Source organism: Eulemur rufifrons, chromosome 30, assembly GCF_041146395.1.
Source record: "Eulemur rufifrons isolate Redbay chromosome 30, OSU_ERuf_1, whole genome shotgun sequence".
NCBI classification, from domain to species: domain Eukaryota; kingdom Metazoa; phylum Chordata; class Mammalia; order Primates; family Lemuridae; genus Eulemur; species Eulemur rufifrons.
Window position 1 is genome coordinate 143703378 of NC_091012.1, and position 144179 is coordinate 143847556.

Genomic DNA, 144179 nt, shown 5'->3' on the forward strand with positions numbered 1-144179 from the left:
AAGCCACAGCCACGAATTTAAAGGCTTTGCTGAGTTCTGTGAGTCCTTCTACTGAATGATTGAATCCAAGGGTGGTCGCGGGGACTGCTCACACAATGTCTAGTCACCCTCATGCAGGCCGCCGTGTCTGGCCAAGTAGGAGAAGCTTCATACTAATTGGCATCCGGACAAGTGACTGCATGATGTTTCCTGGGATGCCTCAGTTTCCATCTTTCCTTCAGCTGCTTTTGACTTGGACACTCCAGATCTACTCAGAATTTCACCAGTGTGTGGACCAGAGGGGGAAAATTAAGGGAATTTCCACACAGCCTCTGGGGACTTGCCGAGTTCCTGCTGGGAGCTCAGCCTGGGCAGTGCCTGGAGGATGGGGCAGAAGACATAGAAGCCAGGGTCAACCACAATGCCCACCAACATGCTGGGCTGCTGGAGTTTGGACTTTCTGCAACTTTAACAAAATGTGCAATGCGTTCTCTTTTCTACTTGATTTGGGACTTGGCTTTTTTAGTGGTGCAGTAAGCCTTTGGTCTTTGATGTAGACCACATTCTGCAAATTTAATGTGGAAGTAGCTGGACATACCGTGGCTTTCCAGGAACTCAGAGTGAAGAAAAGCTTCCCCATAGTTTCAGCTCTCCTCCCCACACTTACTCCACACAGCTGGCTGTGGCAGGCTGAATGTCCCCAGGCACATGGTAGACCATCTGCGTTGCTGGCATTGCAGGATGAGAGGGAAATAAGCACCCATCACGCACTCTGAGGAGCTCATCACTGGCTGAGCATGACAGCAGCAACTCAGTGGCTTTCTTCCTCTCTTCAGTGTGCCAACGCCTCATTTCCAGACTATCAGCTCTGCTTGTAGCCTCCTCTTCCACCTGTCGGGTAAGGTGGGCAGGGATAGACGTAGGAGAAAGACCTGGACCTCCTAAATGGTCTCCTTCCATAGTCAAGAGAAATAAGACAGTCTTACAAGCTGACTTGACAAACAAGTCATTCATCTTTGATGATGGTGGTGGTGGTGATGATGGTGGTGGTGATGATGATGAGGGTGATGGTGGTGATAATGATGGTGATGGTGTTGGTGATGATGGTGGTGATGATGATGAGGGTGGTGATGGTGATAATCATGGTGATGGTGGTGATGATGGTGATGTTGATGATGGTGATGTTGATGATGGTGATGTTGATGGTGGCAATGATGATGATGGTGGTGATGATGATGGTGATGGTGGTGATGGTGGTGATGATGATGGTGGTGAGGGTGGTGGTGAGGGTGGTGGTGGGTGGTGATAGTGATGATGATGATGGTGATGGTAACAGTGATGATGATGGTGGTGGTGGTGATGGTGATCATTGTGATGTTGATGGTGATGTTGATGATGATGGTGATGATGGTTATGATGGTGGTGATGATGATGGTGGTGGTGATGATAGTGATGATGATGGTGGCAATGTTGATGATGGTGGTGATGATGATGGTGGTGGTGGTGGAGATAGTGATGATGATGATGATGCTGGTGATGGTGATGATGCTACATTATTAAACATATGAACAAAACTCTTACTTATTGACTCCCATGACCCTGCTCTGGGCCAACTTTTAGGACGACAAAGTTGGTCCAAAATCTGCATTAGCCAGAGTTCTCCAGAAAAGCAGAACTAATGTGGGGTGTGTGTGTGCGTGTGTGTGTGTGTGTCCCACCATCATCAAACATAAAACACCTTTATCAGCCCACAAGGAAACCTCACGCACATTAAGCAGTCGCTCCCTCTTCCCCCGTCCCTAGGCCCTGGCGACTTCTAATCCATTTTCTGTCTCTCTGGACTTGCCTATTCTGCACATGTCGTATAAATGGAATCATGCAATATATGGCCTTTTGTGTCTAGCTTTTTGCACTTAGAATAAAGTTTTGGGAGTTATCCGTGTTGCATTGTATCTCAGCACGTCAAAGACGCACACCTGCACATACCTGCGTAAGCCCCACACATGCATAAGTCACACTCACACGTTCACCTGCACCTCCACATATACCTACATCCATGCACCTGTATGTGCACACACACACTCATACAAACACAGAAGACACTGAGACTTATATAGGAGGATTTATGTGGGATCCAGAGGAAGAAGTTAAAATACAGACATCTACGTTTAGGTTGGTACAAAAGTAATTGCGGTTTTGAACCGTGAATTTTAAATCATTATAACTAGGCTCAAACACGTCTTTATTAATCAAATGAGGGACCATGACAATCAACACATTTCTGCCAATGAGAAAAAACTGTTTATTCCTGTAGCATACAAATCCATGCTTCAGGATTCGATAAGCTCTCGGAAAGCATTTTCTGCACCCTGCTGGTTGTGGAAGTGTTTTCCCTGCAGAAAGTTGTCGAGATGATTGAAGAAGCGGTAGTGGGTTGGCGAGAGGTCAGGTGAATATGGCGGATGACGCCAAACTTCGTAGCCCAATTCGTTCAACTTTTGAAGCATTGGTTGTGCGAAGTGCAGTCAGGCATGTTGTGGTGGAAAAGAATTCGGCGGTTTCTGATGACCTTCTGCTGCAGGCGTTGCAGTTTCCCGTGCATCTCATCGATTTGCTGGGCAGATTTCTCAGATGTAATGTTTTTGCCAGGATTCAGAAAGCTGTAGCAGATCAGACTGGCAGCAGACCCCCAAATAGTGACCATGTCCTTTCTTGGGTGCAAGTTTGGCTTTGGGACGTGCTGTGGAGCTTCTTCTCGGTCCAACCACTGAGCTGGTCACAGCTGGTTGTCATATAAAATGCACATTTCATTGCACATCACAATCTGATGGAGAAATGGCTTGCTGTTGCTGTGTACAATAAGAGAAGACGACACTTCAAAAGGATGATTTTTTTGGTTTTTGGTCAGCTCATGAGGCAGCAACTTATTGAACTTTTTCACCTTTCCAGTTTGCTTCAAATGAACCACCGTAGAATGAATGGTCCACGTCGAGTTCTTTGGTAACTTCTCACGTAGTTGTAAGAGGATCAGCTTCGAAGTGGCTCTCAATTGGTCCTTGTCAACTTCCGGTGGCCAACCACTGTGCTCCTCGTCTTCAAGGCTCTGGTCTCCTTTGCAAAACTTCTTCAACCACCACTGCACGGTACGTTCGTCGGCAGTTTTGGGGTCAAATGAGTTGTTGATGTTGCCAGTTGTCTCCTCTGCTTCAGGACCCATTTTGAATCCAAATAACAAAATCGCTCGAATTTGCTTTTTGTCTAACATCATTTCTATAGTCTAAAATAAATACAAAATAAACAGCAAGTAATAAGTCATTAGCAAAAAAAAATGATAAATGTGCATTAAAATGATGTATAACATAACCACATTTACTTAAGAATGTATTCCAATATCAAATGGCAAATTTCAACAATGCTAAAACTGCGATTCCTTTTGCACCAACTTAATACAGACACACACACATAAAATGTTAAAATGTCTGTACTTTCTTAGAATGAAAAAGTTATTTGAAAAGTCTGCTAAAGTCTAGGATGGTGAGTTTGTGGACATGCACGGTTGGATGGGCTATGAATCTGCACAAACTTTCCAGAGGTGAATTTGGCAACGTCCATCACAATTTTAATTTATCACAAGGTACACCCGCCTGTGTCCACGAGGTTCTATGTTGTGGGAGGCTCACTGCCACCTTGCTTGTAATAGTAACAGGACTGGCAACAATTTGCAAGTGCAGCTGTGAAGGAATGGTTAGCAATTTAATTCTAGTTCCTATCATACACGTGAAGCAACTGTCAAGAAGAAATGAGTTACATCTATATGAGCATGCAGAGATATCTCTAAATATATTTTTAAGAGAAACGCAGGAAGCCAGGAACAAGACAGAGTGAAGCACATGATACTATTTGTACACAAAGAAACAACAGACCTATGCATGCATTTGCAAGTCTCCAAACACATTATGCATACACCTATGCATGCATTTTATTTTGTGCAATAAACCCATGCATGCATTTGCAAGTCCACACACATTTTATGCATGGACTTATGTATGCATTTTATTTTGTGCAATAGACCTAGGCATGCATTTTACTTTGTGCAACAAACCTGTGCATGCATTTGCAAGTCCACAAACATTTTATGCATAGACCTAGGCATGAATTTTATTTTATGCAATAGACCTACGAATGCATTTGCAAGCCCACCAAAATCCAGTCACAGATGAAGACATGATCATCCATCATTAGGAACAGATGAGAGTTGATGAACCATGACGGAGAAATCACGGGGAAAAGTGTCAAAGCCAGGTGGTGAATTCATCCAAGTGGAAAATGGTAAACACCCTCTTGCGTCAACTGTTATCCATTAGAATATAAATGAACGGGGGAAATGTTGGTGGAGGGGTGGGCCCTGCACCCTCCTGACTCAGGGGAGTGAGGTCCAGGGGTCCCTTGGGGGGTGCAGGGGTCTGCAGGACACCAGCTGTCTGGAGTGCTGTGGGCATGACTTGCTTCTGGAAGCACGAGGGGTCCACAAGCCCCGTGGCCCTGTGAATGGCTGTGCACCCAGGGATTGCAGACCTACCCTCCCCCTCCTTGTGTGGCGAATTGTCCCAAAGCCTAGCAGGCCAGGCGGGTGCTTCCCAGAAAAGCTGAGGAACCGGCTCAGGATCGATGCCCTGCTGTGCGCATTCTTGTGCCGCTTGCAACCAAAACTCCTAAAGTGATGATGGTCTTTGCAGGGTTGTTCCTTAGCCACAAGATTTCCAGGACTGCTGGGGGGGGGGGGGGCAGGCAGATCAGCAAATAAAAACCCCAAATTGCATATATTTGTAAGTAAAGATAAGACACGCTAGTTCATTTGAAATTGAAATAACAGTGAATCCTTTTTTTTTTTTTTTTTGGTTTAATGAGCTGCCTCCCTTTGCACGTTTGAGAAACACATTATCATGTTGAGTGTTGATGTGAAATTCGCATGCAACGGGGTGCCCTGGGTATGTCTGGACGGACTCCAGGAGGAGCCAGGGGATGCCGAGAGCCCCGGCATGTGCTGGGAGTGCAGGGAACAACATCGAAAGCAGGAACGGCAGAGGAAAGGACAAGGGGAGCAACGTCCCCCCTAAAGTGTGTCCACGCAGGCCACTAGCAAGAAGGGGAGTCTCTGGTTAGCTGCTGTGTCTCAAAACTCAACAAGCTCACCCAGATGGCCTCCCGCCAGCGGTAGGACAGCTTAGCGACCTGCTCACCCTGTTGGCGAGCCCAGGCTGGGAGTCCAGTGAGGAGACTGCACAAGGGCAGCTCGGCGGTGGGGAGGTGGGTGGGTAGTGCCTGAGTGCTAAGGTGGTGAGTGGTTACCTAGTGACTGCTGGTGGTAGGTAGGCAGTGACTGAGTGGTATGTGGTGGGTGGTTAGTGACTGATTGGTAGGTGGGGGTGGGCAGGTAGCCACAGAGTGGCAGGTGGTGTGTGGTTAGGGACTGCCTGGTAGGTGGTGGGTGGTTAGTTACTGAGTGCTAAGGTGGTGGGTGGTTAGTGAGTGCTAGGTGGTGGGTAGTGACAGTGGAAGTGGTGGGTGGGTAGTTCGCAGCTAAGTGGCAGGTGGTGGGTGGTTAGTTGGTGACCAAGTAGTAGGTTGGTTGAGTGGGTGGGAATGTCACGAGGTGGCTACTGGTGGTCAGTTAGTGACAGAGTGGCTGGTGCTGGGTGTTTAGTGAGTGACGGGGCGGCACAGGCTGGTGGGTAGTTACTGAGCGGGTGGGGACGTCCCTGGGTGGTTAGTGACCGAGTGGCCGGCTGGTGGCACTCACTCTGGCAGGATGGCTGTGGGGTGATCCGTGTGTCGGGAAGGGGAGTCCTGTCCTGTCAGGAGGTGGCAGGTGCTGTCCAGGGTAGGGACAAGGTCTCAGAGCCAGACCTTCGTCACTGCCTTGCTCCCGATGTCCGTCCCTGTCCCCTGTCCACTCTGCCCCGCCCCCCTCCCTGCTGTGCACCCACAGGGACCGTCCTCCCGTCTGGGGCTCTCTGTCTGTGCCCGCCCCTGCTGCCGCCCCACGAGCTCGGTTCCCCCGGCCTCGGCACTTTCGGTTCTATCTCCGCGTCTGAGCTCACGGGGCCCCCTGGTTCCCCTCCTGCGCTGCCTCCCGGGAGCCCCCAGCCCCGGGCCGCGAGCTGGGCCAGTAATGGCCCATTTTCCACGTCTTGGGGTCATCGTCCTGTGTTGCTTTTTGAATTCTGATGGCTTCAAGTCATTGTTCTGAGTTGCACGGGGTTGAAAGATGTCATCTCCCCAAAAACTCGCGTTCACCTGGAACTTCAGAACGTGACCTCCTGTGGAAATGGGGTCTTTGCAGATGTGCTGAGTTAAGGTGAGGTCATTGTGGATCAGGGAGGTCCCTAAACCCAACAACAGGTGTCCTCTTAAGAGACAGCAGAGGAGACACAGACGCAGAGGAGAAGCCACGTGGAGACGGAGGCAGAGACCGGAGTGACGCGGCCACGAGCCCAGGGACACCTGGAGCCCCCAGGAGCTGGAAGAGGCAGGAAGGAGCCTCCCCTGGAGCCTGCGGAGGGAGCCCGGCCCCGAGACACCTGCGTCTCACACTCCTGGACTCCGGGACAGGGAGGGGACACAGTCTGGTCCTTTGAAGCCACGTGGAGACAGAGGCAGATCCCACTCACTGAGCATTAATTCATTCACGGGTCTCGCTGCCTTTACAGACACAACGGCGCCAGGACTCGGCACCCCCGGCCCTCAGCCCAGAATGTGCCCCCGGTGACGTGTTGCCAGGATTGAGCTCAGACAGTAAACCTGGTCCCTGTAGGCTGCCTCCGTGGGTGTCTGTCCTGCTCTGTGAACAACGTGGGCAGGGTGATCCCTCTTGCTTGATTTAAAACACAGTTCCAGCTACAGGGTGTCAACGCTTGGTTGGAATCAGTCCTCTGGGCGGTGTCTCTGCGGCTCTTGGCACAAATTGTAGGTTTCCCTTAACGACAGGGTCGTGGGCTGTGTGGAGGGTTTTTGTTTCCTCTGGGCCTGAACTTCCCTCTGAGCTGCCTTTTCTCAGGCACAGAGACGGCGTCAGGAGAGGGGGGTGATAAGGTCAGATGCTTCGTGACAAAGTGAGAAGGCCACCTCCAGATGCCTGTCACCCTTGAGTCATCAAAAGTGTCTGCAGCTAGTTCTAAAATAAAAGTGCATTCATGCCCAGAGTTTGAGTGCAGTCCTCTCGGAAAGCAGAGATTCCAAAGAACAGAAGTCAGCTCTCCAAAGTGCAGAAGTTTGGTATCTATTTACTTATTTAGTTATTTTTGAGAGAGAGTCTTGCTCTGTCACCCTGCGTAGAGTGCAGTGGTGTCATCACAGCTCACTGCAGCCTCCAAGTCCTGGGCTCAAGCATCCTCCTGCCTCAGCCTCCCGAATAGCTGGGACCACAGGTGTGCAGCACCACACCTGGCCAATTTTTCTATTTTTAATAAAGATGGGGTCTCGCTGTTGCTCAAGCTGGTCTCCAACTCCTGACCTCAAGCGATCCTCCCGCTTCGGCCTCCCAGAGTGCTGGGATTACAGGCGTGAGCCACCGTGCCCGGCCACGTGTTGTTTATATAGACAAGGTTTAGGGAAGCGTAACAGAATTTCAGCATCTTTCAGTGTCGGGTTAGAGCATAGTTACAACGATCTGATTGGCTGGGGTGGTCTTTTTCTTCCGGGCAGAGCATATTTAACCTTTCTCAGTGAAGCTGTAACTGCCGTGGGGTGCTGGCGGCAGCTGGGCTGAGCTGGACGCAGAACAGTACAGGAGGATGCAGTTAAGCCATAACGAAGGCCAGCGATGGGAGGGAGGAGGTCTGGTCTCTGGTCTGCGGGAGTCATTTCTAGAACAAGAGCATGAGGAAGAGAGTCAAGCTACAATCTGAGAAGCGAAACTCACAACTCCATGCTCATGACGGACATCCCAGTTACATCTGTCTGGAGGCTCACAGTGTTTGGGGCGTTCCAGCACCTTTTACGTTTTATTATTGTCCCACGCCTGATTCTCGCCTGTTTTCCCACCTTGAGGGGAAGCTCATTTCGGGACGTGTGTGCCCTCAGCCTTGAGTTGGATGAAACCCCAAGGGAAGGGGACAGGGTCCTGCGTGGAGAGTCACAGACGGCACCCACGCGTGGTGATGCTCTCGGGAAGTCCTGACTCCTCTGGGAAGGAGAGAGGTCTACGGGGTCAGCAGGACTAGCTCTGCCTCCGGAGCAGCTAACTGGGTGTTTCGGTGAGCAGGGACCCCGGGGGCAGAGGCTCGGGCTGCCCTCTCGCGGAGGAGCCCCCCGAGCTTCCGTGTGTGGGCGGGGGTCTCTGGCAGCTACACGTCTAGGAAGGTGCATTAGGAGGGACGGCAGCTGCCGGGGTCTCGGATCTTTGGAAAAGCGGAAGGGACGTGAGACTGCGACACAGATGGCAGCTGGGGCCGCGGTTGCGTCTCAGCAAATAGCACAGCCCTTCCTGGGAAGGAGCGGCCACCGCCCCGCTCGCGCATGTGGTCAACGCCCGGCGTGGTCAGAGCTGCTCCAAGGGCGCCCGCGTCCCGCTCCTCATGGCTCATGTGTCTCCACGCCTGCGTGTCTGTTCAGGAGTGCACCTGTGGGTACTTGTGGGAGGGGGCACATCTGTTTGCGGCCATGTCTAGACCCATGCATCTATTTATAGCTCCAGCTGTGGCTATTTATAGACTCTGTGCAGTACCTAAATATATAGCTATTTATGCATATTATATATAGCTACTTATGCATAATATGGAAATATGTAGCTGTTTATACATATGGTATATAGCTATTTATATATAACATGTGAGGTACATACGTATAGCTATTTATATATGTAATGTATAAATATATAGCCATTTATATATTATGTATTATATAATATATGACTATATAGCTGTTTATATATTATATGTAATATATATTATATATGATGTATAATATATGAATATACAACTATTTGTATATATAAGAAATGTATAATATATGTGATACATAAATGTATAGCTATTTATATATTATATACAGCTATTTATATATTACATGTAATATATTAACATATATTTATTTATATATTGCATGTAATATCCTGATATATAGCTACTTCTATATAATAAATGCATGATATATGTTACATGTAATACATATTATGTGTAATATGTAAATATATAGCTATTATATATTATACATAGCTCTTTATATATATGTAATATATAAATATATAGCCATTTATATATTATATGTATGTATAAATATATAGCTATTTATATATTATATGATATATGACTATATAGCTATTAATATATGTTGTATCATATATGAATATAAAACTATTTGCATATATACTAAATGTATAATATATATGTAATGTATAAATATGGAGCTATTTATATATTATATAGTTACTTATACATTACATGTACCATATTAATATATACTTATTTACATATTGTGTATAATATACTAATATATAGCTATTTATATATAATAAATACATGATATATATCATATGTTATACATGTTATGTGTAATATATAAATATATAGGTTTATATTATATATACCTATTTATATGTTATATGTATTATATAAATACGTAGCTATTTATACATCATAGGTATATAAATATATAGCTATTTATATATTGTATGTATATATAATTATATAGCTATTTATATATTATATATAATATATGAATATAAAACTATTTGTATATATAATAAATGTATAACATATGTAATGTATAAATATGTAGCTATTTATATATTATATATAACTATTCATATATTATATGTAATATATTAATATATACTTACTTATGTATGGTATGTAACATATTAATATATAGCTATTTATATATAATAAAGACATGATCTATGTTATATGTAATACACATTATGTGTAATATATAAATATATAGCTATTATATATTATCCATAGCTATTTATATATTATATGTACTATAACTATAAATATACATATCTATCTATATTTTTATATATAAATATCAATAGATAAGTGGAGATTATATATATATATTTTCTTTTTTTCCTTGGAGAGGCCCCTCCTGAATGTGCCTTTTGGCATATTTGCATTTCTCTTGGGTTAAAAGTAAAGGGGAGATTTTAAAACTCTCTCCCTGCACCCCGATCTCAGGTTCTGCAGCTGGGGTGTGTGCAGGAGACAGGCCACGGACAGACCAACAACAGAAAACCAAACTCGGGTTTCTCAGCATGGATACCACGCATGTACACACAGAACACGGTTTCTCAGCATGTATATCACACATGTACACACAGAACATGGGTTTCTCAGCACAGATACCACACATGTACACACAGAACACGGGTTTCTCAGCATGTATACCATGCATGTACACACAGAACATGGGTTTCTCAGCATGGATGCCATGCATGTACACACAGAACATGGGTTTCTCAGCACGTATATCACACATGTACACACAGAACATGGGTTTCTCAGCATGGATGCCATGCATGTACACACAGAACACGGGTTTCTCAGCACGTATATCACACATGTACACACAGAACATGGTTTCTCAGCACGTATTTCACACATGTACACATAGAACACAGTTTCTCAGCATGTATACCATGCATGTACACACAGAACACGGTTTCTCAGCATGTATACCATGCATGTACACACAGAACACGGGTTTCTCAGCACAGGTGGCACGCATGTACACACAGAACATGGGTTTCTCAGTATAGATGCCATGCATGTACACACAGAACACGGCTTTCTCAGCATGTATACCATGCATGTACATACAGAACACGGGTTTCTCAGCACAGATGCCACGCATGTACACACAGGCGCACCCAGTGACGAGTGACCCCCAGGGGTGGTTACCACGTGGGCTTAAATCCCATTTCAGGCAGAAGCGAAAGAGAGGGCTTTGGGGTTTCTGGGGGTGGGAGGCAGGTTGCGGAGGCAGCCGGTGCAGGTTGGCGTAGGGGGCCGTGGTGCCTTATGAAGGCTCCTGCGTGTGCACGCACGTCGGCTCGGTGCCTTCCCCTCTGCAGTGAAAAAGCAACGCAGAGCTTCTGCGTCTTGAATGCCACCTCTCCACACCCAGGCTCGCTTCCGCAGATGTGCCCATGTGGGGACAGCTTCTGGGTTTTGCACTCACCTTCCTTCCCTGCACAGGGGTTTGCCGAGTGTCACCCGTGTGCACGTGTGAGCCGCACTCCCTGCCCGCAGCCTCAAACATGATGACTTTCCGAATATTTTCATCACCTCAAAAGAAGCCTTGTGCCCCAGTATTCCCATCCCCCCAGCTCGAAGCAATCACTAACCCACTTTCTGTCTCTACAGATTCACCTGTTCTAGATGTTCCATATAAATGGAATCCTACAATACGTGGCCTTTGGTGTCCGGCGCCTTTCACTTTGCGTGCTGGCTTCAAGATACACCTGTGTCATCGCAGGTGCCAGAGGTGTCTCCCTTTTCACGGCCGCGTAATATTCCCTCGCATGGGTGGACTGCGGTTTGTGTATCCATCCGTCCATCCGTCGATAGATGCTTGTGTTTCCCCCTCTCGGCTATTGTGAACAATGCTGCCGGAAACGTTTGTGCACACCTGTTTTCAACCTCAATTTTGTACACGTACCTGGGAGTAGAACTGCAGGGTCACGTGGTAACTTGTGTCCCGCCTTTCGGGGATGGTGCACACTGCTCTCCATGACGTCTGCACCATTGCACACCCCCGCCAACCCTGTACGAAGTTTCCAGGTCCTCCGCCTGCCCACGAGGACCTGCTGGTGTCTGACTTTTCCATCCTAACCCTCCTAGAGGGTGTGAACTGTTTGTACAACCAGTTCTCAGGTCCAGGGATCAGTCACCCCCCAGGGGACACCTCTGTGCCTTGGGTGGTGTCTCGGGTCATGCGAGCTGTCCCTAGAGGCTCCATGCCTTGTGTCTGGCTGTATCTGCCTCCGCTGCCCGTGAGCCACTTCCGGCAGCCTCCTCATTTCACGACTTCCCTCTTCTGCCTCCAGACCTCAGGACTCCTTCTGTCCCCAGCCGGCGGGAGAATCTCTTCCTGTCCTTTGCAGAGATGTTCCAGGAGCAGCCTCATTCCACGAGAGGGAAGTTTTTGCTTATAATTCCAGGCTTTGGGGGGCAGGAATCTGCCGTGACTTTACCTCTGATCAGCCCTCAGGGGTATCACAGTTCTTCTTCCTTGTTCTTTATTTTTTATGTATTTTTTTATAGAGATAGTGTCTTGCTATGCTGTCCAGGCTGGCCTCAAACTCCCGGTCTCAAGCCATCCTCCCTCTTTAGCCTCCCAAAGTGCTGGGATCAGAGGCGTCAGCCACCTCCATGCCTGGCCTCCTGTTTGGCTTTACCTAAAGTCCCCTCCTTCCCCCGTCCAGCTGTCTATCAGGCACATAGGATGTGCACAACCCCCACAGTGTGGACAGGTTCATGCTCTACCGCAAGCAGGACACAGTCGGGGCCGGGAGCCGCCAGGTGTGGATCTCCGAACACTTGGAGACAGGTGAGACGCTCCGCGCCTGGGCAGACACACTTTAACGTCTTCCTGTCCAATCTGCATGCTGTCCTTTAATGTTTTGTTTGTGCCTAACTGCCATGACTAGAACCGCCACGTGGCTGAAATCTAAGTGACCAGAGTGGACATCCTTGTCCTGTTCCTGCTCTTAGAGGGAGAGTTTTTGGCTTTTCTCCCTTGAGTACGGTGTTAGCTGTGGGTGTTCCCTCGAGATCCTTTAGCTGACGGCGGTCCCCAAGCTTTTTGGTACTGGGGACCGTTTTTGTGGGAGACCATTTTTCCATGGATTGGGGAAGGGGAGATGGTTTCAGGATGATTGAAGCATGTTACATTTATTGTGCACTTTATTTCTATTATATTATTACACTGTGATATGTAAAGAAATTATTATATGACTCAGCATAGGTTGGGGACCCCTGAGCAGGGTGAGGAAGCTCTCTTCTGTTCTGCCTTGCTGCCTGTCCTTGCAGTGAGCCGTGCTGGGTTTGCGCCGGCTGTTCCCCGTCCCGCACGGCCCTGCCTTGGCATCCTGGGGGCTTCGCTGGGGGAGTCTGTGGAGCGAGGCCAGCGCTGGCAATGCTGGGTCCTCTCCAACCCCATCCCTGCTCTGCAACTTTTTGCACCTTGGAAACATTTAAAACGGCAATTAAAAAAGCACGAGACATGCATCTTCCTGATTTTTCTTTTCTCCCCCTGGAGGAAAAAAAAGTCACCTCTTCTTGAGTGTCGTGTTTGAAAGGGAAACAGGAGACACATCACTTCCCTCTCCGGGAGGGAAGCGGGAAAGGTATTAACGGGTAGTAAAGAAAGGATATTATTGCTAAGTGTCCCTGCTTCTCACCAGGGACGCTGCCTAAATGCCAGTCATCACAAACCTGGGCAGATGTGAATACGCTTTCAGGCGGGTTGAATTCTTTGCAAAAAAGGATGATTTCTTCTGCTCATTGGGTGCTGTGTCTCATACGTGAGGCAGCGACATCCCCAATAATAATAATAATGTTAATAAAAATAGGAAGAGGCCGGGTGCGGGGGCTCACGCCTGTAATCCCAACACTCTGGGAGGCCGAGGCAGGAGGATCTTTTGAGGCCAGGAGTTTGAGACCAGCCTGAGAGAGAGTGAGAGCGAGACCCCGTCTCTACTAAAAATAGGAAAAATTAGCCAGGTGTGGTGCTGTGTGCCTGTAGTCCCAGCTACTCGGGAGGCTGAGGCAGGAGGATGGCTTGAGCCCAGGAGTTCAAGGCCAACCTGGGCAACATAGTGAGACCCCATCTCTACAAAAAGTTAAAAAATTAGCTGGGTGTGGTGGTGCACACCTGTAGTCCCAGCTACTGGGGAGGCTGAGGCAGGAGGATCGCTTGAGCCCAGGAGTTCGAGGCTGCAGTGATCTATGATGATGCCACTGCGCTCCAGCCTGGGTGACAGAGCGAGACTCTGTCTCAAAAAATAAATAAGTAAAAAATAAAAATAAAAACAGGAAGGAAATAGGCTTCCACGTGATGGTGGCTTTTACCAAAATAGCCCCCCGTACAGTTCTTCTGACCTGACCCACAAATAATAATGTGTCACATATTTCAGAATAACTAAGAATAAATTTCAAATGTCTCACCAAAAAGGGTAGGCAGGTGAGCTCCGCGATGATGGACGTGTCACTGAGTGGGATTCCCTGGTGCCACGTGGGGTACAGATCTCAAAGCATCACTTTGTACCCCATGAATGTACCCAGCCATAACGTGTCCATTAAAAACAGTCTCCGGGGAAGTGACGACTCTTTCACTGTCCCCGTGAGGGTCCGCGGGAGGGAATGAGTGACAAAGCCGTGAACGTCCGTGTTCCGCCCTGTGGGAAGCAGAGGCTCCTACCGTGGGTCACCTGGGCTGTCTCCGCCCAGCCCCGCGCTGAGTCCAGCCGGCAGCCCCGACCTTCCCGGGCGAGAGCGTCTCTGCTGCTGAGTCGAGCTCCAGGCACAGCCGGGGACGCTGGCGGGACAGAGCAGAGAGGACGAGGGGTCTCCCTGCGTCCTTCCCCGTTTGAATCCCCTCTGGGGGGCTCAAACCTCCTCCAGGCTCTTTCACACCCGCCTTCGTAGGAGACCCCCGAGGCCCCTCCGCGGAACACCCCGGTTAGTCTGTGTGGCTCTCAGCCAAGGGTTATCGATGGGGGGATGTTGTGAGCCCCAGGGAACCCTCCGGAAGGTCTGGGGACATCTCGGGCTGTCACAGCGGGTGGTGGGTGCACGGCTGGCATCTGTCGGGTGGAGCCCAGAGAGGCTGCTCTACACCCCACAGCGCACAGCACGCCCCAGGGCAGAGTCACCGGCCCCAAATGGACAGTTGGGGACGACACCACTTTGTCCTCTCCTTGGTCACACTTGCCTCTGTACACAGACCGTGCCTGAGCCCCGAGAAGAGAGGAGGGGACGGGCCCATGTCTCTCTCCCAGCGAGGGGCCGAGGTGGGCGCGGCTCGGCACCTCTGTCGGCAAGCTTCCTTCGGGGATGGACACCCAGCCAGTTTTAACACCTCCCTTCCCAGAAATAGCGCCACACACACGCTGTGACACGTTTCCAAATCATCTCTGATAACATTTCTCAACTTCCTGACGGGGCCTGGGCACTTCTCGCGGGGAGGCCCCTGTCCTTTCTAAGTGACAGTTGTGAGGTGTCACTCAGCCCGGGGACTGGCGCCTTTGCCTTCCCGGGGTTGAATTTCTGTTCGCTCCTCAGCCGAAGGTCCCAGCCACGCGCAGGCAGGGACGTCCCTCCAGCCTCAGAAAAGTGACAACGTTGAACTCGTTGCCCAATCGACTTCGAGTCCCGCAGAGGAAGCTGCGTCCGCTTTTGTTTTCCGGTGTTGCCTCCGAGGACTCTTAATAACCGGGTGGTTCTTCCGAACGCCGGAAGTGCTGGTGACGGGGGTCCCACGGCCACGCGGGGGAAAGAGACGTGTTTCTGCCCCCAGCTCGGCGTCACGGCCGAGGGACCTAGAAGGAAAGGCAGATGGGCAGGAGGAAAGCACAGGGCTTTATTTAAGGCAGCTTTTCCATGACGGGCAAAGCCCTCAGCATTGCCTACCCCCCTCCAAAAAACCCCCTCAAATCCAAAAAACAGGGAAACTGTATTTTTATGCGTCATTTGACAAAGACGTGGACAGTCATGCAGAAGTGCAATTGGACTCCAGGCGTCTGAGCTCACGGGAAGGCCGTGGGGGGACCCGGCCAGACCTGCGTGTGCAGATTCTCCATGTCCTGTGTCCCCAGAGATGAGGACGCTCCTTCCCTGTGGGTGCAGGGGGGCACCTCTCGTGGGAGGGTCTCATGTCAGCTTCAGGGGAGGGTCCCAGCATCCTTCCTGGGTCTTACCGCTGCTTCAGGGGAGAAGGGCTCCGGCTTCTGCTGTTTGGTCACATGCAGTTAAGTGAAGGGTTTTGAGATGAGACCACCCTGGATCAGGGAGGGCCCTGAAACCAGTGACCAGTGTCCTCCTAAGAGACAGCAGAGGAGACACAGACACAGAGGAGAAGCCACGTGGAGACGCAGGCAGAGGCTGGAGTGACGCGGCCACAAGCCCAGGGACGCTTGGAGCCCCCAGGAGCTGGAAGAGGCAGGAAGGAGCCTGCCCTGGAGCCTATGGAGGGAGCGCGGCCCCGAGACACCTGCGTCTCACACTCCTGAGCTCCGGGGCTGGGAGAGGACACAGTCCTGTCCTAAGGCCTCCAGTTTCTGACGTGCTGAGTTCCGTGGTGCTGGAGCTGAGGTGGCACCTAGCGCAGGTTGGGAGCAGATGAGGAGGAACAGACTTAGTGACAAAGCGAGTCCAGGAGGACGGGTTCTGTCTGCCCCGTGGACCTGGTGGATTTCCCGGCCGGAGGAGGAGGGGCATTGCCACTTTCTTCCGTCTGCTGCTTCTGAAATCCCTGCTGCAACTTCTTCCGGGGCCAGGGCCTGTCTGGGCTGGATTTGCAGAGCGAGCTACTGACCCCCAGCGTCGGAAATCTCCCTGTCTAAGTCATGTCTGGGAGGATGGCTTGGGGGGCTCAGCCGCCCAGGTCCTGCCGGTTGGTGAGAGCTCTGGGCACAGACAGAACCTTCCCTAAACTGATCACTTCTGCAAACTTAAACAAACAAAAAAAGCTGTTACCTGTGTGGTTCTGCAGCCACCAGGAAAAAACAAAAAGTAAAAATCAGAAAACGCAATATGCATGCATTGCTACACTTGGCTCAGACGCCCCAGGGGCCAGCTGATGGGGCCTCAGTGTCCTGTTTGCAGGGGACAGGGACACCTGTCTGGGGCTCTAAATTGAGGCTGAATTCTGGGTTCTCTGAGGCTGTGACAAGCAGGTGGCCTCCCCCCAGCTGGCTCTGGCTCACGTTTACAGCCCATGAACCCCTCCAATGGCCGGTTCCTCCCCTGGGCTTGAGCCAAGCAGTGTCCCCACCAGAGAAGGGCCACTCGGCCCCGGTTACACAGGCACCTTTCTGCCACCTCCAGAAGTTTCCTGTCCCAGGGGCAGCTCTGGCTGGATGAGGTCTGAGGTCCAGCACCCGTGGGGGGGGAGGGGGCGTCCACGTCCCAAACCCCTTCCACAGCTCACAGCGCCCACGATGTGGGAGGGGCCAACCTGGGGGCCACACTGAGGCTTGTGGGCCAGGCTGGCTCAGGCGCTTGGCTGCCTGTGGGGACCCCAGTGCTGGGACACCCCGACCCTGAGAAGGAGGAGGCCTCCCTGGCCCTCTGTGAGGCCACAGCCTCAGGGCGGAGCCTGCGTGGGCTGTGCTTTGTGCTTGCAGAGTGAGCTGCTGACCCCTGGCGTCCACAGCTTCCCCGTCCAAGGCATGTCCCCAACCCCGGGATTGGTGGGCTCAGGGGCCCATGGCTGCAGGTTGGGGAGCTCTGGGCATGGACAGCACCTCCCCAGGCTGCCCAGAGATGCCCTGAGGCGGCAGAAGGGCCTTTCTGCATCTCAGGACAGGTAGAGCTGGAGAAGGGAGATGCACCAGGGTCCTCTGGTGGCCGGGCGGGCGCAGAGACATTGCTGCTCTGGGCAGCACCTGGCATTGGGGCCACTGTGTCTCCCCGAAAATATACATTGAATTCCAAACTCTGATCCCTGGGAATGGGACCTCCTTTGGAAATAGGGTTGTTGCAGATGGAATTGGTTAAAATGAGGTCATTACTGTGCGCCCTTAATCCCATATTGCTGGTGTCTTTGTAAGAAGGAAATTTGAGCCAGGCGGAGGAGAGTCCTCCTGGCTCGGGCTTTGGAATTCCAGAGGGGGAGGGGCAGCACTCCTTTAACCCTTTCCTCTCCTGACCCGTAGGAAACTCCCGGGTTTCTCTGCACCCCGAAACCGAAAGGATGAATCCCTCAGACCCCACCGCAGCCTCGCGCATTCTGACTTTGTCTCCGAACTCTCTTCACAGCCTCAGGGCCCCCTCCCGCCCCCCAAGTTGGAACGGTTTCTCCAGTTTGGGGGGAGGGCAGCAAAAACGTGGCTTTTAAAATTCACATATTTCTCTCTCCTCCTTAACTCTTCACGGGAGAGGCTGAGAAGGGGGATTTTGTTTGCTGCTCAAATCCTAAAAGCTCTTATCCTAGAAACTACACGGCAGCGTGTTCTCCCAGGAAGGAGGGGTGACGGTGAGAACAGGGGGTGGGGTTCATACTTAGGGTGGTCTCGGCCCCGAGAGGTAGTAAAATTTGGGGAAAAAAAAGACAAATTCCGGAAGCTTGAGATGGGTGACTGGCAGAGCTGTACGGGTTTATGGGGAGAAATTTGGGACATCTCCAGGGCACCCCAAAAGTTTTGGGGGTTCAGGTTGTCAGGAGGATTCTTTCCCAAGGGTCTCTCATTCGGCTCGCTCAGAAAACCTGGTCGACAGGCATTGTGGGAAGCCCTGAGGGGTGGCAGAGTGACCAGAGGAGCTGCTGGTCTTTGTCTACCACCTAATTTACCAAAATAGCTGGAATTAAAGCAAAGCGGAGTCTGGCCCAGTTGCTTCTCTCGGGAAACTCGACTCCCACCTGCTGGTCATTTCTCTGTCTGCAGCTGCCGGGCAGAGATCAGGCTCTGGCTTCTCACTTGGGGGTTTCCTTGGCTCCCGTCACAAATGGCCACAAACTCGGGGACTTAAAACTTAACAGCAATGTGTCCCCCCGAGTCCCGGAGCCCAGGAGTGTGAGACGCAGGTGTCTCGGGGCCGCGCTCCCTCCGCAGGCTCCAGGGGAGGCTCCTTCCTGCCTCTTCCAGCTCCTGGGGGCTCCAGGCGTCCCTGGGCTTGTGGCCGCGTCACTCCAGCCTCTGCCTCCGTCTCCACGTGGCTTCTCCTCTGCGTCTGTGTCTCCTCTGCTGTCTCTTAGAAGGACACTTGTCATTGGGTTTAGGGCCCTCCCTAATCCAGGATGATCTCATGCAGAGATGCTTAATTGCAACTGCAAAGACCCTATTTCCAAAGGAGGTCCCATTCCCAGGGATCAGAGTTTGGAATTCAATGTATATTTTCGGGGAGACACAGTGGCCCCAACGCCGGGCGCTGCCCAGAGCAGCAATGTCTCTGCGCCTGCCCAGCCACCAGAGGACCCTGGTGCATCTCCCTTCTCCGGCTCTGCCTGTCCTGAGATGCAGAAAGGCCCTTCTGCCACCTCAAGGCATCTCTGGGCGGCCTGGGGAGGTGCTGTCCGTGCCCAGAGCTCCCCAACCTGCAGCCCTGGGCCCCTGAGCCCGCGATCCCGGGGTCGGGGACGTGCTTGGACGGGGAAGCTGTGGACGCCAGGGGTCAGCAGCTCACTCTGCAAGCACAAAGCACAGCCCACGCAGGCTCCGCCCCGAGGCTGTGGCCTCACAGAGGGCCAGGGAGGCCTCCTCCTTCTCAGGATCGGGGTGTCCAGGACTGGGGGACCCACAGGCAGCCAAGTGCCTGAGCCAGCCTGGCCCACAAGCCTAAGTGTGGCCCCCAGGTTGACCCCTCCCACGTCGCGGGCGCTGTGAGCTGTGGAAGGGGTTTGGGACGTGGAGCCCCCCCCCCCCCCCCCCGCGAGTGCTGGATCTCAGACCTCATCCAGCCAGAGCTGCCCCTGGGACAGGAAACCTCAGGAGGCGACAGAAAGGTCTCTCTGTGACCTGGGCTGAGTGGCCCTTCTCTGGCAGGGACACGGCTTGGCTCAAGCCCAGGGGAGGAACTGGCCGTCGTGGGGGTTCGTGGGCTGTAAATTTGAGCCAGAGCCAGCTGGGGGGAGGCCACCTGCTTGTCACAGCCTCAGGGTGCCCAGAATTCAGCCTCATTTAGAGCCCAGCACAGGCGTCCCTGTCCTCTCAAACAGGACACTGGAGCCCCCCATCAGCTGGCCCCTGAGGTATCTAAGCCAGGTGTAGAAATACAAGCATATTGGCCTCTTTTGTTTCCTGGTAGTTGCAGAAACAGACAGGTAACAGCTTTTTCTGTAATCAAATGCAGCCATCAGCACCTTTACATCCTGGAGTCGTCTCTGCTGTTGGTGCCTGAAAACTCCCTGCATGTCTCCAAGGCTTTGCCTGAAAAACCTCAATAAGGAGAGAGGAAGAGGATGCCTTAGAGATCTCCCGGGAGATTTATAGTTTGCTAATGACAACAGAAAAGAAGCCAAACCCTGTAAAATAATGTAAGGAGGTTTATTCTGAGCCAAATTTGAGGACCACAACCCGGAGCGACGCCCAGGAAGCCTTGAGCAAGTGGACTGGCCGTGGCTGGGTCACAGTTTGGTTTTATACATTTCAGGGAGACGGGGTCACAGGGAAAGTCATACATCAATACGTGGAAGGTGGACATGGGTTTGGCCTGAAAAGGTGGGACATCTCAAAGCAGGGGGCTTGCAGGTTACAGGTGGGTTTAAAGACTTTGAAATTGGTTAAAGACATGAAGCTTTGTCTACAGGCTTGGAATGTTTTAAATCAGGATAAGGAGCTCTGTTAATCAGAGACAAGCTACTGGCTATATATTTGTTGTGCAAACTGAGGACCTGCAGGTGTGCCTAGCACAGCCTCAGCCTGTCAGTGAGTCACAAAGGATGTCCCCAAGAAGGGAGAGGCTTGATGGGGCAGGTCTGACCTCCCTCCTCATGGCCAGCAACTCAGTTTTAGGGCATCGCCTTGGCCAGGAGGGGGTCCACTCATTCTGCTGGGGTGGGGGAGCTTAGGATTTTATTTTAGTTCTCACTAAGATTTGACAAAACATCCCGGTAAGTGAGATCGGCAGAACCGGGTCTAACGCCCAGGTGACCAAGTCCTGCTGGAGCAGCTGAGGGTCTCAAAACAGCCCATGCTGGGCTTGGGGGACACCCCCTCTTTCTTTGCTTCTCTGTCCAGCTGTTTTCTCTAGGGGGGTTTTGCGTGTGCCCTGGGGACAGGACCCCACCTGCAGAAAGGGCTCAGCCCCCAACAGCAGCTCTGAAGACCCTGCTGGTGGGGTGGGATTTCCCTAAGGCCTCTTTTATTCCTACCCCTAAAGATAATTCGCACAAGCGTGACCTCACATACTTACCTTTTGGGGTTTTTTGTTTGTTTGTTTGTTTGTTTTTTCCTGGCGTGTGGGGTGAGAACATTGAAAACTTACCCTCTTAGCAATTTTGGAGGATACGATACATTGTTATTAACGACAGTCACTGCCTTGCACAGCGGACTCTTTGAGCTTCTCCCTCCTAACTGACATTTTCTGTCCTTTCTCGAATATTTCCCCACTATCTCCCCACCCCCTGCCCCCTGGTAACCACGGTTCCACTTTCTGTTGTGCTCAATTCAATTTTTTTAGATCCCACATATAAATGAAATCACGCTGTATTTATTTTTCTATGCCTGGATTGTTTAAATGAGCACAATTATCTTCCAGGTCCATCCACAGTGTTGCAAAGGACGACATTGCTTTCTTTTTTATTTAATGACCAAATGCTATTCTTCCGTGGTGTAGATAAACCACATTTTCTTTACCCATTCATCCTTTGACGGACACTTGGGTCGATTCCGTCTCCTGGCTGCAAATGAGCCCAGCTATCGCTCTGAGAAACCGGTTTCCTTCCCTTGGACGTGTACCCGGTGGTGAAATTCACATCGCACGCGTGTACACCCACACGCCACATTGCACCCCACAAATATACACAATTGTTACCTGCCCGTTCAAAATAAAACGGAAAATATGAAGTCTGCAAGCCGATATTTCTGGGAACAGGAAAACACAACAAGTTGCCAAATTTCAAAAGCAGACAGACAGCTCGGGTGACCCAGCCTGCAGCAAAGTGATCCGAGACGCAGATCCGAGGACATCTGGTTGTGGTTCTTGTGGGAATTTGGATGCCTTCCCACGAACGCGCTTCTGGGTCTGCCGATGTCTTTTTCTCACACACACGCTGGGGTTCACGGGGCCTCCCTGTCACACCCACGTGTGTCAGCACTGTGGGCGGCGTGAATATTCCTAGAAGACACTTATCCTCGGGACGGCCAGCAACGCCCAGCCGTGAGGACAGGGCACTCGGACACAGCCCGCAGAGGTCACACTCGGCCCGCCCCTGGTGCAACTTCCCCAGCGGAACGAGGTTAGCCTGTCTCACGTTGACAAATTTTGCAAAGCACATGACGGCCTCAGGTCACCGCCGGGGCTCTCCCCAGAGGCCGAGATGCGCCGGCATCCAGGCGAACTCACCTCTCCCCTACTTTTGTCTCTTTGTAGGACGAGTGGGTTTTACCTCGTTGCAAGCCTTCCTTCTTATTTCTGGTCCTGAAAGGATCTTCCCTTCATTTTTCAGGGGAAGAAAATATACTTTAAAAAAAAAATTGATTATGGTAAAATACACATCACATCACATGAGATTGAAGATCTGAACCGCTTTAAGTGCACAGTCGGTGACATTAAGCACATTCACATAGTTGTGTAGCCGTCACCACCATCTGCCTCCGGAACTTGTGCATCTTGCAAAACTGAAGCTCCATCCTCACGAAACTCGAGGTCCCCAGCCCCCGGCACCCGCCTTTCTCCTCTCTGTGGCTGTGAATTCTGCATTGGGGACCTCGTGGAAGTGGGCTCACGCAGCGCATGTCCTTTCGTGATGGTCCTATTCACTGAGCGTGACGTCTTCACGGTTCATGCGTGTTGCAGCAGGTGCAAGAATTTCCTTTTTTATTTTGAGGTTGGATAATGTCCCACTGTGGGGTTGGACCGCACTGTGTTTCTCCACCCACCCACCCACCCACGGAGGGACACCTTCCACCTCTTACTACAGGGAGCAATGCAGATGTCTGTTCCAGACCCTTCTTCCAGTCCTTTTGGGTGTAAACCCAGATGTGGAATCGCTGGATCGGGTGGTTAAAAGCCAAAACAAAACACTCTTCATTTCTCACAGGCATGACATGCTGTAGGCATTTGGCCGAGAGCATCCTCCACGCGTCTCCCGGACAAGTAGGTCTTGTCAGCTGGTTAACCCCGACCTTGCACGAAAGGACATTTTTCTCCCAGGCAAACCACCGTTGTTAGGTTGTGGGGTCTCAGAAAACAGCACCCCAGAAATGAAGACCTCAGAAGGAAAAGGTTCCCTCTGACCTTCTCCTGCCCTCCTGTCTCTGTCCCATCCTCCCCCGAGGTAGCCATGGAAACTAGAATCCCTCTTCCCCAAGGCGGGTCACAGAAACCAGAGCCCCTTTTCCCCAAATCCAGCTGTAAACCCTAAAAATATGACTCCAACTTTCCCTCCACCTTTCTGTGTGAAACTGGCCATAAGGCGATTCTCTGACTGCCTGTTTGGCTGTAGGTTGTGAGACCCCCGTTGCAGAGAGGGTCCCGTCCCTCACCCAGGAGGAAGGAGGCTGCTCAGAGAGGCCAAGAAGGGTCTAGACAGACAGGCCTTGCTGGGTTCCCCACTCGGTCCGTCAGCATCAGATCAGGCCCTTTTGTCCCGTCGTATTTCTGCACGGCCGCCCACGCTGTGCTGAACCCTGTGCTGAGCACAAACATGGACAGTTTCCCCTGTGTCTTTGGCTCTTCACTCTGAAGGCTCCTGTGGGCACACGTTAAATACATGTGTGTGCCTTTCTCCTGTTAATTTACCACTTGTCAACGTTTTCAGCAAACCTTCCGAGGGCCGTGGGGAAGATTTCCTGAGACTGAACATCGCCCAGGTGTGTGCCAGCATCCTTTGCTTTCCTGCCGTCCCCGGATGCGTTGAACAAATCCTTCCTGGTGAGCATAGGATTTACACACCCAAACCGGTGGAGGTGAAGCCCCTAAACTCTCCCAAGCAAACAAGCCCTTCATTTCTCTTAACTTCCCCTGGAACATTTGCACTGTGACACTTTGCTCGAGCTATCTTTTGCTACCGGGTGTCTTCCATAAGAGGGGAAACTGAGGCAGAGAGAGGTGCAGTGGTTTGATCAGCATGACCCAGGTACCGCCAAGGCAGCAGGATTGGACCAGAACCCAGGCAGGCAGCTGAGGAAGTCTGAGGAAAAGTCCCCAGTGGGGCTGAGACCGTCCCCTCTGCCTTCATCTCCTGTAAGTGCGAGGTCTATCCTCAGGAGGTTGGAATTCTGGCCCCTGCGGTCCCTGCTGAGTCACCACCTCAGAGGGTGTCTAGCAGTCAGACCCAGAGGACTGTGTCCCCTCCCAGTCCCAGAGCCCAGGAGTGTGAGACGCAGGTGTCTCGGGGCCGCGCTCCCTCCACAGGCTCCAGGGGAGGCTCCTTCCTGCCTCTTCCAGCTCCTGGGGGCTCCAGGCGTCCCTGGGCTTGTGGCTGCGTCACTCCAGCCTCTGCCTGCGTCTCCACGTGGCTTCTCCTCTGCGTCTGTGTCCAAATTTCCTTCCTTTTATATTAACGACACCACTCAGATTTAAGTTCCATTAATCTGATATGCCCTCATTTTAACTGGATTACATCTGCAAAGACCCTATTTCCAAATAAGATCCCGTTCAGCGGTTCAAAGTGGACACCACTTTTGAGGGGGCCACTGTTCAACCCCTTGAAGACATTTAACAGAGATCTAAAATAATTTTAAACTAATTTATGCCCATAAGACATCGGCATTTTGAGAATCAATCGTTATAAAACAATGACTTCCTTTCACCATCCAATTTTGGAAAAGCATGCTGTGCCCCCAAACGGAGACTCTTTCTGACGAGTTATAATCCCTCATCCCTCCCTACCTTGGAAAGAGAAATTACTTTTTTTGTCGGGAATGTGGTTCTCATCAGCCCCGACGTCTGCCTGAAACAGCTGCTGGGAGATTCATGGGCACTCCTGTGACTTTGACACGCTGTTCCGCCATCTGTCTGGCTCTTCTTGTCTGAATTAGAGTAAATTAAATCAGAGAAGCTGTTGAACCTGGAGATGGGTGCCTGGAGATGTTGGATCCCAGATGTGGCCCGGGAAGCCGTCCTGGAGGGAGACCACAACGGTGGCCGAGAGCCTTGGATTTCACGTCAGATGGGGTTGGGTCAATCTGTGGCGTCAGTCCTTGGTGGTGGCGTTTTCTTGGGCATTCGACCTTTCTGACGAGCGGTCTCGAATTTATAAAACCAGGACAGATTCGGGTCCTCACCCAAGGCTGCAGGGAGGAGGAAGCAAAGCCACACATTGAAAGTCACCAGCGTAGCAGTGCTCAGCCATGCGTAAGGGTGAGTGTCACGCACATGGGTGAGAGGGTGAGTGTCACGGGAGCCCCTGGACCTCAGCAAGCTGTGGTTTCCCTGACAGAGTTGGCAGCCACTGCAAGGAGACATTTGCAATTCAGATCACACAGCCTCCCGCAGAGCTGCAATAAAAGGAACTCTTCTATTTTATTCTTAAAAATGTATTTATTTATTTTAATTGACAAAAAATTGAATCTATGTATGGTGCACAACATGGTGCTTGGAAATACGTATCCATTGTGGAAAAGCTAAATTGAGCTAATTCCCATAGGAATTACCTCCCTTATCTTTATGTGTGTGTGTGTATGTGTGTGTGTTGAGAATACCGAAATCCTACTGTCCTAGTAATTTTTGAGTGTATACTGTATTGTTTATACACATTATAATACATTATTAACTATAGCCACCGTGTTGTGCAATAGATCTCTGGAACCTACCTCTTCCGTCTAACTGACATTTTGTGTCTTTTAACCTATATCCATCCATCCGCCACCCCTAACCCCCTGGTCACCACCATTCTGGTCTCTGTTTCTGTGAGTTCAACTTTCTTGGATTCCACATATGAATGAGATCGTGCGGTGTTTGTCTTTCTGTGTCTGGCTGGTTTCACTTAACGTAATGCACTCCAGGGTCATTCATGTTCTCACAAATGACAGGGTTTCTTTTTTTTTTTTTTTCTTTTCTTGAGGTTGAATAGTGTCCCATTGTGTATATCCAGCTGACCCTTGACCAACACGGGTTTGAACCGGGCAGGTCGGCTTATACGTGGATTTTCCTCCGCCCCTGCCACGGCTGAGACAGCTGGACCAACCCCTCCTCTTCCTCTTCCTCTGCCCAGTCCACGTGACGTGAAGATGACGTGGATGGAGACCTTTATGAGGACTCACTTCCACTTAGTAAATAGCAAATAGATTTTCTCTTCCTTATGATTTTCTTGGCGTTTCCTTTTCTCTAGCTTACTTTCTTATAAGAGTATAGCATGTAATACATAAAAACCACACAAAATACGTATTAATGGACGATTTATGTTATCAGCAAAGCTTCCAGTCATCAGTAGTTATTCGTAGTTACGTTTTGGGGGAGCCAAAAGTTACCCTCAGATCTTTGCGTGTGTAGGGGGTCGGCACACCTCACCCCTTGTTGCTCAGGAGGTGACTGTTCAACCACATTTTCTTTATCCATCGCTGGGCGCCACGTGGGTGGATTCCACATCTCAGGTGTTGTGAATAGCCGTGCAGTAAACCTGCAGTGCAGGTACCACTTGCACACACTGATTTCGTTTCCTGTGGGTACGTGCTCAGCAGTGGGGTGGCTGGAAGATAAACTGCTATTGTTTGGAGCCTCCAGCTGGTGGTGCTTTGCCTGAAAGCATCCCAGGAAACTCACACAACAGTATTAGTGTTCCTGCCACCCACAGGTTCCCTTTAAATACTCAATGTCAAACCACTGCTCTCTCAAAGGCAATTTTAGAGTGGATTTCCAATTACCTCTTGAGAACAGTGTTTTGTCTCTTAGGAAAATTAGTTCCAGACTTTTATTGTCTCTCTTTTTTTTCTTTTTTTTTTTTTTGAGACAGAGTCTTGCTCTGTCACCCGGGCTGGAGTGCAGTGGCATCATCGTAGCTCACAGCAACCTCAAACTCCTGGGCTCAAGCGATCCTCCTGCCTCAGCCTCCCGAGGAGCTGGGACTACAGGTGTCAGCACCAAGCCCAGCTAGTTTTTCTATTTTTAGTAGAGATGAGGTCTCGCTCTTGCTCAGGCTGGTCTTGAATTCCTGACCTTAAGTGATCCTCCCGCCTCGGCTTCCCAGAGACTGGGATTACAGGCATGAGCCACCGCACCCACCCTCCAATTACCTCTTAAAAATAGAACAGCATTTTTGCTTTTAGGAAAATTATTTCCAAACTTTCATTGAAAACTCAGAGCAAGATAGGTTTCGTTTGCAGGAACCCTGCCCACCTGAGGTCACTTTTTAGAAAGGAAAGGCAGATATTCTCAACTATACCTTAAACAAAAGTACAAAGGGAGTTTTAAAGCAGGAGGAACACATCAAAGCTCAAAGGGATGGCAGGAAACATGCCAACATGTCAAATAAAGCACGGGTCATAATTTCTGGCCAATTCCAACAGGGGTGAGAAAATATCTTCAAGTTGATTTTTTTGCAAAAGTATAAAATGAATTGGAGCAGGAGTCTCTTGCGCTCAGCAGCAACGACTCCTCTTAAAGATGCTATTGACAGAGGAAGCATCGCAGATTTTGTGGGAAGCTGGGATATTCCCAGTTTTCACGATTCCAGATGCAACGGCAGAGACTGGGACCCACTGGATGGGGTGAGTTCAGGGGAGAAGGGGCTTTTTAAGAGCCACCAGCCAGAGTCATCAGTTAACGGATGCAAAAGTGCAGTTAGGGCCAGACATGGTGGCTCACACCTGTAATCCTAGCACTCTGGGAGGTCGAGGCAGGTGGATCGCTCAAGGTCAGGAGTTCCAGACCAGCCTGAGCAAGAGTGAGACCCCGTCTCTACTAAAAATAGAAAGAAATGATCTGGACAGCTAAAAGTATATATATAGAAAAAAATTAGACAGGCATGGTGGCGCATGTCTGTAGTCCCAGCTACTCGGGAGGCTGAGGCAGGAGGATCGCTTGAGCCCAGGAGTTTGAGGTTGCTGTGAGCTAGGCTGATGCCACGGCACTCTAGCCTGGGCGACAGAGCAAGACTCTTGTCTAAAAAAAATAAATAAAGCACAGTTAGACAGAAGGAATAAGTTCTAGAACACCATAGGGTGACCATAATTAACAGCCATTTAATCCATGCTTTCCAATACCTAGCAGAGGGCATTTTGAATGTTTGCAGCACAAAGAAAAGACAAATGCTTGAAGAGATGGGCACACTAATAATCCTGGTTTGATCATGACACATTCTGTGCATATATCCGAATATCACACCGTACCCCACAAATACGTACAACTGCTACGTGTCCATCAGGATGGGCACGCGTGTAGCTCTGACACGGGCGGTGCGGAGGCAACGTATGTAACCAAAGCGTTTGTACCCCCGTGACCTTCTGAAATAACAAAATAAAATTAGTTTTGCCTATTTAAAAAAAAAAAATTAAAAAAGCAAAAAGAAAAAAAGAGAAGCTCAGAGCATTAGCTGGAGTTTCACCAAGGAAGTGAAACCAGCAGCATATATACATATATATTCAGAGAGAGAGAGAGAGAGAGAGGAACATATAAATACTTACCTGCATTCCGTTCTCATTAATTGTACTGTCCTGCTCTAGAAAGTCTCCGCCAACACTGAATTAGCAAACGCGGAATCATTGCTCTTGGTGAAAATACGCACGTATGTACGTATCGCAGATAGCTCATCACCTAAGTCCTGGCAGACTCTATTGTCTCTGCTTTAGGAAAGAGCCATGTGACGTGACAGCCCCCAACAGGCCCCGAGCCCCTCACCTGGCCCCAGAGCTGGAGCCCACCCGCTGCCCTGTGGCTGACACGGCCGTGGGGCTGCCAAGTTCACCACCTGTAGGTCAGGACGGCAGGCTGGAAACTGAGGTAGGCATGGACGCAAGCCACGGGTGGAATGTCTCCTTCCCTGGGGAAACGCCGCTTGGCTCCTGACACCTTCAACTGCTGAGACGCGGCCCACCAACCCCAAGGATCCCGAGCGTGGACCCTAACCACACCAAGAAATGACCCCAACCGCAGCCCCTAGACTAGTGTTCGGTCACATCCCTGGGGACCACAGACCATCGCACGGGGCGGATCCTATCGGGGGGCTTCGAGAAGTTGAACTCTCTGCGGGGTCCCCACACCACACTGCAGTGTGGTCCCAGGTCACTGCCGCCTCTCTGCTGACACACAGAAGCCCCCGGTTCCAAAACCTCAGGCCACCTTCTATGATAAACGGGCTTCCGCGGCCTGGAACCCGGGGACCTCGCGGACCCTGGGGACACGTCCGAGGGAGCTCACGTTTACAGCACACCTGGTTCTGCACGTCCAGATAACGGGGTTCTAGCCCTGAAAAGAAAGGAGCTCTGAAGCCACGGAAAGACAGCACAGAGGAAACTTCAATGCATGTGACGACATGTAAGAAGCTAATCTGAAAAGGCTACAGACAGACTGAGATTCCAATGGTAAGATGGTGTGGAGAACGCAAAACTGCGGAGACAGTAAAAAAAATCAGGGGTTGGCAGGGGTTAGGAGAGGGAGGCATGAACACAGGACTTCGAGGGCAGTGACACGGCTATGTGTGATGCTATAGTGGTGGGTCCGTGTCGCTATACACCTGTCCAAACCCGTAGAATGTGCAACATCAACGGCAAACTGTACTGTGAGCTCTTATTAACTATCGGGTTAATAATAATGCACCGGCATCAGTTCACTGATGTAACAAGAGTACCACACCCAGGCAAGATGTTCACAATAGAGGAAACCGTGAGAGGCAGAGGGTTTATATGGGAACACCCTGTACTTTTAGCTGAATTTTCCTGTAAACCTAAAGCTGCTCTAAAAATAAAGTCTATTTTTTTTTTTTTAAAAAAAAACACTTCTGCAGGTTGCCTTCACCCCCTGTCTACACTCCTTCATGAACCTCGTGATGTCCACACATCACCCCTGGGTGTTTTTCCTTTCAACATTTCTCCCTACCCATTTCCAAAACACAGCAGTGGGTGCTAACTTGGGAGGGAGGAGAAGGTAGGAGCAGAGAGCAGGAAGAGCAATGTGGACCACTCGTGATTGGTTCTCACGATGGTTGTTGAGGGTTTGATGATTTTTGTCTGAAACTGCGTCTGAGGTTTTGCAAACAGAAGTCATGGATTGCAGGGGTATGCTCGAGGCGCCCGGAGAGCGTCTGGTCTGCGGGAGGTGCTGGGATGGGGGAAGGGGCTGGGCGCTGTTACGTGGGCCCCAGAATCCACACCGGGGTTGAGGTTGTCTGCAGACCAAACAAGCAGCACAGATGTTCTCGAGCCGGAGGTGAGCAAGACGCGTGGACATCAGGAACGGTCTCTGTGAACGGTGTTTGGGAAGATGAATGACAGCTCATGGGGTCGTCCAGCGTGGATGAACCTTACAGCATCCTGTGCGGTGGGAGAAGCCAGCTACGGGGCCAGCCCGCTAGTGTGATCCCGGAACCACAGAACTCAACCCTGCAGCTGGAAGTCTGAATAGCGGTACCCGTGGGAGCCGGGGCTGGACAGTCCGTGGAGAGGGGTGCAGAGGGCTTCGGGGAAGCCGAGGGTGCTGCGGTTCTTGGCCTGGACACTGAGGTCCATCTGTGAAATTTCATCCCACTGTTTTCTTAGGATATGGGGACGTTTTTGTAGGCGTGACATACTTGAGCACAAAGGCATCATTTAGAGAAATTATTGTTATTCACATAATAAGAAATTCACCATTTTAAAGTCTACAATTTTTTAACAGGCTTTATATTTTAGAAGAATTTTAGTTGTATAACAAAACTGAGTGGAAATTACCCACACTTCCTATATACCTCCTGCCCCCACACATGTACAGCCTTAGTCACTCATGTATCCACCCATTCATCCACTTACCCATCCATCTATCTACTCACCCATCCATCCACCCCTCCACCCATCCATTCACCCACCCATCCATCCACTCACCCATCCACCCACCCATCCATCCACTCACCCAACCACTTATCCACCCATCCATCCATCCACTCAACCATCCATCCACTCACCCAACTACTTATCTACCAACCCATCCACCCATCCATCTATCCACCTGTCCACCCATCCATTCAGCCATCCACTCACCCATCCATCCACCCACCCACCCATCCACTCACCCAACCACTTATCCACGCACCTACCCATCCATCAACCCACCCATCCACCCATCCATCCACCCATCCACCCACCCATCCACCCATCCACCCACCCATCCATCCACCCACCCATCCATCCATCTACCCACCTGTCCACCCATCCATTCAGCCATCCACTCACCCATCCATCCACCCACCCACCCATCCACTCACCCAACCACTTATCCACCCACCTACCCATCCATCAACCCACCCATCCACCCATCCATCCACCCATCCATCCACCCATCCACCCACCCATCCATCCACCCATCCATCCACCCATCCATCCATCTACCCACCTGTCCACCCATCCACCTACCCATCCACTCACCCAACCACCCACCCATCCATCTACCCCCCCATCCACCCACCCACCCATCCACTCACCCAACCACTTATCCACCCACCTACCCATCCATCAACCCACCCATCCACCCATCCATCCATCCATCTACCCACCTGTCCACCCATCCACCTACCCATCCACTCACCCAACCACCCACCCATCCATCTACCCCCCCCATCCACCCACCCACCCATTCTATTCATTCTGTCAACTTTCAGGCTCACTCATCCCGTGTCCCTCCATGTAGATTCTGTGCTCCTGGGAGTGATAGACCCACGTTGATGAAGCCCAGATATATCAGTCCTCCTTACCATGCTACTGATTTATTTTTGGTCTCCACTCAGCCAGACTTTAAATCGTAATTCCATGAATGACACTTTCTCACATCACAAATTGAAACCTTTCTCTTCATCCAATTGTATTTTGTTGCAACTAGTTCTCCCATTTACGCTGGGAACACTGGTCACCAACTATCTTCCTTCCTGATGCTTCCGTGAGAAGCCAGGGGGAAGCGTGGGGTGGGTCTGAGTGGGGTAGGACAGGAAGCTGAGATGGAGGCGGCAGCAGCAGCAGTGCTTCAACCTTGGGTTCTTTATTTAGGGAACACTAATCAGTATTTTCCTTCGCTGGTGTCGTCAGCACTGGGTATAGGTCCACACCCTACTGCAATGGTCTGCGTCCTCAGAGAGCATGGTGGACACTGCGTAACATAACCCAGCGTGGACAAAGCACCCTTCTCCCCAGCCACATATAGCCCTCAAGTTCACACATGCAGTTTCTGAGGCCACTCTCTCTCTCTCTCTCCTTGTGCCGTGGAAGTTTCTGGATCACAAGCAAATCTCTACCCAAACACATGAAATAGTGATAAACTCTCCACATTATCCTATACTATAGAAACACAGCCGGACCATACCCATAGGTCAAAATGCTGTCCCCCCTGCTGGCGGTGGGGAAACACCTGAGGTATAGAATCCTTACCGCAGCTAGAGTGCACGCAACGGGCTCTTGCTCGCAGTTGGATCTGACAGCAAACCACATCGCTCACAGCAGAGACACCCTGCTCCTCTCCACAATCACATCAGCGTGTTAGGCAGATTTTGAGAGAGAACCGGCCAGACTAAAGATAAGGCTTCAGCTCACATTGTACATTTTGACACAATTAAATACGGAAGGAGTTTGGCATTTAGGGCGGGTGAAGTGTTAACAGCCGTCAGAGGCATTGTCCTTGCAATGAGCACACCTTGTCTTGAGTTCATGTAAGAACAAAGTGTGTCTCTTGGAGATAACACCAGACTTTATGAAAAGGAAATATCTTTTGTGGAGCAATAAAGATGGGTGCAAGTGCTTTGCCTCTCCCCCTGAGGAGAACCAGAGTCCAGCTTCCCTCCCGCTGAGTCTGGGCTGGTCCCACGACTTGCTTTGGCTAATAGAATATGGTAGAAATGCCAGCCATGTGAGTGGGCTATCTAGAACGTTCTGGTTCTAGCATCCCACTAATGTCAGGGAGGCTGTAAGGTAACATTCAGCCCAGCTTCCAGGTATGTGCGTGAGCCATCTGGAACATTCTAGATCTATCAAGCCTGCAGGTAGACACAGCCCAAGTCTAGCTCTCAGCTGTCATTCAACCAGTTTCCAAGTATGTGAGTGAGGCATCTAGAATGTTCTGGATCTATCAAGCCTATAGATAGACTCAGTCCAAGTCTAACTCTCAGCTGACATTCAACCAGCTTCCAGGTATGTGTGTGAGCCACCTAGAATGTTCTGGTTCTATCAAGCCTATACATAGACTCAGGCCAAGTGTAGCTCTCAGCTGTCATTCAACCAGCTTCCAGGTATGTGTGTGAGCCACCTAGAATGTTCTGGATCTATGAATCCTACAGTTAGATACACCCCAAGTCAAGCTCTCAGCTGACATTCAACCAACTTATAGGTATGTGCGTGAGCCACCTAGAATGTTCTGAATCTATTAAGCTGGCAGATAGACTCAGCTCAAGTCTAGCTCTCAGCTGACATTCAACCAGCTTCTGGGTATGTGCATGAGCCATCTAGAACGTTCCCACCCAGTCAACGCTCCCTCTGCCTCCAGCCCCAGCCAACATCACGGGCAGCAGAAGATCCATTCAGCTGAGCCCTGTCAACCCTCAGAACCGTGCACGATACCCATAGCCTCCTGCCCATCTAGACCTCTATGTTTCCAGCTCCCCTCGTCCACATCAGTGATACCCAAACCAACACCCACACTCACGGTCAGTAAACTGTGTGTGTGGAAGACGCAAGGAAAACATTCCTAGAGAAGTTACATTTTCAAGCTGCATCCACATGGACATTTGACAACCTCCATCCTCCCTCTCTTTCACGCTGGCCCCTCTGGCGGGGGCATTTCTCCCGTTGTGTTGTCAGCCTGCATGTCTCCCTTTCACATGTAAAATTCCTGAAATGACAGCTCCAGGGAGGTGAGACCCCCTCTGGGGAAGAGCTGGCAGCTCTGCTATCCCGGAGGCAGTGGGGAGCAGGGAGAGGTCGGAGGGAGAAGAGGAGGATGAGTCTACTATCATGTGTCCATCAACTATGCATGTCTGTATCTGCCATCTATGTATCTGTCAATCATCCACTATCACATGTCCATCGACTATGCATATCTGTATCTGTCAATCATCCACTATCACATGTCCATCGACTATGCATGTCTGTATCTGTCATCTATGTATCTGTCAATCATCCACTATCACATGTCCATCAACTATGTATGTCTGTATCTGCCATCTATGTATCTGTCAATCATTCACTATCATTTGTCCATCAATTATGTATGTCTGCATCTGTCATCTATGTATCTGTCAATCATCTCTATCATCTGTCCATCAACTATGCATGTCTGTATCTGCCATCTATGTATCTGTCAATCATCTACTATCATGTGTCCATCGACTATGTATGTCTGTACGTGTCATCTATGTATCTGTCAAGACCTCCTTCTATCTCTATAGCATCACCTACCCTGAACACAAGCACATACAGTTCTCCTGCCCAGTGGTAAGAGTGGACGTGGATTGGATGCTTAACTCAGAGCCCTGCTTAGTGCTCTATGCGTGTCAGCTCTTTCCCTCCCCACGTTGACCTGAGCTAGGTCCTGTGATGACCATTTGCGCAGTGCCTTGGATGTAGGAGACACTCAACAGGTGTATCTTGAGTGAATACTGCCTGAAGCTCCTTCTGCCATCTGTAGGGGCAGTAGACATAGAGTGTCCTAGGCTGAGGTGCTGGACAAGACTCACCTTGCCTTCTCCTCCTCAGCTTTCTGGAAGGTTCCACCAGATATAGTGCTTCTCCTCAACCTTGTCACCTGGTCTTTAATACTGCAGCGAATACAGCAATTTCTACCTCAAAGAACCTTGCGAGGTCCTCCTTGCCTTTGTGGCTCCTTAGTCCCTCCGGGCCAGTCTTTAGGGGCTGACAAATCCCAAGGTTTTGGTAGAGTTTCCTGAAGGGTAAGAACATAGGAGTGAGTGACAGCTTGAGGGAGGGAACTATTCTGGTGAAAGGGCAAGTTCTAACTCCTGGGTGAGCTGGCCATTGGCGGCACACATCTTGGAGTAGTCCTTGCCTTGGGTAGCTGTGGTCACAACTCTGCAGAATTCAGGACCAGATGTGAGGTGGCCCCATCCCCTGGGCAGCAAAGTCCTCAGACTCAGATGTCAGAACTTCTCCAGGACTCCCAGTTCCCAGTCACTCACACCAACTGCCACCGACACGTGATAGCCTGGGGTGGGTGATTCATCCCACAAAAACCAGAGAAATGCTATGGAGCAACTAAAGGCAGTTGCTGCCCCCCCACCCGCATGGAGGGGACCAGCTCAGCCTTTTCCATCTCACACCACACCCTGCCCTGCCCTGCACCTGGGCTCCTCTGCTGCCTGGTTTGGAGTTTCCCAGCATGCACCACGGCCAGGTAAAGATAGGTTTATGTTACTGATTCTGTCCTCCAGGGTTGGCGCTGGGGGCAGATAGAATAAATAATGGCCACCCTCAAATTTGTCACTGTCCTAATCTCCATATGGGAGAGGGGATAATGTCCCCAAAGATGTCCACATTCTAATCCCATGTGGAGAGAGAATGATGTCCCCAAAGATGTCCACCTCCTAATTCCATGTGGTAGACAGAATAATGTTCCCAGATTTGTCAATGTCCTAATCCCATGTGGCAGACAGAATGTCCCCAAAGATGTCCATGTCCTAATCCATGCAACCTTTGAATGTGACCTTACTTGGGAAAAGGGACGTTGCAGCTATGATTCAGGTAAAGTTCTTGAGAAGGCCACGTTATGTTACCCTGGATGATTCAAGTGTGTTCTAAGTGCTGTCACCAGAGTCATGATGAGAAGCAGACAGAGAAGCAGAGGTGAGGATAGGAACAGAGATCAGAGGAATGTGAGTCCCTAAACCATGGAATGCAGGTGGCCTCTATAAAAGAGAAACGGCAAGAAACCAGGTGCCACCCTCTAGAGCCCCCAGAAGAACACAGCCTTGCTGACACCTCGATTTTAGCACGGGGACACCCGTGTTGGCCGTCTGACCTGCAGAGGGAGCCCGGGGTGGAAGGACTTCTAGGCTGGAGCCGGAGGACCGGGGTCTCACCTGCATTTGGTAGGCAGTTTGCAGGCTCTCCTCACTCTCAGCTGTCCCGAGCCCCGGTTTTTAACTCTAAAACTGACATACTGGTGCACACTTTCACTATCCAAGTAGGTATATGTGACATTTGTAAGCAGATGTCTGTGAAAGCACTTGGTAGCCATGACAGGCTTCCACGAGCGCAAGTTATCACAAACATTACTTTTCTTAGCGAGAGTGGCTGGGCACCGACTTCCAGGAGCGCATCCGTGGGCAGAAATGTCGTTTCAAGGTCAATCCGGGCTTCCCACCTTTGAGCAAACAACACCTACAATTCTCCCCAGTCATGCCCTGGAATGCAATTCTCCATTTGTCTTCGGAAAGTCCCTAAACCACGTCCCTTAGAGGTGACAGGGTCCTTCCTTCTGCGTGGCTTTTAGGGAAGGGCTGTCAGGTCAACAGCTCAGGACTCCCCAGCTTTGCCCAGAGCTCTCTGCATTTGCCCACAGGGGACCCTCCGGACGTGAGCCCAGACCTTCAAAGCTTTTGTGCCTTTTGCAGTGAACGATCTCTGGTCGGAAGCTAGAGTGTCAGCTGTCCAGGGTGCCACCACTGCGGTGTTTGTGGCGTCCCAAGGTCAGCTGAGACCCTGAGTACCTCTGCACGGACAGCCCAGCTTGGCGGTGGAGGGACCCAGATCACCTCCCATGGCGCTGCACAAACGTCCCCAATTCTCACTGTCCGCCAGCCAGCACCAGTCCTGGCCGTAGAAAGTTAGTTAATACCTCATCCGCTTTCCAGCAACGGTCAGCAGGGCTGTGTGCCAATAGGCACCCTGGTTTGTTGGGGGTTTTTTGGTTTTTATTTTTCTCTTGATAAATGTCTTTTTTTTTTTTTTTTTTTTTAGCAAGCATGACTCGGTTTCCTGCCTGTCATCACTCGCCTCGTTTCCTTTCTGCCTTTTTAAAGCCGGGGGTGACCTCTGAGGATGAGTCATGAAGCTAAATCACTTTGCCGTGTGTCCTCCGTGCTGGACAGGCTCTCCGGCTCCCTCCTGTCTCCCTCCTGTCTCCCTCCTGTCTCCCCGAGCATGCGGGGCTTCCTCCCGCCCCGGGGAGCTGCTGCGCTCTGTCTGCTGGGACATCTGATGGCTTCGGGGCTGGCCGGAACCGGTAAGGCAACACCTGGAGGCGTGGCCGGTCGTGTGTGTGCATTAACTGTCTTTAATTTTAACAGCCCCTCCCTGGGTTGTTTTGCTTGGGGGTCCACTTTGCACCCACGCTGTTCTCTTTGTCAAAGTTACACGATGAGCTCGCGGAGGTGTCTGAGTCTCTGCTAAGGAATGAGCCTGAATTCAGGTCGGAGAAGCCTGTTGCAAGCTGCCTTTCTGCTTAAGTCAATATCGGTGTTTTCTGTGGTGAGGTCGTGTGGCAGAGCAGCCCCTGGGCTAGGAGAGGGTCACCGCACTGTAGCCTTGGAGAAGGTTGTGAGAGGGTCACACCCGCCATGTAGGGACGCAGCGGGGACCCTGGCCAACCGGATCTCCGTGTACGGCTGCGCTTTCTGGGAATGATGGCAGATCTCGCCTTGCTGTCCTCACCGCGTTGTGCCTGGGATTTCTCCAGAAACCTGTGGCTGGGCCCTGTGTCCTGCATTGTGCTTTCCTAAAAAGGTCGCAGAGGAGAAGTCAGAAGGGACCAGTGCAGCCCTGGCCGGCAGGCAGAGCGGGGCTTGCCCCGGACGGCTGGGATTTTACGTCCAAGCTGGATGGTGGCCAAGCGTGCGCATTGGGGACACTTCCCAGCCATCCCCCTGTGTCCACCGTGATGCAGCGTTTGACCTTGGGAGTCTGTGCCAGGTTCTTCCCCACAGCTATGTTCCTAGGGGGTCCCCGGAGACCCTCCTGGCTCAGCGTCTCCAGGTTGCAAATGGGATTCCGGCTCCCACAGCCGAGCTGAGGGAGCCCGGATGTGGGGTGTCCCCTGGGGCACTCACACAGTTCCCACTCCCTTTGCTGACTGGTACATGACCCGGGTCCTCCCTCCACAAGCAGACGAGGAATGTGGCTGTCATTTGAGCTTCTCAGGGCACATGGATTTCAGAGCGTTTCTTGACTTTCTTTGCTTCCCTCCCTGACAATCCCAAGTTGTAATTTTTTTTTATTTTTAATGATTATGGGTACAAAATAGTTGCCTATCTTTATAGGCTGCATGCGAGGTTTCGATGCACGTATGCAACGTGAAATAATGAAATCAGGGTCACTGGTGTGTGCACCACCTCAGGCATTGGTCATTTCTTTGTGTCAGGAACATTCCGGTTCCATTCTTTTCGTTATTTTTAAAGTCTACCCTGACTGACTGTTGATTATAGTCAGTGTGTTGTGCTATCAAATATTGTTCATGCTATCCGACTATCTGGCTCTGTTTTTGCACCTGCTAACCATCCCTATGGTATCCCTCTCGCCCTGCGAACCTTCCCATCCTCTCCTGACCATCATTCCACTCCTGGTCTCCATGCGAGCAGCCGCCTGTAACACTCACCTCCCACATATGTGTGAGAACAGGTGACAGGTGGCTCATTTCACTTAACACGGTGTTCTCTGGTTCCATCCGTGTTGTTGCCAATGGCAGAATGTCCTTCTCTCTTGTGGCTGTATATTAATACTATGTTATTATTATCATATTGCATATTAATAATATTCCTTTGTGCGTAGATACACCGTCCATGCACCGATGCACAGTTAGGTTGGTTTCAAATCCCCTTCTCCAGCATGTATTAGTGCCTGTCTCTCTGACAAAAGCCATTTTACCCGGGGTGCGGCGATACCTCACTGTAGTTTTCATTTGCATTTCTCTGACGTCTAACGATGTCGAGCAATTCCTACATACTTGTTGCCTGTTGGGGCATCTCCTTTTGAGAAACGTCTATTCAGATCCTTTGCACATTTTTTAACCAGATTATTTGATTTTCTTTTTTTTTTTCCTATTGAGCTGTCGGAGCTCCTTATGTAGGACAGTTATTCATCCTGCCCAACTTGGAATTTGATCGGGGAACATGCAGTGTAGACTGACGCTGGATTCGGACCCATTTCAATCTAACCGGTCAGCAGCCATGCACATAAAACTGAACTATTCGGGTCCCAAATCGAGGCATCCCCGAAAAGGAGCCCGAGCCCCCTCCAAGACTTTCTAGTAACTTCTTAGAAAAAACACTGAAGGTTGCTTTTTTTTTTAATGAAAGTGTTTTGTGGTTTGTTTGCTTTGCTTTCAGCAGAACAGAACTTTGTCATTAGACGTGTGAAAAGTGCTTTGCAGTAAGTACCTAGGATAGCAGGTCCCACGGGTGCATGGCTCTGAAAAAGTCCCTAACAATAGTCCCTGCCTTGTCCTCAGCCTCGAGTGCCTGTTGTAAACCCATAAATCCATCACCGGGGGGGGGGGGGGGGGGGGGGGGGGAGGGCAGCTGCCCCAGGGCGTAGACCGCAGGGAGCGTGGGGGTCCCAGCAGAAGGGATCTATTCCCAGTCTGACATTACAGACACAGTGACTGCATTCGGCCCTCCCAAAATATTCCCACCGGGGGCCAATCGTTGTGTCCAGCAGGGCATAACCTCGTGCAGTCACCCAAAGCATCCCCATGAATCCACGCTGGGCTGGTGCCAAAATAAAAACCAGGGAAATCTCGGGGGAGAGAGGCGTGCAGGGCGGTTACAGACTGCTGGCTGGGGCTGGGGCCGCCCACCTCTCATGCCCAGACCCCCGGCTTCTTCAAGTACCAAGCTATCCTCACGGATGTGGCTGTTGGGGTTGGCTAGAGGTCCCCGTACCTGAGTTTGTGCCTTGCAATCAGGGGAGCCCAGACAGGTGTATTATCATAGGAACTGGGTCAGAGCATTAGATGGGGCAGGCTTTGGCACAGGGGCTCCTCCCAGCACACACAGAGCCTGGGGCCGTTGCAGGCTGAGCTACCAGGCGTTTCTCTCCAGGAGGCCCCAGGAGCTGTGAGCTCTGCAGCTCAGCCCCCAACAGGAGCCACCATCTGTCTGTGGCTCTGTCCTCTCGGGGAGGTGACTTGGTCCCCGAAGCCCAGCTGCAAAACTTAGGTGGCTGCCAGCCCTGCGTCTGGGACGATCGCAAAGTCCAGGGGAAGAAAAACGCCTTTTCCCTCCACCCGTCCTAGGCTCAGGGGCTGGGAAGAAAAGAAAACCCACAAAGAGAGAAGCACAGGGCAGGGTCAGGGTGTCCTTCCTGGGTGCAGGACGTGCGTCGGGGAGAAACGGAGGGGACTTTCCCGCTTCTGTTTTTGTCAAATGCCACAGCTTGGCGAGTCCCGTCCTGAGCCCGTCAGAGTTTGCAGGGGAGGACAATGGTGATGGGAGGCACAAGGCGGCAGCCCCGGGACACCCTGAGAACTCAGCACATGGCTTCCCTTGAAGGGCAGCGGTGGATATCGAGAACCAGGGCGACAGGATATGCAGTCTTCTCGAGCTGCCTTCCAGGTGGGGAGGACACAGGGGAGCACCTGTCCCAGGTGACGGTGGCTTATCCCCAGGTTGCCTTGAGGTGCCTCTTAAACGCGGTCCCTTGGAGTTAGCCGGCTCCTTTGGGCACGGAGGGAAATGCAGGGGAGATCTCAAGCCAGCCCGGCAGGACAGAGGCGAGGGGACCCGGCCTTTCACCCTGCGTGCCAAGTCTCTGACAGCAGGGGCACCTCGCAGGCAGCCCTGGGGGTGAATCTGTCACAATTGTGAGCACCCCGTGTTTGATGTGTTTTCCTATTGTGGTGGCATGTGTCTCCTGAAAGGATGTCTCCTGGAACACCCAAATGGGACCTTATTTTGAAAGAGTGTCTCTGCAGATGTAATTAGTTAAGAATTGAGATGAGACCCTCGTAGATTAGGGAGTCCCTAAACCCAGTGACAAGTGTCCTCCTAAGGGACAGCAGAGGAGACACAAACGCAGAGGAGAAGCCACGTGGAGATGGAGGCAGAGACTGGAGTGATGCGGCTACAAACCCAGGGATGCCTGGAGCCCCTAGGAGCTGGAAGAGGCAGGAAGGAGCCTCCCCTGGAGCCTGTGGAGGGAGCACGGCCCCAGACACCTGCGTCTCACACTCCTGGGCTCCGGGACTGGGGGAGGGTGAATGTCTGTGGTTTTAAGCCTCCGGTTTGTGGTAGTTTGTTACGGCAGCCCTGGGAGCGTCGCACCTCCTTGTAGGTTCTGCTCGGGGTTTGACGTCTGTTCTGCATAATCCTCACGGTGCTGGGTCCCCGAGGGCTTCACCGGCTGCCAGATCAGAGCAAATCAGTGGCTACAAGGATTGGGGCTTTGCGGGAGCTGGGCAGACTCACCCTGGCATCACCTTGGCCAACATTTTGGTCACCAAGTTCTGATCAGGAAGCAAAGAAGGAAGGAAGGAGAAAGAGAAAGTGTGAGAAGAAAACCCCAAAGGTTCATATTTATAGCTCCCAATCGATCCGAGCTTCAAATTACTGCTGCTTAACTATTGAAAACCACGCGATACCCCTGCCCCCACCAAAATATCCAACGCTGCTTGGGTGCAAAGTCTCTTGCCGTACCCAAGCTTGTTAAAACAAACTATTGTGATTAATCACATGTTCTACACACACAGGCACACATTTAAACGTATTTAGATTTGAAAGGAAATTCCTGACATTTAAATAGTGCACCCGCCTATATCTGACACCCACGGTTTGCAAGTTTGTTCATCTCCAAAATTCCTGCAACCGACCAGTTTTTCAGAAAGACAGAGCCAGAGAGAGGGAGGAGAGGAGAAGGTTATAGAACGAAAAACATTTTCACACAAAGCCGGAGCTTCTCTGTGTCTGAATCCGTGAGATACCCAGACATCGGCAACAGCAGCCTGTGTTTCTACACATCCAGCCCTGCGTGTCAGTGTTAGAAGATAAAGTGTCTGTTAGGAGTGAGACATGAACTGAGACCCAGGTTGGGCAAACACACTAAAACAAGAGGTGAGATTTTTTTGTTTTCGGTGACAGGTGTATCGGGGTAAAATTCACACACCATACAATCCGTCCACTTGAAACATATGATTCAGTGGTTATCAGTCTGTTCACAGAGCTGTGCACCCCCCACCTCTATCTAGTTCTAGAACATTCCCATCGTCCCCAAAGGAGACCCCGTCCCCATCAGCAGTCGCTCCCCAGCCCCCTCCGCCACGGTGACCACACAGCCGGGTCCCCTGCCCGCCGCTCAGGAGGAAGCCGATAGGCTGGGACAGCAGGTGTCTGAGCACAGAATGGGTTTAACATCACAGGTGCCATTCGAGGCCGTGGGAGGAAGCTCTCCAATCCGCCTCCCGGAGCACTTGGGAGAAAGGATTGTTAAAGACAGCCCGGCGGGGCAGAGGGCGAGGCGGTCGAGTCCATTGATCGGCTGGGCTGAGCTCGTGGGGTCGGGAAGCAGGAACTGTGTCCTTGTGCTACGTTGGGAGGGACACTGCTCTGGGAGGATCGGCTGTTCCCCTGGAATGCAGGATCTAGAAGACACCTGAGAAACCAGCTTCAGGGTGCACGAGAGTGACTTGAGCTATGGGAGCAATGACAAAAGCTGAGACTCTTTATGAGCATCAGCTCTGTCACTCCCGAGCTACGGGACAGCAAGCTGGGCCACAGTGGCAGGTGATGCATATTTTAACGCCCCCTCCACGCCTTTGCAGAGCTGAGGCCCCCACCACGGTTCCACCATGTGCCCCTTTATTCATTTTATAAAGGGCAGTTTCACAACCACGAGTCCACGTTCTGTCTCTGTGGATCTGCCTCTCGTGGACATCTCCTAGAAATGGAACCATGCGCCACGTGGCCTTTCGTGTCCCCTCCTCTCACTGGGCATGATGTCTTCAGGGTTCCTCCACGTCGTAGCAGGTGCCAGAGCCTCGTTCTTTTTCACGGCTGCGTAATATTCCATTAGCAAATAGGTCCTGTTTTGCTTCTCTGGAGAGACGACTTTCGGAAGGCAGAGAAATGCACTTCCACCATTTCTTAAGGCAGACACCCCCGAGTCCGGAGTACGAGCACTTACGTACCAACGCATCATACAATCGTGTCTTTGAAAAGCATTTTTAAAACGCAACATTAAGCTGCTTATGTTTTTTTAAATAATTGTGCTGACGTTCAGGTGATGTAAGGTTTTCCTTCTTAGCTGCGTTTCAGGGCACAGTTCAGCGGCATGAAGTGTGTACAGGTGGTCGTGGAGCCATCGCCACCACCTGTCTCCAGAGCTCCTTTTGTTTTGCAAAACCGAAACTCTGTACTCGTTAAACAAACAACTCCCCCCTGCACTGCCTCTCCCCAGATCCTGCAAACACCATTCTGCTTTCTCTCTCCCTGTCTCTGTCTCTGACTTTCTCTCTGTCTCTGTCTCTCTGTCTCTGTCTCCCTCTCTCTCCCCTCCGTCAGCTTCTGCCACCAGAGCTATACTAGGCTGTAGTTTTTCCCAGTACAATTTGCAATTTACGTCTCCACCTCTTAACCTTTCCAAATGACTTCGTAATCTCCAGTAAAATCAAGCGGTGTTTTCTGAGCGACCACTGTGGGCAAAACACGGTCTGGTGACCCTGATTTCTTTTCACAGAGGAGCTGATGTTCAAAGACGGGCATCGTGAAAGCTCTACCTAAGGTGGCAGTTTTCAGTGGGCATGTCACCACCGGCAATGCTAATATCCGATAGACGGCCAGCCCCAGGGGAGGGGTGACTCCTGGACTGATGGGAGTGTTTCTCATGCAATTGCGGAAGTAGAATTCAAAGCAAAATCTCCTGGCAACCTAGAAATCCTCCCCGAGAAGGTAGAAGAGAGAGAGAGAAGAAAATTTTATTGTGGAATGCATGTAGGGAAGGGAAAAACAGCCTCCCTCCACCCCTCTGGGTCCTTTGGCTGCGCTACAAATTGAATTGACATTCACCAGATTAACAAGAGAAAACCCATTTTAATTATGTGCATGTAGGTGAGATTCCCACAAATACGTGAGCCTCAAAGAAGGGCGGGGGATTGGAGCTTCTGTGGCATCCTGAGCTACAGAAATGAACAGAAAGAAACAGCTTCTGGGGGTGGACACAGGTTCCGGAAGGGTGAGGGGCTGGACTGACATGGTGATGACTAAAGGTTGCCTCGTTCTGCAGATAAAGAGTCTCTCAGGAAATAAAAGTTGTCCTCTTCCTGATATAGATAATTCTACTAATGTCGATTTCCTTTATAGATATAAATTGCTTTTACAAAAGGACAGCTTCTCAGAGCTACTCCTGTGCCTGCAGTTTCTCAGAATAACTGGCTCAAAATACGTCGAAAAGGTCTAGTCTGGGGGTGGCTTGGCCTGCTCTCCGGTAGTCGTATTTGGGGTGGCGTGCACTGGTGTTACGCAATCATATTTTGGGGATGGTACACGCTAAGATTCCACGTGAGCATCACAACAGAATGGGGTGCGCGTCACGGGTGACCCGCTAAGGAGATCGCAAAGACAGAGAGAAATCTCGCGCTTTTGGAGAGCTAAGTGGACACACCCATCCCATTGGTGTTTTCAGGATAAACACTAACTAGTCCTTATGTAAAAGGACCCGTGAGCCCACCTGTCCCACGTAGTGCATCCTACATTCACCTGGGAATTGGGGTGACCATCTATGGGAACTAGTTAATGTTCTCCAAATGGAAGAATAAACTTCTATTTTATGAAGGGAGGCAGGTCCACAGCTTGGACCCCGGGGCCGATTTAAGTGAGGTCTCATCCCCCAGAAACTGGGAGTTGGGGCCCTGTCTCCTCCAACATGCCCCGTAGGTCCTCGGGTCCTGGAGAATGACATTGCTGAGTTCTAAATCTGCCAAAATGTCTTTAACCATTGAAAGGATTTACATACGTTTCTAAGGGATGGAGAAAAAAAAACTTAAACAATTATGAGTTTTCTAAAATAAATCCTCTAAGAAAACACAGGGGAAAGTCTCTTCCCGTATTTTTAACCAGGTGAGTTAAGCCTCTTATTATGAATTTTGATTTTCTAGGCGTGGGGCAGCGGTGAGGACAGGGTGGGTGAGCACACACGTCCCTCCATGTCCTGGACAGCACCTAGACCCGTGCAGGTGACTGGGTAATCTTGCACTCTCTCTGGGGTCCGATTGCGAGAAGGGTCTTCCACAGGATCAAGACTGTGCTACCTAAAAATGTTTCATAGGCTTGGTGGGAAGCCCTCCAAACCTTCCCTCCCATCCTCCTCCAATGGTGCAGCTGAGGACCCCGATGACACTCCTCAGCTCCTCACCTATGCCATGCTGTGTGGCCGTCAGTGGCTCCTCACCTCTGCCACGCCATGTGGCCATCAGTGGCTCTTCACCTATGCCACGCCATGTGACCATCTGTGGCTCCTCACCTCTGCCACTCCACGTGGCCATCAGTGGCTTCTCACCTCTACCACCGCCATCAGTGGCTCCTCACCTCTGCCACGCCATGTGACCACCAGTGGCTCCTCACCTCTGCCACTCCATGTGGCTGTCAGTGGCTCCTCACCTCTGCCACTCCATGTGGCCATCAGTGGCTTCTCACCTCTACCACCGCCATCAGTGGCTCTTCACCTATGCCACGCCATGTGACCATCTGTGGCTCCTCACCTCTGCCACTCCATGTGGCCATCAGTGGCTTCTCACCTCTACCACCGCCATCAGTGGCTCCTCATCTCTGCCACTCCATGTGACCATCAGTGGCTCCTCACCTATGCCACGCCATGTGACCACCAGTGGCTCCTCACCTCTGCCACTCCACGTGGCCATCAGTGGCTCAGCAGAAATGGCGGGTCCATCCTGGGCAGTTAGCAAAGCAGACACAGGGACCCAAGCCACTTCCTTTTCTTTCTCTTCTTAAAGTCTGAGCGACTTGTCTCCTGTCCCAGCTGCTGAGTCATTGTGTGGTGGGGCAGACATGTAACCACAGGAACACTTCTGCTTTCTTGCTGGAGCACCCGGGTGTCATGCTTTATCGATGAGACGTTTTCTGACATTTTCCACAGATCTGACATGGTGCTCGCTGAGCTGTAAACCTCCCTCCTCTTCCAGAGCCTGGTGGGCGTCCACAATAAGGGATGCATACCACTAAGTTCCTCTTCAAAAGGCCAGAACTTTCCAGACTCTGGGATCCTCTCACTGCCAGCTGCACTCTCTACGTCAGAGAGCTGTGGCTCAAGTTTAATAACGTCTATTTTGTGGTCAGTTGTGTCGTGAATGATAGCCGGCACAGAGCAGAAGTGTTCCGTACACCTCAGACCCCTAGAAGGACTTTTTTTTCTTAAGAATTCAAAGAATTTTGCACTCCCAATGTGACCCTGAGATTCCAGAAGTTGGGATAGACCCAGGGTCCCGTAAGGAGGTCCTGACCAAAGAGCTCGATGCATCCTTGTTTTCTCATCTCTTCCCCATTCAGCATGTCTTTTGTGAACATGCTCGGAGCGGGGCTAGGTGTGGGGGGTGGTTCAGGGATGTTGACCGGATTGGAAAAAGAAGATTAGAGCAAGGACACTAATTGTGAAGAATGCAGAGAAGATGCAGTGGGCTCCCAAATGGTTGCAATCAGGTTGTCAAAATGTGCGGTATCGAGAGACTGAATATACAGAAAAACAGCTCTAAAAATAATAAAACCACCTGCAGTGACCCACCCAGGAGACCAGCCCATCATCTGCAGGGAGCAGCCCAGGAGACCAGCCTGCTATAACTCAGGTCGCTGTCTCTAGTGATAACCGAGAAAGCCAAATAACTACATCTGGAATGATTAGTCCAACAGGCCAGGACTTCACCAAATAACTGACAGCTTCTCTAATTTTTATCCCCACTTCCAACGTGAGACCAGCCAGGGAAGGCCAAATATTCCCCCTAACCAGTCCCACAGGACACCCCATTTCTGGGGAGCCACTTCCAGGTTCTCTACCCCAACAGCCCACTCTGGGCACACCTGAACCTTCCTTTCTTCAACTATAAATGTTCCCAACCTTCTGCCTGCCTTTGAGTCTCTGCCAAATGCCAGTGACAGTGGCCAACGCCCTTGGTACAGCAACTGCTGACTGGGCATCCTCTGCTGGTTCCCATCTGGCTGGTCTCTGCTTGTGTCCACAGTAGAGATGGCCTTCAGTCTGGTGAACACAAAAGGAAAAGGGGTATCGCCTGGAGGTCTTGGGAAAGGCTTTGCTGGAACACGAGCTGGGTTTTGGAAAATGGGTTAAATTTCTCTCTCTCTCTCTCTCTTTTAATTTCAGGATATTATGGGAATACAAATGTTTTGGTTACATAAATTGCTTTTGTACAGTTTGAGTCAAAATTAGGAGTGTGCCCATCCCCCAGTGTGCATTGTACCCGTTAGGTGTGAATTTACCCATCCTCTCCTCCCCCTCCCACCTGCTCGATTTCTGATGAATGTTATTTCCATATGTGCAGATAAGTGTTGATCAATTAGTTCCAATTTGATGGTGAGTCCATGTGGTGCTTGTTTTTCCATTCTTGGGATACTTCACTTAGCAGAATGGGCTCCAGCTCCATCCAGGATAATACAAGAGGTGCTAGATCACCATTGTTTTTGTGGCTGAGTAGAACTCCATGGTGTACATAGACCACATTTTATTAATCCACTCATGGATTGAAAAGGGGTTAAATTTAGATGACTGAGGAGCCATGATGGGGAAACATGGTTAATCCCAGACCAGGAGATAGGGTGTGACCCCATACGTACTCTCCAGGCTAAGACATCCAGCCCTGAGAGCTTCCCCAAAAGTGGAGCAGACAGAGCTGGGGCCAGGGGGTGCATTTTTCTACTACTTCTACTGGACCCCATACTTGATTCGTAAGTTCTTTGCCTAGGCCTATGTCTAGAAGAGTTTTTCCTATGTTTTCTTCTAGAATTGTTATGGTTTCATGCCTTACACTTAATAAAGTCTTTAATCCATCTTGAGTTAATTTTTGTGTATGGTGAGGAATAGGGGTCTTACAGATAATGTAGCTATTATATATTTTATCATATTATATTATGTATCCTACCATAGAACACTATTCATTAACTTATTTATATTAATGTTAGTCTACATTATTTATCCATTTACTCACATCAGTATATTATATCAGTGGTATTTATATTACATTCATGGTTTCCTATTTTGTTCTATGGATTATAATCTACCACCATTGTTATTTTGTTGATAACTCGGATGAATAGACTTGGATGACATAAGCTAACTCTTTTTAACATATTTCCATCATTATTTGAGCACTTCCTTACTTTTGGACAGAAAAAGATGTCACAGGCTCACTTTGAACTTCTCCTGGCTAGCCCTGGATTAGCCATTCCAGCCAGAGGCTCCAATCTCTTTTCATGAAGTGTGTTTAGAAATAACTATATGAAGAATGTGTGCTTATTCCTCCTGGGGTGCTCTTAATGGCCAGAACTAGAAATTGTACACATGTATATGTATATATGTGTGTGTGTCTGTGTGCGTGTATATATACTTATATTTTTATCTATGCATCCATCTATCTCATCTCTGTCTCCCTATCTCTCCATCCATCCATCCACTCATCCATCTATCCATCTATCTATCTATCCATCATCCATCTATCCATCCATCCATCCGTCCATCTGTCTATTGATCCATCCGTCCATCCATTCATCCATCTCTGCATCCATCCTTCCACCCACCCACCCATCCATCCGCCATCCATCCATCCATCTGCCCATCCATCCATCTATCCATCCACCCATCCATCCATCCATCTGTCCATCCATCCATCCATACATCCATCTCTCCAACCATCCATCCATCCATCCACCCATCCATCCATCCACCCACCCACCCATCCATCCATCCACCCATCTATCCATCTAAGTATTCACCTGTCTATTCATCCATCTATCCATCCATTCATCCATTGATCCATCTCTGCATCCATCCTTCCATCCACCCACCCATCCATCCGCCATCCATCCATCCATCCATCCATCCATCTGTCCATCCATCCATCTATCCATCCACCCATCCATCCGTCCATCCATCTGTCCATCCATCCATACATACATCCATCTCTCCATCCATCCATCCATCCACCCATCCATCCATCCACCCATCCATCCATCCATCCATCCATCCATCCATCTGTCCATCCATCCATACATATATCCATCTCTCCATCCATCTATCTATTCATCCACCCACCCACCCATCCATCCATCTATTGATCCATCCACCCATCTATCCATCTAAGTATTCACCTGTCTATTCATCCATCTAGCCATCCATTCATTCATTCATTCATCCATCAATCCACCCCTCCATCCCTATCTATCTTTTTGTCTATCTATTAATATATCTCTCCATATCTATAATCATCATGTCCATCTGTATCCCTCTATCCTGACACCTCCACTTCTAACCCACCACCACAAGGTTCATTGTAGCCTTCCATATTTCCAAATCTGTAGCTCCCTTGTCTGACAATGACACACTTGGCTCCCATTATCCAAAATATCAGCACGTATTTGCTCAATCCTAGACTATACCCATTAACTAACCAGTATGCCCAGGCCTCTTGGAAAATCAAACCTATTAAAGTCCAAGTAACTTGGGAAGCAATGACGGAAGGGCTCCCTTGTCCTTCCAATGTTTCTCCAGGTGCAAGCGTGGTGTTCTGAGGAAGACAGTGACATGGGTCGATGGAGACAGTGCCCTGTGCCCCTTTCTGTGCCCACAGAAGACGGCATCATTGGACACTTCGTGGTGCTCACATCTGTGCATTGCACTAAATGATGACCTTTTGCAAACACGAAAAGCAAGTCAGCTGTGATTGCACTGTTGATTTACCTCTCAGGGAAATTTTCTGAACAACCTCACTATATCCTGCAGCTCTTGCTGGAGTAATTACTGACTCACTTGTTTGTAAAAACCTCGGTTTTCTCTGTGCCTTTACAGCACCCTCTAATTCTTATGACAAGAGCAGTGACCTCATTCTATAAATCTCACACTCTTTTCAATGCTGCCTCCACATACACTTTCTTGTCTCTTTTTGCCCAGGAGAAGCGTTGCAGGTTCAGATCATCTGGTTTAACTTCAAAACGGTGCAGGTCACGTGGAACGCGAGTGAGCACTCTGGGACGAACCTGACTTTCCTCTATAGGTGAGTGGCCTCAGCATGCGGACCCGACGTCCCGTGCTGAGAGGGTTCTCCTGCGGAGACGTCGGTAATCGGAAGTGCCAGGAAACCAAGGTGTGAAGAAGTGAGATTGCACGCGTGTGAGTGTGTGTGTTCTGTTTGGCCCTCCCCACGACGACAACCACAGCCACAGCTCTCCAAACCTTCTAACCCCCGTGTGAGATGCCTGACTCACCCTCAAGATCACCCGGGTTCTTACCGGGGCATCCACAAAGAGCGGTGTTGGCCCGGGACCGTGTGCAAATGTGATGGGAGCAGCCCTACACCGCAGCCCCATAGCCTGGAAACCGTCTCTGTGCGGCAGCCGTGGCCAAGGCTCACGCTGTGACATTTTCACACCCCGTGACAAGGGGCCACCATCCAACCATGCGTTCTGCTGACGTGGGCTTATCTTCCTTGCCTTATACGCCCAACGGCATGAGCGTGAGAGTGGGAGTGAGGGTTTTTCCAACGAATTTCCTCCTGAATTCTGTAAACAGGAGGTGGGTCGTGTGTGGTCGATGCTTCAGTTTGATAGGAGTTTGATGGGAGATAAACCGAAAAGAGGACAGAACAGGGGGATTTCAGAATGAATTTATTTGGAAGATAAGATGCACAGAAATTAAAAAAGAAAGTGCTGTATTTTCCAGGTGGTCACACACATGAGTCACTTGAGCTCTTGCAACTCTCAGTTTTCTCCGCTGCAAAGGGGGCAATTCTTGGCCCAGTCCCTGCTTGGCTGTCAGTGATGCAACAGAAGCCGCTCTCAGGCCAGTGCTGAGCTTCTTAGCGTTGCAAGGAAGCCACAGACAGATGGATGATCTCGGCACGTCCCTGTTCAAGGTCCTCTCTGCCCCCAAATCAGGGGTTCGGTTACTCTGCAGGCCAAACCACAGCCGTATTAGTTTGCCAAAGCTGCCATGTCAAAGCACCACAAAGTAGGCAGTGTAGACCCACAGGTAATTAGTCTCATAGTCCCGGAGCCCAGGAGTGTGAGACGCAGGTGTCTCGGGGCCGAGCTCCCTCCGCGGGCTCCAGGGGAGGCTCCTTCCTGCCTCTTCCAGCTCCTGGGGGCTCCAGGCGTCCCTGGGCTTGTGGCCGCGTCACTCCAGCCTCTGCCTCCGTCTCCACGTGGCTTCTCCTCTGTGTCTGTGTCTCCTCTGCTGTCTCTTAGAAGGACACTTGTCATTGGGTTTAGGGACTCCCTAATCCAGGCTGGTCTCATCTGGAGATCCTTAACTCAGTAACATCTGCAAAGATCCTATTTACAAATAAAGTCCCATTTGGGATTGGGATCAGACATGCTGTTTGGAGGGCCATCACTCAACCCATCGCAGGTGACATTCCAGGCATTTAGCATTTGTAAGGGAGGAACGCTTTTCTGTTAGGACAGGTCTCCCTGTGGTCGTAAGGAAGGATCCTTGAAGCCAGTGAGGAGAGACCCGGACCTGAGTCCATTCAAAGATGTGGGGCAAAGGAGTGGCCGTCAGATACATCAAGATGCTGTTTTAGAAGTTGCCCTGTGGCTAAACGGTGCTGTTTTAACCAGATTCGACAGCGGGGATGCGTATGGCCAATGCACCAACTACATTCTTCAACACGGTCTCACCACCGGGTGCACCCTGGACGCAGAACAAGATGAAATTCTGTATTTTTCCATCGAGGATGGAACACACCCTCTTCTCACCCAGAGTCACTGGATCAGTTACTACCGTAAGTGCTAAGGCGCGAGCTCATTCCCATGCGCCACGGAAGCCCCATGCCCCCTTTCTGGCCCCAACTCGCAAGAGTCCAGCTCTGCAGCCCAGGCTGAGGGAAGTGCTGTCATCGTAGCTCACTGCAGCCTTCAACACCCGGGCTCACGTGGTCCTCTTGCCTCAGCCTCCCCAGTAGCTGGGACTATAGGTGTGCGCCACCATGCCCGGCTAATTTTTCTGTTTTTGGTAGAGACGGGGTCTCGCTCTTGCTCGGGTTGGTCTTGAACTCCTGGCCTCAAGCGATCCTCCCAAATCAGCCTCCCAGAGTGCTGGGATTACAGGCATGAGCCACCGCACCCAGCTAATTTTTCTTAATGTTTTGTAGAGACGGGGTCTCACTATGTTGCCCTGGCTGGTCTCGAACTCCTGGCCTCAAGTGATCCTCCCGCTGTGGCCTCCCAGAGTGCTGGGATTATAGGCGTGAGCCACTGTGCCCTCAAATACATTTTACGCATTGGGTGTTCTAAGCACATCTCCCTGAGAGCTTTGCTTTCCAGATACAACACTGATCTCATCTTAACTCATCACGTCACTAATGATCCTATTTTTATTTTTAAATTTTTTTATATATTTCTAATAAAATTTATCTTAGATCAGCTTTAAGTCCACAGCAAAATTGAGTAGAAATCACAGAGAGCTCTCATATACCCACATACTATTTTTATTATGCAGTATTTCAAACAGACAGGAAACAGAAAATAATATAACACAATACGTGTATATATGTGTGCTTGTGTGTATGTATAAGCACTAAAATAAAACGATGACATTTTCCTGGCCTCAGAGAAAGCTACCATTAAAACTTTGCTAAAGGGTAAAGTTTCATGGGTCTTTTTAGGATCATTTTCTGTTTCTATAAACATATATATTTTACAAATTGATATTGTACTCTCTATAGTATCACCTGGCATTTTCCAGTGAAGAGTCGCCATTTTCCATGACAGTGTTTTTTCCGTCTCGATACACATTCTACACCCACATTTCTCTAACTCTCCTAAAAATGTGCTTATCGCAGCTTTTTTGGGGCCCCGCACAATGTCCCAGCCAGTACTGTATCAGAATTTACATGGACATGTTTCTTGACGTCTCCAGTAGATACATTTCCACCCACGCGAGTGCCAAATTGATCCTATTTTTAAGTAGGGTCACATTCTGAGATACTGGGGAGTTAGACTTTTAAGGCACTGTTTTAGGGGGACAGAGTCCATGGCGTGCCAGATACACACAGATTTCCCACGCCGTTTCAGAGCGGTCCATGCGTGACACGCCTGCGCGTCCTCACGGTCCCTCCGGCAGCCCTCCCGCCTCTGCCTGCGCTAGGGGAGTAGTGAGGATGTGCGAACCCCAAATCCCTTTGCGAGGTACAAAGGCAGCAGGTGACCTCTCGGCCGTATCCCCTTCTCAGTGAAGCCCGGCTCCCCGAGGGACCTGCGCTTCGAGTGGCGGCAGGAGGCGGTGACGGTGACGTGCCCCGACCTGCTCTACGGCGGTGTGCTGTACGAGGTCCAACACCGGAGCACCTTCGACACCTCCTGGCAGGTGAGTCGGGGTCGAGGGGGGGGCGCTGGCTTAGGGCCACCTTGAGTGAGTGTCCCCAAGATGTGAGTGGTGGGGTGTGGTGGGGCCTCTTCCTCTCCTTGTCTACTTTGTAGCATTTCATTCCACCGTTTCTTCTCTCTCTCTGTCTCTCTCTTTCTATCTACACACACACACACACACACACACACACACAGGCACCTGCCCCACAACCCCATCTGGCCATCGCCCAGCTGCGCACACGACAACACTCCCCTGCCGTTGTAACGGGGCCGCCCTGGGCAGATGCCGCCGTGAGGATCTTCCATGCTCGATTCTAACTGCACCTTCTCTGTGTTCAGACACACGCGTGCTTGCCACTGTGTTATGACTGTCTACAGTGTCCCGTACGGCCACACGCTACGCAGGGCTCTGGCCCAGGGCAGGAGGCTGCTCCGCACGGCCCGGGAGTGGCGTGGGCTGCGCCGTCTGCGTGTGCCTAGGTGCCGCCCCGTGATGTTCGCACGACAGCAACACCACCTAACGACGCGTTTCTCAGAGCATGACCCTGTTGTTACATGATGTGTAAACTGTGTATCCACATATATGTGTGTGTGTTAATATCTATATAAATACAGATAGCCCGTGGATATATACACGTACTCATTTACTATGTCTGGGTATCTATATATCTATATAGATGGAGATATAGATATAGAATGTGTATATGCACCTGTGTATCTGTTCATATCTATAAAGGTATATATATGAAATATGTAAATGTCTATAGATATGTAAAAGATACCTTTATATAGATATACATTCTATATACAGGTATATATGTATCTGTATATACATCTCTATCTATACACATATATATAAAATATACAAATATCTACAGACATGTGAAAGATACCTCTATATAGACGTGCATTCTCTATATGGGTATATATGTATCTGTATATACATCTATATCTATAGAGATATATATAAAATATATAAATATCTACAGATATGTGAAAGATACCTCTATATAGATACACATTCTATATACAGTTATATATATGTACCTGTATATACATCTATATCTATACACACATATATATAAAATTTATAAATATCTACAGATATGTAAAACATACCTCTGTATACATATACATTCTATATACATGCATATATGTAACTGTATATCTGTCCATATCTATAAAGGTATATATATAAATATCTATAGATGTGTAGAAGATACCTCTATACAGATATACATTCTATATCTCTCTATATGTCTATATCTATATTCTAAATCTATGTATTAGGTATCTAGATCTACATTCTATATATATGTGTATGTTAATATCTATATAAATACAGATATCCTGTGGATATATACACATACTCATTTACTATGTCTGGGTATCTATATATCTATATAGATGGAGATATAGATGTAGAATGTGTATATGTACCTGTGTATCTGTCCATATCTATAAAGGTATATATAAGATATATAAATATCTGCAGATATATAAAAGATACCTCTATATAGATGTACATTTTATATACAGGTATATATGTATCTGTATATACATCTATATCTATATCTATATATATATATAAAATATATAAATATCTACAGACATGTGAAAGATACCTCTATATAGATATATTCTACATACAGGTATATGTGTTTCTGTATATACATCTATATCTATAGAGATATATATAAAGTATACAAATATCTACAGATATGTAAAAGATACTTCTATATAATATACATTCTATATACAGGTATATATGTTTGTGTATATACATCTATATCTATAGAGATATATGTATAAAATATATAAATATCTACAGATATGTAAAAGATACCTCTACATAGATATACATTCTATGTACAGGTATATATGTATGTGTATATACATCTATATCTATAGAGATATATGTATAAAATATATACATATCTACAGATATGTAAAAGATACCTCTATGTAGATATACATTCTATATCTCTCTATATGTCTATACCTATATTCTAAATCTATGCATTAGGTACTTATATCTACATTCCAAATATATATATTTATATATAGATAGAGGTACCTGTATCTACATCGTAAATCTATAGAGATATAGGTAACTATATGTATCCTGATAAGTGTATTAACGTAAAACATATAGAGATATATAATAAATGGATATAGATGCATAATATATCCACACACAGCCCCAATAGGATATCCATATATTTACATCTCTGTATATACCTATATTTATGTGTGCATACATAGAAATAGATTTGTATAGCGATACCATGTGCATGTTCTATATCTGCATATGTATCTACATCTCATATCTATATCTGCACATTCTATATCTGCATCTGTAGAGAGACGGAGACGTTGAGGTTTGTTTTAAGGAACCAGCGCGTGTGACCGTGGCGTGTGGCCACTCGGGCTGGAACCTGGGGCAGCGTTTCTGTTCCAGCCCTGCAGGCCGCTTGCAGGGGCTCCCCCAGAGTTTCAGTCCTCACACCGGCTGGGTTTTCAGGCTACGTGAACATTCCACTTCTTCCGACCCGGGGAGACGCCGATTCCGCAATTCTGGGAGCGCAGGCGTGCGCCGAGCTCTGGTGACGCAGGTGATGAAGTTATCACACAAAAAGCGCTAACACGGAAGGCGTCTAGCACGGTGCTGAGCGAGCTCCCATCCACGTCCACGCTTACTGCGGGCGACAGACCCACACGTGCTGCCGTGCAGGGTGGGCACGTCTGCAGAGACAGAGAGGGGCTCCGTCCGCTGCCCTCACTGGGTGGTCGGGAAGAGTTTGCTTTTGCACGATGTGACTGAGGCACCGGGCGGAGACCTCGGCTTTGGAAGGCAAGTGAATCGCGGATCCAGAGAAAGAAGCCCACCCTCGTGTCCAGGCCTGTTGTGTGTGGACCACCCACCCCCCACAAAGTTGTCAGCGTGACCTGGAAGTGACATGGGACGGTCTCTCGGAGACCCACGCTCCCGGAGACAGCATGCACTTTGTCTAAGCATCTTGCTTCTTTTTATGTTTCATTCCCTCCGATTTCGGCTACCTGCCTCCCAACTCCTCCAGGACACAACCGGCCACTCCTACAGGGAAGGAGGCCGGGGGAGGGGGAAAGGCACCTTGCTGTTTGGGAAGCTGTTTCCCAGGCAGATGGCCCAGAGGACGCTAACTAGGGCAGGGACATGCCCCGGAGAAGCTGCGTCCCAGCAGGGTGCAGGACTCAGGCGTGTGTTTCCAAGCTCTGTTTACAGATTTTGATGAAACCACCCAGAGGTGACACAGGCTCCAATATCTCCCCTCGAAACGCAATGACACAACAAGACACATCACCCTTTGTGGCTACGTGCCCGTGTGAGTCTCCTGAGGCCGCTGTAGCAATGCACCGCCAACTAGGTGGTTCAGAACAATGCAAAGTTTACGCCATCTCAGCGTTGGAGCCCAGAAGCCTGAACTCAAGTTGCAACAGAGCTATTTCTTTCTGGAGTCTCCGAGGGAGAATTCAGTCCGGGCGTCTGTCCGGCAATTCTGGGCATCCCTTGGTTGTGGATGGGAGATTCTATCATGCCCTTGTCATCTGGGTGTCTGTGTCCCGACCTCCTCTTCCTGTAAGACGTGTCGCCGCCTTGCTGAGTCCCTTGTCATCGTCATTTTTGGCCCAAAGACCTGGGCAGAGGCAGGAGTTTTTGTGAATGCTTGAATTGAGGAAACTTCAGCGCTTTCCTGGGGGTCTAAGGTACAGGGTCTACACGAAGTCACTAATCATCATGTGTGTGCACGCGTGTGTTTCCCCAGTCCCAGGCGGAGGAAACCTGCAACGTCACCATAAAAGGTCTGGACGATGAGAAGTGTTACTGCTTCCGGGCCAGAGTGAAGACCATGGAGTCCAGCTACGGCCCCGACGCCTACCCCAGCGACTGGTCGGAGGTGACCTGCTGGCACGGAGGCCAGCCCACGGGTAAATCTTGTCACACCGTCCCGGGGTGGCGTCCTGCCTTTAGGGAACAGTGGGGCGGGGTCGTGTCTGAGAACACCGAGGACTCCCCGAGATCCATGGTGGGAGCGTCTCTCCCCAAAATGGGGCTGCCTGGGGACAACACGGCTAGGCGGAGTCTGAGACGCAGGTGTCTCGGGGCCGCGCCCCCTCCGCAGGCTCCAGGGGAGGCTCCTTCCTGCCTCTTCCAGCTCCTGGGGGCTCCAGGCGTCCCTGGGCTTGTGGCCGCGTCACTCCGGCCTCTGCCCCTGTCTCCACGTGGCTTCTCCTCTGCGTCTGTGTCTCCTCTGCTGTCTCTTACGGGGACACCTGTCCTTGGATTTCGGGACCTCTGTAATCCAGGATGGTCTCACTTTAATTTACATCTAAATTGTACCTGCAAAGACCCTATTTCCAAATAAGTTTCCATCATAGGTTCCCGATATTAGGACTTCTACATATCCCTTTTTTGGGAGGGAAACAATGCCATGTGCAAAGCCACCAATAGCCAAAAGCAAGCACCAATAGTCCCTAAAGACCCCCGGCCACCTGGAGCTCCCAAGGGCAGTGTGTGTGCTGAAACCCCTGGACCCCCTGGACCCCCTGGGGGTAGGTGCCAGATGCGTTCCTGCCCAGAGACGCTGCCTCTCTTTCTAGAATATTCCTCATGGCAATGTACTCTGGTGGGGCAAAGGCAATACATATAACCTAAACATTTGCACCCCCATAATACGCTGAAATAAAAAACAATTAAAAAAAAAGTTTAGGCCGGGCGTGGTGGCTCAGGCCTGTAATCCCAGCACTCTGGGAGGCCGAGGTGGGCGGATCGTTTGAGCTCAGGAGTTCGAGACCAGCCTGAGCAAGAGCGAGACCCCATCTCTACTAAAAATAGAAAGAAATTATATGGACAGCTAAAAAATATATATAGAAAAAATTAGCCGGGCATGGTGGTGCATGCCTGTAGTCCCAGCTACTCGGGAGGCTGAGGCAGGATGATCGCTTGAGCTCAGGAGTCTGAGGTTGCTGTGAGCTAGGCTGACGCCACGGCACTCACTCTAGCCCGGGCAACAAAGCGAGACTCTGTCTCAAAAAAAAAAAAAAAAAGAGAAAAAAAAAAAAAGTTTGCTGACACCAATATGCACAAAGAAAAAAAAAAAACTGGGTGTGGGTGAGTGGCCATGGGGTCTCATACCACGTTGAAAACTTACCGCCGTCATTTCGTTTTGTTTTAGATTCATGCCCGGACCAGCTTCTCCACCCCAAATTCACCAGATTTATTTTGATCTGCAGCCTGGTCACCCTCCTGACCGTGTGTCTTCTCCTTCTGTCCCTGTGGAAGCCGGGGAGGTGAGGCTGAGTCCCGGGGCCACGTCACACACGCGGGTGGCGGGGGGGGGGGGGGCCTCCAGCCGAAGTGGGTCTCCCAAGTGGGGAAAAAGTGAGTCGCCCCATGCGGTCATTTCTCTGAGCCTCAGTCCCCACGCAATGTCCCTTTCCCAACCACACCTGGCAAGAAAGTTGCCAAGGACGTGATTTAAAGGTGCAGAGATGTCCGCAGTATTCCCTGAAAGAGATTCTCCTGCCCACGGGAGAATCTACACACTTTAAGTTCCCATGGAAACCCATCTTGCGTCCACGGAAGACCCGCGTTGAGCCGTGTCAGTCTAGCACCGTTGGAGGAACAGGCGCATAAAACACCTCTTAACTTTGACCCAGACCCGTTAAACCAGGCGACCTGCCGAGGGCAGCGGGAATAATTTGTATAACATTTAATACTGTCTTTGTTAGACCTACACCTGGATTTTTAGCTTGAAAAACCCACGTATAGACCTAGCAAAAAATATATATATTATGCAGGTGGCAGAGAGATTTTCAGACCTGTGATATTGAGTCGTTTCCTTTGTTAACCTCCCACGCGACAATGTAACCGCCTCGAATTCCACCTTCGTGGAAACTTATTTGCGCCTGGGCGTTGGATGCCCGGAGGTGGTGGGTACCATTTTTGGTTCTCAGGATGAGGTTTCCGTAGCAACAGCTGGAGCGACACAGAGAGAAACCGGGACCTCCACTCTGGAGCAGCCACAGTGGGGGGTCTCAGCTGTGCCGAGTTAGAGGATATCAAAGGCAGCCCATTGTAGTTCCACACAGCACAAGGATGGCTCATTTTGGTACCTGCGAATCTAGGCTCAAATGCCTGTCCCCGATGGGGTCGTCTCGGGGAGGGAATGAAGGAGCCGGATCAGGGCGTGGGCTGCAAGGCCAGGCACAGGGGCACGTCGGGGACCTATGTATGAGTCGGGCTGTGCAGAAGACACAGCCCTGTGCCCGTCACCCCAAACTCCTGCAGGTGGGGTGGCGGCAGGTGGACCCCGACAAGCTTGGGGGTGGGGTACACAGGGCTTGACATCGAGACCACCATTGTGTCCGGGTGCTGTTCTCCGAGGTGGACGTGGCAGCCATCCGAGGTCCCTGGCGGGGGTCTGCGCCTCGCAGAGGGTCCACAGCCCTGCTCAGGGGGCCGCCGCCCACCTGACCAGCCTGTCTGCGTCTCTTTCAGGGTGAGGGAGCTGCTCATACCCAGCGTGCCAGACCCCAAGTCCTCCTTCTCCGGGCTGTTTGAGCAGCACCACGGAAACTTCCAGGTAATGCCTTCTCCTGTGTCTCTTGTCCAGAACAGGTGCACATCCACGACATCCTGTCCGCCCCCCCCAGGGGACGTTCTGAACAACACCGTGTACCCTGGCTGTGGTGCCTTTGGATGTCTGCGAGCTTTCTTTTTATACGCAAGGAGCAGCTCTGTTGTTTCGTCTGCTGGTTAGAGAGAGGATACAGAGAGGAGCCATGAGGCTCTCAATGCCTTGCGGGGGCTTCTCCTTAAGTCAGCCCCGGGGACGGGACCCCGCACCCTGCCCCCCGGGGCTGGCCGGCTTATCAGCCGTGCATCTGCCCAGGAAGCCGAGTGGTTGCTGTCTTCCTCCTGCAGGGCGGAGCGCCAGCCACACACTTCCGCCTCCCCAGCACTGCTGGCTCTCATTCATGTAGTGAAAGCTCACACAGGCCTGAGTGGGTGTCGGGGGGACCCGGGGAGGAGGGGGCCGGCGCCCACGCCCAGGAGCCCCCCAGCGCAGAGAGACCCAGGCGTGGCTCTGCCACTGCAATGTCACTCGAGTCCTGTGACTTTCCTCGGGCTCCTGTCACAAATGACCATAAACCACATGGCTTAAAACAACAGGAGTTTGTCCCCTCCCAGTCCCGGAGCCCAGGAGTGTGAGACGCAGGTGTCTCGGGGCCGCGCTCCCTCCGCAGGCTCCAGGGGAGGCTCCTTCCTGCCTCTTCCAGCTCCTGGGGGCTCCAGGCGTCCCTGGGCTTGTGGCCGCGTCACTCCAGCCTCTGCCTCCGTCTCTACGTGGCTTCTCCTCTGCGTCTGCGTCTTCCCTTCTGTCTCTTACGGGGACACCTGTCATTGGGTTTAGGGCCCTCCCTACTCCAGGATGGTGTTATCTTGAGATCCTCCACTTAATTATATCTGCAAAGACCCCTTTTTCCAAATAAGTTCAGGGATGGGGAAAAGAAAAAAAAAAAAAAACAAAAGAAAACAAAACCTTTTTTCCTACCCTCTTAGGTTCAGGGACTGGGGCCTGCTACTTAAATGGACAAAAGACAGATTAACAGGAGAAAAGGTTTATTTTGTATGCGCTCACATAAAAAAAGTGAAATTGCAAACAGATGCTTGCGCCTCATAGATCATTTTAACAAAAGGCAGCGAAGCGTGAAGAAGAGGCTAGGGAAAGGAAGAGGGGGTTTGGGCTTGGGAAGGGGCTAAGCTTTGGGCATTGTGAGGTATCTAAGGTTGTCTATTAAGGATGGTCGTGCAGACTGAAGTCCTCCCAGGCGATACGAGTTGTGTGCAAGGTCTCGGGGAGAGGACGGCACCCTTACAAATAGAAATTTCCCGTTCAAAAGGGACATTCGTGCCCTGTTTTTAGGCAGAAGGGGGAAGGTCTGGGGCCTTTTCCTGCGTTTGCTGTTTCTTAGGAGCCTTCAGCTCAAAACAATCTTTATGCCAAAAGGGAATATCGGAGGCAGCCTCTTGTTCCCCTTCCAGGGAGAGGGCAGGCAGTTTCCAGGAAAAGCTGACGTTTTAAACACTAGGACAAGAAGAAGGGGAGAAGGGAGGCCGTGCAGGGGAGGGGCTGGTACTGCTGGGCTCGAGCCCGTCGTCCGGGACATCACGGGGCGTTTGCAAGAAATGCCGATTCCCAGGCCCCCACCGTGCCCTGTGGGGTCCGCTCTGCCTCTAACAAGCCCCCCGCTGGCTTCTGTGCAGAGCACAGCTGGAGAAGTTTCCTCGTCCTAAAACTTTAAAGCAGCCACCGGAGGCCAGCGGCAGAGGGAACGGAAGTCACCCCCTCTCGGAGGACGTCCCTGGACAGGGAGAATCTGACGTTCTTACCTGGGGCTCAGGAGGGGTGTTTTATAATCAGCCCTTGTGACATCACCGGTTTCTGAATATTCGATGCCGGTCTGAAACCGGTACAAGCCTCGGGCCCCAAACGAGAGCTTCAGGTGGGCTTAGAGATTCCAAACAAGGGGCTTTCTCTGTTGCACCGGGAGGGGCGTTCCCGCGGCGGGGAGGCTGCCTGGCTGTCAGAGAAATCTGCTGCTGGGGGACCTTTCTAGAGCTGCGGTCCCCAAGCCCCCGGGCCGCAAACTGGTACCAGGGTGTGTGCTGTTAGGAACCGGGCTGCACAGCAGGAGGTGAGCGGCAGGTGAGAGAGCGAAGCTTCGTCTGTATTTATAGCCGCTCCCGATCGCTCACATCTCCGCATGAGCTCTGTTTCTTATCATCAGATTCTCACGGCAGCGCGAACCCTGCTGTAAACTGTGCGTGGAGGGATCTAGGTTTTGGCTCCTTGTGAGAATCTAATGCCTGATGGTCTGAGGTGGAGCTGGGGTGGTGATACTAGCGCTGGGGAGCGGCTGCAAATACAGACCATCATTAGCAGAGAAGTCTGACTGCACAATAAATGCAATGCGCTTGAATCATCCCTCACGCCCCAGCCCGTGGAAAAATTGTCTTCCATGATTCCTGGTGCCACAAACATTGGGGACGGCCGGTCCTGAGGGCTTCTCAGCTGGGTTCTCCATGCTGTGTCTCCACTTGGGGCTGAGTGGGAACGTTTTGTCCCGGCAGGAGTGGATCAAGGACACGCAGAACGTGGCCCTCCTGCAGAAGATGAGGAGCAGCGGGGAGCAGGACTGTGGCCCCGAGGACGCCCTGGTCGTGCAAGTGGCCAAGACGCTGGGGACCGTGGACGCCTTGTGCCCCAGGACGGAGCACGGAGAGTCCTCCGGGGACTCCTCCCGGCTGCCTGACCTGCCCCCGCAAGGCGGCGCCGTGGTCTCTCTGGGGGGCTTCACGTTTGTGATGAGTGACAGCTCGTACGTGACCCTGTGAGGGGAGCGCAGCCCCCAAGGCCACCGCCGGCATCTGCGTGGATGTTCCGGTACTGACGGGACGATCCCGGGAGACCCAGACACCATGGACGGAGCAGCCCGGACTGACCACGCTCGTGTCCGGGGTCCTCAGAGCCTGGCGTTGAAAAAGGGCAAAATGTATTACAACTCGTGCCTTTAATTCTTCACCCACGCTTCTTGGGAACTGGAACCCGCATTCCTGCCCGGGGACAGTAATCCAAGGGACACGAGGACTGTCCTTTGTTCTTTGTCCACAGGAGATGGCTCAAGGGAACTGTCCGGGCAGAAGTCACGACATGGATGGGACCAGGGACCATCGGCTGTAGTTAAAACTGCCTGAAGCTGAAACCGCCCTTGAAAGGCTCCGTATTTCTGCTTACGGAGAGGATGTTGCTGCCGGCTGGTTAATACACCTCCCTTCCCTTCTCCTTAAGGCGCTTTTTTTTTTGAGACAGAGTCTCACTCTGTTGCCCAGGCTAGAGTGAGTGCCGTGGCGTCAGCCTAGCTCACAGCAACCTCAAACTCCTGGGCTCAAGCGATCCCCCTGCCTCAGCCTCCCAAGTACCTGGGACTACAGGCATGCGCCACCATGCCCGGCTAATTTTTTCTATATATATATTTTTAGTTGTCCATATAATTTCTTTCCGTTTTTAGTAGAGATGGGGTCTCGGTCTTGCTCTTGCTCAGGCTGGTCTCGAACTCCTGAGCTCAAACGATCCTCCCTCCTCGGCCTCCCAGAGTGCTGGGATCACAGGCCTGAGCCACCGCGCCTGTCCTGTCCGTAAAGCTCTTGTCCTTGTTCCTCTGATGTGGCCTCGGGGACAAGTGCTGGAGCTTTCGGTAGCAATTACTGTCTCCATCCCAGGGCCTGGTGGCCGGCTCGCTACAGGTGGGACGTGACTGTCTGAGGAGCTATGTGCTCTGACGTCTTTGTGCCTCATGTTTTTACACATATCCTAAGGAAGGGTGGTGTGAGCTAAAATAAAGTCTTGAACTCTGACACCAGCTGGCCGAGTGGCCCCCTCCTGGCCAAGGGGACGCCCTAAACCTGAGTTACTGGCCATGGAGGAGGGGGTCAGGCTTGCCTGTTCACGCCCCTCCCTTCTTGGGGACATCCTTGGTGACTCACTGACAGGCTGAGGCTGTGCCAGTCTCTCCTGCAGGTCCTCAATTCACACAACAAATATATGGCCAGTGGCTTGTCTCTGATTAACAGAGCTCCTTATCTCAAAACATTCCAAGCCTGTAGACAAAGCTTCATGTCTTTAACCAATGACAAGTCAGAGTCTTTAAACCCACCTGTCACCTGTAAGCCCCGTCCCCTTCGAGATGTCCCACCTTTTCAGGCCAAACCAATGTCCACCTTCCACGTATTGATGTATGACTTTCCCTGTGACCCCTGTCTCCCCGAAAGGTATAAAACCAAACTGTGACCCAGCCACGGCCAGTCCACTTGCTCAAGGCTTCCTGGGCGTGGCTCTGGGCCGTGGTCCTCAGATTTGGTTCAGAATAAACCTCTTTAAATTATTTTACAGAGTTTGGCTTCTTTTCTATTGACAGTGGCCGGAATGCTCTGACGCCGTCTTCCTTCATGCGTGACCCCACTGAGTCCTGCTCAGTCACCATTGCCACCCATGAGTGGTTTGTTGGATCCTTTGTTACATAAGAACTTAGTCAGCAAGACAGGCCTGGTGCGCCCCGGGAGGGGACAGGGGTCCTCCCCTCCCTCCTTCCCTCCCTCCTTCCTTCCTTCCTTCCCTCCTTCCTTCCCTCCTTCCCTCTTCCTACCTCCCCTCCTACCTTTCCTCCTTCCCTCCTTCCTTCCTTCCTTCCTCTTCCTTTTCTGTCTTTCCCAGCCCAGAAAACCCTTCCACAAAGGGAGAAGAGAAAGAAAACCATTTTACTGCTGAAGAAACAAGCACCCAGACTTCAGCGCACCTCCCAGCAATTCACGTAAAACATTGCAAAGACAGAAAGACATTGCACCCTTCTAGGTAGCCAAGAGGAGGCAACTTTCTCCATTCCCAGCCTTAAGATAAAACTGCTAATAGTCTCCTCTCTCTAGGATTTAGGTTTTGCAACATGGTGCCCGAGACTGGCTTAAGTTAGCTCCGTCTTTTTCCCGGAAACTGGGAGACGGCTCTCAAAAATACCAACAGGCCACCAGCTCTTGTTCTAAACGGGAAAGACCCTGTTAGGGTGGAAAGGCTAGGAGGTGCTCACCGCGCCGGTGGAGAAAGATTTCTCATGCAGAAATTAAGACATGTAAGTTTAAAAGTTTATTTTATCCTTTTAGAGGAGAGAGAATAAGAGAGAGAGAGAGAGAGAGGGGCAGCGTGGCATCCCAAAGACAGACAAGGTGCCACCCACGAGACCAAGTGGCTTGCTGGTTTTGTGGGGGACAAACAGAGAAAAAAAAAAAACAAACAGTGACAGCTGTCACGGTTGATAACAAACACAGATAACAAAAACTGCAGGGTGTCAAAGTCCAAGACGCAGTTTCCTGCCTTTCCTTGCAGACGGGATCATGGCAGGAGATGGGACTTTGTCCTCGATACGGTTGAGGCTGGAGCTCATTCTCCTGCTGCTGACTCAGGAGCTCTGCAAGAGCAGATTCTCAAAAAACAGTTTTGAAAGGGAAAGGTTTACGCCTCTTTCCTGTGCATTGAGCTCCTTTCGGAGGTTGTGCAGAGCAGAACTCGTGCGGGGAGCCTGCTAGCGAGAGAGCTCACAGAATTGATCTTTAACGGGGAAATGCTGGGATTAGGTATTTCCCTCTTATTTCTGCAAGGCTGCCCCCTTCGGCCGTGGCCTTTGCAAGGATTTGAGCGTTTTGTTCAGGAGACGCGGGTTTCTTTCCTCCCAAGTGCACACGCATGACCTTGTTCTGTGTCTGGGGCGTATTCAAATTTTAAAGCTCTGCGTGTGGTTACGGGGAACTTCTCCTCCTTCGTTGTGTGTTTTGTTTCACTGTCATTGAAGTGAAGAGAAGAGGAGGTGTCCCCATGAGAACTATCTTGAGATGTAAGTAGGTTACCGATGTCCCCGTAGATAGCACAGAGGGTCACTGTGGCGGCTCCCCCCGTACCCCGAGGCTTGAAGCTCACGACTTGGTGTTTCTGGGTGATCGAGATCTCGGGTCTTTGAGCAGAGTCGGGGTTAAGTTCTCTCTCTGCAGGTGCGATCCATCGCCGATCGCCGAGGTTCCAGCAGCCCCATTTGGAGCCCGTGCGTGGGTGAGTTGTTGCTGTTCTGGGGGAAACAAAATGAAAAACAAAACCATTTCCCAACCCAGAAAACCCGCCACAAAGGTGGGAGAGAAAGGAAACGTTTTGTTATGGAAGACGCGAGGCAACCAGGCTCCCACGCTGTAGCCGAGTGCAGACAACTTGTTCCATTCATGTTCTCGAGACAGAACCGCCCATTTTCTCGTATCTTTTGGATTTAGGTTTTGCAACGTGGGGCCGGATGCCGGGTTCGGTTCTGGGAAAGTGGGAGACAAAGGCTTTATGCCCCGATAAGGACATTTCTGAGGCGATTTCCTGGTTCTCTGGGGACAGTCCTGCGTTGTGAGACTTGGCAGAAGCATTCTTAGGATTTGCCTTAATATTGCTATGTGCATGTGTGTGCGTGCATGTGTGTATGTGTGTTGTGTACATGTGTGTAGTGTATATGTGCATGTATGTGTGCACTGTGCATGTGTATGTGAGCATGTATGTGTGCACGTGTGTATGTGTGCATGCATGCACCTGTGCATGTATGTGACCATGTGTGCATGTATGTGTGCATGTGTGCACCGGTGCATGTATGTGTGTTTGTGTGCACATGTGTATATGTGTGCGTGCATCTGTGCACATGTGTATGTGTACATGTGTGTCCATGCATGCACCTGTGCATGTGTGTATGTGTGCATGTGTGCACCTGTGCATGTGTGTATGTGTTTATGTGTGCACCTGTGCATGTGTGTATGTGCATGCGTGCATGTGTGCACCTGTGCATGTGTACATGTGTGTCCATGCATGCACCTGTGCATGTATGTGTGCATGTGTGCACCTGTGCACATGCGTATGTGTACATGTATGTCCATGCATGCACCTGTGCATGTGTGTATGTGTGTGCGTGCATGTGTGCACCTGTGCATGTGTACATGTGTGTCCATGCATGCACCTGTGCATGTATGTGTGCATGTGTGCACCTGTGCACATGTGTATGTGTACATGTATGTCCATGCATGCACCTGTGCATGTGTGCACCTGTGCATGTGTGTATGTGCGTGCGTGCATGTGTGTACCTGTGCATGTGTACATGTGTGTCCATGCATGCACCTGTGCATGTGTGTATGTGTGTATGTGCGCACCTGTGCATGTGTGTATGTGTGCATGTGTGCACCTGTGCATGTGTGTATGTGCATGCGTGCATGTGTGTACCTGTGCATGTGTACATGTGTGTCCATGCATGCACCTGTGCATGTGTGTATGTGTGCATGTATGTGTGCATGTGTGCATGTGTGCACCTGTGCATGTGTGCATGTGTGTCCATGCATGCACCTGTGCATGTGTGTATGCGTGCATGTGTGCACCTGTGCATGTGTGCATGTGTGTCCATGCATGCACCTGTGCATGTGTGTATGCGTGTATGTGTGCACCTGTGCATGTGTGCATGTGTGTCCATGCATGCACCTGTGCATGTGTGTATGCGTGTATGTGTGCACCTGTGCATGTGTGTATGCGTGCATGTGTGCACCTGTGCATGTGTGTATGTATAAATGTGTGCATATGTGGAGTTGGGGAGGGGGCTGCCCTTGAACTTTCCCTGCCCCCAAGCATCCCCACTACGGGGCACCCACAAGCCCCCACGAGTCAGCCCACCCAAGTGTCCTCAGTTTACCTTAATCACCTCTTTAAAGACCCGTCTCCAAACAGCCCCGGTCTGAGGTCCCCGGGGGTCAGGGCTTCAACGCGTGCATTCGAGGTGTCACAATTCAGCCCATAACAGCCTCTGTTTAGTCACAAGGGGAGGTGACAATAAGAAAGGCACCATGAAGTTATGGAACTGATAGATCCCAGGGAGCACAGGACCCTCCACACGCTCGCTCTGCTCCTAGTCCTGTCATTTTACCGTGAACGTCACTCTTCACGCGGGAGGGAGATGCCAGGCGGAGCAAGGAACCGGAGGGCGGAGTTTGTTCCACCTGCGGCCGAGCCTCGGGGGGTCGGGCTTGGCTGGTTGCTGAGTTCCCTGAACACATCGCTGCTCATCCTTCGAGGGGGTGGCTCTCCCAGACCCTGCGCTGAGCGCCTCTGCCCGCCAGCAGGTCCGTGTGTGCGAATACGGACTGCGGCGTGGAAGCGCCCACCTCCGGCGCTCCACGAAGCTCCACGCAGCTCCACGCAGATGCGATCCCAGCGTACACGGGGCTTGTGTGTCTGCCTCGTGTGTTGCCCTGTCAGGGAAATGGCCTTTGAGCAAACGACGACAGCACGTGCAGTTCTGGGGAAGGGGTGCAGGGGGTGGGGTCTCTATAGGGGACAAGCCTGGCTTCTGGGCCGGGGAGCCTCCTCTACCCCCCAAAAAGGGCACGGAAGCTTCACGCTGAGGGGGCATAAGGTTCCCAGGCAGCACGGCTGAGATGACAAAGCTCTCAGGGTCCCTCTGCCCCCCGTCCAAATCCCTAGGACTGAGGAGTGTGCAATGCTCACGTGCAAACACACACACGCATGCATGTGACATGTACGCTCACCCGCTTACAGAAATGCATGGCCGTGGGCTCAGCCACCGCCAGCATCCTCCAGCCGCGGGAGGGAGACCTCGGCTGCGGCTCTCCGCACACCAGCCCCGTGCACCTTGCAACACAAGCTTGCTCGATTCCCCCGTGCAATCCCGGCCTGTCCACAGCTGTGCCCGGCACCAGGCGAGTCCTGTGGTCGCGGTGAAGAGCCCAGCCTAGTCTTCGCGGGAATGCCGCAGGAGTTTCCCGGATCCCAAACATCGGAGCTGCCGGACAATGGAAGAAACAAGAATGCTTTGCCCCCGACCCCAACCCCGGAGCCTTCAGAGTTGTGAGAGAATCACTTCTGTTGCTCCAACCACCCAGACTGGGGTCACCTGTCATCGCAGCCACGGGGACCCCTGAGTGATGGGCACAGTGGACCCCGTCGCTATAGGGGGAAGGGGCGTCCTGGTGGGTCCAGGGAGGACCCACACTGGGGGCCGGAGATTAACTGCTTTTAGTGCCCACTTTCAGATGGGGCTTGGCGATCTGCCCCGGGGAGATCCGAGCAGCCTCGGTGCACGCTCCGTGGACAGATGGCCACCCCAGGGGACCCTGCACCCTGCCTCTTGGTGGGCTGCGGTCTGGGGGAACGTGGAGTCCTTCTGTCCCAGGAAACCTGAACGGGATCACCCTGGGCCACCGTGCCGGCTTCTTGCTGGAGCATCAATCTGTCTGGGGCACCAGGACTCTCTCTACGAGGGTCCCGGCTTTGAAAAGACCCCACCCACATTCCCAGGGGCAAAGCCTGCAGCCAGGGGTCTCAGGGAGGGGCAGCCCCTTGGAAACTTGCTCCGTGACCCTTGCCTGAATGCCAAGCACCAACCCAGAGAGTGACCGGGAGGCTGTTTTGGGGGGTATCTCTCCCTGGGGCTTGCCTAACATATCACCGAGCCCCCGACTTCTGGCAAATTCTTTGTAATACCCAGAATTTATAAACCTCCGCCCCTCACCCTGTGCACACCGTTTACGAAGGGGCTTCCTCCCCTGGGTCTTGTGGGAGCCCCATTTCTGAAGAGGAAGTTAGGAAAGTCAGGAACAGAGAACCAGCCCAGGGGCTCGAGCACTTGGGCTTTCGCCAGCTGTAACTTCTCTCCACCCTGCAGAACCGCCTTGCTTGTCCTGCACCCGAAACGCAGTTTCCAGAGTGTGGAAACCGGCGGCGCCGGCCCGGGAGGGAGAGTCGGAGGAGCCGTCGTGAGTCACAGATGCTATCTCTGCACTGTCTGGGTGCGTGCGGTCCGCGAGATGGGGAGATCGGGGCCCCTGTCACACTCCCCCATGACAATCTCCCCCGGTGATCGGTGGCGGACGTGACAGCCGGCAGCTGCAAACCCCAACTGACAACCGGCGTGTGCCCGGCCCTGAGCCCCATCTGAAAAGGCAGATGAAAAAGCTCCCACGTCCAGTCAAGGCCGACACGGAAGGAGAGAAGCCTCACTCTCCCAACGGGGCCCAGAAAGGAACTCGGAGCTGAGAACTACGGCCGCATCTTACCCCCCTGGAACAGCTCACCCCGCTGTGCTGTGCTGTGTGACCTCAGGCCGCGTCCTAACCTCTCTGAGCCCCGGGCTCTGGTCATGTCTGCAGATGTGCAGCAGCTTGGAGCTGCCGGACGGACCAAAGGAGACAGGTGTCCGCCTCGTCTGGGGTTAAACGGAAACGTGTGTCTGCAAAGCCCTTTGCGCCGAGTTGAGTTCAATCCTTACTTCTTTGCCGCAAGTTGTCACTGAATTCCTCGATCCCGTAGCTGGTGCCCGGTCCGTGCTGTGACAGTGACTTAGGATCGTTCCCTATAGGTTGTATAAGATAAAATCTATTTTTGCATCAACAGATCCAAGCTTATAAAAGGAAACCTTTCTCTATGTTGCCAAAATGCTACATTGTTAATAATAAACTTGATTTGTCGATACAATGAAACACCTATGTACTGAGGCATAGCGTGCAATACATAGGACACGTTTTATCTTTTGTCATTCTACATGCTGTGCATTTTATATATTGTGTATACGTATGTATGCCATTATATATTATGTGTGTGATATAACGTATAAACAGTGCAATGTGGGGAGCTTTTGCTGGTATTTGGAGTTGGCGGTTTATCTTGGGAGTGCGGAAACCCTTACACCTCAGTACCTTAGGACGGGACTGTATTTGGAAATAGGGTTTCTGCAGATGCAATTAGTGAAGCATCTCGAGATGAGACCACCCCGGAGTAGGGAGGGCCCTAAACCCAATGGCAGGCATCCCCCTAAGAGACAGCAGAGGAGACACAGACGCAGAGGAGAAGCCACGTGGAGATGGAGGCAGAGGCTGGAGTGACGCGGCCACAAGCCCAGGGACGCCTGGAGCCCCCAGGAGCTGGAAGAGGCAGGAAGGAGCCTCCCCTGGAGCCTGTGGAGGGAGCGCAGCCCCGAGACACCTGCGTCTCACACTCCTGGGCTCCGGGACTGGGGGGCGGGGGAGGGGGGGACACATTTCTGCCGTCTGAAGCCCCCGAGCTGGTGGTGTTTGGTGACAGCAGCCCCATTTCCAACCTGCGTCACTGTGGGGTACCTTCTCCCCTTCCCTGTTCCCGTATGTGAAATTTCCTTCTCCAACGTCGAGAAACATAACTCCCGTTAACCCTGTTCAATTCCCTCATCAGCTTAAGCCCAGGAACCCGCCCACAGTGGTCTCGGTTGCACACGCCCTGCTTGAATTACAGCCACCCGAGCAGGTAGGTGAGCTCAGAGCTGAGCCGTGAAAACATACGCTCAGAAACACCACCTCGGTGTTTTAGGAGCGAAATCTGTCACCATCCCTCCAAGGCAAAGCGGGGGAAAGGCTTTGTGTGGACGCTTAAACGACACAGAAGACACAATTAGGTTTTCAACAATAATAATCGCAGTAATACTTTGCAGACACTTGCCGGGCATGGCGAGGTGTGTGCCGTTCTTACGGAAAACTGCATTGTAAAAACGTCTGTATTTCGTCACCATCACCGCCTGCTGCGTTCCCACGTGTTCTTCCATTAAACAAGAATCCCACAAGATGAGCACGCAGAGGCCGGGTACCAGCCTCTGAGCTTGCCAAAAACACCACGCATTTAAGAGGTGCTGAGCTTCGTGCGCTGGGAGACCCCAAGGCTGAAGTGGAAATCACTTTCTGCAAAGTGCTGAGATGCGAAATGAAGTTCAACACACACACACTCACTCGTGCTACGAACCCGGGTCACCGTGGGGGCTTTCTTGCAGGCAGCACTTAAATTTTACAGCAAGAGAGTGAGCTGTTCCCTAGTTATTTGCAGAGAGCCTCATGCCGTGGCCCCGTGTTTATCTTGGGGTCCTCTCACGTCTGGGTGGCCGCCACCTGCCACGCGGCCGCAAGTGTGGGATCCGGGAACCTCATTTCAGCGGGAGACGTTAAGAGCTTTTTAAACGTCTGCGTGGGGGGTGCACACGCGATTACATCCGAAACCCCCTGGCGGAAAAGGGTCGTAAAATGTTTCCTAGGAAGGTTGTGTTTTCCGTGGGCCATTAGACCTCCTCTCGCGCCCTCCCGTGTCTTAGGGATTCTGCGGCCGTCACGGACGCCTCTGGACGTCCTCAAACATAAAATCTGGACGGTGTTGACTGATTAGCTACACTGGTGGCCCTCCACTGATCAAGAGTGATTATATATATATATATTTTAAACAGACTTACTTGGTTTCCCTATAGGGTAGTTCAAGGTCTAAGTTCCCCAAATCTGGGGAAACTATGATCTGACCTTGACTGGCAGGTGCGTTTCTCTGTACTGTACAGAGTAAACTACTTCTTCTTCTTCTTTTTTTTTTTTTTTTGAGACAGTCTCCCTCTGTCACCCAGGCTGGAGTGCCGTGGCATCATCACAGCTCACTGCAGCCTCCAACTCCTGGGCTCAAGCGATCCTCCTGCCTCAGCCTCCCGAGTAGCTGGGACCACAAGTGTGCACCATCACACCCGCCAACTTTTCTATTTTTAGTACAGACAGGGTCTCGATCTTGCTCAGGCTGCTCTCCAACTCCTGAGCTCAAGCAATAATCTTCCCACCTCGACCTCCCAGAGTGCTGGGATTCCAGGCGTGAGCCACCGCGCCTGGCCTAGAGTGAACTTCTGCTCTAAACATTGTCTGTTCCTTGTCCTAGATGCCGAAGAAGCCGGAATTCCAAGGCACTGGCTTGAGAACTACTCATTCTCTGGGTGCCTTCCATGCGTATGTAAAATACACACGTTGATACACTTCCTTTTGCTTTTCTTGTGTTCTTTTTTTTTTCTTTTTTTAAATTTTAGAATATTACAGGGGTACCAACATTTTGGTTTCGTATATTGCTTTTGTGCTGTTTGAGTCAAAGCGATAAGTGTGTCCATCCCCCAGACAGTGTGCATTGTACCCGTTAGGTGTGAATTTACCCACCTCCTCCTCCCCTTCCCACCTGCCTGATGCCAATGCATGTTATTTTCATATGTGCACGTAAGTGTTGATTGATTAGTACCAATTTGATGGTGAGTACATGGGTGCTTGTTTTTCCATTCTTGGGATACTTCACTTAGTAGAATGGGCTCCAGCTCCATCCAGGATAATACAAGAGGTGCTAGATCACCACTGTTTTTTGTGGCTGAGTAGAACTCCATGGTGTACATAGACCACATTGTATTAATCCACTCATGCATTGATGGGCACTTGGGTTGTTGCCGCATCTTTGCAATTGTGAATTGTGCTGCTATGAACATTCGAGTGCAGATGTCTTTATTATAGAATGTCTTTTTTCCCTTTGGGTAGATGCCCAGTAGCGGGATTGCTGGATCCGATGGCAGTTCCACTTGTAGTTCTTTGAGGTATCTCCATACTGCTTGACACAGAGGATGTTCCAGTTTGTTCATCTGACTTTTGTGACAAGATTCCATTCCAAACAAGAACCTGTGGGGATTTTTCTTTTTCCCCTATAGAACCCAAACCAGGCCCATCTGCCATGGCTCAGTCCTTGGCGAGACAGGCTGTCACCAGGACGTGGCTAAACGGGGGTAGGGAGAACATTGCTTGTGTCTCCGGTTTCCCAATTGCCTTCGCTCAGCGATCCCCCTGCCAAAGTGGCACACTTTGGGGCCGTGCGTTCTGCTTCCCTTAGGGATGTTTTAACGCCTGGCTCAGGCTCCTACAGCCTCTGAGAGCTGCTTTGATCCCAGTGCAGCCCCCGCCTCCTGCTGTCTGGGGACATTCTCAGGATGCCAGTCACAGCAGGGCGCGAGGCCGGGACTGCCCCGGGTCAGGTCTCTGAATAAGCGCGTTTCTTACAGAACCTGGGACACTGTAGGCTAAAATTGCCCTGCAGAATTACCGACCCCGAAGATCAAATAATTCTGCAAATAATAAAGTGGTCAAATAATTTTTTTTCTAAAAAAAAAAAAAAAGTGATCCAGGTGCACTGGATCTGCTTCCCTAAAGCAAGAAGAAATAGGGCAGAAAGACAACAGACACACCCACGTCCTGCCGTGCTGGTTTCTAGAAGCTTTGCAGTCGAGCTCTCACACTGAGGACTGCGTGCGCCCGGGGATCTCTGTGTACGGCCGGGCGGTGCACATGTGTTTCCAAACTTTTTTTTTTTTTTTTTTTTTTTAAAGTCTGCCTTTTCTGGTGTGTCTTCAGTGCCCCCTGCTGTTCTCGAAAAGTCCATACATGCAAGAGCCCGTCCGGGAACCTCTGCTGCGTCTGAAACTGAACCCTGCCGAGGACTCTGTGGCCCGAACTGGCTTAATTGTTACAGTTTTATCATACATTTAGAGACCCCCGACTGCATTTCTTACTGTTTTTCTCCTCCAGCCTCCCCCACTTTCTTGTTATTCCGGTGTCTTTGGCTCTTCTAAATAAACTGTCTTAATAATTCACAATTTATCTTTAAGTCATCCTGAGTTTTCTAGGGGTGCAATTAGGTATCCGTGCATAATTATTTTGTTTTCCCCCTGCCGATGTTTATACTTTTGTTTCTATTTCTCCTCCTGTCTACATTTCTGATGTGATAATTTGTTCCTTCTTGTTTTCTGCGTTGGTCTCACCAGAAGTTGATCAACTTGGTCAGATATGTTTTTTAAAAGAACCGAATTTTAGCTTCGCTTTTATTTTTTTCCTGTCTTGCGTGTTTTTATTTTTCAGTCTTCATTTTCTTTCTGATACTGTGTCAGAATTTATTTTGCTGCTTTCCTGCTTACTTCTTGAGGTGGTTTATTAGTTCTCAGCCTCCCTCCTTTTACAACCTAGGCCATTAATGCAATGACATTTCTTCCAAGTCCTGCGCTAGCAACCTAAGCTTTGGAAAGACGCCGTTCTTGTCCTTTAATTTATTTATTTGTTTATTTATTTTTTTGAGACAGAGTCTTGCTCTATTGCCCTGGCTAGAGCACCGTGGCATCAGCCTAGCTCACAGCAACCTCCAACTCCTGGGCTCAAGCGATCCTCCTGCCTCAGCCTCCCGAGTAGCTGGGACTACAGGCATGCGCCACCACGCCCGGCTAATTTTTTCTATATATATTTTTAGTTGTCCAGATAATTTCTTTCTATTTTTGGTAGAGATGGGGTCTTGCTCTTGCTCAGGCTGATCTCAAACTCCTGAGCTCAAACGATCCACCCGCCTCGGCCTCCCAGAGTGCTAGGATGACAGGCATGAGCCACCGCGCCCGGCCCAATTGGTTATTAACAGCATCTTGTCATACAGTAGTATCTCTCTCCCTCTCTTTCTGATACATAATATGCATATATCATATATGAAGATGTGTACATGCATACACATTTGTGTGTATGTATGTTTGTGCGTGGGTATAAATATATGTGTGTGTATTATATATTATATATGTTGCATTCTCAACAGGGGTGATACAACCCCCCAAAGTTGCAAATTTGTTATTGGGGAGTAAAAATGATTTTTTTGTTGTTGTTGTATTTTTTTTTTTTTTACCCACTGCGGGGTTTACGGCTGAGACCCTGGCTATAGCAAAAGTCAGATGAACCAGAGACGTGCGCACAAATGTATTTCGTGTGAGTTTTACATGGCACGGAGCCTTCAGAAATGAAGACCCACAGAAACAGGGAAACTGTGTTTTGTGCTCGGCGTGACGGAGCGTGGACAGTCGTGCAGAAGTGAGATTGGACTCCAGGCGTCTGAGCTCACGGGAAGGACCTGGGGGGGGGGACCCGGCCAGGCCTGTGTGTTCGGATTCTCCGTGTCCTGTGTCCCCAGAGATGAGGACGCTCCTTCCCTCCGGGTGCAGAGGGGGCAGCTCTCGCGGGAGGGTCCCGTGTCAGCTTCCAGGGAGGGTCCCAGCGTCCTTCCTGGGTCTTACGACGGCTCCAGCTAGAAAGTGAGGGGGTCACCTTTGCCCACTTCAAACCAAGCAGAACTTACCAGTCACCTAAAATACCATGTAGCCATTATTTTTTCTAAACTAGAAGTGAAACACACAACATTCCTCTCATGGGCGAATTCCCGTTCTTTACCTAAAATGCAACTTTTAAAAATCATACTTTTTTGAATGGTCCTATTTTTCATTGACAAATCACAATTTACACATTTCCAGGGTAGGACGTGACGACTTGCTGTCTGTCTGCAAGGTGGCGAGATCGCAACCAGCTAATCAACACACCCATCGCTCACCTGCTTTCTTGTGGCGAGACCTTTGACGTTTATTCTCTGTTATTTGGAACACAGAATTCGTGATTATTTTGTGACGGATTCCATACGTCAGACGTCATGTGCAAAGACGCAGCTTAGAATGACATGCGGCTGCTCCGGAAGAGGCATTTCACACTCCCACTCTCCGAGTGTAATCTCTCTTTGGTGAGCCTGGTCAGGTCTTTAGGATTAACAACCTCTGCACGGCTGCCCAGACAGGGCCTGCAGGGTGGGTGGCTTAGCTGGAGTCACCTCAGCCCTGGGATTTCCTCCCCAGTCCCAGCCTTATAGGCCCAGAGATCTGATTTCGGCCAAAGCCCCAAAGCCAACCATTCCCTTGAGGCCCGACTCACATTAGCCCAACTCACAGAATCTGATGTACAAACCCCACATAGCAATCCATTGGTTTGCAGAGATGTGTGGTTCACTCTCGCGTGGAAATGTTTTCTCCCTCCAGACATTGAACAGCAGAGAAACCCAAGAAATAGCCAAAGTCACCTAGAGAGCTTCCAAGGGGCATGTGTCTGCCACCTGCTCAGGAGAAGGGACGGGACGGGTCTGGGACTGGCTCCGGCCACTGATGTTGGGGAGCACGGCCAAGGTCGGTCTTCACTGCACTGTCCCTCAATGTCCACACCAGCTTCCTTCAGACAGGACGAAATACAAGCCACCCGGTTTCACTGACTCGCCAACATTCACATTCCTGGTCATCTGCCAGGGACACTTTGCATCTAAACTTTTCATACATGGCTTTGCAGCAAATGGTCAAGAACCCAGGAGAGGCGGGTGGCACCCCAAGTTGCTTGCCAGGGCCATGTGGACCCCATTTCTGGGAGTTCCCTTGAGGCACTGGGGTTCACCACGAGGAAGCCAAGCAGCACCAACCTCAGGGGCCTGGCTTTTATCTGTGTCCGGGGAGGTGGAAAGTTGAGCAAAGAAGGAAGAAAAGACAAGAGCAAAGATGAATACAAGGAAGGAGGTTTAATATCTTCCTGTCTATTAATATTGTTGGAGAGGAAAAAATATTTTCCCTAACTTGCTATGTGCGGTGATCGAGGGTGTGCGAATTAAACTGACAAAGACAGATCAGCAAGAGGGGAACAAACAGATTTAATTATGCAAGCACAGAAGGGAGCTCACAGAGAAACATGAGTCAAGGAGGGAAGTTAGAATTTGGGGCTTATCTACCATCTTACTGGGGGCGGGCCGGGGGCGGGGGAGGGGGGGAATTACAGGAGAAGAAGTGACTTCTTAGAAGAGAGAGGGGAGAAAAGGCACTTACAGAAGCACAAGTGACTCTTCGGAAAGATAAAGGAGCCCTTCCAAGAATCGATGGCAGATCTGATCATCTGGTGGCAACGCCCGTGCGGGTGTTTGCAGAGGCGGGAGTTCTCCGGGAGAGGGGATTTCTGGCAGGGAGTTCTTTCGGGAAGCTCTGCTCTGAAGCAGATGACGGACTGCGGGAGCTCCAGTGCATTCAGCCCGGACTCATTCTTGCGCCACACGGGCTCTTTCTGGACCCCTTCAAAACCGATACGTTCACGCATGTCACGCACTCATCAATACCCCATGGCCATGTGCTCATCAATAGCAGTTGTTCCATTTTAGATGGCTTCGCTTGCTCATCTCTCCTTTGTTCCAGAGGCCTCGGCCGTGACCCCTGCAATGAGCGAACAGAGATATTCCTTTACCCTTACATGTGCTCAGCACCATAAATAATGTGAGTGAAGTGTGTTCTGGAGAGGTGGGAGGCCTGTAGGACCCACCTGGACCACCCGCCCCGGCACGCACCTGTGCTCACCTGGACCACCCGCCCTGGCACGCACCCGTGCTCACCTAGACCACCTGTCCCCGGCACGCATCCATGCTCACCTGGACCACCTGCTCCGGCATGCACCCGTGCTCACCTGGACCACCCGCCCCGGCACGCACTCGTGCTCACCTGGACCACCCTGCCCCGGCACGCACCCGTGCTCACCTGGACCACCCGCCCCGGCACGGCACACACCCGTGCTCACCTGGACCACCCGCCCCGGCACGCACCCGTGCTCAGCTGGACCACCCGCCCCGGCACGCACCCGTGCTCACCTGGACCACCTGCCCTTCCATGCACCTGTGCTCACCTGGCCACCTGCCCTGGATGCACCTGTGCTCACCTGGCCACCTGCCCTGGCATGCACCTGTGCTCAGCTGATCACCCTGCCCTGGCACGCACTTGTGCTCACCTGGCCACCTGCCCCTGCACGCACCTGTGCTCACCTGGGCCACCTGTCCTCGCACGCACCTGTGCTCACCTGATCACCCTGCCGTGGCACACACCTGTGCTCACCTGATCACCCTGCCGTGGCACACACCTGTGCTCACCTGATCACCCTGCCGTGGCACACACGTGCACTCAGTCCCCTCAGCATCGTTCCAGATCAGAGCATCTCTTGATGTGCTCACCTTAACTTTCTGCGTCTTCTCAGCTTTCACCACAAGAATCTCAGATTCTAACGGTGGAACAAAAATGCTGTTGGTGGCAACAGGCATCAACCCCCAGCACCTTTCACTCTTTGTTTTGGCTTTTTAAAACACAAGGAGAGGAAAGTCGCAAACCAAAGTTTTGTGACCTGGACAGACCCTCCCCTGCTCAGCCCCCGCTCCCCTTCCCAGCCTCCCGAACTGGGCTTCCCGCCACCTGGAGGTGGGAAATGTGGGGGGGACACCCAGACCCAGCAGCTACGCTTGAAAATGTGTTTTATAAAGTGTCAAGGAGACTTTCTCTTCTTTTTTTTTTTTTTTTTTTTTTGAGACAGAGTCTCGTCGCTCTGTCACCCGGGCTAGAATGCTGTGGCGTCATCACAGCTCACTGCAACCTCAAACTCCTGGGCTCAAGTGATCCTCCTGCCTCAGCCTCCCTAGGAGCTGGGACTACAGGTGTGCACCACCCCCATACCCAGCAAATTTTTCCATTTTTAGTAGAGACAGGATCTCACTCTTGCCCGGGCTGGCCTCAAACTCCCGACCTCAAGTGATCCTCCCTTCTCAGCCTCCCAGAGTGCTGGCATTACAGGTGTGAGCCACCGCGCCCAGCCCCAGGAGCATATTTTGTTAATAAGCTTTGCATCTGCAGAGAGAAGGAAGCTGTCAGGGAGTCAATGTAAAAGTTTGATCTGTCTGGTTACTTACAGTTTATTTTTACAAAACACTCCCTCATCAAGGAAGAGGATGTCTGAACCACAGCAGTCATACAAATATTTATGTCAGGGAACAAATACATAAGGTTTATCCTACTATTTATATATTCATACATTTTAAAATATACATTCATACATTTTCTCCTACTATTTATTTCTGCCTAGATGCCTAGGATTAGATACAATTCATTCTATTCATTCCCTCCGAAGCGAATAGGGTTAGATACATTGTATACTAATTTTCATTTCTACCTCAGCACCTGAGATGAGATACATTCTATTCTATGCTTAATTTCTACCCACACGCATAAGGTGAGAGACATTGTATTCTACTATTTTTACAGGTAGAAAGCCGTGTGCATACACCTGGAAGAGGAGGCCTTTGCAAAGTCAGCCCTGCATGATTTCTCCAAGAATATCGCCCCCAAATTGGCGTCGTTGACACAGATTGGCTTCCCGATGTCACACAGGTGTCTCTGGGCAGAGAGGTCCAGGAGGACTTGGCCAATAAGCGCCGATGACACCTTGAAAACAAGACAGTTCTGGGTCTCTCCAAAATCCTACAGTTTAGGGCTTTGTCTACTTCCTCCCCCGGTCCGCAATTCTAGATCAGGTGAGGAGTTCATCGGGGCACTGAATTCCATCTCTGATCATGCCTGTGCTGGAAAGAAATCTATTTCCCTCTCCTCGGGGAGCCTTGGGGGGGAGGTAACACTGGTCCCCAGTAATAGGAAAAAAAAAGCCATTGTCTTCTAATTAGAGTCCTTGTTACAGAATAACCTCTGTCGCCTGTCGCCCTCCCACCTGCAAAATCGAAATAGGCGCCTTCACAAGTAGTGTGACACCGTTTTCTTGGTGTGTGTGTGTGTGTGCGTGCGCGCGCGCGCGTGTTTTTTGCATTTGCCAGCATTTATAGGCGTGACTCGGGCTTTCCGGCCTTTTTTTGTTTAAAAGAAGGCTTTCTGCTGTAAGCCAGCAAAGGGTTCCCTCCGCCCCTGGCGAGTGGGGAGGGTAGGAAGCTGCCTTCGCAGGACCGGGATCCCACGATTCTGCAAGCCGCCCTGCTAAGCCCGGCGCTCACTCCGGCCGCCAAACCGCCGCCTAAATCTCGGCGGCCCGAGCACACGTCCGGCGACCGGAGCGAAACCAGACTGCGCAGGGCCCTCCCGCCTCCTGAAGAGGGGGGTTGAAGGAAATGCCACGTGGTGCAACACGGGAAGGAAGAAATACGGCGTGCCAACCGGCCCCTGACAGATAAAGTAGCGTTCTCACTGTTAAAGAGAAACAGCACTTCCTCCGTCCGTCCGGGGGGGGCCTGGGAGACCCTTGAACGGCTCACGGTTCGGTTCTAGCGCGGGGCGTCTGCAAACCAGCGCGCACCGTGCTATTTCCTGTAATCAAATTAATGCAAAGATTAAACAGCCCAAATGCATTTATGTGGACCTCGCACCCCACCCCCCCACCCGGGGGTGCAGAGATACCACGGGTTGCATTTGGGGTGCAGGGCACCCCGAGTTCTCGGATTCCCAAAGCCGGGAAACCCGCAAGGCCCCGGGGCAGCCACCTGCCCGCGCTCACAGGGGCCAAGCGGCCAGGTACGGCCCTAAATCTCCCTAAATCACTCGTGCGTCTGGTGGCGGGACAAAAGCAACGCTTCTTCCAGGGTTTAGTATTTTCAGGTTTCCTGTCGTTGTTGGCCAGGGGCGAGCGCAGGGAACAACGTCCCATTGTGTTCGTTCTTGCGGAACCTCGCCGTGCTGCTTGCTAAGAACGATCGCGTTCATCCCCTGCTGCCCGGGGGTCCCGCAAAACACCCACTCAGACACCCCGCGACACACACGCGAGGGACGGTTTAAAACCCGGACACGTTAAGAGAACTCAGAGCCGACTCCATTTGAACGCAGTAGGTTGAAATCGAGATGCGTTATTAATAACAGCGCTATCAAAACCAGCAAGGAGACTGCGCTGTTCTTGTCCAATCTCCAGTGCGGCGAAAACGGAGACGGTTTCCGAGATGATTCCACGTCACCTCGCAATATGCTGCATTCTTACCTGACATTGTGTGCGCAGCCCCTGCGTGTGGCGGGCCAAGACAGGTACTGCTATATACCTGCACAGGTAGACGCTTCCTGGCTTCTTCCTCTTGGGAAAGCGTGTGTGGACACTTGGTTCTTGCAGCTGCAGGACTCAAACGTTCGCAGTTCACACATGCACGTCAGCCCAGTGCCCTGACAGACACGGAACGCATGTTCAGTGCGCATGTCTGACGACCGTACCGTGCGTGCGTGGGCGTCGCGCATGCTACAGGTTTACCGCAAGCCACCAAGGAGCGGGAGTGAGTTGGCCGCATCTTCCAAAGGCAGTGAGGATGCCCCAGCGTGGATGGGGACAGAATTTACAGCCACCCTCTGCGTAGGGAGGGAAATGTCACCTTGCAAAGCGCGGGGACACGGGCCCCCATCTGCACGGCTTTTGTACCTACGACCAGAAAAATCTTCCAGGACGTGTGATGTTAGAGGACTCTGAGGTTCTCTTGCCAAACTTTTTTATTACGGGCCTGGAGGAGTCGCCGCCGTCGTCTCTGGCAGAGAAGGCTCCAAGTTCAAGGTCGAGGAAGCTTTGCAGGATGGGGAGGGGTGGAGGGGACATTGGGAAACGAGGGAGCCCCAGAGAGCGGCTCTGTGTGTGCGTTTGGGATACTCGGTCTGCAACCTCTAGAAACACGCCTCAGTGTCACTTTTAACTTGCAAACCGCATAGACGTTGCCCGGAGTTCTTGCCCGGCCGCCACTGGGTGGCACCAGGTGCCCGTCGCTTCTCAACATTGCTGCTTTTCGGTGACAAATGCAGGGAAAGTCTGACAGCTGCCGAGTCCGTCTGTCTGCCTCGGGGGACACATTTCCGTCCCCTCAACCTGGCTGTGGCGGGCGGGAAGGGCTTAGACACGCTCAACTCACCCCGAGTGAAATCTCCTGTCTTCCTCAAGCTGTAACTTAACCCCACGAGGATGTGACTTTTACAGCAGCTCCGGGTGCAGGGACACCTCCTAGTCCAAACTGTCCAGTGCATCCAAGACCCCGGGAGGACCAAGGGGCCTCTTCGTAGCCCCCCAAAACAGCACAGATGTGGCCACTCCGTCTAGCGATGTTCTGGAGCCCTTTGAAAGCAGGAGGATTATTTTGAACATCACATTGAAAATTCGTATCCAACCAGATCATCTGTGTCATCGTTGTCGTCTAAATGCGCGGTTTTTTCAAGGCTGTGTCCGGCAAAACGTGAAGCAATTGTGATGAGTCGGGGGGTACCTGGGAGCTGGGAGAGGCCCTGAAAGTTGTTTTTCCTAACTAATTCACGTGACAGAGAATGCATGCACAGCTTTACAGGGTACAGTGCGATGTTTTGATCCGCGTAGACACTGTGCAAAGATTAAAGCAAGCTGAGTCACGTGTCCATGGCCTCTCACGAACGAACCTACCTTCTTTTTGGTGGTGAGAATGTTCTTGTGTGCACTCACTGGGGTTTGCTCCCAGGGGCGGATATACCAGGCCTCGCCATAGGGGCCTTGAATTCCGGTTGTTTTAAGGGACGACAAGTTGTAAGAGGCGGCGGTATTAGATTCACCCTCAATCCTGCACCACAGCCCCGGAGTGTGGACCTCTGTGGGCAGAACGACTCTCCTTCATGCTTTGCGGACCTCTAAAAGGACCACAGAGCATCCGTCCCCTCTTGGGCACCTCCTCCTCCAGGAAGGCTTCCTGGATTTCTCACTCCCCAACAAAGGCAGCGCCCAGCACGTAGCAGCGTGGGCCGACCGACACCAACGGTGGCTGCAGTTAGGAGAGGTTTGATCTTGCAGGGCGGCCGGACTGACCCAAGGCACGGATGTGGCATGCTTTGTTCGGGTATGAAGACTCAAACGGGCACCCGTTTATGGGCATAAGAAGTGCAGCCCGGAGCCAAGGGTTCCCAGCAGGGGGTTTGTCCTGGGACACTGTGCGACCCGCAGGGAATGTCTGTGACGTCCCTCTTCGGTGTCGAAGCAAAACGGGAACAGATAACTGTCAGGATGCGCTCACCAGAGAACCAGGAAGACGCCAAATGCCGTTTAATGACCAGGGCCTTTTCCTCCAAGGCAGCAGTTTTGGGTTTTGGCTAAGCCAAGCAAATAGCAAATAGCACTTGTTAAGAATTTTCCGAGAGAGAGAGAGAGAGAGAGAGAGAGAGAGAGAGAATTTGCAACAGGACGAAGGCTCATAAAAATACTGTTAAAAATCAGGTACGATTCAATGTCTCCTTTTCCTCAGACTTAAATAATTCAAAGTCCCCTTAAACACCCCCCTCCACACACACACACACACTCGGAGCACAATGAAGATTAGGGTCAGCATCTCAAGAGCTCGTTTTAGATTTCATTGCCCGAGCGCTGGTCTGAAATTCGCCGTCTGGCGGAATTTACCTGTTACAGGTGAAACTCATTAGTGTTCAGCCGCTATAGGTGGGATTTATGATTATGTAATTTCTTAACGCCCAGACTGTTTCCGGGGGAAAATGCTGCAGCTTTGCTTGTACTAGCTTTGGGCTCCCTTGTTGTTGATGGCTTTGGTAAAAGCGATGTGATTGCGTTTCTAATGTCTCAATGTTGCTTTTCTTTCTTTCTTTCTTTTTTTTTTTTCTTTCAGCCTATTTGTTTCTGAAGGTTTCCTGTTTCCCAACACTGCAAGGAATAACCTGGGAGAACGGATCAATGAGATTCAGGGGAAGCCGTAGAGGCCGCAGGAGAGCTGGGTGGATTCTCAGAAAGTCCTGACGATGTCTCTGCAGATATTAGGGGTCTGTGAAAACTCCAAAAGCCAATTATTAGCAAAATTCCTCCAGGCTGGCGACACTCGTCAAGGTTTTCGGCATAAAGCATGCGGGATCCGAAGACTCCAGCCTTAAATGCCTCACCCGGCCAGATTCCCACAGGAAAAAAGGTGGTTTGCATTATTCTTAAGTAAGATTTTACGGCATCGTGAGGGCAACACTTATTTAGAAGGGGGTTCGTTTTATAGCCGGGAATATTACAATGGAAGTTCGTGAAAAATCAAAAGCATCAGATGAACTTCTGCTTGTAAAACTCTTTTTTTTTTTTTTTTGTTTTATTATTGTGGTAACATACGTAAAACTTACCATCTTAACCTCGTTTTTTTTTTTTTTTTTTTTTGAGACAGAGTCTCACTCTGTTGCCCAGGCTAGAGTGAGTGCCGTGGCGTCAGCCTAGCTCACAGCAACCTCAAACTCCTGGGCTCAAGCGATCCTCCTGCCTCAGCCTCCCGAGTAGCTGGGACTACAGGCATGCGCCACCATGCCCGGCTAATTTTTTCTATATATATATATATTTTTAGCTGTCCATATAATTTCTTTCTATTTTTAGTAGAGACGGGGTCTCGCTCTTGCTCAGGCTGGTCTCGAACTCCTGAGCTCAAACGATCCGCCCACCTCGGCCTCCCAGAGTGCTGGGATTACAGGCGTGAGCCACCGCGCCTGGCCTTAACCTCGTTTTAAGTGCCCAGCTCTGTGGCACTAAGCAAGTCGTCTTTGCTGCACAAATGTCACCACCATCTGCTTCCAGAACTTTTTCATCATCATCTGAAATGAAAACTCCATATCTGTTTTTTTTTTTTTTTAATTAATCCTGAGGAAATATACGCAGGAAGAAAAATTTCTATGGGATCTTAGGGCCTAAAATATGTGCAAAGTGTAGTCGGGAAAGATTCGGAGAGACGTTTAGCCTTCCTTAGCGTGAGGCAGTCAGAGTGAGAATAATAAAATTTTAAATGAATTAAACGTCCTGCTCTGCAGTAGGAACGTATATTATGGGATGTGCCCTTCTAAAGCAGCCAACGGGGGCATTCGGCGTCCTGCGGCCGGAGAATCGGTTGTGCGTGATGTCAACGCAAGACGGCAACTGCCCCGCCGGGCACGGGAGTGTGTGCAGCTCACACCCAGCGCCTTGGGAGACCAGACTGGGACGAGACCGAGGGGTGGCAGAGTTAGCCACAGGCGGACGCAGCCCGCAAACCGGGCCACCACAGCGTCAGAACCTTAACTCCACCCCGGAGAGCCTCCTCCCGATGGTTGGGTCCCTGTGTACACCCAGCGTGTCTGCAGAGGCTGCTTGGTGACAGCAGTGACGTTGCTTTGTGCGCCCCTTCGAGGGGCATGACCCCAAGACCCCGTTTCCTTGGGTCCGAAGGCATCTCGGTGCCACGGAGCACGATTCCCGGGGAAATGCCACCTGCCTCCCCCAGCTGCAGGAAGCTCTGCACCTGGGCTGCACACAGCGCCCCTGGGGGGATTCAAGGAGAACCAAGCGCGGAGGACAGTACCCCTGTGGAGTGGGCGGTGGGGTGGACAGGCCCATTCATTGATTTTCATTGTGCCTTGATTGATGGGGGCAATGGTGACCGGGATGATGTCCCTCTCAGCATGTATTGCACCCCAGAAGGCAGGACCTCCCACCCGGGAAAACTCACGACGTCGTCGTGAGTGTAAAACTCACCCTCTCCCGGCGCCCCAGCCAGCTCGTCCCGCAGAGGCTGGGGGAGAGCGAGCCCCCCAGGCACGGCCGGCCCTCCCTCCTGCCCTCTCTGACCCGCAGTGACCCTTCTAGGGCCTCCCTCCTCCCTGCCTCCCTCCCTCCCGGACGGACACCCTGACAAGCCCCCGCTGTCGCCGGGCCGAGCACCCGGCAAGCCGGCCAGGCCGTGATAATTAACGACTTGGTCACCAAGGTGAGAAGCCAGGACCAGCCCTGGCTACATCGTTTATTGTCTGGGGAACAGAATAAATAAAGGAGGTGTTCTACGGTTCGCTTGCCTCCACCCCGCCTCTTACAAAACAAAAAATAAAAAAAAAAAAAAGGAAGAAAGAAACAAGGTTGGAAGATGTGCGTGAAAAGAAGCTGTCTTACACGAGGTTTTGGTCCCGCTCCACTTCTGTAGGGACCCAGATACGTGGGCGGTGGCGGAGTGGGAACCTGACCCCAGGCGTATGGATTATGTCAGGTAGAAAAGGACGATTTATTTCCCCAATGGCGATCGGGAAGCAGACCTGGCTCAGCCTCGCTGCCGCAGAGGGGCTGCCACTGCGCCGGGCTTTCTTGCCGTAAAAACCTAATTCTGGATTCAGAAGCTGGGACTTTCTCCCTCTCGGGGCCCTGAGTGCTATGGAATGTTCTGGGCTGCAAGGTGTTGCCACTTGGAGAAGTCGGGCAGCACCAGGGAGACACAGGGGACATTGGAGGGGGGGGTCTGAGTTTTCACCCCCAGGACAGTCTATTTTGTCAGGGGACGCTTGGCCATTTCTAGAGACATCTGTGGCTGTCACACCAGGCAGGGTGCTGCTGGCATCTGGGGGGTGGGGCCCAGGGATGCTGCTCCACAGTCCCCTGTGCACAGGACGCCCCCCCCCCCAGAGCCCCCCAGCCCCAAATATCTACAGAGCTGAGGCTGAGACACCCTGCCCTTGCTTAGTGTGTCTGGACTATGTCTAAGCCACGAGCAGTCCTGTCCTACCCCACGGTGGCGTTTCTCTGTGTGCAGCTGTGGCTTTGCTATCCAGGCTTTAAAGGAATTTACTTTAGGACAAGTGCAGAGGCTCACGCCTGTCATCCTAGCACTCTGGGAGGCCGAGGCGGGAGGATCGCTTGAGCTCGGGAGTTCGAGACCAGCCTGAGCAAGAGCGAGACCCCGTCTCTACTAAAAATACAAAAATTAGCCGGGCGTGGTGGCGCATGTCTGTAGTCCCAGTTACTGGGGAGGCTGAGGCAGGAGGATCGCTTGAGCCCAGGAGGTGGAGGTTACAGTGAGCTGTGATGACACCCCTGCACTGCAGCCTGGGTGACAGAAGGAGACTCTGGCTCAAAAAAAAAAAAAAAAAAAAAAGAAATTTACTTTAGAACAGGACCTTGCTCTGAGCATTAGAATCAAAGGTCTGTTTGTTTGTTTTTGTTGAACTCTGCAGGACTGTCGTTTAAAAGCAGACTCTCTCTGGCATCCTTATCCCAGGTGCCACGTGGACCCCAGAAAACTGTCCCCTTGCACAAGCCTTTAAAGTCACCACCCTCCGCCCCCTGAAATAGTCGCTCACAGACACAGCAACACGCAGGAGGGACGGAGAAGCAAGAGCAGGCGCAGCGTGAGAGAAACCGCCTCTCCCCCGCGGGAGTTGAGGAGGAAAGTGCTATTTGTGTGGCTCCCGGGAAGAGAAAGGCTGTTTGTCCCCATCCTGGGCAGGGAGCAGGCGGGGGCTTTGGAAGGTGCAAGGAAGAAACGTTGACAACAAGGCGTGACTTGTTAAAGTCGGAGTCAAGGAGGTGAATCCTCACCAAGAGGCCAGCAGGGCGAGGCTGGCGTTCTCGGGGCCCCCGGAAAACCGGGAGGGGATTAAGCCCTCGGCTGGGAGGACTTCTCGGGGTCTGATTTCCTCCCGAAAGGCACAGACTCACGGAAGTGCCTCGATGGCACCATTCAGAGCTGATCCCTCCGCTTAAGTCGCCTCTGAAAACACGTCACAAATAGGCGGGAAGGCGCAGGAGCGCGTGAGAGGGACCCACAGAAAGCAAAAGAGACGTGGGGTGCAGGGTGAGGAGGGAGCCGGCAGCCTGGCACAGAGCCACAGGCTCTGCAGCGAGAGCTCGGGAACGAGTGGCCACGGGGAAGGAGGGCAGAGAGCGTGACAGAGACAGCCACGTGTGCTCACTGAAACAAGGACACACTCCCAGAATGTCCACGTCCTGATCCCATGGGGGAGACAGAATAGTGTCCACAAAGATGTCCACGTCCTGATCCCAAGGGGGAGACAGAATAATGTCCCCAAAGATGTCCACATCCTAATCCCATGTGGGAGACAGAATAGTGTCCACAAAGATGTCCACGTCCTAATCCCATGTGGGAGACAGAATAATGTCCCCAAAGATGTCCACGTACTAATCCCATGTGGGAGACAGAATAGTGTCCACAAAGATGTCCACGTCCTGATCCCAAGGGGGAGACAGAATAATGTCCCCAAAGATGTCCACATCCTAATCCCATGTGGGAGACAGAATAATGTCCCCAAAGATGTCCTCATTCTAATCCCATGTGGGAGACAGAATAGTGTCCACAAAGATGTCCACGTCCTAATCCCATGTGGCAGACAGAATAACGTCTCCAAAGATGTCCACATCCTAATCCCACATGGTAGACAGAGTAATGTCCCCAAAGATGTCCACGTCTTGATCCCATGTGAGAGACAGAATAATGTCCCCAAAGATGTCCACATCCTGATCCCATGTGGGAGACAAAATAGTGTCCCCAAAGATGTCCATGTCCTGATCCCATGTGGGAAACAGAATAATGTCCCCAAAGATGTCCACATCCTGATCCCATGTGGGAGACAAAATAGTGTCCCCAAAGATGTCCACGTCCTGATCCCCTGTGGGAGACAGAATAATATCCCCAAAGATGTCCACGTCCTAATCCCACGTGGTAGACAGAATAACGTCTCCAAAGATGTCCACGTCCTAATCCCACATGGGAGACAGAGTAATGTCCCCAAGATGTCCATGTCCTAATCCCATGTGGTAGACAGAATAATGTCCCCAAAGATGTCCACGTCCTGATCCCATGTGGGAGACAGAATAATGTCCCCAAAGATGTCCACGTCCTGATCCCATGTGGGAGACAGAATAATGTCCCCAAAGATGTCCACGTCCTAATCCCATGTGGGAGACAGAATAATGTCCCCAAAGATGTCCATGTCCTGATCCCATGTGTTAGACAGAATAATGTCCCCAAAGATGTCCACATCCTGATCCCATGTGGGAGACAGAATAATGTCCCCAAAGATGTCCACGTCCTAATCCCATGTGGGAGACAGAATAATGTCCCCAAAGATGTCCACGTCCTAATCTCATGTGAGAGACAGAATAATGTCCCCAAGATGTCCATGTCCTGATCCCGTGTGGGAGACAGAATAACGGCAAGGGGAGGCACACTTGCTGGGAGGGAAGCTGTTGCCTTGGTCTTCACTGTTCAGTCTCCACACATCGGAACACTGATGTGCTGTCGCCCCTCAGAGGACCCTGGTCATGCAGGGGTGAGGGGCACCACAGTGTCTTGGAGTTACCAGTGGAAACAGGGATTCCCAGGAATCTGGGCCAATTGTCCTTGGTGGGTCCCCCAATTCTCCTTCTTCAAGTATGTGCATTTCTGGGGCTCTTTGTTACACAGCACAGCTTCCTCCCTGACTGATATCGACTGCTTTGCATGCTCCATCCTGGATCTTTGACGCTTGACACGACAAATGTGCACTGAATTAAACCAAGTGGGACCTGAGCCGTCTTTCTCCTGAACTCCACTGATGCCTCAGACCGCAGAAACATAACATTGATCCTGAGTGGTGGTCCCTTGGGAAGGTCGAGGCAGGATGGAAAGAAGAGTTCTGATGGAAGATGCGAAAGGACACTTCCATCATCCAGCGTAAACCCAGGCCATCAGTGACCGCAGACACAGGCTCAGGCACGGACGTTACACGTGTGTGTTTTGAGACATCACACACTGACCTGTGAACGTTGCTTGCAGACATTGTGTTGTTATCCGCAGATGCTGTTGCCTGGGCGATTGTTCTCACAGGGGTCCTCCTCTACTTTTACCTTCAACTCGGTGGAGAAGAGGGACGGGAGGCCTCAGCTACCCTAAGTGTGCTTCTGGGTTTGCAGGGGCACCGGGGCTGAATGTCACCTGTTTTCTGCAGCACCGTAAAGCTACAACAGACGTGCCCATTCATGAAACCATATTGAAGATTCAGGCATGCGTAGTAGGGTCCTGGGGCTTCTGTTACAAAGTGCTATAAACTGGGTAACTTAAAACAACAGGAATTCACCCTCTCCCAGTCCCGGAGCCCAGGAGTGTGAGACGCAGGTGTCTCGGGGCCGCGCTCCCTCCGCAGGCTCCAGGGGAGGCTCCTTCCTGCCTCTTCCAGCTCCTGGGGGCTCCAGGCGTCCCTGGGCTTGTGGCCACGTCACTCCAGCCTCTGCCTCCGTCTCCACGTGGCTTCTCCTCTGCGTCTGTGTCTCCTCTGCTGTCTCTTAGGAGGACACCTGTCATTGGGTTTAGGGCCCTCCCTGATCCAGGATGGTCTCATCTTAGCTAGTAACATCTGCAAAGACCCCGTCTCCAAATAAGACCACCATCTGAAGTATTGAGAGTTAGGAGTTTGCCACACACACACACACACACACACACACACAATTTTTATATATATTCTTGGAAGGCTTCAGAGGACAGACCTCAGGTGCCACCTCATGCCACCTCAGACAACAGGTGGCTTGGTCACACCATCGAACGTCAGGGTGTTGCTCACACCTCTGCACCTGTTGGAATAAACACAGGTCTTTCTCTTCCATTCTAATTTTATTAATAACTTCATAGCATTCCCTCCCTTGGCATTCATTTAGAAAAATTCGCATCACCCTGATCTGTCTTCATACACTCTTCAATTACGAATCTTCTATTACGGAGACACCGCTAGGCTATAAATAGTCGCTCAAGCAGGTGTATAACCCGCCCGGGTGAAGGCAGGGAGAACGCGAACCGGCTTTGCGATATTGTATTTCAATTACCTTACTAACCCAATTTTCTGCGCTGCCCGGACTCAAACGGCCCCCGAAGACTCGTTTCCTGTGCCTTGCATACGTTCATGCTGCTTAAAAACTGGGAAAATTCCTGCGGCTTTAATAAAAATCTCCTCCTGCACCTGTTTGCTTCTGTAGCTCGGGTCTCCCCTGGGTCCTTTGCTCTTGGGCCGTTGGGACAATGTGATTTTCCAGAAAGTTCTCTGCCCAGGATCCCCGGAGTCTGCCGCCTGCAGCCCCTTCTTGCGAGAGGCAACGCTGGCCCCGTGGTCAGAGGACATGAGGTCTGGCGTGAGGAGGGGACTCCATGCAGGGCCGGGCTAGAAGTCGCGGAGAAGAGTGTTCACAGCCTGGTCTGTGCTCTGCCTTCTACCTTCTGGGGGGAGGGACCCCTTTTAAGGACAAGGCGGGGGCCCCGTCCTTCTCCTAGAGCAAGAGCAGTGTCTGCTATTAGTGTGGAAGATGAAGAGTCCCACTTAGTGCAAAGGTGGCCCCCAAAACGTGTGTTCCCCCAGAGCTCGTCAGTGAGAGCTTATTCGGAAACAGGGTCTTTGCAGATGTCCCCGGTTAAGATGAGACCATCCTGGATCATGGAGGGCCCTGAACCCAGTGACCAGTGTCCTCCTAAGAGACAGCAGAGGAGACACAGACGCAGAGGAGAAGCCACGTGGAGACGGAGGCAGAGACCGGAGTGACGCGGCCACAAGCCCAGGGACGCCTGGAGCCCCCAGGAGCTGGAAGAGGCAGGAAGGAGCCTCCCCTGGAGCCTGCGGAGGGAGCGCGGCCCCGAGACACCTGCGTCTCACACTCCTGGGCTCTGGGACTTTCAAGAAATAAACTCCTTTTGTTTTAAGCCCCCAGGTTTGTGATACTTTGTCACAAAAGCTACAAAACGGTCATGCACCCAGCTGACTCTGACCTCACCATCTGAGCTGGCTCGGTGGTTGGCGGGTGGAGTTTCTGTTTAATAGAGGAGAGCAGGGGGCCTCACCGAGGTCAAGGGACTTATCTGTGGGAGCTGGTTCTGAACTCAAGTCTTCTCCCCTCGGACCCCAGCCCGGCCCCCAACTCAGCCTCCTGTCCATGGGGTGCCGGGCGTCCCGTGAGAAGCTGCAGTCGTACCTCGGGCTGTCCCCAGGCTATCTGGACGTGCTGTCCGGAGTCCCCAGGAAGGTGCTGGAGAACATCTGAGTGTAGCTGCCTGGGCAGGGACCCACACGGGCTGCCGGGGGTCAGCGGTCCTGCCCCCCTGGACATTCCCACAACACCCTTAACACCACCAGTGCCTCCAGTTGGGGCCCCCAGAATCAGATGCCGAGGAAAGAATTGGGGGGCTGATGTTCTGCAAGAGGGGGTGATTGGAGGAACGGCTGATTGGAAAGCAGGGAACAGAGGGGGTAGAAACACAGTCCAGCGGGAGGACGGGCTGGAAGCTTAAAAAAGAGGTGATGGCCGGGCGCGGTGGCTCCCGCCTGTGATCCCAGCACTCTGGGAGGCCGAGGCGGGAGGATCGCTTGAGCTCAGGAGTTCCAGACCAGCCTGAGCCAGAGCGAGACCCCGTCTCTACTAAAAATACAAAAATCAGCTGAGCGTGGTGGTGCATGCCTATAGTCCTAGCTACTCGGGAGGCTGAGGCAGGAGGATCGCTTGAGCCCAGGAAGTGGAGGCTGCAGTGAGCTGTGATGATGCCACTGTACTCCAGCCTGGTTGACAGAGTGAGACTCTGTCTCAAAAAAAGGGAAAAAAAGTAATAGAAAACATCACCAAAGCCTCCAAAGTATGTGATGGAGAGTTTGTGATTTTTAAGTTGCTCAGATCACACCCACGGGCTTGGCAGATGGGTGAAATGCAAGTGCATTTGGTGCTTTGGTGGCAACCGTGGGAGTTTCACGGCGGGGTGAGGGCCGCCGGGATGCAAGGCCCCCGGGATGCGGCCCCGGAGAAAACGGGTGTGACTCGCTTGGGACATCGACTCTTGGACTTGGGAAGGTGCCGTCTTTAAATTTTCCTTCCTGACTTCAAGTCAGGGACACGCCCAGGCCCTTTCCAAATCAAAAGGTGTCGTCATCGTTGTACTAACAAGGAGTTTGCTGCTCACACAGGTGTGTCCTCTCTGCAGAAACGGCGCCGGTTTCCACGTCAGCGATCTCTGCAGAGGGGACAGCGTGGGGTCCCCGAGCACATTCCAGCTCCAGGATCCAGGGGGCCCTCCCAGGCCAGGTCCCAAGCCTGTCCCTCAGTTTGGCAGCTCTTGGGTGATTATGCCCGGGCAGGGTATGACCGTCTTTGATGTGAAGGCACCTAGAAAGACCCCTCTCCTTGCAACACACACGTCCGCAGCTGCGGATGGATTCGCACAGCCCGCGCCGGTGGTTAATTAGCCCCAACCATAGCTTGACTGACGGACGCGTCTGCCCCGGGTTTCTCCAGGGACTTGCGGAGCTTTATTTTAACGGGTCTTAAAGTGCGTGCAGGTAAGTCTTAGGTAAACACGAAAGGCTGCGTTAACTTAGCCCTTGGATGAAAATCAGTCATTTGCTAATTACTTAGCGATGGTGCATCTGCGAGCTCAGCTTTGCAGAAGCCCCTCAGAGCCTCGCAAAGGAAGTCGTAGAAAGTACACGACCGTCGGAGATTTTAAGCACACAGACGTGGCTATTAGCCTATACGGGCGAGAGATTGTGCGTTCATTTGGAGACCACCGCAGTAAAGCAAGTCACACATTTTTCTGGTTTCCCAGTGCATATAAAAGTTACATTTGTTATACTGGAGTCTATTATATTTGTGCAAGCATCATGCCTAAAAGACACCATGTGCACACCTTAATTAAGAAATACTTGGTTGCTAAAAAATGCTAAAGATCACCTGAGCCTTCAGCGAGTCGTAATCTTTTTGCAGGGGGAAGGTCATGGCGGGATGTTCATGGTGCTGACTGATCCAGTGGTGGTTGCTGGAGGTGGGGGTGGCTGTGGCGATTGCTTGAAATAAGACAGCAATCAAGTTTGTTCCCTCAGTTGACAATTCCCATCAAGCGATATTTCTCTGTAGCCTGTGATGCCGTTTGGTTGCATTTTACCCACGGTAGAGCTTCCTTCGAAACTGGAGTGGGTCTTGTGCAATACTGACAGTGTTTTACCTGCTAAGGTATCTAATAGTCTGAATCCTTTGCTGACATTTCAACAATGTTCACAACGTCTTCACTAGGAATAGTTTCCATTTCAGGAAACCACTTTTCTTTGCTCATCTGTAAGAAGCAACTCCTCCTCTGTTCAAGTTTTATAGAGATTGTAGGAATTCCGGCACCTCCTCAGGGCATGCTTCTGGTTCTAGTTCTCCTGCTGTGTCCACCACACCTGCAGTGACTTCCTCCACCGAAGCCTTGAACCCCTCAGAGCCATCCTCGAGGGCTGGAATCAGCTCCTTCCAAAGTCCTGTTCATGCTGATAGTTTGTGATTCCTCCCAGGAATCACAAATGTTCTTAAGCGTCTAGGAAGGTGAATCCTTTCCAGAAGGTTTTCAATGTACTTTGCCCAGATGCATCAGAGGAATCAGCATCTAAGGCAGCTGTAGCCTCATGAAATGTATTTTTTTTTTTTTGAGACAGAGTCTCGCTCTGTTGCTCGGGCTAGAGTGAGTGCCGTGGCATCAGCCTAGCTCACAGCAACCTCAAACTCCTGGGCTCAAGCGATCCTCCTGCCTCAGCCTCCCGAGTAGCTGGGACTACAGGCATGCACCACCATGCCTGGCTAATTTTTTCTATATATATTTTTAGCTGTCCATATAATTTCTTTCTATTTTTTTAGTAGAGATGGGGTCTCACTCTTGCTCAGGCTGGTCTCGAACTCCTGAGCTCAAACGATCCGCCCACCTCGGCCTCCCAGAGTGCTAGGATTACAGGCGTGAGCCACCGCGCCCGGCCTATTTTTTTTTTTTTTTAAATAGTAAGATCTGAAAGTCAAAATGAGTCCTGGCTCCGAGGGCTGCAGAAGGGATATTGTGTTATCAGTGATGAAAACAACATTCATCTCCGGGCATGTCTGCATACCAGCTCTTGGGTGACCAGGTGCATGGTCAGTGAGCACTAATATTTTAAAAGGAGTCTTTTTTTCTGAGCAGTAGATCTCAACAGTGGGCTTTAAATATTCAGTCAACGCTGCTATAAACAGATGTGCTGTCAAAAAGGCTTGGTGGTGCCATTTCTAGAGCACACACAGAGGAGATTTAGCAAAATTCTTCGGGGCCCTCGGATTTTCAGAAGGGTAAATGAGCATTGGCTTCGACTTAAAGTCACCAGCTGCATCAGCTCCTAACACGAGACTCAGTCTGTCCTTTGAAGCTTCGAAGCCAGACTTCTCCTCTCCAGCTATGAAAGTCCCAGACGGCATCTTCCCGCAGTGAAAGGCTGTTTCATCTACACTGAAAATCTGCTGCTTAGTGTAGTTGCCTTCATCACTGATGTTAGCATTGGGAAATTTAATTTACAGACAGATATTTATTTCCTCTTGGGATTCTCTCAAACAAGGGAAGTTTGTACATGAATAACGGCATCGAAACCAGAATTGGATGTCAACTATTCCTTAAACAAACAAATAAATAAAGGGAGAAAAAAGGAAACTCCTAAATTGAAATTCCTAAAGTAAGAAAAAAAGAGATGAGAGAGAGAGAGAAATTATGAGTATTAAATATCAAAAGGGGTAAACATAAAAATACTCACGTCTCACTTTCCGAGATTATCACTCCGAACGTTAACATTCGAATTCTGTGGTTGTTTTTCCCATGTCCTAAAGGGAGTCCAGAAACCGGGAGAATAAACCCAAGTACCGACCGGCCGGCATCGCTCAGCTTGGACCCTGTTGAAAACTTCCACATGCCTCTTTCGACACTTGCTATTTGCAAACGCTTTCATTCTCAAATGCAAATGACAGAATCATGGGTATGTAATTTTTTTTAAACCTGGCTGAATTCTTCTACTTCTTTTCTTTCTTCTTTTTGATCTTTAAAAAAAAAAAATGACAGTAATCCTTTTCCTTCATTTAAACTCCTTGCGATTTGGCTCAAATCTGACCCCTGCACAGAGAGTCTGGGTTTATATCTTGCGACTCTGGACACACCCTCTTTCTCCTGAGTGCCCTGTTGTGTCTGTCGGTCACTCAAACGCTTGCTCTTGGGGCACCAAGGAAGACGTCTAAGAAAACACAGTCATAGCACAAGGTGCTGCGGAAAGAGTAGGACAGTTCCTCAAGAGATTAATCTGAATTATCTTATGATCCAGCAATTCCTCCTCTGGATATGGACCCCAAAGAGTCGAAAGGAGGATCTTGCAGAGAGATATTTGCACAGCCATGCTCATGGCAACTTTACTGGCGCTGCCAAAAGGTGAAAACAACCCACCTAAGTCTCGATAAACTGTAGAACAGACAAATAAAATGGGCGTCTACACACAGCGGGTTAGTATTCTGCCTTTAAAAAGGAAGGAAATGGTGACACCTGCCACAACACGGGGGAACCTTAGGGACATTATGGTTGGTGACATAAGCCAACCACACAAGGACAAATGCTGTAAAATTCCACTTCCGAGAGCTTCCTGAGAGTCATCAAACGCGTAGAGGCAGAAGGTAGAATTGTGGGTGCCGGGGGCTGGGAAGGGGCTGGGGGGATGTTTAATGAGGACGGAGTTTCAGTTTGGGAAGATGAAAAGTTCTGGGGGTGACGTTTGCACAGCAACGCGAATGAACCCTACACTTATCAACGGTTAAAGGGATACATTTTATGTTACGTGTAGTTTACCAAAATTAAAAAAAAAACTAAGTACTATAATACAATCGTTAAGTCATTTTATCTAAAAGAAAAAACTCAGAAAGTTCTGGTCACAAGAGAAGTTTTAGGCCGGGCGCAGTGGTGGCTCACGCCTGCCATCCCAGCACTCTGGGAGGCCGAGGTGGGAGGATTGCTGAGGCTGGGAGTTTGAGACCAGCCTGAGCAAGAGCGAGACCCTGTCTCTACTAAAAATAGAAAAACTAGCTGGACAACTAAAAAAAAATAAAATTACAAAAACAAAAACAAAGAAACAAAACAAGAGAAGGTTCAGTTTTCACAGTCGTACAGCCATTTCCGAGTTTGTTAGTGCCAAGTGGGTTCTGCGGGCTTTGGCCATTCACGTCAGAGCCCCCGGGGCCATTCCAGACAATTTTGGGGCTCTGAGTTCTTCACCTCCCAGTGCACCTTCTAAATGAGTTTACGAAGGACAGTGACAGGGGTCTGGGCTGCGAGGACAGCTGGCACGGATCTCTAACGAACCACCGTGCCATAGTTCCGATTTCCAAGATCATTCCCACGGAGCCGGCTTTCCGAGAATGGCCTCCCCGCGACGAGGTCCCCGGCCCGTATGTGTGCGGAGAAACCAGACCCGCTCCTGTCGGGAGCTTCCGTGAAACCTCACTGGGACAACGTCAGGGACACCGGGGACCGGGGAGGTAATGACACCTTCCGAGACAGACCGCCGGGCTGTCCCCCTGCTGCGGTGACCCAGCCAGGACAGGGCCGGGGAAATGAGCCGCAGGCCCCGGCCCCCGGGGGGTCGGTGGGGGGCCCGGCTGCATTCCTCCCGAGCTGCACATGAAAGCCCTGCCGGCTCAGGGCCGTATTTTACACGAATGTGGCACAGAAATGCCGGTGGGTTTCCCGCACTGTATCGTATTAGCACCTCATCAGGCTCGGGGGCCACAGACAGATGCTAACAAGAGCCCACAAGGGCCGAGCCGGGCACCGGAGCTCTGTCTCCCATTAGCGGGGAGAGCAATTTACTAGGCTGAAAGGGGCGGGGAGTGCGACCGGGTAATATATCAGCTACGCGGGAACAAAGGACCGTGGGGGGGAAGAATGTCCCTGGTGTGACGTTGACGGCCAGGGGAACGGAAGGGACAGAGAAGAGACGGGTCGCCAGGGCCCGGCCGCCCCAATGACGGCACCGAGAGCGTTTGCTGTCTGGCTCCTGCGTGCCACAAAGGGGTGTGACGTCCCCTTTGGCTGGTGTCAGCCCGAGACACTTGTCCCTTTGCGAGCAAGTTCCACAGCTCGGCGGTGTTAATGAATAAGGAAGGTTCGTAATGTGTTAAGAAGGGGGGTGTCACCGGGGACAAGGGCAGGGGTGCAAGGGTGTGGAGAGCGCACTTGCTAAAGAGGGGATTCGGGGAGGAGGAGTGAGTCCGCGTGGGGCTGGGCCTTTGGGGAAGAATGTTCCAGAAGACTGGCTGAGCAGAGAGAAGGGAAAAAAACAAACCAAACCCAAACCGCAAGCAATGCCCACAGGTGCTGATCACAGAGTCTCTCTCACTCAGCTTTAGGGGCGTCCAAGCACACGCGTGATGAAGCTCGACTGCGTGAGAAATAGCAAACCAATAAAAACTATCCATCCACCGCCAATAGCGAGCCCAACTGCCGGCCACCAACGGGACGGGAGGGAAAGTAAATTATCGCCCGTGCAAACGCACCGTGGCCGTCTCGAGTGCTAACCCGACTGCCAACGTTAAATCTCACTTTCTAAATTATTACCTGAGATTTCCAAACAAGCTCTCCCTCCACTGGGTAGGTCGTAGCAGGGCTAGAGAGAGACACCCACTGCCAAGGGCATCTTTGTGGACAGTGATGATGGAAGAACCCGCCCGAGGAGGGCCCTGGGAAGCCCGCCGGGCATTCGGAGCCGGCTGGGATCTGGACGAGGTTGGTCCATGGTGGGATGGAGCAGGTGCCGCCAGGAGCATGAGGGTGGGGTCCCCAGACAGGGAGGGTCTGCGTTTTGGGGTCACCATGCCAAGGATAGGTGGAAAAGTTAGAAGCTTGTGCCGGCCATGGCATCCTCGAGTCAACAGATAATGTTGAGTAAGGATAGGTTAGGGGTTACGGTTAGGGTTAGCACCAGGGCTAGGGGTTAGGGGGTAGGGGGTTAGGGCTTGGGCTAGTGCTAGGGCTACTGTTAGGGGTTAGGGTTGAGAGTTAAGGTTAAGGGTTAGGGTTACGGCTAGAGCTGGAGCTAGGGGTTACAAGTTAGGGGGTAGGGCTTAGGGTTTTGGGTAGGGCTACTTTTAGGAGTTAGAAGTTAGGGTTAGGGTTAAGGGTTAAGGTTACGGCTAAGGCTGGGGCTACTTTTAGAGGTTAGCGGTTAGAATTAGGGTTAGGGCTAGTGGTTATGGGTTAGGGGTAGGAGTTAGGGCTTGGGCTAGGGCTACTTCTAGGGGATAGGGGTTAGGGTTAGGATTAAGGGTTAGCATTAGGGTTAGGGCGAGGGATTAGGGGGTCAAGGTAGGGGTTAGGGCTTGGGGTAGGGCTAGGGCTAGGGGTAAAGTTAGGGTTAGAGTTAGAGTTAAAGTGAAATTGATGGGTTTTTATTTACTCTCAAAGTCATGGGATTATCATAATCTAGAAAAGAGGTTGTGAGGAAATAGTATAACACGTGGAATAGGATGGAGGACCCGCAGAAGCTCAGGGAAGTTTGGAGATGAGCCAGAGGGAGGCTGAGTGTCTTGGGGAGAGAGTCAGACCTCACCCGTGTCCACCAGCGTTGTCCGGGCTCAGCCATGTGTCACAGAATCAGTCCATGGATCCGAGGAGCCCCCTGGGCTGGGCCAGCCCGACTGAGTATAATCACATGTGGGCTGATCACCGGGTGAACGAGAGGCTAATTCTGTATTTATGAAATGCAGATCGTGGCTGGCCTTACCTTCAAAAGGAACCCCAGGTTCCAAGAGTCTGTGAAATCTTGAGTGCTTCCAGCTAAAATGTGCCTTTCATGCAAAACGCCGTTGGTTCTCGGGGCTTAGGGCGTGGCGTGTTCACACGTGTGCCTGCGTGCAGTGGCCCAGGACACGGAACCCCGTCTCAGCCTCACCAGGGTGGGGAGGGCGGGGAGGAAGCCCCCAGAGCCAGAGTCCACCTCGGAGACGTCATCCTTGAGCACACGGCTCGGGTTTGGATGAAGTTCAGAGGTCGACCTGGAATTTAGAGTTAAGCGTTTTCCTGCCTACTTAGGGGGGAAGACTGGATCCCAAGGAAAACTATGACGATGTCGTAGGATTCTCCTGTGGTCACGGTGACAGATGACCACACATTTGGTGACTTCAAATAGCACAGGAGTTATGATCTTGCCGTTCTGAGGGCAGAGGCCAAAATCAGTCTCCACAGAGTTAAAATCAGGGCTGGTGTGCTTTTGGAAGCTTTAGAAAATAATTCACTTCTCATGGCTTTACTTCTGTTTCCTAAAATTCACTTGCAGTCCTTGGCACGAGGCTGCCTTCAGGAATGACGTGAACGCCTGGTCCGTCTTCATATCTCTGCTCTGCTCCTCACGGCCCTGTCTCTGGCTGTGACCCTCCTGCCTCTGTCTTCGAGGAACCCTGGGATGAGTTTCGGTCCAGCAAGATAATGCACAGTGACCTTCCAAACTCCACATCCCTCACCTAACCACACCTGCAAACTCCCACTGGCTACATAAGGTAACACACTCACAGATTTAGAGATCAGGACGTGGACGTCTTTGGGGACATTATCCTGTCTACCACATGGCATTAGGATGTGGACATCTTTGGGGACATTATTCTGTCTACCACATGGAATTAGGATGTGGACATCTTTGGGGACATTATTCTGTCTACCACATGGGGATTAGCACGTGGACATCTTTGGGGCCATTATTCACCCAACCAGAGAAGCCAGTTACTTTTACTTATCTGATGCTAAAACATAAGCCACGCACATGAGTCCCTGAGGCAAAGTGACCCAGCATCACACACTTGGTGTCAGTCCCACGCGGTCCCCTGGGTCACCTGTTCTCTAAAGGGGTCAAGAAATATCCCCTCTTCCAGTTAGATTAGGACCCTTTTTCCTGGCCCCCTCGGTAAAGATGTCACTTCCTATCTCTCGTCCCCAGAGCCAGCGTACGAGCAGCGGAAAACCACGATGGCCTCAGAGACCTTGCAAACTCCTCCAACTATAAACAAAAGGGGATGTTCGCCGCATGTGGTTCCAGCCAGCAGAGACATCAAAGACATGTCCCTACCTTCCAGAAACAGATTTCATTTATTCAGAAGGGAGTCCAACGACTAACACTTAAATTTAAAAGCCATATCCCAGTTAATAACCGGGAGTATTAAAGCGTAATTCCATATTTATGAAACACAGATAATTGTTGGCATTAGGTTCAAAAGGAATCCCAGATTCCAAGAGCCCGCGGAGTCTTTGAGTGGTTTCAGGTACAGGCTACTTAAATGCAAAACGCTGTTGATTTTTAAGGCTTAGGACCCATTTTTTTCTTCTTTTTTTTAATGTGCATGTGCTTCTCTAGGCCCGGTAAATGGAATTGCATAAAATAAATGACGGTAAATTATAACAATGTACGAGTATGCAACTCACCGACGACTTTCATTTAATCTCACTGAATTTTCCCCACCATATGGAGAGGCAGGAGGAATGAGCGTTATTAATATTTCTGTGGTTCGAATGAAGAAGGATTAAATGATTTTTTAAATCAAAGTCAACACACAGAGATTCGGAGCTGCGTCTTGGCTGCAGATTGTAAGAACATATAGAATTGGGAGACCCTGAAAATGGGACATATCTCAGGAGCAGGTCTCCGATGGCCGTCTCAGGAGGGACCACTTTCCAGGGACCACGAATGCACGATCTCACCGAAATATCTCAGGTCTAGTTCTCCCAGGTCTGCGTGTACCAAGGACTCCTCTGTGCGTCATCTCACTTAATCCTGTGCACACCTGTGCCAGGTAGGTACAGCCAGCATTCCGTACCCCCGCAGGAAGAGCTGGAATGGTAGAATTGTTAGGAAGTCGCCCAACGCAATAGTTTTTGAGCCCTGGAGCCCAAAGTGTCCAAACTGGGTGTTCCGATCGATCCAAGCTCACGTGCTCCATCAGTCAAATGCTGTGTCCTGTATCCTCTTCAGGTAATCAAACGTTTCTACTTCGTCACAATTTTGGTTTAATAAATGCTGCAACTTGCTAGCGTGCTGCCCGTAAGAAGGAAACCGTGCTTCTTAAAATGTCTGATAGTCGTTTCATACGTTCGAATTTCAAGTTTTGTAGAAAGTCGATCCACCAACGATGACGAACATTTGTGGAGGGTGTGGTCTCTACCACCTGTTACGCCGGAGGCTGGGATTGTGACAGTGACCAGCCCGGATACCTGCGTTCAGCAGGGTGACGGGGGCCCCACAGTCCTCACCGGGAGGGGGGGGGCACAAAGACAAGGACCGGGTAGGAGAGATGGGAGCACAGAGAGGGTCGTGGGAGGACTTCCTGGACGGAGAGACCTTGCACCTGGCCCCGTGAGGGTCTCTGCGCAGAGTGGGAGGTGCCGGCAGTGCTGACCGAGGCACTCTGTGCCCCAAGCCGCATTGCTTAAGTGCCGTCTGTGTACTGGGCTCTGAGGAACAGCACCCCTGTTTACCTGGGGGAGATGCCTCCGGAAGGGTTTTACCCAGAGCGGCCCCGGCTCCCTGGGGCCAACCTCGATTCCGGCAGGCCCTGACCTCAGCCCCTGCAAACTCCTGTCCTGACATTGGAACCTCAGGCAGGTGACAGAGACGGGACACAGCATGGGAGCTCTCCTTCCTGCAGGACCCTGTGGCTCCGGCCCCCGGCCAGCCCAATGACTGGCCAGCCCACGCTTTCTGTAAGTTCTTCTTCAGTGTTTGCAAAAGACACGTGTGTGCTGTGTTTCAGTGTGTGTCACACGTGTGTGGGCTGTGTGTGGTGTGGACAGCGGGTGTGTGCTGTGCGTGATGTGCTCGCGTGGTGTGCGTGTGAGGGCGCGGTGTCTGTGCCCATCCGTGGCTGCACCCGCACCCGCACTCCCGTTCGGGAGGTGACCTCTGGGTAGCAGAGCCTGGTGCTCTGGACAGAGGCAGGTCCTGACCTGCAGTAGGAGGTCAGAGGGCAGCGACAGAACAGCAGCGGGGGCGTCCATGCCCCCGTGGGGGGCCGTCGTGCCCCACCCACGACCCTGGCCTCACACCCCCTGAGCTGCCCGTGCAACCCAAACTCACCCCTGCATCTCTGTGCACGAGGATGCTCTCCGAAGCCTTTGTCATCACCCAAGTCCCCTCTGATGACCCTTTTTCTCGGGGAATCGACAAGACCAGGGAGCCGCCTTCCAAGGGAGGATCGGATGGGATGGTCGTGCAGACACCCCAGCCCCCCGCCCCTGGGTAGGGCCCCTCCCGGGCTGCGTCTCACACTGTCCCCAGAATTTCCCCCGGGACGAAGCTCCGTGCACACGCCGTGGGAGCTGCCTCGATGACTCACCCGCCCACCATAGCTGAGTCCGGAAGGCGGGCGGCGCAGCACCTGTCTGCAGGTGGGGACCGCGGGTCGAGGGGAGCCATCCTGCTCACCTACCCCTCTGCCCTGCCACTAGCGGGGGACCCTAGGACTCCCCAGACTTTGCTCCAAAACCTGCTCTGTGCCGTGAGCCCTCAGACTCTGCCCGCGGGGGCTGGCGGCATGGCACGCTTCACTCACGCACGGCACGGGTGCCTCTCAGGGACACATCTCAGGGGACTCACGTGCGTTCATGTGTGGGGGGAAGAAGGGGGCAGCCTTGGGGACCCAGGAAACCCCAATGGCAGGAGGATCCCACGGGGCTCCCATCGGGTACCGGGGGAAGGAAAGGCACTCTGAGGCCGTCTTGTTCTCCACGATTGCAAAGTGACCACGCAGAAGCCCAGCTGCCATTGCACCAGCGAGGAGCCAAAGTCTTCCTGAGACTTATTTCGGAGACTTCAGGGGGAGGCCTGGGGTGAAAGGAACAGGGACCAGAGACCCGGATTTGATTATTCCTTTCCAGGAACAAGCGAGAGCAGGTAAGCAAGGAGGAAGAGGAGGGAGGTGGAGCTTACACACGTCAGCAAAGAAGCCCAGTTCACAAGAGGGTGCGTGGTGGGGCCCGGCCAGAAACTCCCCGCGGCAAGAAGGCCAGGGAGTGTTTGCTGCTGGACAGAGACCAAAAGGCGTAGAGTGAGGGGTAAGACCAGCAGTTTGCTGCCTTAGAGACTCAGGAGGTGTGTGGATTCCGCCAGATGCATGTTTTCTATACTATCAGGCAGGACTTCAAACTGAAAAATTCAGACATTTGCCCCGAAGTACAGAAAAGAGCAGGTGGTCTGGCTTTCCTGGGCACGGGGTCCTCACCTACTCCACGCTTGCCGGGAAAAGGATGTCTGTGCTGGAGTCTGGAGTTACTAGGGGTGTGTGTGTGTGTGTGTGTGTGCATGTGTGTGTGTGTGCGTGTGTGTGCATGTGTGTGTGTGTGTGCGCACATGTGTGTGTGTGTGCGCGTGTGTGTGCGTGTGTGTGTGTGCGTGTGTGTGCGTGTGTGTGTGTGTGCATGTGTGCAGTGGGTGGCATTGCTCACAGACACAGGAATGGAATTTTACACTTCTGGATGCAAGAGGCCATCCTAACAATCCCCAGTACTCTCCCCAGTTCTGTCTCTGTGAACTTCTCACGTGGGCAGTGCGTTCCGGAGACCTGCACTTTGAATCTCAGCCAGAACTGGTCCCCTTCCTGGTGACACTGCGGGAATAGCACGTCAATATTGGCTTGTTAATTGTCACAAATACCCCCTATATATGCAAGATGTCATCATAGGAAAAGCTGGCTGTGGGGTCCGTGGAGATTCTCTGTGCTATCTGGCAATTTCTCTATAAACCTAAAACTGTAATAAGGTTAACTATAGTTTAATTATATTATATATCATATACATTTATCTGTATCTCATGTGTATGTACGTTATACGTACATGTGCATATACATTATGAAGTTTAGTATATGCACGTTATCAAATGTGATGTATATGTACACTTATCGACATATAAAGGATAATATATGTACATACATATACATATACATATATACATATAGGATACACTTACATGTATGTAATAAACTTACATATGTAAGTTTACATACACTTACAAACTTACATATGTAAGTTTATTACATATGTATATATGTATGCATATACACTAAATGTATATAATGTGTATACATTATAAAGTTTAGTACATATGCACATATATTTAATATATGCACCTACTGAAGTATACATACATACGCTAAGGTGTGTGTATCTATATGCACCATATATATGAAACATATGTACTAAATATATGTGCCTATCTACTAAACTTTATAGCTCATATACCTATATGTTCAGTGTGTATATGTTTAATATGTACACATATATGTTCAGTTTACTAAGCATGTATGCATATATGCTATACTTTATAATGCATGTAACATGTAATGTCTATTAAATATGCCTACGATGATACAGACATGCACATACATAAATACCTACACCTGTGTCTGTCCATCTCCATCTTCCTATGATCTACCTATCCACTTCCCAGAAGTTCAGATAAACTCAAAAACAACGGACTTGTGATCCAAGGCAAACTCAAGCCACCCAGTTTTCAGCGTATGTGTGTACCGCAGCCTGTGACTGGGTCCCCAAACCCCTTGGCCGAACCTCCCCTTGACGCCCCCTGTCAACAAAGCTCAGGGGGTCTGCTGCCCTCCGGAGATCCGGTACCTCCCACACCACGGGGCTTTCCTGCCCACCGTCATTTCAAGAGAACCTGAGCCCGTTGGTTTTAAAGAGGGTGGGGAACGTTTGAGTGGTCGGCTGGTAGGATAGGACCGACGTTTTTATTGCATTGCGGAGCCCCACGTGTGGTGCATAATTTGAGATCAGAGCAGTGCGTGTGTGTGTGTGTGTGTGTGTGTGTGTGTGTCCAGTGGGCGAACGGTTTAAATAAACGGCCGTCCGAGAGCAGAGGGAAGGTGGCCCCGGCGTGTGGGCGCCATGTGTACAGCCCCGCACGGCCCCCCGGCGTCTGCGGGAAAGACGGGGTCCCCCCAGCTGTTTGCTACGTGTTGAGATCACTTAAACTTGATCCTTCCCAGAAAAGAGGAGTCCCCTTCCTCCGGAGTTATTTCGAGCGGGGAGGGGGTTGTATTAGGTTTCCTTCCTTTGTCCTTTGGCTAACTCCGGATTTTTAATTACAAAGGCACAAAAGAAAAGGAAATTAAACCCTAACCCTCACCCCCCACCTCCAACCCGGAACATTAAATCGACTGAAGCTCATAAAATTGATCCAAATCAGAAGGGCTTTTCTTCCCGGCGTCCCCCGTGGGGGCTGAGCCCACACTGCGGAGGTGCAGTTTCTGTGCCGGTTGGAATCTCCGTGGGCTGCTACCTGGGGCTGCAGTCTCCTGCAATTTCTTGCAGAAATTTCTAGCAATGCTTCTTTTTCTGTTTTAGCACACTCTGAGTGTCCTGCCAGGCTGAGAAGCAGCCTCCACGCGACAAGGTCACGGACCCTGGTGGCCCCGGAATCATCCTCACTTGTCGGTCCCTGCTCTGAAACCCACGTGTTCTCTGTGGCTTGTTTGTCTCCTGAGAAGAACTTGGTTCTAGAGGGGACCCTCTGTCCCCTTTGGGTTGGAACTGCCGCCATGCCTGGCACTGAACTGTACCCGCCCGGGCTAAGCATGCTGACATGCACACGCACACGTGTGCCCGCACATGTTCAGGTATACGTGTGCGCGCATCAGAGTGGCTCGTGGGAAGCGTCAGCCTCCTGGGAAGTTAGTGGAGGAGCAGGGCAGGGCTTGGGGGAGTGAATGGGGGAGGAAGGAAAACCTGGAACCTTCTGGAGACACACTCTGGCTGTGATGAAGGTCCTGGGCCGTGAGGGGTGGGGCTCCACACCCGCTCAGCCCATGCAGACAGCTCTTACTCTCTTCCCACGACGATGGGATCCCACGCTCACGCCACGCTGCCCCATGGCTCAGCCACGTCTCTGGTGTGGCCACTTTCCACTGTGTCTCCAAGCCCCGTGAGGGTGAGCTGTGCGGGGCAGGAAAGGCACCTGGGGTCGCCCTGGCAATCGGTCCGGCATGTTCTGGCCGGTGTCAGCTCCCCTGCAGGGGTGTGTGTGGTGGGCAGAATAATGTCCCCAAAGATGTCCACGTCCTAATCCCATGTGGGAGACAGAAAAATGTCCCCAAAGATGTCCACCTCCTAATCCCCATGTGATAGACAGAAAAATGTCCCCAAAGATGTCCACCTCCTAATCCCCATGTGATAGACAGTATAATGTCCCCAAAGTTGTCCACGTCCTAATCCCATGTGGTAGACGGAAAAATGTCCCCAAAGATGTCCACCTCCTAATCCCATGTGGTGGGCAGAATAATGCCCCCAAAGACGTCCACCTCCTAGTCCCATGTGGTGGGCAGAATAATGTCCCCAAAGATGCCCACGTCCTAATCCTCATGGGGTAGACAGAATAATGTCCCCAAAGATGCCCACATCCTAATCCTCATGGGGTAGACAGAATAATGTCCCCAAAGATGTTCGTGTCCTAATCCTCTGTGGTAGACAGAATAACACCTCACAAATTCCACTAACTCCATTTGGAGACCAAATAAGATCTTACGATGGGGACATTTTTCCGGATTGTCCAGGCGGGCCCTGTCTGTCCCCACAGGTGTGTAGCAGAGGGCGGAGTGATGGCAGAAGCAGTGATGGGTGGACATGATGGGCGATGCAGGAGGGCACCTCAAGATAAGAAATATCGTCAATGTCTAGATGCAGAAACAGGCAGAAAACACCTTCTCCCTCGAGCTCCTAAACAGGAGTGCAGCCCCCAGGGCACCTCGATTGTAGCCCAGTGAGGCCTCTCACCTTTACAGGTGAGACACGATAAATCTGTGTTGTTTAAACCAGAAGGGTCATTGCATTTCTTTCAGCAGCAATAGCTAATCAATACTGTGCCCATTCAGTTAGTTATTGATGAGTATTGAGAAGATCGAGGTGACGGTCTCGGAGACTTGGAGTTCCGTTGTACGCTGGCCGTGCCTGAGTTCCCTCTGAGCAGCACCGTCTCTCCCTGCATGGATCTCTTTATTTTTTTTGGGTGCCCTTTATATTAAATAATTTTAAAGTCTTGCAACCTGGACACTTCATCTTTGCGTTCTCAGCAGGTGTTGGGCACAGCTGGAATTTCAGTATTCATGAGCACCTAGGTTTTTCCAGCCCTCCTGACAGAACGCGACTGGGTCCTTTGCAACTGTCCCCTGTAAGGGCTCTAGGATGTCGGGGATCTGCAAGGAAGAGAGAGATGCTACCGATTTTCCCAGCAGAGGGCATTCGGTGAATGCGGATGCAATTTCTGACCCGTCACGGAGCTCTTCTGCAGAGAGGCTGGCTCTGCCTGGGACAGGCAAGTGCTTCCGAGGTCTCCCGGCCACGCTCCAAGAGGTATAAAACCACGTTTTCTATATGGATATCCACAGAATAAGGGGATTCCTACCTTCCCTGCGATCAAGACCCCACCAGGTCATGAATTTCCTGAAGTTCGGAGCTTTCATATACAAACCCGGTAAAAAGTCAAAAGCTACCCAAACCTATTCAAAGTCCATAATGTGATTTTGTAGACAAGAGATGCACTTTCTCAGGCACCCTAAGCCCCCAGGCTCAGAAAATAGAGTGGGTGTCACAAAACAGAGGGAATGTGGGACCCCAGTGTGTGGTTTCCAACCACGATACTAAGAAAATTCTAGGAAGGGGGTCTTGGAACACACAGCTTTGAAACCTGAATATGTTGCACAAGAACTTATCTGTTCAAACTTCATGCATGTGGTCATATAATTATTATGATGATGACGAAAACTTTGGCTTCTCTGCAAGCAGCACTGTTCATTTATAATATTTTCTCACTCCTTCCTCATCCTTGGAGCTAAAGACAAAATTTCCATCTACCTCTCTCTCCTGCATCCTTCAATCCTCTTCTTACGGATCACTCATCCTTCATATTCAGAAGAGAAGTATCCACTGAGATCTCTTTGTGGATAAGTCTACCCATGTGAAGAAATAAACAAAACACTACTTATTTTTACCAGCTTAGGAAAAAAAAACTCTCAGTGTGCAGGAAATATGAATGAAGAGAAAATCAAGACCAAAGTAGGAAAAAAGAAAAAAGGAAAAGAAAAGAAAAAAATCTCAGCCCCGACATAAGAACGATAGCTCCGGAAATCATAAAAGCTAAGTTATAAAACAGGAGAACTTTTACCAAGGCCTCCAGCGAAATCTGAGAAGAAAATGTTATTAAGCAAAAATGAAAATGAAAAATCATCCCAGATGCTGTCATCCTCACATGCTGGAGAAATAAATGCAAGCTCAGACCCAGAAAAGGAAAAAAAAAAAAAAACCATCCAAGATGCTTAGGAAAAGACACAGAGGAGGGGGAATGTTTATTTTTATTACATAATATCCAATTTAAGTATTAACGGCTACAGATGCCATCAAACCGTGGGGCCCAAAACCTCTTTAAAGACGGAAGTGTCTTTGAATGGTGTCGAACAAATTGAAATTGCAGTTTTTGCCCAAGTTCTGCTAAGCAGGTTTCTCCATCTGTCGACCATTCTCGGTGCATTTTCAAGGAATATTTTACGAGTGCTGTTTGTTAAGCCATCAACAACCTCCCTTTTCTTCCCTCTCATCTGAGAATTGGATAATCCGTCCATGTTTGCAGGGAAGAACAAGCTTCCTACGTCCCGCGGTTCTACCGGATGCAGAAAAACTTTATTTTAAGCTAACCTGATAGTTATTTAGGTGAGTCAAAGACAAAGTCTTCCATGTCCTTTTAATTATAGTGGTGTCAGCGCGATGCCTTGCTAGATCAAGCAGTGTCAGCACTTTGACTGCAAAGCCCTATTTTTAGGGGCTTACTTATAACTCAGCTGTTAAAATTCACTTTAGGTTGAACTTTGGCATAAAATCCTCAGCCTGGAAGCAAAAGACAAAATTTTAAAAAATATTATCAAGGCGGTATAGGAAAATAGAGTCGGTCACTTAATCACAGCGAATTTCAATGGTCTGTCAAACAGGAGGAGTTGAAATTTATGTTCTGGGGACTGAGTGTGGTTTCCCACGGAGGCCGCCATTTTGCACAACTAAAGATGGAGCTAATGTCTGGTGTCCTGTGTCCTGAGTCATCGAGGAGGTGCCCTCGGACCACTCTGGGGATGTGTGACTGTGGGCTCCACTTGGTTTGAGTCAGTCCTGGGACCACTCTGGGACTCTGTGTCTAGTTGGTTGAATCTGTGATAAGGGCACCCTGGGAGGTAGTGTCCACTCTGTCCTCTGGCAGGAGTCAGCACTACGGTCACCCTGGTGGATGGTGAGCTCTCTGTCCACTTGGCGAGGGGAAGTCAGGAAGAACTGTACTCGGGTCCTCTGCTGCATAGGAAATTCTTGGAGTCACCCACGTCACATTCCAATGACCAAGGGATGGAGATGGACCAAGGCCACCAGCTTATCTCTCGTCCCCTCATCCTGACGTACTGTGTTTGCCTTGTGCCATGTCAGACCCGTTGCCTCACCCCAAGCAATCCTTAACTCTTCATCCAAAGAACACCTCGGAGCATCTCAGGTGAATGGCGTGGCAGAAGGCCGTTCATGCCCGTCTCTCGAAGTCGTCCTGTTGCATCCACCCACATGTCCACTCAGGCGTATACATCTGTAAACAAACTCAGACACAGTGTATACTTCCGTAAGCAAGCTCAGACACAACGTATACTTGGGTAAGCAACCTCAGACACAATGTATACTTCCGTAAGTAAGCTCAGACACAGTGTATATGTCTGTAAGCAAGCTCAGACACAATGTATACTTCTGTAAGCAAGCTCAGACACAGTGTATACGTCAGTAAGCAAGCTCAGACACAGTATATACGTCTGTAAGCAAGCTCAGACACAATGTATACTTCTGTGAGCAAGCTCAGACACAGTGTATACGTCTGTGAGCAAGCTCAGACACAGTGTATACGTCTGTAAGCAAGCTCAGACACAATGTATACATCTTCAAACAAATTCAGACACCATCCAAACTCTGGCAGATCCTACAACCAACTGGGCAAGGCAGAAATAATGACATAAACACAGAGATGTTTAGAAAGTTCATACCATCTAAGGGGACCATCTAGATAATTGCAGGACAAAAAAACTGTATGCACCAATGCTTGAAAAATGCAATGAAGCCACGTGGGTGGGCGTGATGAGCCAGCAAACAGGATACATCGGATGAGGAATGTATCCAAAGGGAAATACATGTGTGCGGGTTCAAGGGAAGAATCAAATACCATCTCATGTTGTTCTATATATTTTTTGTGCTATGTACCAGGTTGTGCTGATTTGAATCCGTGAGTCTTATAGCATACACCTTATGATTGAGGCTTGTCTTCAAAACCTCTGGGCTGATGGTGAATCTATTTCTCCTTACTGAAACCCCATGTTCCCCTCTTGTTGTTTTCCCTGTCTACACAGTCGTGGGTTAGAACTATTAATAGTATCCCTCTAAGCAAAGCAAATTTATGGCCTGGATTTTAATGCACAAACACTCTCACCCACGGGTCTCCAGAGGCAAGTTCAGATTGCCGTTCACAAGAGACGCCCTGAATCTCCGAGCTCACCCACACTCTCCTCCCTCTTTAGGCCCTTGGTGGACAGTGGGTGCTGGTGCCTCACTGTAGCCTCGGTTCGGCAGATGGTCCAGTGGGTTTAGCTGGATCTCTGTCAGTTGGGATGTCTCTGGGGGGCTCCAGGACCCAACACGGGAAGTTCACGTGCACGTGGATGCTTGGGTGGATGAGACATTCACTGAGCTGCCAATTTTCAGGGGCTCTACCGCACCATAGAGAGTTAACGCACATGCCTCTCTTCTCACCCCCAAACGCTATCTGGGAACCATACTCATTTCCTGGGGCTGCCATCACAAATTGCCACAACTGAGTGTTTTAGAACAGCAGAAATTCACCCTCTCCGAGTCCCGGAGCCCAGGAGTGTGAGACGCAGGTGTCTCGGGGCCGCACTCCCTCCGCAGGCTCCAGGGGAGGCTCCTTCCTGCCTCTCCCAGCTCCTGAGGGCTCCAGGCATCCCTGGGCTTGTGGCCGCGTCACTCCGGCCTCTGACTCTGTCCCCACGTGGCTTCTCCTCTGTGTCTGTGTCTCCTCTGCTGTCTCTTAGGAGGACACATGTCATCAGATCAGAGTCTATCCTGACGCACTATAACCTCATCTTAACTAATTACATCTGCAAAGATCTTATTTCCACAGGTAATGGGGCTGAAGGCTTCAACATATCTTTCGGGGTGAAACAATTCAACCTATAGCAGGGACAGTCCGTAGCATCTTGAGGCTTGCGCCGACATGGCTCGCCCCTCCAGTTTGGCTGCAGGCACGGTGCCCTGCCTCGAGGACAGCATCCGGCCCATCCACCTGGAAACAGCGGCCAGTTCTGATTAGGAAACAGCATGACAGAGTCTTCTCACTGGGAGAATGAGTAGAGGGACAGGTGGTGGATTACTGCACATGGGACTCCCAGGCAGGACAGGCTGAAAACACTCACAGGGCACGGAGCCTTCTTGCCCCCACCCCAATTCCTCCATGAGGACACCCCAGTTGGATTTTACCCAAAGAGGGTAAAAATGCCATTCGATGACCAGATCACAGTAAGGGCTCGGAGGTGGGTCTCACCTTGCTTTTCTGAACCAGGTGCTTCTGCTGACATAAGTATTTAATTTTGCAAAATCTGTAGGACTTCATTCGTCATTCAACCAATATTACTTTCATTTAATTCAGTTCACCCCATTTCACCCTGTGTACCCTATTTTAACTCCTGGTTACCCTATAGATTGAAGAACACTTTCATTTCTTATTGCCTAGCATAATAGATGCACACCACCCCCAGATTTATAATACTTCAGCATTACTTTTATTGCAGAGATGTGGAAACAACCCAAGTGCCCATCAACCCATGAGTGGATTAATAAAATGTGGTCTATGTACACCACGGAGTTCTACTCAGCCACAGAAAACAATGGTGATCTAGCACCTCTTGTATTATCCTGGATGGAGCTGGAGCCCATTCTACTAAGTGAAGTATCACAAGAATGGAAAAACAAGCACCACATGTGCTCACCATCAAATTGGTATTCATGGATCAACACTTATGTGCACACATGGAAATAACATTTATCAGGGGTCGGGCAGGTGGGAGAGGAGGAGGGGATGGGCATATTCACACCTAATGGGTGTGGTGTGCACCGTCTGGGGGATGGACACGCTTGTAACTCTGCCTGGGGTGGGGCAAAAGCGATTTATGTAGCCTAAATGTTTGTACCCCAGTAATATTCTGAAATAGAAAATAAATAAATAAACAAACAAGTACATAAATAATTATTTTTAAATTTATGCATCAGACCGGTTAATTCTGATGCATATATTTAAAAATAATACCGAGTTTTGACTACATCTGGGGGTTGTGCGATTATACAGCCTACAGATATGAGGCACATGGAGTTAAAATAACATTTCAAACGCCCTTTCAATCACACAGGTACTGCGCAGTTCAAATGGCGTTTGGATCACACTTTGATTTCCGAGAGATCAATCAAAGGAATCTTTCCGGGGTGCGTGTTCCATCACACGCGCGCGCGCGCGCACACACACACACACACACACACACGTTCTGTAGCGCTTTAAACAGAGAGAATTGAGAGCAAACCGGTATTTGCAAGCGTTCAGGGTTTAATCCCAGGCCAGGCGTGCAAACAGGAAGGACGTCTTAAACTGAAAGCTCACAGGTTCTGTCTTGGATGTGAGTGGTCGCCCCACCGCCCTGTTTCACCCCAGGGGAGAGAGTTCCACGAAAGAGCTTGTCAACTTCCAGACACCCCCATCCTCCTCCTCCTCCTCCTCCTCCTCCTCCTCCTTCTCCTCCTTCTCCTCCTCCTCCTCCCGGAGTGAGCCTCTGGGATGCTTTCCTTCCCGCTGCCCCTACAGAGCACCCCACAGCCGCATTCTAATGCAAATTACATAACAAAGACCAGAGACTCCCCCTTTGCAAAATGGGCCGGTTTATTTTTCTCTTCTCTGTGGGCTGTTGGGACCCCAAGGGCCTGCACAGGAGCGGCCAGAAAGCTCCAGGCTGTGCAGGGACAAGAGCAGAATCCGATGAAACGCTCCTGAACGTGAGCCGGGGGTGGGGGGGTGGGGTCTTTGCTGATAACAGGTGGACCTGCCATCTCAGTATCCTACGTGTTGCATGCGCCGGTTCTGCTTTTTAAATCAGAATCGTTCGATGCAGGGACATAAAGCCACGGTGCATTCTCGAGGAAGGAAACTAATTTCCCTCCCTGCTCCGTGAGCGAGGGCGGAGCCTGTTGGTTATTGCAGGAGTTTGCTTTTTTTTTTTTCTTTTCTTTTTTTTTTTTTTAATTTTTTCCTTCCTTCATCCTCTCCTTTAATCCCAGCGCCCCGCTCGTCGAGCTTCAAATTGAAATATCCTGAACAGATGTAAAAACACATGTGAACCTCTGCTCGCAAGCTGTGTGCGTCTTTGTTTCATCTGCTGCTGATGTGGACGTAAAGGAGATCTTTTTAAAATTTCATCACTATTCAAAAGGATAATTAATACGTACCCCCAGGCTTTGATTATGCTGCGCACAGTGTGTACCGCGGCGGCAGAGATAATGAGGCCCCCGTCACGCGGGGGATGAATATGCGCCGCAGAGGCTCAGCCTCCGTGAGAAATTCAGGATGCAGCCGGGGTACCGTGGAGGTGGCTTAATCTAATTTTAATTTGTAACACAATACAATAGATAAGATCGTTTGTTTGTAACCGGCACGGGCATTTTGTTTACACGAAACCCCAGTCACCGTTCGGCAGATGGTCTTTTTAAAGGCTTAATTGAAGTTTTCTCATCTAACCTCTCTCCTCTACGCTCTGTTATGAAGGGGAAAAATCTCTCTCTCTCTCTCACACACACACACACACACACACACACACGCGCGCGGACACACGAGCATGCATGGCCCCACATATTCAAATGGACCTCATTTCCCTGCACCCACGGGGTGGGGGCTCTGCAGCTCTCCTGGGGTCTCCCCTGTCATTGTCACCTCTCTGTTGTCCCCCTTCCTGGGGCAGGTCAGTCTGCCGGAGACCCGCCCGCCTGCTGCCCTCGCCCGGCTGTTCTCTGGGACACCCTGCAGCCACCCAGCCAGGGGCAGGGAAGACGGCTCTTCAGAAATGTTTAAATATGCATTTTCTCTGAGTAACCTGGAGTCAGGTTTAGGTCTCACAAAAGGAAATAGAGACTGTTGTTGTTGTTTTCCCAACAGAGCACTCAGAATGCATCCATCAGCTCCAGGGTGCTGGGTGTCTCTTGCTCTCCTGAAAAAGAACACTTTGACTGCAATGACACAGAAGACCCTGGTGGCCTTGAATTCCCGGTCTCCCCGTCTGCGTGTGGGTCACCCAGGTGCAGAGGGGACAGCTCGCAGGAACCTCCTCAGCGCTTCCCGAAGCTGGCGGTTACCAGCTGTACCTGGAATAAACCAGCCCCGCTACGCTCTCCTGCCAAGAGTTGACCCAACACCCACAATCCTGGGTTTCCTCTTTGGTAAAATGAGTCTGGTATCACGTAGCTCATGGGGTGAAACCGAGGATGAGATGAGGAAATACTCTCAGCCCCGCCTGGCACACAGCTGGTGCTTAATAATCAGTGGTCCCAGCACAAGGAGGATGAAGGTCGTGGTTCGAAAGGGAGATAGGAAAGGAATCCCTGAATTCTCTCAATCAAAGAGAAACTTCTTCCCTTGTCACCTCCGACATCCCTGCCTCAAACTGATGCTGGGTTAGCCCAGTTCCAAATGAATCCAAAGAACCCAACCCATGGCTCCATAGTAACTTCAAAAGCTGAAGGCCACCCCCAAATATTCCAGTTAAAGTGACACCTTCGTTGTACAATAATGGGGGAGAAAACAGAATGCAGAGAGAGAACTTGAAGCTTCTGTTCATGTGGCCAAGCGTATCCTCTTTGGGCTGTAAAACAAAGAGCTTAAGGAGGTGTCTGCAATTCACATTGTTGCTGTTGAGTGTTGTAAGAGAAACCTACACTCTGACAAAATCCGATCGGACACCAATCTGTGACATGTATATAAACAGGGGACGATGTCCTCAGAAGCTTGCATCCGCATGGACCAAATAAAACGACATGTTTTCTGCAGCCTCCTTAGGGACGCAGTTTGGAAACAGCTGAGCTGGTGGCTGTTCATGGTTTTTTTTTTTTCCCACCCTCATTCCAGTGTTCTAAGATTCACAGCTTAACCACTTATGCAAATAGACGCTAATGGGACGCCTTCAGACATTGTTTTGAAAGATTCTGTCGGCTCGTTTATTCAACAGATTCAACCCTATTTATCCAACACATCATAGAAGCAAAAGTTACTGACAACTTAATTTGGACAGACCCTACGCTGCTCTTTTCCCCGTGTTTACGTAGCAGGCGGGAGGCGGTTTTGTGTCGCTTTCCTCTAAAACAACCCCCTTAGGATGCTGAGCGTAGAGCGGCCCGGGCTGCAAATAAGAACAGCCACGCCCGCCCCGGAGTTGCTTTTTCTGGAAACACCTCATCAGCAAACAGCTTCTCGAAGGCCACTCCACTTTGAAAAATTGTCCTTCTCAGAGAATCATACCATCCCAGTTCAGGGAAGAGTCCCGGGGACACGGGCATCTTAGGACACATGAGGGCAGCCCAGAGCCCGTCCTTCAATGCCCCCGAGTGGGACAGGGAGAGGGTGAAGCTTCACCCCCAACACCTGCTTCAAATACGGCCTCCTTCTTCATCCACGACCCATGCGGGGACTCCGGGCAATGGTTCTGTTACAGATGACATTGTTTCCTGTCTAAATCAACATCTGGGAGCCCTAACGCTAAGTATCTCAGAGCATAACCTTATTTGGAAATACAGTCATCGCAGACATAATTGTTATTATTATTTTTTTGGAATATCCATTTTCTCCTAGATGTAGATCTATGTACAAAAATATTTTTGTGTCTCTTTTTTCCCCCATGCACTCTATGCGACTAGAATGCTTTCAAATTACTATAGGACAGCACTTCAAAAAATTTCACAGTATTCGAGCAATTTGTCTATTGATACAATGGAGCTATTTTCCTCATATTGAACCACTTGTTGTATACTGCTGCCCTGAGTGCCTTGATACATTGTAGCTATTTTTATTACTGTTGATAGTATCTACTTCTGTGAAAGGGATTATCTTTATGCACTGTATCACATTGTTGCATAATAAAGAACCTCAAACCAAACACAAACAAGCAAAAAATAAAGCAAGAGACCTCGTAAATCTACAGTTTGGACAGGCTTGCCGGGAGTGGTTCAAGGTGATCACAAGGCGAGTCACCTTCGTCAGAATGTGTGAGCATCGACAGGGTCCCTGTACAAGTCCACGCCTGTCTTACGGAAAGTCACAAATTGAATCGTGGGGAGTTTCCCACAACGGTACACTTGGTATGTGCTCAGGAAAGACTGTGGGCATTCAGATATGGAATAAAATCTGAACGCCATGAAGGGGAGACCAGCAGGTGCGGAAGGTCTCACGTGGAGATCACAGGTGACTCTGACACATCCCCTTAAATCTTTCTGAGATTGCAACAAAGGATCTTATAGACCAGCTTCGATTTGGTCTCGGACCATGAGCAATTTCTGAATTTGAGAACCGTTTTCCAATCAGGAGAGGACGGGAATGAGAAACAGTTTGATGCTGGAACCCTGGAAGCAGAGGTAAGGATTAATAGTTACAGGCGAAGTCGTGCTGAAACAGGGTGGGCCCCTAATCTAACACGATCTGCGTCCTCATGGTAAGAGGGACCTCAGACACAGGGAGAGCACCGCGTGGAGATCGGGGTGACGTGGCCACAGCCAAGGAGGTGTCCGACACTGGGAGAGACCTCCGGGTCACATCCTTCCTGCAGCCTTCAGAGGGAGCCTGGTTCTGCCAACACTCTGCTCTCAGATTTGCAGCCCTGAGAACTGCAAAAGAACAAATTTCTGCTGTGGAATCCACTCAGTTTGGTTAATATTTGTTAGCGGTATTCCTGTGAATCTAACACGTGTCCTAAGACTCACGAGGAGGGGAATATCTGCTAAATTCTGATCGCCAGACCTGGAGGGCTCGGGCCTCCCCCTGTCGATGTTTGCACAGACCGGCCTGGGTGTGAGCCCTGCAGGTCCCCAGCGGCGCACTCACGGCCCTTCCTGTTCAGCGCTGCGTCCCCGGCGGCTGGCGGTGTCTAGAGCAGCCGCCCTTTCCAGGGGAGGGCCTGGTGGCTTCACGTCCTGGTCTGCGTGGATTACAGGTAAATTGCAAAAACGGCATAGTCTCACCCTAAGACTTCCTCCATCGTCTTAACTTTAGCCATTCTGCTGGGGAGTAAATGGGAGAAGATGAATGTCCTTTTACTCTTCTGGTTTTATGCTCAGGTTCGACACAGCGTGGGCGGCCGTGTAGAAGTATGACGGGAAAAAAGGGCCTGATCTGATGCTGACGGACCGAGTGGGGAACCCAGCAAGGCCCGTCTGTCTAGACCCTTCTTGGCCTCTGTGAGCAGCCTCCTTTCTCCTAGGTGTGGGGCGGGACCCTCTCTGGAGTGGGGGTCTCGTGACCTACAGCCAAACAGGCAGTCAGAGAATTGCCTTATGGCCAGTTCTTACATGTTAACAATTTTAGGTTTTATGTCTGGATTTGGGGAAAAGAGGCTCTGGTTTCTGTGACCCACCTTGGGGAGGAGGGATTCTAGTTTCCATGGTTACCTCGGGGGAGGATGGGACAGAGACAGGAGGGCAGGAGAAGGTCAGAGGGAACCTTTTGCGTCTGAGGACTTCATATTGGGGTGCTGTTTTCTGAGCCCCAAGAACATATCATCTCCCAGTTCTTTTTTTTTTTTTTTTTTTTTTTTTTTGAGACAGAGTCTCACTCTGTTGCCCGGGCTAGAGTGAGTGCCGTGGCGTCAGCCTAGCTCACAGCAACCTCAAACTCCTGGGCTTAAGCGATCCTACTGCCTCAGCCTCCCGAGTAGCTGGGACTACAGGCATGTGCCACCATGCCCGGCTAATTTTTTGTATATATATATTTTAGTTGACCATATAATTTCTTTCTATTTTTAGTAGAGACGGGGTCTCGCTCTTGCTCAGGCTGGTCTAGAACTCCTGACCTCCAGCGATCCACCCGCCTCGGCCTCCCAGAGTGCTAGGATTACAGGCGTGAGCCACCGCGCCCGGCCTCATCTCCCAGTTCTAATAGACAATTTCGCTCTCTAAATAGAGTGTTTCTGAATAGATAATCTGAAGTTTCAGGTGCCAAATTTATCCATCTTTTCTTTCATGAAAAGTGCCGTCTGTATCCCGTTTAAGACATTGCTGTTTACCCCATGTGGTTTTATGTCTTTTGACTTGTTCTCAGTGTGACCAGCAGGGAGGATTTCTGATAACTATCGGTCTACGAGAATCTGTAGACATCGGTTCTGGTTCAGAGTATGTTTTTAAACATTCTAGGACGCCTCTCTGTGGACTCCCAAGTACTGAGAAATCCAAGCCCCTCCAAGAAGAGAAGGTCAGTTAATGGGATCTTAGCAAAACCCCGGTGGGAACAGGGGTGTTTTGATTTTGTATCCCAGAACACACAGGATAGAGAGGAATGGAGTACAAAGAAGTCAGTCCCTGCGTATTATTATTTTGTATGTTTCTTTGCTACGCATATCGATGTATGGACCTGCCAGTGACTCCAAACTAGGTTCTTACCAAGACACAGGCCTTCCGTGGGCAAGAACTGGCCTCCTCCTCCTCCCCGCTCTGAGTCTCCGAAGTCTATTATCCCACTCTCTGTGTCCCTCGTAGACCCGTCATTTAGCTCCCTCACGTATAAGTGAGAACATGAGGTGTTTGTTTTCCCGATCCTGAGATACCTCACTTAGGATAATGGTCTCCAGTTCCATCCAAGTGGCTGCAAAAGACATTATTTCATTCTTTTTCCCCGTTAGGGCTGAGCAGTACTCATGGTGCATAAATGCCACACGCTGCAGGGATAAGAAAGGAACCCCCTTCTTTCGAGGGTTCTGGGTGAGACTTTCTCTTTGTCACCCCTCGAAGTCTTCCTGCTCAGCCGCACCGCACCTGTACTGATTTGCTTGTTGGAGCGAACGTCTGCGGTGGCTCCTCTCCCGTAAGCCCCTGAGGGGGAGGAATGCTTTTGCGTACCTCGTATATATCTCCCGGAATACGGTCGGTGCCCCGTTAGCCCTGGGATGAATGAGTGAGTGAGGAAATGCATGGCAGCTCTCGTGGACGTTCTTGACGGATGTTGCTTGTCTAGCCAGATGCACAAACAGCCGTCTGCCTCTGACTTCCCGATGTCGCTGATCCGATTCTTACGCAAGCAAAAATAATGGTGATGATAACAATAATCAAAGACTTCTTAGTCATTGCTAACACGGGAAATCCAACACACGCAAACACACACCTCCCGACTCGGGGATGTGGGAGAGTGAATGAGACTAGGACCCCAGGACCCACGCACAGAATTGCACACCAGCAGCGAGAGGTGGACGGATGGATGGCCGTGACACACACAGGCACGCACAATATGCTCCGAGGTGAGCAGGTGAATGCCCGACACACACCACGCACGTCTCTCTCTCCCCTCCTCCTTCTCTCTCTTCCTCCCTGCCCCCCAGTGGGGGGGATTGGAAGAGTCAGCAACTCCAACCTGAGCAGCAGACGAGGTTTGTCTCCCACCTCCAACCTCAGAGGCGGGCAGGTGCCTGTTAACGACTGGGCGTGGGGGCTTTGCAAGCGAAATCCGGGAGACACCTGGCCACCTGCTCACCCACCCCCTGCGCCCTGACCCTGAACCCCTGGGACGTCCTGGCAACATCTCTGCCATGTGTGCGTCGTGACTCCGACCTCCAGAGCAGGTCGGCCGAGCAAGTTTCGTGTTGTCTGAATTGTGATGTTTGCGAATGAATTTCATGAGAACCCAAACCAATATGATCCATTCCCCTTTTGGGAGGGGAGAATGGCTGTCGTATTTGTGCATTCTGTGAGCAGGCTCTAGAGTATGTCTGTTGTGGTCCTTCCTTTCAGAAAGGCTTTGCATCGTTCCCGGGTAAATTCTTCTCCTCCCGTTGACATCCTCTTGCAGTTTTACCGGCCTCTGTGGGTGGAACAGGTGGGGGGGTGGGGTTTCACAGAGCGGCATTCGCACTTTTTTAAGAATCTGGTCCCGACGTATCCTGTTTTCAAATCATCAAAATGTTTCCTGTAAACACTTCTTTTATCTGTAGGTTGCAGGAAAAGGATTGCAAATTATTTGTGCAATATACGCACATGTGTGTCTATATGTATACGGATACTGATATCTACACGTATCTGTGCATGTCTATGTCTAAGTATACTCCATACCTATGTCTGCAACTATAGCTGCGTCTATGTCTATGCATATCTATATAAATATGTGTGTATATCTACCTGTAACTATACCTATAGGCATACCTATACCTGCATCTGTATGTGTACACATCGATGTCAATGTGTAGCTATGTCTAAGTATGCTCTACAGCTCTCTCTGTATTCATACCTGTATATATACGTATAATGTCTATATCTACCTATACCTATGTGGACCTATACCTATATCTGTAACTACACCTGTGTGCACACCTCTACCTGTATCTCTATGTACACCTATGTCTCTGCATCTATCTCCATCTCTCCATCTGTGTGTACCTCTCTGTGTGTGCATACATGAATACATATTTGCGTGCCTCTACCTCCATCTGTTTCTTAGCGAGAGCACAGTGAATACCTGCTTTAGGCCGCAGAGTGGGGCGTGGCGAGAGATAGGTTGGCACGAGCAAAGAATGGAAGGAAGTGAGCATTTATTCACGGCACTTATTTCACGTAATGTCCTTGAGTTTCTTTCGCGTTGTCACCGATGACACAATTTTCCCCCCTTTTAAAGGCGGAAGAGCATTCCGCTGTGTTTATCCAACACATTTTCTTCATGCTCTCAGCTCAGGTGGATCGCACACCTTGGCTACTGTGAATGCAACACTCCTTCGGGGTGAAGGAGCTCAGCCAGACACTCTCCGAGAGCCTTTTGTTTGCATCTCAGTGACAAGTAGCACCTCTCAGTGAACCTAAAACTCCATGGGCTGAAAGACACGCTGTGATTTACCCAGTCCACACCCCCACAAACAAAATACAAAGTGCATTATGGATTAAGTCATGACAGGCCTTCCATGGTTAGCGGAAGGATGTACATCTTGTGACATGTGGAAACACGTACAGGTCAGAGTTGGTGCAAAACAGTGCGGTCCCCGACAGCCCACGGTGCAGACATCCTCTCCAAAAACCTCCGTGACGTGAGCTCGTATAGGAAGAAATGTTCCCATTTCACGGACTTGCCTGTCTCTGAGAACTTCTGCGCAGCCGACACCCGAAGATGCCCGACCGCAATAGCTTATCGCTGAAACCGCAGCTGGAGGTGGGAGTGGATGCTATGGTCTGTGCGCAACTGCACCGTGTAATTTAAGGCAAAATTGGCGATAATGAACAGAACACACTTAATTTGAGCCAAACCTGGGGCTTGGAGGTTGTATCCTCTGGTAATTTTTCAGGACTTTCCATTATATAAAAATACAAAAAAAAATGCTAATGAACATAATCCGTGTATTCACTTTGTGGTGAAAAAAACATAATTTACTTTCTGTGAGGTGAAATGGGCTAGTGTTATTTTTTATGTGGTATTTACTTGGGCTTCTCCAATAACGTAGGGTGCAAAGTTAATTGGAGGGACACATTTAATTATGCGTGGATGCTAATTCGGAGCTGGGGTCATTTGTATAAAGACCATTTTCTGCTCACTCCTTAGACACTGTCCTGGCCCATGTGCTGCTGAATGGGTCACAGGTCAGAGGACTGAATTTGCTCAGGATGAGGCTGTGACACCTGCTTGTGACGAGGCCATACAGAAGTAGATACCTAGATCCAGGTAAGCAGACAGACCACTGCCTGCTCCACCCGCACCAGGTGAGCACACGGACCCCGGCCTGCTCCACCCACACCAGGTGAGCACACGGACCCCAGCCTGCTCCACCCACACCAGGTGAGCACACGGACCCCGGCCTGCTCCACCCACACCAGGTGAGCACAAGGACCCCGGCCTGCTCCACCCACAGCAGGTGAGCTCACGGACCACGGCCTGCTCCACCCGCACCAGGTGAGCTCACGGACCACGCCCTGCTCCACCCGCACCAGGTGAGCTCACGGACCACGCCCTGCTCCACCCGCACCAGGTGAGCACACGGACCACGGCCTGCTCCACCCACACCAGGTGAGCACACGGACCACGCCCTGCTCCACCCGCACCAGGTGAGCACACGGACCACGCCCTGCTCCACCCGCACCAGGTGAACACACGGACCACGGCCTGCTCCACCCGCACCAGGTGAGCACACGGACCACGGCCTGCTCCACCCACACCAGGTGAGCACACGGACCACGCCCTGCTCCACCCACACCAGGTGAGCACACGGACCACGCCCTGCTCCACCCACACCAGGTGAGCACACGGACCACGCCCTGCTCCACCCACACCAGGTGAGCACACGGACCATATGTACATATGTGTATATGTTTGTATAATACATAAAATATCCTCCATATATGTGTTATATATGTATATAGCATATATAAACTCTCTGTATATTTGCATACATATATGTGCTATACATGTGTATATATTGTATATACACAGCACTCTCTTCATACAGACACACATATGTAAGACATATAAACTTATATACCTTAAATAAATATATATGTTTTATAAATATATATATTTATTAATAAATGTATATTAAATAAATATATATAACATATCTACATGTGTACTCACTCTGTACATACATTATATACACGTGTCTTCTCTGTATATATGCACACACGCAAATGCATGTTATGTATACACACTAAATATGGAAATGCTCTCTGTACATACATATACACACATGTTGCATGTGTGTATATAGCACACATACATGTTCCCACAATCCAAATGTCCTCAGAGCCATCAGGTTCTGTCTGAGAGAATAAAACCTGTGGTATCTTGTGGTTGTCTCACTTGCTTCCCACAAAAAAAAAAGAGTGGCCCCTCCTCTTCCTCCTTCTCCTCCTCCTCTTCCTCCTTCTCCTCTTCGTCTTCCTCCTCGTCCTCCTGTCTTGTCCACCTGGTCTGGCTTCTTGTTCCTTCCTCCCTCCCTCTTCCACCCTGTGCCTGCACCCGGCCCCTCCGTCTGGCCAAGCAGAGCTCCCAGGGGCCTCAGAGCCGCCCTGCCAGGCTGGGCTGTGGCCTGCCAGCCAGGGAGACCCCGCCACGGGCAGCAATCATGCCAGACACCTTCGGATGGGCTCACTCCCCACTCCGCGGCCACCCTGACCCTGGGGCAGCTTCTAGGCCAATTGTCCCTCCACAGCCATGCCGGGCATCTCACCGACCTGTCACCCATCACTGAAGACACATTTGTTTAGGAGGAAGGTTGGTCTGTGTGTTCTTGGTGGGGTCTCACAGATCACACCATGTTTTTTTTCTTCGATAACGTCACACAGTGGCATCTTAAATCAGAGATCAGATAATCACAGTCGAGTATTGTCTCAGGATGGCGGAATTCCAGGGGAAATCCTAGGGGTGTGCATGAAGCCAGGACACTGGAGCCGGTTAGCGTTTTCTACGACTGAAGACAGAAATTGTGCAGAACCGAGGCCTGCCAACTTGGGGTTAGTTGGAAGCTTGGCTGCGTTTTCACGGAAGTGTAGACCAAGCCACACGCATTTCAAAGACCGGTTCCCTGTTTCATAGAAGAATACGCTCTTAGAAAAAAACATAGACGTTTGAAGATTTGCGCATGAAATCTTTAAGCTTCAGTACAGGTCAGAACGGCAAAGGAGTTTTGTCTTGCATTTCAGTCCGACCCTTCCCGGTGTGCTGTTTTCAGAAGGGTGCTAGGAGGAGTTCTTGCTTTGGGTCACAGTTGTGTGTTCATTATCATGTTCATTTTTATTTATTTTTTGCAGACACGGGGTCTCACCATGTTGCCCAGGCTGGTCTCGAACTCCTGGCCTCAAGCGATCCTCCTGCCTTGGCCTCCCACAGTGAGCCACTGCGCCTGGCATTGTTGTACTTACCCATCCCGGGATAATGACTTCACAGGCAAACAGGAGATCTACCTTGCATTTTAGCCGGTCTGGGTGCCTCTCAAAATAAATTTGGGGTAAAAATTGCAGTAAGTCAAATGTCTCCCGAAATACGCAAGGGGTGGGGGTTCATTACTGTGTTTAAGCGACTCAGGGCATGAAATCGAACTGGGACCCACAGGCCAGATCCGGCCCCACAACTGTTTTTGTAAATAAAGTTTTATTGGCACACAGGCATGTTCACCGGTCCGTGCATTTTCTACGGCTGCGTCCACTCCCCAACGGCAGAGTTTTATAGTCACTGCAGAGAAGAAATTGCCCGGAAAGCACAAATTATTTCCTATCTGACCCTTTCCAGAAAAGGTTTGCCCATCCCTGCACTCACCAGAGTCAGATGCGGTTTCCTTGCATTTTAACGGGAAGTTTCTTACAGAACTTGTGCACTGATTATAATGGTTTTAGTAGCCCTGAGCGGCTCACATAAAAGTAATTGCTTTGACATTATCCTAAACCCAAGAAGTAAAAGAAAAAAAAAAAAAATCAAAACCGTGTTATTTAAAAGGACTTGTTGTTGGAGTTCTAATGAACTAAAAAGCAAACAAAACAGAAGTACCTGCCCCTGGGAAGAAATTAGTTTCTCGTCGCAGCCCGAGCGCTGCCCTGCATCTTGTCCGGTTGGGCAAACCAGCTTTTCCACGACACAAGGGCACTGAAGCCATCACTTCCAGAGTTTTGAAAGCAGATCTGAAAGTTGGGTCTAGTTACCTTTCAAAAGGAAGAAGAAGAAGAAGAAGGCGGCTGTCTGAATGTCTGAGAAATCAGGGACCACCTGTCCTGTTCCACTGATAGGAGCGTCAGCCGTGTGCTTTGCAGACTGCCCACACGTGACACTCTGCCTCGGCGACAAATCCAGCCAGGGCAGCGTCTCCCGGCCACTGAAGTGCGCGCCTGGCGTTTGACGTCCTGGAATTGCGGGACGGTGGCTCTGATGAAGTGTGCCGGACGCAGGCTCTCCCCTGCACTGCTGACGTAAGGGGAGACCATTGAAATGGACCGGAAGGCGCCGGGAATAGAATGGAAATCCAATGCTCACTCCACTCAGCAAAGCGGACGTTGAGCATGCATGTTTGTGTGGGGTGAGGCTCTGCTCCAAAAGGAAAGGGAAAAAAAAAAAACAACAAAAAAACACAAACAGGGAACTTGGGACAGGACAGAATCATTATGTCCTACCCTTGAGTGGAATCTCTTCCGTGGGGACCCTGTGCAGCCTTTCAGAATCAATCAAGGTTTGCCCACGCTCATACACGCTCTCCCGGGGAACATCCCAGCGAGCTCATCACCCCGGCAACAAATCAGGGGGTCCATTTAGTCAGCACGTGCCGTGTTTTGCTGCTACGACGCCGGCCTCAAAGCATGTTTGATGAATGGTGTCTCTGCGCCTCATTTATTACTGTAATTATTGTGATAATTTAGAGGAGATAAATTGAAATCTATTAGAATTTAATGTAAAAAGCTGTAATTAGTTTGCCTGAGAGAGGGGGAAGGAGCCGGCGTGCATAACAGAAAATCCATTAAGCCAATTACGATGTTGGCACGGCGGAGAGAGCACGAGGCCCCGTGAAATACACCCGTGGCTTTTGCCTGGCTCTACCCCGAGCACACACAGATTCATCTGTCTCACGCTGCATTAATTTAATAAACACATCAAGGCAAAAGATGGGAGAATTCCTTAATCATCATAATGAACGCATGTGTTCAGCTTTGGGTGTGGGTGATGGGGAGGAGGCTGGTGGTGGCGGGGTGGGGGGGGGGAGGTTGGGGAGAGAGCGGAAAAAAATATGTTGCTTTAGAGCAATTATCATGCAGACCATAAAACAACAGCAAACTGTCTGTGAGCATGTGCAATTATGCACGGCGAAAAACAACTTCGGTGCATGCGTGTGTGTGTGTGTGTGTGTGTGCCCGTGTGCATGCGTGTCCTCGGAGCCGTGCGGTGAAATGGGAGGAGGATGCACTGCTAACGAGAGCACGGAATGCCTTCCCAGCTATTCCCAGACGTGCAAAAATAAAACCTGTCCTGGTGCAATTAAAAATATATATATTTAAAGAAGCCGGTAACTGCTACCCTGTATTTACTGTCAAATTAATTCAGTCGCTCCGGAGATGCCATCTGTATCAGCATCACGAGAGGGTGTCACCGGCTTCAGGAGCCATCAGGGGAAGTGAGCGCGCTGTTCTGTTTGATGGCTCTGGTAACCAGGACAAACTAAGCAATTGCAACAGATATATCATAGATTTTCTCATAATTACCTGACCTGTTACAGTGTGTCAGTCTTCCGCCAAACACACTGTTTTTATGTCAGAAGCTGTATGGGCATTTTTGGCTTTGATCATTCCGTATTCTGCAGATGTCAGCCTGACTGTATTTTAATTGACTCTGGGGTAGCATTAAAAAAAAAAAAAAAAGCACCTTCTCCTGCAGTCGCTCGAGCCTGATGAGCCTGACAACCTGGCACTCGCGAACGCCGGGTCTGCCGGGGGAGCCCCCTGCGCACAGCCACACGCTCCCCTCCGCGTCTCCGAGGGGGATGACAAAGTGATGTCAGGGAGCCGGTTCAGGTAGCGCCTCTCGGAGGAGCCCACCTGCACCTGCTCCTTGACACCCTGCGCCAGTCAGCCGCACGCGGGCTGTCTCCGTCTGCCGTGTCGGGGGCGAAGGCGTGGAGTCCCCGATCAGAGCCGGCATCCCTGCCTTAAGAGGGGGTCGGTGGCCCCCAGAACCACCCCACGCAGGTTTGTGGATGTAGAACGAAGCCCTTCTCTTCAGTTGCTTGAGCAGAAAAAATATATATATTTTATTTATTATTTATTTATTTATTTTTAAAAATTGTGCTGGTTGGAAATATGGGCCGAGCACCAGTTGGAAACATTTCAACACAGAGGTCAATTTATTTTGTCTCGGCTGTTTTCAGAGACAGAAAATCTCTACCCTTCTGTCTGGGAGCACACGCCGTCACGCCGTAACCCGATGCTCCCTGCCTCGTTAACCCAGCCGCCAGGGGACAGGCTGTCTTCATCGCGCAGCCTGTGATAGACACGGCACCCCCGCGCCCCCCTCCCATTCCAAGGGAGGCCTCCTCGTCCGCCTCCCCGCATGCTGGCTCAGGGAATGGCCCGAGTTAAGCTCTGTTTGCTCAGGGAGCCGCAGGGAAGGAAGAACTCACTGAGAGCAGGCGGCACACGCCAATTGTGCTAATTGATGAACAGCTAAATGGGGAGGAATGAATGAATGAATGAATGAATGTTCTAACCCGCGAACAGCTGCCTGAGGCTATTACAAACCTGGTCCACTCGCTTGAGCCACACTCCTCCTCTGCGTCTTCTATGATTTCGGGGACGCTCACACAATGTTACCCAGCGGCCCACAGGCATGGGACATGGGTCAAGAATGATGATATTGGGCAATGGAGTTGGCTTGATCCAACTTTCCTGCCATGTCAGGTGCCAAGGCTGGAAGAACGCCGCTGTCTCTACTTCTGCAAACTGAATGTCTGAGTCTGCTCAGGCTGTTATAGCAAAATACTGTAGGCCGGGCAGCTTAAACAACAGACACGTATTTCTCACGTTTCCGAAGGATGAATATCCCACTATCCGGGCGCAGGCAGATTCGGTTCATGGTTTGCAGACGGCGTCTTCTCACTGTGTCCTCACGTGGTGGAGGGAGAGAGCTCTCGTGTCTCTTCCTCGGTTCGTAAGGACGCTAATCCCATCACGAGAACCCCACCCTCATGACCTCATCTGAGTCTGATTACTTCTCAAAGGCTCCACCTCCAAACAGCATCCCATTGCAGGTTAGGGTTTCAATGTGTGGATTCGCGGGGTGGCAAATGCTCAGTCCACAGCACTGAGCTGGAACCCAGTTGACAACGGCTGGGATTTCCTACTGCTGTTTCTTACCTTCCTCCACTCCCAATCTCAAGCTTCCCTTTAGCTAGCAATGCCCACCTTTATTCTGAAAACAGACATTACAAGTTTCAGCTCGGCCAACAGCATCAAGAGATACAGCAAAGCACGACGTGGTTGGACCCCCAGCGACCCACCAAAATGAGCACCTGCAGGAGCAGAACTCTTGAGACAGACACAGCCTGGACTTCAATGTCAAGAAAAATCCACTTGGCAAGGCTGGTGTCTGCAGGGGGGTCTCTTGGACAAAGGCTTTCCATTCTGAACGAGCAGGAAAGTGGGCTTACAGGGACAGGCTACAGTTCCATTGTTCAAGGGTGTTCCTTGCCCCTGGACTTCCACCCAGGGAGGGGAGGACGTCAGAAACTGGTGCACACACATCAGCTTGAAAGGATTTCCTGAGAGGTCAATGTCATTCACCCCAAGTGCTTTCTGGCTGCAGGTATCTGACAAATGGTCTGATGCCCACATTGGAGGCAATGGGGGAAGAAACTGTGGGTGAGCTTCCACCTCCTTCTTTCCGGCTGTTCCTTATGTTTAATAATCCTACTCTGCCTGGAGCATCCCTCTCTCTCTGCAGGCTGAATTCACGACATTTAATCTCATTGCTTGAGGTGGGTGTTGGGTGCTCTCTGAGACCGTCCATTCCTACTCATCTGCCTCAGGTTATAGGAGGACGGTCAGACAGACTGCGATGGCTGTAGCTTGAGGAGGTTCTTTGAGGATCTGATGAAAGCTATGATTCCACTCACCCCTAAAAAGTGTGTACATTTTGGATTCCTAAAGTCAAGTTCAGGGGCTCCACCTTCTCCATAAAGCCACCTTAGATGTTATCATAGTTAGAAGCTTGCATTAAAAGAACTTTGAGTGTGGTAGACAGAATAATGGCCTCCAAGATGTCCACATCCTCATCCCATGTGGCAGACAGAAGAATGCCCCCAAAGATGTCCACATCCTAATCCCATGTGGTAGGCAGAATAATGTCCCCAGAGATGTCCACGTCCTAATCCCATGTGGTAGGCAGAATAATGTCCCCAGAGATGTCCACGTCCTAATCCCATGTGGTAGGCAGAATAATGGTCCCAAAGATGTCCACATCCTAATACTTGGAACCTGTGAATGTGTGACTTTCTGTGGCAAAATGGACTCTGTAGATGTGATTAAGGGTTTTGAGATGGGAGATGATCCTAAATTACCTAGGTGGGTTCCATGTCATCGCAAGGGTCCCTGTACGTTGGAGGCGGTTGGGTGAGAGTCGGGGAAGATGTGAGGTGCAAGCAGAGGTTAGAGCTAGAAAAGGAAGATGCTCACTTGCTGGTTTAAAGTTAGAGGAAGGGCCCTGGGCCAGCGATTGCATGCCCTCTCTAGAAGCTGGAAAAAACGAAGAAACAGACTGTCTTCTAGTGGCTCCAGAAGGGACACAATCCTGCCCTGACTTTAGGACGTTTGAACTTTGGAACTATAAGATAATAAATGTGCATTGCTAGAAGCCACTGAATCTGTGGTCATCTGGTACAGCAGTGGTGAGAAACTCGTACCTCAACTAAATGTCCTACCCCCGTTCCCTAAGGACCTCCCCCAACCCTCTGCCCTGATGTGGACAATATCCACCATCACTTTCTTGTGCACCTCCTCCATCCATGTCTACTCTTGCTTTGCTTTGATTGCTTTGCCCAAAGCACAACTCTGGAAAAATCCAATTCTTTGCTCACTCCTCACCTATGCCCTGAGTGTCCAATATGGCTGGAGGAAATCCCATGGACACCCGGACTGGCCTCACTTCAAATCCACGGTGTCCCACCCTAAGGGACATTGCTGCCCAGAACCCACACTTTACTTCCTTCTATTCATTATGTTCTCCTCCTGGAGTATCACGCATCTTCTGTTTTCTCCTCCAACCTCCAACGTCTCCTCCGTCCTCACCTGCTGCCCTGCTTCAGTTTACAGTGATGATATTGAAGGAGACACCTACAGACCCCTAATGCTCACCAACCCAGCCACCCGCCAGCCGCTGCACCTGTCAGCTCTCATCTGTGTCAGCACAGAGAAATGACCCATGGTCGTCTCTAAATCCCGTCCTTCTCCTTGCATTCCACTCTTCCTTCTTGCTCAACCTAAGACAACACCCCCAGCGCTTTCTCTTCGTTCTCCTACATCACCGGATGTTCCCTCTTTGCTGGACATTGCCCTTCTGTGTGTAGGCAGGGCCTCATCTCTCCCTTCCTACAGAAGCCGTCTCTTGAACCTACTTTGCCTGTGGCTACCTCTCATCTCTCTCCTCCTTGGGCAAGGAGACACTCGTCTCTGCTGGCTGTCTCCAATTGTCCTATGCTCTTCTCTCTCATTTTCTATCCAGCCAAGTTTCCACCTCCATGGTTCCACTGAAAAGACTCTTGCTGGGGTCAGTAGAGACCCCACTCTGCTACATCCATGGTCGGGCTGTAAGTCCTCAGTCATTGCACATACCCCTGAGCACCCCCCGAAATACTTCCTTCCCTTGGCCAGGGCACCCTGCATTCTCCAAACACCTTCTCAGCCTCCTTGAGAGGCTTCTTCTTTCTTCTTCCTCTTCCTTCTTCTTCTTCCTTCCTTTTCTTCCTCTTCCTCCTCCTCCTCCTTCTCCCCCATCCCTCCCCTTCCCTCCTCCCCTTCCTTCCTCCCCCTCGCCCTCCCCTCCTCCTCCTCCTACTTCCACTCCCCTCCCCTCCTCCCCCTCCCCTTCCCCTCTTCCTCCTCCTCCTCCTCCTCCTCCTCCTCCTTCTCCTCCTCCTCCTCCTCCTCCTCCTCCTCCATCTTCTTCCTTCCTTTCTCCCCAGCCTCTTAATCAAGGAGGTTCCCAAGGCTCGGTCCTTGGTCCTTTTCTGTTCTCCGTGTGTGTTCACGCCTTTGGTATTTTCATTCCTCTTCTCGGATTTACAGACATGCTGGCGATGCCAAAATGCATGATTCCTGCTCAGTTCTCTCTCCTGAAGTTCAGTCTTGAAACCTTGTCAAGAGACATCACACGCTTAACACATCTAAGCAGAAATCCCGCTATTTCCCCCCACACCTCCTATAATCCCTCCTAAATCCCTTGCTGGATTTCCTTACCTACCCAGATCCTGAAGGTGACTCTCTCTGACATCTCTGTGGTCTGAACTACTTTGGGTGGCTCTAGGAGACTCCTGCCTAGCTTCTCTGCACCTGCTTTGGTCCGTTCCTAGCAAAGCAGTGAGGGTGCTCTTTTAAACCCAGGTCAGAGGAGGATACTATGGGTCAAGCCTTTCTTAGGGTAATCTTCTCACTCAGCATAAACAACAAAGATCTCCCTTGGCCAGATGTACGCCCATGACGAGGTCCCTCACTCCTACCCTGAGTTCATCAGCTACCTCTCCACCCCTTACCCACCTAACCCCAGCTTCTCCACTCTTCTTGATGCCTCTTGTGTGTTCCAAGGACCCTCCTGCCCCAGGACCTTTTCACTGGCTTTGCCCTCTCTTGCAGGTGCACCCCGGATTCGTGGCTCACTCCTTCACCTGATTCAGGTCTTTGCTCAAATCCACCTTCACAATGAAGCCTGTTCTGAAATCCCATTTGAAGTGTTCGCCCACTTCTTGCCCCGACACTCCCAATGTGGCCCCTCCTCAATTTATTTTCTCCAGAAGTCATGTTACTTCCTGACTTAGATCAGTTTCCTCATACATTTCTGTCGCCACCACTGGGATGTTGGCTCAGCGAGGATAGCTGATTAGTTCACGGATACACCCAAGTACCTAGACCAGCACTTGGTACATAGGAGGTGATGAGCAAATGTTTTCGCAACACAGTCTCCTTCATTTATGCAAACCCAGCTACGAAATCAGTTCTGCAAGGATTATTGATTGCCTCACGGACACCCAAGTATCTAGGACAAGGTGATTGATACATATTTGTTGAACGAGTGACTGGTAGATCTAGAAAGAAAAGCCCTGAGCATAGTACTTTCAATTTGATGACAAAAAGGTCATCGATGTATCGGTGTTTTACAACAAAGAGGCTGTGGGTGATTTAGGAAGGTGTCCAGATGGGGCCATGGTGTGGAGGATGGGTTATAAACAGTAGGTCTCAGCACACAGGCTAACCATTTTCTTCAGAAGGAAACACTTTCAAATCTGCTCATTCCCTTTGTGTTGGCAGAATCATCCCACCCTTTGGATCCCAAAATATGGACTCGACCCTATGACACTCAATTTTATGAGTCCAAATTGTATGGGTTGCAACCCTAAAGACCCCATTCATTGGGCCTGAAATGAGTGGCCCAACTCTATGGACCCGACCATATGATTTCCAACATATGGGTTCCAACCCTTTAGGCTCTAAAATATAATCCCCAAACTGTGGATCCCAGCACAGTGTAACCCCTCTGTGTGGGTGCCACCGATATATGTCCCAGCACTATGCATTCTAACCCTATGCAGTCCTGCCCTATAATTTCCAACTCTGTAGACCTCAAACCTATAAATCCCAGCACTACAAATCAACCCACTGTGCTCAGCCCTCAGAAGTCCCATCCTCTGAACCCCAACCCTATGGGTGGAACCCTACACACTCCATCCCCGTGGTCACAACCCTACAGATCTCAGCCTGCATCTCCCAGACCTGTGGGTCTCTGTCATCAATCCCCCCACGAGACAGCTGCTCACCGGGAAAGAACACAAATCCACACGGACCCTCTGTAGCTCCGAGGGACATTTCGCACTCGCCAGAGGGCTTCCTCCGAGGGCGCCGTGAAGCCCGTCATTCATTCCCCAGCTCCGAGAGGGTTAGGGACCCCGAGGGCTTGGCAGAAGATGCTCATTTCACCCTCCCCCTCCCCCACAGCACAGCCGTTCACAGCGCCCCTAGGAACAGCCCTGGGTCTCCCACGGCACCTGGAGGCAAAATTCAAATTAAACTGAGTTGCAGGCATACTTTCGAATATCAAGAAAATTAACACTAAATAAAAAAAAAAAATCGGAGCGGAGGGTGAGTTTCTGGAGCAGAAAGATGTTCTGGGAGAGCTGTGTCCGGAAGGAGGTGGTACCCCCGTAAAACCCTAATGGCGCTCGTAAAAACACTGGAGATAAAGTTCCCAAACCTTTTATGGCAGGAAGAGAAAGAATGGCCCCAAAGGGTGGAGGAGCGCGATGCAATCTTTGCCTAGGGAGTAACACTTTCACTGCCAGATGACCCAACACCAGTGATGGGGAGACTGGGAGGGAGGCGTGGGGGGCAAGGTGGGATCGCGTGATGTGGGCAGGTCCGAGTCCTGCCTGGGTGCAGCCGGACACAACAATTTCCCCATCCTCTTGGATGTTCATCTGACGCGTATTTATCTCAATTTTAAAATTTTTAATTGTGGGTTTTTTTTTTTTTTAAGAAAACCATTATTATATTTTTTAAATTTTTATTTTTTTTAATTTTTTTATTTCAGCATATTATGGGGATACAAATGTTTAGGTTGCATATATTGCCTTTGCCCCACCTGAGTCAGAGCTTCAAGCATGTCCATCCCCCAGACGGTGCCCACCACACCCATTAGGTGTGAATAGACCCATCCCCTCCTCCCCCTGCACCTGCCTGACACCTGATGAATGTTATTACTATATGTGCACATAAGTGTTGATCAGTTAATACCAATTTGATGGTGAGCACATGTGGTGCTTGTTTTTCCATTCTTGGGATACTTCATTTAGTAGAATGGGCTCCAGCTCCATCCAGGATAATACAGGAGGTGCTAGAACCCCATATAACATAAAATCGGCCATCTTGAACTTTTTTAAGCAAACAGTTTAGCAGTGTTAAGCATATTACATGGTGGTGTAACAGATCTCTTCAACTTTTTGCCTTTGCAAACTGAAACTCCGTCCCTGTTGGACACTAACTCCCCATCCCCTCCCCAACCGCCTGCAAACCACCATTCTATTAAGACTTTCCCTGAAGTCTCTCTGAATTTTACTACTCTGGGGACCTCACAGAAGTGGAATCACACCGTGTTTGTCCTTTGGTCACTGGCTTTTTTTTTTGACTCAGTGGAATGTCCTCAAGGTTCATCTACCTGGTAGCAGCTGTCAGAACTTCCTTCCTCTTTAAGGGTGAATAATGCCCCATTGTGTGTAGACACCGTGTTCAGCTTACCGGTTCATGCATGGGTGCACATGTGCGCTGCTTCTGCCTCTCGGCTGTCATGACAACACTGCAGTGACTGAGGTTGTACCAATATTTCTTCAAGACCTCGCTGCCAATTCTTTTCACTCCACGCCCCGAACTGGGATTGCTGGATCGTAGTTTAATTCCTCGTCTAACTTGTCGAGGACCTGCTGTAATCTTTTCCCCGGCAAGTGCACTGTTCTACATTCCTCTGGGCAATGCACCAGAGCTCCAATTTCTCTGCATGCTTGCCAGCACCGCTTGCTGTTTGTTTTTGTTTTCGATAGTGGCCATCCTAATTCATTTGATGTTTATTTTTGTGATGCCTTATATCACCAAGGACTTGAATTGAGGGCTGCAAGTCTGACGCTAAGAGAAAGAAAAGGTCGAGTGAATATGCTCAAGGAACGGGGTCTGTGGCAGGCGTTTGATGGGCCTGGGCTGAGTGAGCGAGGGCACCACAGCACTGGGTATTGATGAGGGAGCGTCTGTCATCTGTCTCTCCCTGAAGAACTGTGTGTCTGTCTGTCTGTCTTGAGCAATTGACAAGTCTCCGTTTCCGGGTCCTTTCGGGGCTTGGCTGGGGTCTCTGGGCAAGGCAGCAAGACTCAGAGCAGCAAGGCAGCAAGACTCAGCCGCCCTCCCAATCTATGCAGCATTACTGGAGAAGATGTTGAAGGCAGAAAGCAAGGGAAACATAAGCATCTCACTTACTGCAAGATAAAGCGGGAGCTGTGTGTGTCCCGGATCCCAGAACCTCCAACACAGCGCGTGCAAAAGCCGCCCACGGTCTCCTTGAACGAACAGGACTCGTGCCCTTGAACCAAACCCGTGCCCTCTCTTAAACTTTCTCAGTTAAACCTTTACACAGTATAGTTCCCTAACACAAGCCATCGTTGTTTTTCCCTGCCGTCGGATATGATCTCGTACAACCAGAAAGCCAAATGCAGCTTCCAGAAAAATGTGAAGCATTCCGGTTTCCGTGTTTCCCTTCGGGGATGCGTCCAGGCCTGTGGGTAGCGACCGTCACGTGAGCCGGACCCTCTCAGCCCCTCGAGAGTTCCGCAGAAATAGACCTTATTTCTCAGGGTGCAGAAAGTCAGAGGTCTGGTTGGAATTTCACAGATAAACGTGTATTTCTGACGCCACGTTCCGGACGCACCGCAGAGGCAGACGCGGGAAGAAAGAAGCGGGATTGCAGACGGAGCTGCCGTTTCCCGCTCTTTGTAGGGTTGACTTTATCCTCCACGATGAAACAAGTCCTCCCACGCGTCTAATCCTCTGTGGCCACAGGGCTGTGCCTTCCGACGCCCCCGGCCGCCATCCCTGCAGGCGTGCGTGGGGTTTGAGGTCTTTTTTCCCCCGCAGACTCTACTGTAGCAGCAAAGCCCTGAACACTCCCCCACAATTGATCTTCACTCTCCAAAACGCCACGTCGGAGCCGCCACAGAGCCAGCGCCCTTCAAAAGCCGGGACGCCTTTCAAAGGCTGTCCCCACACTCCGCAGCTCCCACGGCGATGGCAAAGCTCGTCCCCTCTCTGTCTGACTTTTTGTCACACACTCTAAAAGCAAACATTTGAAAGCTTTTCTTTCATTTGTACGGAGCCCCCCCTGGCTGCTGGAAATGCCCCTCGGAGGGAAGAAAAGAAAAAGAGTGAGTTCTTCCATCTGAAACTCCCTCTTTCGTCTCTGCCAACGGGGAAAGCCAACGACATCGGAAGGTACGAGGTCCCCGGTGTCAATGCGGATGTTCCGTCACTGCCGGGCAGGTGACAGCCTCAGTGTCGAAAGATGCAGCGTCAGAAATACGAAGTCCCATGTTGCCTTTGTAACTCTCCGTCTGGATTCCTCTGGGACTCAGCCCGGTGCGGTGATTCCTCGACCGACCAGAGAAGGGAGAGCCTGCGGTCTGAAATGCCACACGGGTGTCACAGACAGGATAATTCTCTCTTCAAGGTCCTCGGGTCGAAGCCGTCCTTCCCGGTGAGAACTTGGTTTTGCAGCGGTGGCCAAGTCTCTGCTGAGGGAGAAAAGGCACCTCCGGTTCTGGGGGGTCAGGGAAGTGGAGCACGGGCTTCAATTTTAAATCTATTTCCCCATCAGTATACACTCTTATTGTTTGTCACGGTGGCGAAATTCACGTAGCATACGGCTTACTTTTCAAAGTGCACAATTCAGTGCCATTTGGTACATTCACAAAATTGTGCAACCACCACTTCTGCCTTCTTCCAGAACATTTGCATTACCCCAAAAGGGGGCCTCGTGTCCATTAGGAATCACACCACAGAACTCAGCCGATAGTGCGAGCTCTAGTCTGAGGGCCCGAGACCCAGGAGAGCAGAGAGTGTGAGCTCCAATCTGCAGGCAGGAGAAGACCGAAGTCCCAGCTCACACAGCCAGCCAGAGAGAGAGACCTTTCTCTTCACTTTTGATCTGTCTGGGTCTTAGTGGATTGGATTAGACCCACCCACTTTGAACAGGGCAATCTTTTTTATTCTGCCAACTCGAATGTTCAGCTCCCCCATAAACCCTCTCACTAGCACACCCAGAATCACATTTAGCCAAATATCTGGGCAGGCCATGGCCCAGGCAAGGTGACCCATAACGTTAACCATCATAGTGAATAATGCTGCTGGGAACATACCAGCACACGAACCGGTTTGGATGTCTGTGTTCAATTCTCTCAGCTATGCACGTAAAAGTGGATTTGCTGGGTCACTTGGTAATTCTGTGCATCACTTTTTGAGCAGCTCTGAATGTCTGGCCTATTCCTACTCACAGGCTCTGCAGAGGACACCTGGGGTGACTGTGTTAGACCAGCGCAGAGAGACAGACTGACTCACTGACTCACCGACTCACCGACTCACTGACTCTCACTCTCACTGTCTGAATTCTCAAAATTGTTTCCTTTTTTTTTTTTTTTTTTCTATTTCAGCTTATGATGGAGGTACAAAAGTTCAGATTACATACGTTGCCCATGCACCACCCATCCCCCCGAATCAGAGCTCCAAGCATGTCCATTCCCCAGACAGTGAGCATCACGCTAAAATTGTTTCCTTTTATTGGCCCAGTCCTAGGGAGGGCTCTTGGGAGGTTTGGGATACTACCAGATCACAAACATGTGTCCACAAAATTCCATGAGCTCCCTCTCTGAAAGTCCACCTGGGAGGGGTGAACCACAATGTAGATCGAAGCTAATGGCATAACAATTACCCTTAGGTTACTCTAGGTCACTTTCCAAATCCTGTAATGCCTGTGCTGGGGGATTCCCAGACTGATAAAGCATTCCCTCCTTCCCCAGGTGTAGCAGTTGCTCGGGATGGGGTTAAGGGGGAGGCAACACCAAAGGGAATACCTGCCCTTCTCCTTATTCCCAGGTGGAGAAACTGTTCAAGACAGCACCAAAGCAGGACACTCTTGTCCCTAGAGGAGCCGGAGATCCTAACTGTCTACCCAGCAGCTGTAAGGCTGAGATCTCGTTTCCATGGTGACTGTGATTCTATGATCTCACAAGCTCCTCCAAGCCACCTGCATTCCTTGTTGTGTGTTTCCCTCAATCTTCCAACCAGCGATGATGTCTTGGAGACTTCAAATCTCTGACTTCTGCTCATCTCTCTGATTTCAGCTAGAGGATGTTTGCTACTTTTAAGAACTCATGTAGTAATGATGTGGATACCTATGGGGGCATTATTCTGTCTACCACGTGGAATTAGGACATGCACATCTTTGCGATATTATTCTGTCTACCACATGGGCTGAGAACATGGACACATTTGGGGCCATTATTCAGCCTAACACATGTGATGAGGATGTGGACATCTCTGGGACATTATTCTGGCTACCACATGGGGATTAGGACATGGACATCACTGGGGACATTATCCTGTCTACAACAATGGATTAGGATGTGGAAATCTTTGGGGGACATTATTGTGTGAACCACATGGAATTAGGATGTGGACATCTTTGGGATATTATTCTGTCTACCACATGGGATTAGGATGTGGACATCCTTGGGGACATTATTCTGTATACTACATGGGATTAGGATGTGAACATCTTTGGGGACATTGTTCTGTCTACCACATGGGATTAGGACGTGGACATCTTTGGGGACATTATTCTGTCTCCCACATGGGATTAGGATGTGGACATCTTTGGGGACATTATTCTCTCTACTACATGGGATTAGAAAGTGGTCATCCTTGGGGACATTATTTTGTCTACCACTTGGGGACAAGGGCATGGACATCTTTGGGGTTGTTATCCTGTCTATTACAATGGATTAGGACGTGGACATCTTTGAGGGCCATTATTCTGCCTACATATATTATGAGGATGTGGACATCTTTGGGGACATTATTCTGTCTTCCACATGGAGAGAAGGATGTGGACATATTTAGGGACATTATTCTGTCTACCACAATCGATTAGGACGTGGACATCTTTGGGGGACATTATTCTGTCTACCACATGGGATTAGGATGTGGACATCTTTCAGGACATTATTCTGTGCACTACATGGTTATAGGAGAGTAATTCCTCATTCCAGTGAATATTCTTCTACATCATGATTTAATGGCTTCCATCATCCCACTCCTTAGCCCACTACAAAATGACGAAAACCCAGCATTCATTGAGACTTTATTACATGTGAGACACCACCACAGCACTCTACATGCGTTAACTTAATTCTCACAAAAATCCCGTGAGCAGGGCATTATTTTTATTCCCACAGTGCCTGGACACAGCAAATTCTGCTCACTTTCCAGAGCGGATAAGGTTAGAATCCCCGCGTCTGACATCCTTGCCCACGGTGACGCCCTCTCTCCGCTGCCTCTGCCTCTCTCTCGACACCTTACGGCTGCATTCTGTGTCATGTGAGAAGCCGGTGCAGACGTTGGCATGGGCCTTGCCGTACGTAGCTTGAAATCAGGACACATTGAAGCCGAGCAGCCGAAATAACGGAGGTAGCCTGTCAAGAAACACAGAGCGATGCAAAATTTGGCAAAGCAGACATGAGGGAATTTGAGGCGGCGAGCAGTGAATTAGTGGAACAAGAAGACAATACACGGTCTCCCAGGATAAAATTTTAAATCATGGCCGTAAAGATAGCATATGCCCATGGAGGAATAGCCACAGAATTAAAACAATACATGGAAGTCAAGGAGGATTTTGGCAAAATATAGGACAAAAGGCAGGTGCTCTTCATGACAAACTCATCTGTGTATCATAAAGCATTTTTTTTTTTTACTTTGAAATGCTTTCCATTTAAATGCAAAGCAATGAGGTCGACAAACAAAAAAAATATATCGTACTTTTTTAAAAAGGTAAGCATCACCAACCTCCTAAAAATACCCGTTCGGTTTATCCCCGGGCCCCGGTCACCAAAGAAGGGGCATCCCCGTCCCTCTGATTTCCCCGCGTGGTGCCAAGGCAGGTGAGTCACGGGCACACGGTCACCCCCTCACACACACATCCGCAGTGATCCTTTAATATTCAGCAGCGGGGCAGTCGCTCGCCTACAAATTTCTATTATAATGAAAAAGGAGCTCTCCGTGTCGGTAAATATAATAGGTGTCAGGGTAAATGTTTGTCAGGGTGAGAGTTTGCAAGCGTGCGCGCCGCACGGCGTCTGCATACTTATGCGTGAGCCTCTCTGAAGGGTGTTAATCGTCCCACGGCGCGGGCGGGGGGGGGGGGGGGGGGGGGGGGAGGGATGACACAGACGTTGGGTCAAATGTGCCTTATTTATTCAGCACTTCAGCAGTCTGCGGGGGAAAGCGCCCACGGGCGAGCCGAGCGAGCTGGCGCTCACCCTCGGTGCATTTTAAAGCGCCTGCTTCCACTCAGCTCCCGTAACTACTCCCAACAGTATGATTAAGTGCAAATAGCGTTTCCATATATTAACTGCCGCAGACTGAATTTTCCATCCCGCGCGAGGACAGACACTTAGGAGGAGAGAGTCTCAGATGAGATGCCATCGGTGGGAATAATTGCCCAAATGGACGTGGTTATTGCCCGTAAGGAGGCAGAGCGGGCGGCCTGAATTAGTGGCCGGGGAGAGGAATGGCCTCCAGGCCACAGAGGGTGCAAACGCAGGCTGGGCGTTCTGTGGCTCAGACATAAAGGAGACTCCAGCGTCCGTCCCTCTGAGTTCATCAGAAAGCACTCATTAACAGTAAACCACGAGTGCTTATCAATTACACGCCATCATGCGCCGTGGCATCCGTACCTGTCAAAATCCTTCCAGGCGCCTAACCCAAGAGTTAGAGAGAGTTGGTGCCATGCAAGCCTCGTGGCTCATTTCACGATCTGCAACAGACCCACGTCCCTGGGACTCACGCTGGCCCCTTTCTGTCCTCGCATGGGGCCAGGAGTGCGCAAACCAATGCCTCAGACAGGACCTCACGGCGCTTCTGCACCTCCCGTGGCCTTAGCAGGCTCCGTGGGCCATTGCTGTGGTTATTTGTAGGGATTTCAAAACTTGGCTACGATTGGTGGGTTTGAAATGTGTCTCCCCCAAAAGATACGTTGGAGTCCTAACCCCCAGGACCTCAGAATGCAACGTTATTTGGAGATATGGTCATTGCAGAGGGAATTAATTGACATGAAGCCACACTGGCGTAGGGTGGGCTCTAAATCCGATGACTTGTGTCCTTATAGGAAGAGACAGTGACGCACAAGGAGAAGACAGTGAGGGGAAGACAGAGGGGTTGGACTGAGGCATCTGCCACCAGCCAAGGAACGTCAGCACCCAGGAAGGGCCCGGAGGCATCCTTCCCTAGAGACGGGGAGGGGAGAGCACCCTTGCTAACTAACACCTTCACCTTGGTCTTCCCGTCTCCAGGACGATGAGAAACTACATCTCTGTCGTTTTAAGCCACCTGGTTTGCGGCACTTTCTTGCAGCAGATGCACGAACGGAAACAGTCACCCCCGGCCATTCTGCAGAGATGGCTTCTGCGCACTTCTGGGGAAGAGTAAGGTATTGGGAACCCAGTCTTGCAGGCTCAGCAACGCAATGCGTTTAAACACCGTGATCGACCTCATTCAGGTCGCCTCATCCCTTCGAAGGATTGCAGAGTCAGTTTCAGAACAAGGTTGCAGGACAAGGCCTGGTGCGTCTGTCGTGAAACACACGCAGAACAGTGAAGGTGGGCGGTAAGAAAGGGTCTCCCCATCTCCAAAGGGCCACCACGGAGCCCTGCAACCTGGAGCAGGTACATTCCCAAGGTGCCTCGATTTTATCCTGTCCTGTTGCTGTTTCTGTGTTGTTTCTCTGCGCTTCGGGCGCTGTGGAAAACCTTCTCTCTGCTCTGTAGCTGGCGGGGCAGAGGTGGGGCTCACGAATGCATTCAGCACGGCCTGGGCTCGTTTCAACACTGGGCAGCAGGTCTCACTCAGCTCCGCGTCGAGGCTCGAAAGGCGCTTCAGGGACACACAAATGTCAGAAAGCTCAACGCTCCCTGGGAGCCAACAGACGCCAGTGCAGAAAATGAGTGGGTCGATGTGACATGTCATGGGCGGTCACGGAGGGGCGTCCCTCCTAAAGCCCAAGCAGTCGGTAGGGACCCCTGAGGGTGGCCGATGAGGACACAGCATGAACAGTCACATGTGTCTCTTCCTGAGGATCATTTTCTTCCTGTGTAAAGTGAAGAGTGGTGTCTGCTCTCCTGCAACTCTACGATGGCATCATGCCAACTCTTGCACAACCGATGCTAAATATCTTGCCCACGTGGGAACTTGCCTTAACCAATCCCACGGTCTGCAAACAATCCGCTTAGTGGCCGCTGATAGGACGTGTGACTCTCTAACAGCCGAGAAGCAAAACCAACGTGGGGGAAAAAAAACTTGTGGGTAGCCGGACGCAGATGATTTTCTGTTATTATTATTATTTTTTTTTTCTGCATGGATGCTAAGAAGAGAGAGGCCAGTAGGGGCTTTAGACGACCTCCAAACTGTCTGTTTTGACCTTGCAAGAAAGAAGACCAACAGCCAAAGCGGAATGAGACCCAGCTGTCTCTGGTGCAGGGGAAGAGGAGGGGAAGGAGCAGACCTCCCTGCTAGTCCAGAGTTTGTCACCGATGCTAGAGCCACCACGCTCCCTGGTGAGGAATCAGGCCAGCACTCAGGGTTTGCAAGGAAGGAGGTGGGGGTTGATAAGGAGGACGCAGACCAAAAGGCAGGGGAGAGCTCCCAGAAGCCGGCTGGCTGGCTGCCTTGACCTTTGGCATTCTCTGATTGACAGCTGGAGGCCGGGACATGTGGGCCACCCCGTGGTGGGACCCTTCCCCTGGCTGGACCCTCCCCCTGGCTGGACCCACCCTCTGAGCAGACGCACCCCCTTGCAGACCTGGTGGAGCCCGTGCGCTCCTGCCCGGCTCTCTTTCGCAGCCTGACAGCCATAAATAACACTAGTCTGCTTCCCTCTCAGGGAGAAGGCAGCAGCCGGTCCCTGCAGCCTCCTGTGCGTCCCCCGTGACCCCTGTCCCTCTGTGTAGCCCACTCCGCATTCTGTCCTCTCGTGCTCTCCATGGCTCACGCGGCAACCCCTCACCGCCTTCAGCAACCCAGTCACGGCAGCTCTCAGGAAGACCCCGTCGGTTTTACTGGACAAACCCCAAATACAGTTGTGCCTAATTGTCTTGAAGACCTCCCACATCCTCACCCATTCCTAAGTAGCACGGACCC

General features: G+C 50.7%; 1 protein-coding gene across 1 annotated transcript; it reads left to right on the top strand.

The window, feature by feature from the left end:
• Window positions 1-1082: 1082 nt before the first annotated feature.
• On the top strand, window positions 1083-62899 carry CRLF2 (cytokine receptor like factor 2). Its single transcript, XM_069464325.1, has 12 exons — window positions 1083-1250; window positions 12426-12531; window positions 17129-17275; window positions 45235-45354; window positions 45539-45796; window positions 50045-50147; window positions 51712-51875; window positions 53325-53458; window positions 57264-57426; window positions 58674-58788; window positions 59999-60083; window positions 62636-62899. Exons 1-12 carry the CDS (start codon window positions 1083-1085, stop codon window positions 62897-62899), a joined length of 1827 nt encoding a protein of 608 aa, XP_069320426.1.
• Window positions 62900-144179: the final 81280 nt, after the last annotated feature.

Bases quoted from the DNA above. Each gene is read 5' to 3' on its own strand.
- CRLF2 (XM_069464325.1), top strand. From the start codon at position 1,083: ATGGTGGTGATGATGATGAGGGTGGTGATGGTGATAATCATGGTGATG. The intron at 12,532-17,128 runs GTGAGACGCTCC...CCCCTTCCACAG, and splicing joins CTCCGAACACTTGGAGACAG to CTCACAGCGCCCACGATGTG. The intron at 51,876-53,324 runs GTAAGTGCTAAG...TCCCCTTCTCAG, and splicing joins TCACTGGATCAGTTACTACC to TGAAGCCCGGCTCCCCGAGG.